Genomic DNA, 144,179 nt, shown 5'->3' with positions numbered 1-144,179 from the left:
TCGCGAGTTGGGGTAGTATCTAAGTAAATCCTCCTATCTCTTTCAAAGTGGTGTCCCCACTAGGTAGAAATCTTCTTTTATCTAAACATTATTCCGAGTCCCTTATTTCATGTGTTTGGCTTGTTTTGTTGTGCCTCCAAAAGTTCTATTATTCTAAAGATAACTGGCCTTATTATCCTAATTTCATGCATATGTTGTGCGTTTGCATTGATGCATTGCTGATGTTGTGCAGATTGCTTCTCTTTGCTCTTTGTAGGCATTGCATGTCTCCCCCCTTCGTAATTTGTGTGCACGGTAGGTGGACTATTGGGGCGTGTTTGTATGCTCTTGTTTAGCTGAGATCTCTGCAACATGTTTATTAACAAACAAGAAAAGAAAAGAAAGGAATAAAATTTGTTATTGGTGCCAATCACCGAATATAGCCGAGGGAAAAAACCCAGTGGGAGAAAAGTGCCCTAGCTTGTTGATCTTATTATGGAGTTGATAAGCTTACCCTTGTACTGGTGGTGGATCCGTGTCCACTTCTGCTGGAAAGATGGTATCAATCACTTCAGGATGCAAGGACAACCCTGTACAAAAATCGGCCTCTGGAGAAGGTGGTAGAGGAAGGAGTGCTTCCTCGCTAAAATATGGCATTGGTTCTATGGGAAGGTTAAGCAGACAATCTCGATTTTGGAACTGCTCAATATAGGTACTCATAGTGATCCAAAACTGACATGTTGAGGCTTGGGAAAGGAGGGCTTGCAAGATAGGTGGTTGCAAGTCATTTATGCATGTAGCCCTCCATTGTTGTGCTTGAACCTCCTCAGGTAATCTACGTTGATTTGGTCCTCTCTTTGGTACTCTCACATCAAGAAGGTTATGGCGTTGGGGTGTAATTCCCACAATTTGTTTCATTAAGCCCATGCCATATCATCGAAAGTAAGAGCAGCATAGCCAACAAATGTGTGAAGCTTCTCCTAATACGAGTCGTGCACACTGTTGACAATGTGAAAATGGGTGATTTTGTTGATAGAATAAAGTGACAAAGTGATTCCCACATCAATTTTCACCTAAGGGAGCATAAAAGTACAGCACTAGGCCTAGGTTGAGGTTGATGCTCCTCATGCACTTCTTGGGATGTAAAAGTTTGATCCCTCATGTTTTGTTTAGAGACTTCTTGAGAACTAGTGGATGCACTTTTAGTTCGCTTGTTGAGGTTCTTTTTCCTCCTAGTGGTCCTTTTTCTATTGGAATGTAGGGTCTTGTCCACTAGATTTGCCTTTGCATCCCTAGTTCGAGGTGTCTCATCAATTTGCATTTCGGCATTTCGTGTCTGTGATCTAGTCATGGCTCTAAGTGGCATGACATCCTCATTCTCTGATGAAGGTGGCGATGGAACTGTCCCTACAAAGTTGAGTGAGACCTTTGGTTGAGAGGTGCCTTCCTCATGTGGTTTCAGCAGACAATCCTTTGGGAAGTGTTCTACACAACACCCTAGACAATATCTTTGAAACTGTGGTACTGTTGTATTGGATCGAGCTGCTTGCCTTGAGCGATGTGGACAATCACGAGCCCAATGGGGTTCTCCGCACTCATAACAGGGTCCCGTTAGTTTGGCTTCTACTTTCCTTTGCTGCCATTGACCTGAGGGGCCTAGAGTCCTGGGTTGGTAGCCGCCTAGCAACATCAAAGAATTTTGTTCCCCTGGGTGAGCCTCCAGTGCTTGGCTTGGATATGCGAGCCTCCAGTGCTTGGCTTGGATATGCGGGACTTTCAAAGAGATTTTCCTTGGATGAATATGATGCATATTCCTCCTCCACATAGCCTGGGTTTACCAAGTCTCTACACATATTTGAATTGTCGTAGTCAACAACCCTCACAGGAGCAGTCCCAGGAGCAGGAGGTTGAGCTCCAAGAACAGGTCGTGCTTGCTCTTGTGCCATCGGTGGCTTACGTTCAAAATTAGTATACTGTTGATGCATTTGTGGAGTCACTCCACCCCTTTGCTACTCACGCTCCTGTCTCATTCTTGCAATGCGAGTACATTCTTGTGTGGTGTGTGTAAAGTTCCAAGCACAGGCTTGGCACCACTTCTTTGTGGGTTGGTTTGTGACTAGAGGAGAAAAGGTATTACATTCTTCGATTTTATGGTTACCGCCACATGCTCCACAAAGATGAGGACCTGTAGGTAGTACACTCCTCATTCGCTGTGCTGCTACTGCTGTTGTGGTTGCATGGGTGGACAATAGGTTTGTCCCAATCTCCTTAGTACTAGGTTAGCTATCTGGTCTAGATTTACTAGCGCACTAGACCCTGAACTTTGGTCATCACCCCACTGATCTCTAGGTTTCACCTCAGGGCCAGTACCATCTTGGAATTTGAAGTTATCTGTGAAATCCATAGCATCATGGCAACATTCATTGAAATTTGTATGCTTCTTTGCGTAGAGATGTGTATGCAGTGTTGAATTTTTGAGTCCTTTTAAGCAGAGAGAAATTAATCGACTCTGGGTGGACTTCTCATCTTCTGGGCAGCGATTAATGTACTGCTTCATCCTATTTACACAATCTCTAACACTCTCAGTCTCGCCTTGCTTGAAAGAGTACATGCTTGCTACTGTGTCATGTTGAATCCCCATCAAGGAAAAAGCAGCAATGAATCTCTCTTCCAAAACTCGTAAAGAAGATTTGTCTGAAGCCTCTAGTGCCTGAAACCAAGCAAGGGCCTTTCCCTCAAGAGTGAGCCCAAATCCTTCAATTTACGTATGCTTGTCAGTCACTTGCTCAGCTCGAACTGCTTGCCTAAATGCTGCTACATGGTCATATGGATCTCCCGACCCTTCGTACTTCTTTACTAGTTTCTGAAGAGTTGATGGCCTTACTTGTCTTGAATACTCATCATAGGGCCTACGGCCTCTCAGTCTCAGTGGGAATTGTTCCTCTCTTTGGTAAGATGGTCCACATGCATCCCAAATTGGTGTGGGTCCCCTATTGCTTGCTTCACCAACCCCCTCCAAAGATCTTGTTACCCGCATTTCAGGAGGTGCATTTATGGGAGATCGAGTTGGCTCCCCTACCCTCCGATTGTCATACTGAGAGAAACGTTATTGTGGTGTGATCAGTGGTCGCACTTTTGGTGTAGGATAATATCTTGGTGCTAGAGTTGGGCTACTTGCAGTGGTCCACTTTGATGTTGAGGGTCCCTCTCTAGTGAACTCTCGTAGGGGAGGAGCAACAGTTTCTCCAAGAAAGGCTATCTCTCCTGGTTTAGCTGTATTTGTTGAGAACACTTCCATGAATAATGGTTGTCCTTTCCACGTGAGCTTCCGAATCTCCCTCCAATCTAAGGTTCGGTATTCATTGGCCCATTTATCAACGATTCGGTTCTTGTATTCTGCAAGCTTCTCGACTACACCACAAGTGCTAGAGGAAGATCTAGCTCTGGCAATCTAGTTGTGGCATAATATCCTTTTAAAGAGTCCTTATAGACCTCTTGAAGTGGGTCATCCTGTAAGACCTTTGTCACTGGAATTTGTCGTACAAACTCCCATTGGTTCTCAGCCCCCTGATCCATTTTGCTCTTGCCTTTCCTATCCCTTTCCAAATTTAGATCTACAAGAAGTATATCAACTATGGATGGCTTTGAGGACTGGGCATTGGATGGTCCTGGCATGTCCGGCTCAATGAGCCAATCATCTCTAGACTCCCTTGCTCTGGAAAGCTTTGAGAAGTCTAAGAACTCGCTTTTAGAGAGCTCCCCTAATTTGTCTACATTCTCTGGATGATAGGTGACTTCGTAGCGAACACCATCTCCACCCATGTACATGTTACCCTGGTCATTGACTAGAGGTGCTCTATCAAGTTCTGAGAAAAAGTCTGCGATCTTAACAAGATACCGTTGTTGTGGATCCCTAAAGATCTCAGCTCCTTGAGCATTCGTGTAGACATATTGAAGTCTCACATTGAGTGGTAACCCCATGGTGTCGGCTTCAAATGGATTAAAAGATCTTGTGGGTGTCCTATTTGGGGCTAAGGGATGACTATTTGACGGTCCTAGATTGTCCATGGACAATGAGCTAGTTGTTCTAGAAAGGGTATCAAATTGGGATTCGGAAAAGGTTTCAGCAATATCTGCCAAATTTCCTACCGATTGGGTCCCACTTTCCTGCGAAGGTACTCTAGAAGGTGCCCTAAGCCCTATGGCAGTGTCTATATGACGTCCCGACCGCAAGTGCATAAGGTCAAATTTAAAGGTTTTTTTTTAATACAAATATATATATATATATGTATTTTTTTATTTTTTTATAAACCCTACCTAACCACTAAATGCATCTAACATGAATATATGTGTAACTATCTTCTTCTTCTTCTTCTTTTCCTATTCTTTACTAATTACACAAAAATATTAATTATGCACAAAATTACAAAAATTTAAAAAGATTCAAGTTACACTAATTATGCAAAAAAATTTACAAAAGTTTAAAAAAATAAAAAATTACAGAATATGCAAAGAATATGGACTCCTTAAAAAAATGTGGACTCCTAAAATTACAGAATTTTTTTCTTTCTTTCTTTCTTTCTTTTCTTTTCTCTTTTTTTTTAAAAAATTATTTTTATTGTTTTATTTATTTTTTATTTTTATTATTTTTTTCAAAAAAATGCAAAAAACATGAAGTTGTAGATGAGTGTGGGAGTGGGCTTAAGAATAATCCCACATGGGAAGTTTTGGGAGTTTTAGAGTTTTTGTATAAAAAGTGGCTCATTTGAGAGCTTAGGTACACTTTGGGCTAAGTTCATGCAAGAGCTCCTTTGAGAGAGCTACTCTCCCTCTTCTCCATAGAGGTGAAGACTCTTCTCTGACCCCATCTACATCTTTGTATGAGATAATCTCTTCATTGAATCAATAGCAATGTCATGAGTCTGTCTCATCCTCTTCTCTAATCATTTTACTCTTATGCATGCTTTTAGTATTTCATTTTTGAGTATGTGGGCTGATTTGAAGCTTTCATGGAAGCTTGATGCTTGAGTGTGTGCATGCTTGTAGGAAGATAGGAGTGGAGTGAGGTCTTTCTCTTTGCTTGTGTGCATAGTGATTGTGTTCCTCTTGCTTGTATTTGTGAATGAATGGGTGTGTAGGAATGAGGGCAAGTTGAGCTTGTGTGTGTGCTTAGTCTAGTATCATGAGATGGTAGCCATAAGCATTCTCTCCATTTGTGGATAAGCTTTTGTGCTTAGTCTAGTATCATGAGATGGTAGCCATAAGCATTCTCTCCATTTGTGGATAAGCTTTTGTGCACCGGTACGGGTTGAATCCCTAGCTCCGAAAGGGATGCAAATCCCATTGGATTGAGCTACACGTGGATCATGCTACTCTTGCTACAAGTGAGAGAGTTTTCCGTCTCTCCATTGGCACCGTTGCCGGGGAGAAGACTCGAAACCGGTTGAGAAGCTTGCATTACTACCACTATTTCTTTATGTTTTTAGGTTTAGGGTTAGCATGAGTGTGGAATCTCGGAGCTAGTGATTAGAAGAGAAAAAAATAGATTAGTACTTACTTGTTCGGTTGAGATCTACTCCCGCTAATGTTTTCTCATTCATGTATATGCTTTCCATTGTTGTTTTCATCGTTCATGTATATGCTTTCCATTGTTGTTTTCATCGTTGTGTTCATTTTTTGTTCATAGATTAGAAACGAAAATCTGAATAATACATTAAGCTCAATGCATTATGTGTGAGCTTATGTATTATGCATTAAACTTGTGCTTAATGTATTAATGCGTTATGGCTTAAGCTTATTGCATTATGCAATAATGCAATAGATTAATGCTTAATGCAATATTAGCCGGATGCATCTAAGGCCGTGTGGGCGGTGCTATTGGCTAACTAAAAGCAGCAGTGGGCGCCTGGCTGTGAAGGTGGCCGAAAATAAAAGCAAGGTGGTGAGCTGGCCGTAGAAGTAGGCGAGGAGGCAAAAATAAAGATGAAAGCGGCTGCTGGCTAGTGAAGAAAAGTCGCCTGTGGTAGAGTGGCCGCAAGGAGGCTCACACAGCGGCTGCATCTGGAGAAGCCGGCGGAAGCGAAGTGGCGCTGGCCGCAAGGTGGTGAAGTGGCTACAGCTAAGGGCTGGTGCGAAGGCAGTGGTAGCGCGAGGAGGCAACTGCAGCTACGAAGAGCGAAGGGCTGGCGAAGGCGGGCGGCCGTCTCTGCCTCACCCGCTGAGGGAGAGTGAAGGCGGCATCGCTCAGACGGGCACTCGCCCAGAGAAGATCCGCATCCAGAAGTGGTACAACATCTACAAGGACCACATCACCCTCAAGGACTACGAGATCCATGACGGTATCTTCGGCGCTGCAGCTAAGGCAACGAAGGTGGAGGCCGTGTAGAAGGCGAGGTGGCGCAAGCACCTGCAGCTTAGGCGGCGGCAAGGAGGAAGCGAAAGAGGCTTGAGACAGTAGCAGAGTGAAGGCGGCAAGCTTCAGCTGCTGTGGAGTGGCCGGTGGAAGGCGACCGGCAGCAGCTGTGAAGGGCCGTGTGAAGAGAGAAGGCCGTGAAGAAGGTGAAGGTGTGGCTGAGCGAGCGTCAGCTCGGTGCGGTGGTGAGCTGGCCATTAAAGAAGGTTGACGGAGGCACGTGAAGGCGGCCGGCAAATCCGCAGAGAAAGCGCCGAAGAAAAAAAGGTTAGTATTTTTTTTTAATTTTTAATTTTTAATTTTTAATATTTAATATTTTTTGATTAATTTGCTTTCCGGTAAAGGAAGTTTTTCTGGTTTCGGTTTTGAAACAACCGACGGATTAGTCTCTTATCCGGATATCCGTGGGTGAGTCCCCGAATGTGGGACCCCTGTCCCACGGGAGAAGTGTTACTTCCGCTGCCAGTATCCTGAATCCGTTGCTCGGTGGGAACAGGGATCTTACAGTTGGTATCAGAGCATTTGGCTAATAAAGATCAACTGAGAAACCAAATATGTCAAAAATTTATCAAGAAGCACAAAAAAAGTTGTAATTGTGTGATATAATTCATACAATTTGATATTCAAACTGAAATTCGTAAATTGGTAATTGGGTCTTCAGATGGAAGTACCGCAATTATATAGAATCCCTGACTTGATTGAGGCCTAGACATGATGGTATTTACCTTATGATTCCAAGGGCCGTGATGACTACCCGTATATACCCAGAGTATACTGCAGCTCTTTACTGACAGTATATATGAGTAAATCTAAGACTTGAAATTATAAGCGTTAATGCTATCCAGATGATGAATTCGAATGTGATTGATATGATTTTTAATTCTGTTTGAGAATTAATGAATTGATTTGGATTCTGATTGAAAAATGATGATTTTTGAAATTTAGTTGTAATATAATAACCTGAGCGAAACCATAATGAGGATGAATGGGACGAGTCCCTGTGATGATATTCATAACTAGGATGATGATAATGATTTCAGCAAATCACTATGAGATTAGTGGATTGTGCTGTCAAATTGTGACTGTTAACACTTGACCGGTAGATCAAGTTAAGGGATGACAAATTAAGAACTTGCTTAACTGAAATTTCCGTGGAGGAATCTTCAGAAGGAAATTTTTCGGTCTAATGGACCATTATCGTGTTAAAGATATGAATGATATGATTTGAATGAATTGTTATTTGATGATGAGTTCTATTTAAGGGATAATTATCCCCGTATTCTGTTGGGTTGATCAGAATATAAGGAACCCCAAAATAAATTGGATCTTAAGAAAAAGAGTTGTCCTCTACTTTGTGAGATGAGGACATCTCGCAACAAGTGGGGTAGAATGTAAGATTCTTCCCCCAGCCTTCGAGGTATACAGGAGTAAGAACCTCTCTTTCTGATCTTATAATTATTCTCTCTCTAAAATAAAAGAAAGATTCTGTTTAAAAAAGGAAGACCCTCTCCCTAGAATACTTCTCAGGAGTCACGCCTGTTTTAAGGATTCAGAACAATGAGTTCAGAAGTAAAAATCGGTGTTTTGGATACCAAGGTTTTGGTTTTCATTCGAGTATGACCCAAAAGAAGTTCTTTATCTCTTGGGGAGTATAAGAAGTTATTCCCCAGATATTGTGGACCTTATATCTAAATTCAATAAAAGTAGGTGACTTAGCCTACAAGCTTCTTTTACCTCCTCATCTCAAAGTTCTTAATGTATTTCATAGAAATATGTGCCAAACCCAAATCAAGGAAAGACGATAAAACTTCAGTAGCAAGTAACCGTTGGCTTCTAAGTTACGCTAGCTCCTTCCTTTATATAAGTCGTAACTTTTACCTGTCGCTCACAGTAATCTTACTTCCATCGATCTCCTTTCTTTCTTAATCTCCTTCATGGCCTGGCAACAAGAACTAGTTTTATCCATAATGATTCCTCACCTTCACGACGCAAGTGAGTCTGTGAAGAAGGATTTTATAGAACAGTATGAGCGCTCACTTTTTCCTCACTTGGGAACTTTTGTAGCGCAGACCTATCAAGACATAACTAGGGTAACACCCTAGGATCAGCAACATTTTCGTAATAATGTCCGCTTGGCCATGGTTATTGAAGCTTTGGGTTTGGGTCCCCGATACTACTGCGTCATGAGATCAAGGCATCTTGGGTTTTCTGAGCGGGTCTTCTTACTGGCGTGTTTTCTTCCTCATCAGAAGATATACCTTTACCCCGTTTTTAGCTTGCCTCTCAGAGGTCCTTTTGTTAGATCACCTCATACCACTGAGATAGGTATGGCAATAACCAGCAGAATCATTCCCATAGATGAGTTACCCTATACTTGTGCAGCCTGTGAGTGCTGCTTTTGTGACCATATGATGGACGGGCTTATGGAAGTGTAAAGAGTTCTTCTATCTTTACTGTATAAGTTCCGAGAATGAATAAAGTTTAAATCTTGTTCTTATTTTGAATCTTGCTCTCTTTAAGACTTTTCTTGGTGGTTAATCTTGATTAAAATTTTTCTCTCAGTCTCATATTCATGCATCTTGCGAAATTATCTTAGTTTGCGAGATGAGGACATCTCGCATTTTTTAAGTGGGGTAGAATGTAAGATTCCTCCCCCAACCCCTTTTTGATGTCTAGTATCTTCCCCTGTAATCAATCCCTCTTCAGAAATATAAAGACCTTGTTTCTAACTGTTTTGACCTAGAGAGAGAAAATATTCTAGAGAGAGAATATTCAGATTTTGAATATTTTTGGATAGAAAAATATCTCACCTTATTAAAATGAATTCCCCTAAAACAGAAATTCAAAAAAAGAACTTTCCAATGTGCAATTGGAATTTATTGGAAATGGGTATAATGATTTCAATTTGACACATATGTAAGGAAGGGGAGTCCCTTAAATGCTCACATAAGATGAATAGTTGAAAATGTACAAGGTTTAATAGTAAAAAAACTATGAGTAATATAAAAATATGAGATATTTTGAGTGTAAGGATTCCATTTTTGACACATCAGTAAGGAAAAGGAGGGCCTTCAATGAGGCACCTAAATGAGGCACCTAAAACACATGCTTAAATGAAAAGGAGGGCCTTCAATGAGGCACCTAAAACACATGCTTAAATGAGTTTTAAAATCATAAAAGTTGAGATATTTCATCTCTCCTCTCTCCTCATTCAAGTCTAGTTCCAAAAAGTTAGCTTAACTGACCTAAAAATGGTCAAAAAGTGACCAAACTAACTTGGAAAATTCTAGAATCAGTTTGTTTGGTTAGGAGCTCAAATTTTCCTATAAATAGAAGCCTCCCCTTGTTGAAAAAAATATAGTGTCTTATGCATTGTTACTCTATTCCACCTAAGCCAAGAACTGTGAATTCTTTAATAATTCACTAGTTTTTGACGCTTCTCTCTTTCTTCAATCCCCATTGGTGGCTCCATCAACATACTAAACCAATTGATTGGTTGGGGGCCTCTACCGTGAACAAAGAATCAAGCAAATTGTAAGGTAAGTATGGTGAATTTTGATCTTTTCTATAATTTCTCAATGTTTCTCTCTTCTCAACCCCTCTCAAGCTTGAGAAGCTTAATTGGTATGGTTTTTGAATGCTATTGAAGTTAATTGATTAATGATAGTAAAGAATTACATAAATTTCCATTTATGTTTAATTCTAATGGTTTTTTCTCTCTCACTTAAGAAATAGTCATACTCATGACCCATTCTTAATCCAAATGAAGCTTTTCATAAAGCTTTTTCTTAATCCAAGATTAATCTATGCTTAAGAACAAATTAATGGTTTTTTTAATCTATACTTTTAGTTTATGTATTCCATGATTATTTTTTATTCAATCCATTAAGGGTTGATGATCCAATTAAGGATCATTCTAATCATTCCCTTAAAGATAAGCCTTATTTTTTTTAAAATAATTGAGATTTATCAGTCATAGTAGCGAAGCTATGGCAAAATTTTATAAAAATTTACACATAAAATAATTTCATTCAAAGCATGAAAAGAGGACTTCCTACCATATTCTAGGAATTATCATCCTAGATTAATTGAAAGAAATTCATTAGAATCATGAGAAAATTGAATATTATGCATAAAGGATAAATTTTTATATCAAAAGTATTACTTTTATCATTTTTATTCTATGCATAGAAGTATGCATAATGGATAAATTTTTATATCAAAAGTGTTACTTTTATCATTTTTATTTCCATGCATAGAAGTATGCATAATGGATAAAATTTTATATCAAAAGTGTTACTTTTAACATAATTGAATTTCATGCATAGAGGTATGCATAAAAGATAAATATTTTATTATAAAACATAATTGAATTTCATGCATAGAGGTATGCATAAAAGATAAATATTTTATTATAAAAGTGTTACTTTTAACATAATTGAATTTCATGCATAGAGGTATGCATAAAAGATAAATATTTTATTATAAAAGTGTTACTTTTAACATAATTGAATTTCATGCATAGAGGTATGCATGAAAGATAAATGTTTTATTATAAAAGTGTTACTTTTAACATAATTGAATTTCATACATAGAGGTATGCATAAAAGATGAATATTTTGTTATTTTATTATAAAACTGTAAAGAAAAAAAATGATTATTTTATTATAAAAAGTTATTTTCAGCATATTGAATTTCGTGCATAAAAATGAAAAAAATAAATAAATTATTATTTTATTATAAAAATATTACAGAAAAAAATAATTATTTTATTGTAAAAGTGTTACTTTTATCACAATTGAAATTCTTGCATAGAGGTATGCATTAAAAAAAATGAGTTAGGATGTTGTAAGATTCCTCCCCCAATCCCTTTTTTTGATGTCTAGTATCTTCCCCTGTAATCAATCCCTCTTCAGAAATATAAAGACCTTGTTTCTAACTGTTTTAACCTAGAGAGAGAAAATATTCTAGAGAGAGAATATTCAGATTTTGAATATTTTTGGATAGAAAAATATCTCACCTTATTAAAATAAATTCCCCTGAAACAAAAATTCAGAAAGAATTTTCCAATGTGCAATTGGAATTAATTGGAAATAGGTATAAAGAACCTTAGTCTAAGGGTCTAGATTTTCAGAAATTTTTGGATTATGGTCCAATTAAGGTTCCTATGGGCCAATAGCATCAATCCATGTGTAGGGAGGAGATAAATCCTATTTGTAAAAGAAGATACCCAAAAATGAGTAAATGCTCACATAAGATGAAGAGTTGAAAATGTACAAGGTTTATTAGTAAAAAACTATGAGTAATATCAAAAAAATGAGATAAATTGAGTATCCAAAAATGAGTAAATGCTCATATAAGATGAAGAGTTGAAAATGTACAAGGTTTGTTAGTAAAAAACTATGAGTAATATCAAAAAAATGAGATAAATTGAGTATCCAAAAATGAGTAAATGCTCACATAAGATGAAGAGTTGAAAATGTACAAGGTTTATTAGTAAAAAACTATGAGCAATATTAAAAATATGAGATATTTGGGTATAATGATTCCATTTTTGACACATATGTAAGGAAGGGGAGTTCTTTAAAGGAGGTGCATATTTCACATGCTTGAATGAGTTTTAAACTCAAAAATAATGTGATATTTTTATCTTTCCTCTCTCTTGAACCAAACCAAATCAAAATAAAACCAAACCGAATCAAAAAGTAACCAAACTAGGTTCAAATCTAGTCTAAATTCAACCAAACTGACTTGGAAAATTCTAGAATCAGTTTGTTTGGTTAGGAGCTCAATTTTTCCTATAAATATAAGCCTCCCCTTGTTGAAAAAAAGATAGTGTTTACACATTGTTACTCTACTCTACCTAAGCCAAGAACTGTGAATTCTTTAATAATTCACTAGTTTTTGACACTTCTCTCTTTCTTCAATTCCCATTGGTGGCTCCATCAACATACTAAACCAATTGATTGGTTGGGGGCCTCTACCGTGAATAAAGAATCAAGCAAATTGTAAGGTAAGTATGGTGAATTTTGATCTTTTCTCAATGTTTCTCTCTTCTCAACCCCTCTCAAGCTTGAGAAGCTTAATTGGTATGGTTTTTGAATGCTATTGAAGTTAATTGATTAATGATAGTAAAGAATTACATAAATTTCCATTTATGTTTAATTCTAATGGTTTTTTCTCTCTCTCACTTAAGAAATGGTCATACTCATGACCCATTCTCAATCCAAATGAAGCTTTTCATAAAGCTTTTTCTTAATCCAAGATTAATCTATGCTTGAGAATAAATTAATAGTTTTTTTATCTATGCTTTTAGTTTATGATTATTAAGGGTTAATGATCCAATTAGGGATCATTCTAATCATTTCCTTAAAGATAACCTATCTTTTAAAATAATTGAGATTTATTAGTTATAGTAGCGGAGCTATGGCAAAATTTTATAAAAATTTACACATAAAATAATTTCATTCAAAGCATGAAAAGAGGATTTCCTATCATATTCTAGGAATTATCATCCTAGATTAATTGAAAGAATTTCATAGAAATCATGGAAAAATTAAAATTTTATATTATGCATAAAAGATAAATATATTATTATAAAAGTGTTACTTTTAACATAATTGAATTTTATGCATAGAGGTATACATAAAAGATTTATATTTTATTATAAAAGTGTTACTTTTAGCATAATTGAATTTTATGCATAAGAGGTATACATAAAAGATGAATATTTTATTATAAAAGTGTTACTTTCAGCATAATTGAATTTTGTGCATAGAGGCATGCATAAAAGATAAATATTTTATTATAAAAGTATTACTTTTAGCATAATTGAATTTCATGCATAGAAGTATACATAAAAGATAAATATTTTATTATAAAAGTGTTACTTTTAGCATAATTGAATTTTATGCATAAGAGGTATACATAAAAGATAAATATTTTATTATAAAAGTGTTACTTTTAGCATAATTGAATTTTGTGCATAGAGGCATGCATAAAAGATAAATATTTTATTATAAAAGTATTACTTTTAGCATAATTGAATTTCATGCATAGAAGTATGCATAAAAGATAAATATTTTATTATAAAAGTGTTACTTTTAGCATAATTGAAATTCATGCATAGAGGTATACATAAAAGATGAATATTTTATTATTTTATTATAAAACTGTAAAGAAAAAAATGTTGATTATTTTAATATAAAAATATTATTTTTATCATATTGAATTTCGTGCATAAAAATAAAAAAAATAAATAAATTATTATTTTATTATAAAAATATTACAGAAAAAAATGATTATTTTATTATAAAAATGTTATTTTCATCATATTGAATTTTGTGCATAAAAATGAAAAAAATAAATAAATTATTATTTTATTATAAAAATATTACAGAAAAAAATGATTATTTTATTGTAAAAGTGTTACTTTTATCACAATTGAAATTCTTGCATAGAGGTATGCATAAAAAAATGAGTTAGGATGTGATAAGAGGAGTTAGGATGTGATAAGAGGTGTTACAGTATGAGATGAGTTAGGATGTGATAAGATGCATATGAGATGAGTTAGGATGTGATAAGATGAGTTAAGATGTGATAAGATGAGTTAAGATGTGATAGGAAGTGTATGAGATGTGATAAGATGAGATAAGATATATATGAGATGAGTTAAGATGTGATAAGATGAGTTAAGATGTGATAAGATCTGTATGGAGTGAGATAAGAAGTGTATGTGATGAGATAAGATGTATATGGGTTGTCTTCATACAGATGAGATGTATATGGGTTGTCTTCATACAGATGAGTTAAGATGTGATAAGATCTATATGGAGTGAGATAAGAAGTGTATGTGATGAGATAAGATGTATATGGGTTGTCTTCATACAGATGAGTTAAGATGTGATAAGATATGTATGGAGTGAGATAAGAAGTGTATGTGATGAGATAAGATGTATATGGGTTGTCTTCATAAGGTGAAAATGGATGTGATGTAAAAGAATAGATGTGAAGGCGTATGGGACTATATGAATGGGAAAAAAAATAAATAAATAAATAAATAAATAAAAAATAGATGTATGTATATGGAGTATGGATGTGAATGTGCATGTAGATGTAGATGTACAAATGAGGATGTGGATGTATGCATATGGATGTGTATGTATGGATGTATGCATGTAGATGTGGATGTATGCATGTAGATGTGGATGTATGCATGTGGATGTGTATGTATGGATGTATGTATGTGGATGTGGATGTATGAGTAAGGATGTGAAAATGGATGTATGCATGGATGTGTATGAAGAATAATGAAGGTGAATGTGTATGGGAAATAATGTGTCGTTGACATGAATGAATGGATCAGAAGGAGTACATATGAAGGGAATGTGGAATAAGTGATGTGGATTGAGGAGGGATAATGTGGAAAGATGGAATTCGATATAGAAACTGTATTTTGTGACTGTTTGTAAATGATTGTTTTATGTCAAGAATGCTGGGAAAGCATTTTGACCATCTTATGATCAAGGTCGTGGAGACCTAACTGATAAAGTTGCAACTGCTGAGACGGAGAGTCAATGGAGGACGTCTCGCGCAGCAAGGTCGGCCGAGGTCTTGACCAGCCTCGGTGCGATTAAAATGGTGAGCTTCCGGTACAGTGGATGAGGGGCCAAGGAAGCGGCCTATGAGTGAAGCGTTAGGTCACCTGCGAAGGATCCTAGAGGGTGCTGACCATACGGTGCTCGGGCTTTGGGTCACCCAGGATACCCACGCGTGCGTCGAGGAAGATATTGGAACAAGGAGTAAGAGTTGTTTTCTGAAACCGGGCATGGATCTGGTTGACTGACCTTGCTGGTCCTCAACGGATGAGTCCATGGCTCTTTATATGGATCTGTTGGTTGATCTTGCTAATCTTCAACAAGAGTCCATCTTGATAAGTGATTATATTGCCGAGTATTATGGGCTAGGAACTATTGAAACGGCCCCTGTGTGGACAGGTGGTGAGCGTTCTAGCTGCCAATGATGCCATAGATACTCTGATGAAGGAATGATGGGAAATTGAATCAACCGGATAAATTGGAAGATTGTGATCAGTGATACTATGGTTTTATTAAAGGATTGTTTTTGGTTGAATCTGTAAAAAGGCAATTTCATATTGGGTGTATAAGTGGTGTGACTAGTTTTATAATTGCATGAACTTCCGGCTAGGGGGCCTTGGAACTCTTTTCCTTAGTACCCGGGACAAAACCTAACCAAATTCCAAATTGGATCCCATCACTACAGTGGTTGGGCGGTTGGCTAACCCATGGGACTGGATGGGGTTAGGCTGGACTGATGGATCCGTAAATCGAGACTCAAATTCTGTTACTACGATAGATAAAGCAAATCCCAGATAGTAATTGTTCTATGGATAGGAATCAACAGCTATGCCTCTTGATGGGGAAAAAAGCGTTGATCCCAATGATCCAAGTGTAAGTTTCTTCCTTAATCTGACCAAGTATCTTTATAGATGCAGTCGGATCTGTTTGATCAGTAAGGGTTTGACTACGTTAGAGTAAAAGTTTTTCTGGTGGAATCACTCGTGCTTTCCGATAAAGGAAGTTTTTTTGGGTTCGGTTTTGGAACAACCGACGGATTAGTCTCTTATCCGGATATCCGTGGGTGAGGCCCCGAATGTGGGACCCCTGTCCCACGCAAGAAGTGCTACTTCCGCCTGCCAGTATCCTGAATCCGTTGCTCGGTAAGAACAGGGATCTTACAGATGTGATAAGAGGAGTTACGGTGTGATAAGAGGCGTATGAGATGTGATAAGAGGTGTATGAGATGTGATAAGATGAGATAAGATGCATATGAGATGAGTTAGGATGTGATAAGATGAGTTAAGATGTGATAAGATGAGTTAAGATGTGATAGGAAGTGTATGAGATGTGATAAGATGACATAAGATGTATATGAGATGAGTTAAGATGTGATAAGATGTGTATGGAATGAGATAAGAAGTGTATGTGATAAGATAAGATGTATATGGGTTGTCATAAGGTGAAAATGGATGTGATGTAAAAGAATAGATGTGAAGGCGTATGGGGCTCTATGAATGGAAAGGGAAAAAAAATAGATGTATGTATGTGGAGTATGGATGTGAATGTGCATGTAGATGTAGATGTACGAATGAGGATGTGGATGTATGCATATGGATGTGTATGTATGGATGTATGCATGTAGATGTGGATGTATGCATGTGGATGTGTATGTATGGATGTATGTATGTGGATGTGGATGTATGAGTAAGGATGTGAAAATGGATGTATGCATGGATGTGTATGAAGAATAATGAAGGTGAATGTGTATGGGAAATAATGTGTCGTTGACATGAATGAATGGATGAGAAGGAGTACATATGAAGGGAATGTGGAATAAGTGATGTGGATTGAGGAGGAATAATGTGGAAAGATGGAATTTGATATAGAAACTGTATTTTGTGATTGTTTGTAAATGATTGTTTTATGTCAAGAATGCTGGGAAAGCATTTTGACCGTCTTGTGATCAAGGTCGTGGAGACCTAACTGATAAAGTTGCAACTGCTGAGACAGAGAGTCAATGGAGGACGTCTCGCGCAGCAAGGTCGGCCGAGGTCTTGACCAGCCTCCGTGCGATTAAAATGGTGAGCTTCCAGTACGGTGGATGAGAGGCCAAGGAAGCGGCCTATGAGTGAAGCGCTAGGTCACCTGCAAAGGATCCTAGAGGATGCTGACCATACGGTGCTCGGGCTCTGGGTCGCCCAGGATACCCACGTGTGCGTCGAGGAAGATATTGGAACAAGGAGTAAGAGTTGTTTTCTGAAACCGGGCATGGATCTGGTTGATTGACCTTGCTGGTCCTCAACGGATGAGTCCATGGCTCTTTTATATGGATCTGTTGGTTGATCTTGCTGATCTTCAACGAGAGTCCATCTTGATAAGTGATTATATTGCCGAGTATTATGGGCTAGGAACTATTGAAAAGGCCCCTGAATGGACAGGTGGTGAGCGTTCTAGTTGCCAATGATGCCATAGATACTCTGATGAAGGAATGATGGGAAATTGAATCAACTGGATAAATTGGAAGATTGTGATCAGTGATACTATGGTTTCATTAAAGGATTGTTTTAAAGTTAGTTGATGCTAAGAAAAGGATTGTTTTAAAGTTAGCTGATGCTAAGAAAAAGGCAATTTCATATTGGGTGTGTAAGTGGTGTGGCTAGTTTTATGTTTGCCTTTTTCTTAGCTGATGCTAAGAAAAAGGCAATTTCATATTGGGTGTGTAAGTGGTGTGGCTAGTTTTATGTTTGCATGAACTTCCGGCTAGGGGGCCTTGGAACTCTTTTCCTTGGTACCCGGGACAAAACCTAACCAAATTCCAAATTGGATCCCATCACTACAGTGGTTGGGCGGTTGGCTAACCCATGGGATCGGATGGGGTTAGGCTGGACTAATGGATCCGTAAATCGAGACTCAAATTCTGTTACTACGATAGATAAAGCAAATCCCGGATAGTAATTGTTCTATGGATAGGAATCAACGGCTGTGCCTCTTGATGGGGAAAAAAGCGTTGATCCCAATGATCCAAGTGCAAGTTTCTTCCTTGATCTGACCAAGTATCTTTATAGATGCAGTCGGATCTGTTTGATCAGTAAGGGTTTGACTACGTTAGAGTAAAGTTTTCCTGGTGGAATCACCCGTGCTTTCCGGTAAAGGAAGTTTTTCCGGTTTCGGTTTTGGAACAACCGACGGATTAGTCTCTTATCCGGATATCCGTTGGGTGAGTCCCCGAATGTGGGACCCCTGTCCCGCGCGAGAAGTGCTACTTCCGCTGCCAGTATCTTGAATCCGTTGCTCGGTGGGAACAGGGATCTTACACCTAACCCCACCCCCTCTCTTCTCTCACCCCCCTTTACTCACCGACCACCCTTCACTTCCCCCCCTCGCGGAGCTCACTCGCTCCCCCTCTCACCGACCCACTCTACCCTCCTCTCTCCCTATCCTTCGCCACCCCATCCCTTCTCTCACCCTCTCTCCATCCTTCGAGACCCACCCTCTCTCACTACCCAACAGCCAAAAAAAAAGAAAAAAAGAAAAAAAATAGAGAGAAGAGACTCTTTTTCTCTTCCACCACCGACCCCACCGCCACCAAAAAAAAAAAACAAAAACAAAATGTCTCTCCATGTCCCCTTCTCTCCAACCCCTTATTTATTTATTTATTTATTTATTTATTTATTTATTTTCTCTCTTTATTCCACCGACCCCTCTCCCCTTTTCTCTCTCACCGAATTGCATCTTCCTCTACCTCTCTCACCCTATCCCTCTCACTTATAGTCCACCCTCCTCTGTTGCTCTCACTAGCCCCTTTTGCTCTCACCCCACCCTTGCAATCGTTTGTTGTCGCCATGGAGGAGTGCCCTATCACCACCACCCCAAAAACTAGTAGTAGGGTCTGCACCCATGGGTTGACTTCCACCCCGGGAGTGTTGCTCTTCTCCGGCCCACCACCGAATGCCTCCACTTCTTGGATCCTGCTAGTGCCCACCTCTCTTGTGGCCTCCATTGGCATCGCCATCACGTCTCGCACAGTTTCCTCGATAGTCACCACCGCCACTACCGAGCTGTCATTGCCACTAGCTGAGGTATCATTCCCTTGCCACCCTCTGGGTCCGCCCTTATCCCATGTTTTATCGCCACATGAGCTTGCCCTAGTAGGGTTTTTCTAGGTTGCATCTACATAAGTCCTTCGATTCCTTAGACTTCACCATGGCATCGAAGGACTTATGTAGATCCTTCCTGGTGGACCTAGCCACTAACCGCATCCCCACCCTCACCACCGCCTAGATCTTTTAGTTTCCCACCACTCCCAAGCCTGCAAATGGGATGGGGTATTCCGGGATTCTAGAGAGGATGATTGGGTCCTTAACCTCTAGGGGTCCTCTGCGGAAATCCCCTCATGATGCAACATCCCCCATCATCTCCCTGGACACCAGCACCTTGGTGTCTGTAGACTCCCTTCACCCCCCACATGCTTTCAATTACTATCTCCTCACCCGGCTCACCCCTCATCCCTAGCTAGGAGTACTTTGCCTCCCCCTGTTTGATGCATTTCTCTCTGCACACTACTCGTCCCTTTTACTGAAGAGCTGCACTCATCTCCACTATCCTCCGCTCCGTCGTCGCTCATCTCACTTCTACACGGACACTAGCTTTATGTTTTGTTGGTCCATTGTTTACACACATTGCACGCTATTCTTACACTCACTTGGTGGCTCATCCTAAGTGCCATCCCTTGTCGAACCCTGGTTCCCCCTCTCGACCTCGCACCACCTAAGCTGTGTCCTTAGGGAGCTACCGATCCCATTTGAACAAGCCCTAGTCTTATCAGAATCATGGCCAAGGAAATATTTTGCCTGAGCCTTTGACGCTGACTGGTACTGCAGTCCCTTTTTCACCCTCATCATCAACACCATTCCCATCATCGATGTCCATGACACCGCCACCCATCAACAGCTTCACCAATGTCTATGCCATCGTCGCCACCCTCATCTCATCGGCAACTTCACCAATGTTTGTGCCACCGCCACCCTCGTCTCATTGACAACTTCACCAACATCTACACCACCACCGCCACCCTCATCATCAACAAATTCACCATTGAATACCTCCATGGCACCATCGCCTCCCATTCTCCTTCCCTGGATCCCTTCTTCCTCCAGACTGACATCACACCACATCTCCTTGGTCATCCCCCCTTGTCACCACTATCCTCGCCACCCCTGTCCCCCTCACCTCCCCGAGTGATCTTGGAATCTCTTCCCATGTAGTAGAGTTTCCTCTCGTAGTAGTCCACCCCTCAGGTCATCCTGCCTCACCTATTTTTTCGGCACCTACTCCCTGCATCATCACCTCATCTTCCACTTCGCCCCGCTCTCCCATCAACATGGACATGAGTTACTTACTCTAGCCTCTTCCACCCTCATCATCCCTTTCGCCACCTTCTCTCTCGACAACACCACCACCTGTTCTCTTGAGCTTCACCTCCATCATCTTCTCCACCACTCCCCAAGTTGGTCTCTTTTCCAACAGTTCCAGGTTTCATCCACCAGCAAGTCGTGGGTGACTTCATCGATGCCAACCGACACTTGCATCAGTCGATCTATCTATTAGAGAGGCCGCTCAAGAGGCTACAACCCGAGTAGAGGAGGCCCTTCAAAAGTTACAGGAGACCATGGCACAGCAGGATGGGGAGCTTCAAGAGCTTTGCGAGAGGAGCTATTTGAGCTATATTTATCTCCCATCCTCGATAAGGATGCCATGGTAGCCATTAGGGAGTAGGAGCGCACCCTTTTGGTAGAGACCCAACAATAGCATGAGTCCAAGATGCAGGCACTCTATCTGGATCATGAGACAGAGCTTTCCACCTTGCAGGATGCGCATGTGTGCACTCTTTGTTATATGCACATTATGTGTGCATATATATACTAGGAGGCTAACCCACATTAGGCTTGTGAGCATGGGAGCATGGGAAGAACAAGCTCTAGTGGAGCATGGGTTAGGCCTAACCTTAAGGGTTAAGGTTAGGGTCAGACATCCAAGGGTCGCACATGGGAAATGGAGAGTCAAGATTCACTTGAGGGCTCTCCTATATAATAGGGGCATGGGGCACACTCAAGGGAGACTTGGAGGCTTGGGCTTGTGAGGCCAAGGCTATGTTATGCTCTCTTGTGTGAGGTTCATATCTACTCACCTACCATTTCACACTATAGCTACATGCTATTGGAGTTACATGCTATTGGATTGGAGTTATACCTCTTGATGGTATGGGACATCAAGGTAGAGGTATGATGTATTTCATTATTATTCATGTGTGCATCCCTTGGGCTGCTCAGGGGGGTTGGGTGGATGAGTTTATGCCTGATTTATGCATGTTTATGCATAACAATTATCTAGAGAGATTTTAGGGTTTTAACAGTGGTATTAGAGCAATCTCTAGTTAATTGTTGTTGATTTTTTATTAGTAAATTTTAATATTTACTAATAAAAATGTTATTTTGTTGATTTTTATTGATGATTTGCAGGTGGATAGTTGATATCGTGATTAGAACGCATGTTACTACTATTCAATGGATGAATCGACGTTGTGGGTGAATTTCGTGAGTTTAATGCTAATTTTTCTTATTTTTATGGTTTAAAATGAGCATTAATGGAAATTTTTATAAAAATACCACATATTTTATTGTAGATATTTTTGGTAGAATGGATTCCCTAAATTTTTAGAATTTTTAGGAGTTTTTTTCTAATTTTTTAGAAATTTTTTGAGCATTTTTATGGTTGAAAATGTATTTTTATGGTTAAAAATGTATTTTTATACAATTTTACGGGTTTTTCCACAGATATGCGATCAAATTTCTATCGATTTTTTGCTGAAATTTAGTAGGGGACAGCATGTTGATGCATGGAATGCTCTCCCGTGTGCATGGGACCCTCTTCGTCTCTCAATTCTGAATTTTCTTCTATTTTCTCTCGCATTTATAAACCACCTATTAAAAAATTATATTTTTTTAAATATTAATCATAATTAAGATTATTTATGATTAAGGAAATTAAATAAAAAATTAACCTTTCTGTAATCCTTTGTTGGCATTTCTTTCTCTAGTTCCATATTTTAGGTGATTTATATAATCAACCTGATTGTTTTACGGATGGACATATGTGACTCATCGTTGAGACACTGATGACTCTCTATGTTGATATGGGTAACTCGGGATGTCGATTATTCCATATGCAGATGTGGGTATGTCGGGGCACCGATGAATCCCTGGTTTCTGTTGTGATAATGCCATATTTTCCTACTTTATTTCGAATGGTTTACAACGAGGAAGTTACTTTGAATGTGAGTTGCTCTGATCATCCGCAATCCCGCAGTAGTCTGATGGACAAACAGAGCGTATGAATCAGATTGTAGAGTATATGCTTTGTGCATATGTCTCTAGAAAATCATCAAATTAGGAAAAATATCTTCCAATGATCTATTGATGTCACTCTCTTAAGGACATTGAGCTTGATGCATCGAGGGATTTCTTGATGCATCGAGGGATTTCTTGCGAGATGCAAGAAATGCTGACCGAAGCTCGCGATACTATCAGGAGTGCTCAGGATAGAGTACAATTTTATACTGATAGGGGACGCTCATGTTGGTCTTTTGAACCAAGAGTGTTGGTTTATTTTAATGTTCCTAAAGATTCTCAGACTTTGTCAATAGAAAAATGCTCTAATTTATCTCCTAGATATTGATGTCCATTTTTGAGTTATACATCGGATCAGCACGGTTGCGTTTGAACTTAAAACTATCTCCACATATTAGAGTTCATCTAGTCTTTCATATCAATAGATTGAAAGGAAAATTGGGAGGTGAGGATAACACAATTACTCCTCAAGAACTCGTTGAAGTCGACGATTTATCCTATGTTCCACATGAACGTGATAAGGTACTTGAATTCAGGGAAAGGAAACTTTGTAGTTGACTAATCCCTGAGGTTAAATTTAGGTGGAAAGATAGGGAAATAGAGGATTCGACTTGGGAGTCGGTTGATATTCTTCAGTGTAGTTCTTCTTCTTTTCATTGCAAGAGTGCAATGTTTTGAGAGAGGGGAAGTATGTTATATGCACATTATGTATGCATATACTAGGAGGCTAACCCACATGGGAGCATGGAAACAAACTCTAGTGGAGCACGCATTAGGACTAGCCTTAAGGGTTAAGGTTAGGGTCAGGCATCCAAGGGTCACACATGGGAAATAGAGAGTCGAGTCACTTGAGGGCCCTCCTATATAATAGGGGCATGGGGCACACTCTCAAGGGAGGCTTGAGCACGCATTAGGACTAGCCTTAAGGGTTAAGGTTAGGGTCAAGCATCCAAGGGTCACACATGGGAAATAGAGAGTCGAGTCACTTGAGGGCCCTCCTATATAATAGGGGCATGGGGCACACTCAAGGGAGGCTTGGAGGCTTAGGCTTGTGAGGCCAAGGCTATGTTATGCTCTCTTGTGTAGAGGTTCATATCTACTCACCTACCATTTCATACTATAGCTACATGCTATTGGATTGGAGTTATACCTCTTGATGGTATGGGACATCAAGTGATGTATTTCATTATTATTCATGTGTGCATCCCTTGGGCTCAGGGGTGGTTGGGTGGATGAGTTTGTACCTGATTTATGCATGTTTATGCATAACATTTATCTAGAGAGATCTTAGGGTTTTAACACTTGAGTTAGCTGATCTTCGTCCAGTAGGCTTCATCCAAAGAGGATGACCGTAGGGAGTTCTAGCATCTCATTGAGCGGCATCATTCTGTTGGCCGCCCACATCCCAGATCCACCACTCCGACAGGGATTGGGAGCGATGCCTCATCCCATACCACTCATGGTGGTTGATTCAGTCTTCTGTATTTTTTATTTTTTTTGTTTGCCTACTAGGGGCATGTACTGGCTATGGCTAGGTTTCAATTTATATCTTTGTATGCCACCTTTTTGTGTCGAAAGTTTTACCTGGATGAAGTGGCTAATGATTATTGCTTAGATTGGTTTTGTGCCTTGTTGGTATTAACATTCTTGTCGAATTCTTTGCCTAGGGGATGACAGTGGTAATTAAGTTAGTGATGACTTACTGGATAAAGAGCCCAATAGCTCTCAAAAATAGCTTGCTAGATGAAGTGCCCAGGATATCTCAGCTCAATCATTTTTCCATAGCTCGCTTGCTTGCTACGAACGGTTATCATTTTAATTATGGTATGACAAACAATTTGCACATGCTTGCTATACGGATGGTTGATATTTAATCTCGACCTTTACAAAACGTTGTGAATTGATGTGTGAACATAATATTCTATATTTCTCTTAATGTTGGGCTTTTCTGATGGATTACAAAATAAAAACGGTTTCCACTCGGAATTAACCTTTTAGAAATTTTTTGCTCCTTTTGATAAACTAATTATTAGGCTTTATTAGTTATTAGAAATGGTTTGAAAATGTTTGTAATGTCCGAATCTTAAACCGCACACACACACACAAAAAAAAACATGCAAACACCCTGTCTTGCACATCTTTGCTTACATGCGTTACTTAATGTTTGCAAATTGATTTACACCATGAACCTAAAATTTGGGATGGCTCGCATATGATTACTCGTTAGTCTTCTCACCTAACCTCATGCATGTGAGATATTACGTGACTAACAAAATGGTTATTTCCAACAAGCCCACTCTGGCTGCATTCTCTTTCTGGCTAGCCAACGCTAGCTAGCTCATGTTCATGGAATTGAACATGTTATGGAGGTAGCTATGAGACCCCTCTGTGCACCGGATTCCCGGTTGCTAGTAGCGGAAGTAGCTTCCTCTTACGCGGGGCAAGGTTTCCCACTCGAGGCCTCACCCTTGAATATCCGGACATGAGACTAAACTAGTGGTCATTCCGAAACCGAAACCGAAAAAATTTCCCTTACCCAAAAAATGGAGACAATTCCACCTTTTTTATTTTCTTAACAAATTTTTTAACGGGGTCAAGAGACTAAACTATCCTTCACCTGACTATTACAGACTCAACTTGAAGAAATCAACGCTTTTTTCCTAACTAAAATCAAGCACAGCCATTGATCTCATCATTGAGAAAGTCTTCAGGTTTTTATTTAACTACTCAAATTCTAAGCGTACTCCTATTATTTCAATTTCATTATTAAAACTCTACTAATTCCAGCCTACCCCATCCGGCCCATGGGTTAGCCACCACCACCAAACCACTGGAATCGGTAGAACCAGACAATTACTCACCCACCACCCATAATTGAATGCCTTTCTTAACTTTTGCTTTCGAATACAGATACACACACACTCCTTTTTAAAACTTTAACTTATAAAACAATCCATTAACAAACAATTATTGGTTACAGATGTCATAACTCAAAAATTCCATCTAGTCCCTTGTTTCTCAAAAAATAGAATCACTCTGGACTCTCCGTTGAGACCAGCTGGTCAGCCAACGAGATCCAGTAACAGATTACAATAATCATTTCGTCCATCATACATATCTTCCATGACATACGCATGGGTGTCCTAGGCACCGCGAGCCCGTGCATCGCCTGGTCAGAACCCTCCAGGATCCTCCTTAGGTGTCCTGGCACTTCACTCAGGGACTGCTTCGTCGGCCCTTGTCCATCGTACCCCGGAAGCGCACCATTTTAACTGTACCAAGGCTCGTTATTAAGACCTGGGCAGGCTTTGTTGCGTGAGCTGTCCTTTGAACACTCCCCGCCAGCTATTTCAACCGAACTTCCCTTAGAAAAACATATACCAAATGCTCCCTCCACCATTCTGGCGTAAGACAGTCCTTTAAGAAAACAGGGTTTATATGCAAGTTTTCAGTTTGATTTTCTTTTGAATACAAGGAGTATTTCTTGAATCAGTATCCCCAAAACTTCTTGATTGTAATTCTGAATTTCATAAATAGAATTCCTCGAATTCTGTAGCCTTGATCCACAGATCAATTCAAAGGGTCTCAAACTTAGTTTCAGATTTGGCGGGAGTTTTGAGGGTATTTTTTTATAATAAAACAATTTCCATTATGCATCTTTCTATGCAAAAAAATCAAATTTAATGAAAATAACACTTTTATAATTAAAAAAATCCATTATGCATCTTTCTATGCATAGAATTTAAATTTAATAAAAATAACACTTTTATAAAAAAAATTCCATTATGCATCTTTCTATGCATAGAATTTAGATTTAATGAAAATAACACTTTTATAAAACAATTTCCATTATGCATCTTTCTATGCATAGAAATTAAATTGAATGAAAATAATACTTTTATAATTTAAAAAAATCCATTATGCATCTTTCTATGCATAGAAATCAATTTTAATAATTAATATCAGTGATATCCATGCATATTCATACGTGAATATGTACATGGAGTAATTAGAATATTTCTTTTAGAATATGCACAAATGGTGGGAATTATTCTTTTGGAATAACATAAAAACAAACTTTGTTTTCCACAAAATTCTGGAATATTTTGCCATAACCTCCTGTGTATGGCTGACCATTTCTCATTTTTATCATTCTATTTTCAACTTAAATTAACCCAATCTAGATGTATAAGACTCTAATCTACACAATTTTCAGAATTCAAGAGAATAAACAATAAGACAATTTTAATTAATCATTTAACTAATCTTTCTAGGATTAAAAATGGCTGGAATGTAAAGAAGAGAAGGGGGTGGCCTTTTCATCAAAGGCATAACATTAGAATCTAATTCAATCAACAATAAAACATGAAAATCAAGAAAACCATAGATTTAAAATTACAAAATCAAGAAAATTTAGCTTACATGGAGTTGTAAGCTTTCCTTTGGCTTGAGGGATTGAGGGTTCTACTCTTGTTTGAAGCAAGAGTGGCCACCAATTCTCTTTAGAGAGGATTAGGCCATAAGCAATTGAATTATCAAGAAATTCAATGTAAATGACTTAGGGTAGGAGTAGAGTAACAATGCATAAATACTATTAAGCTTTTACAAAGAGAGAGGCTTCTATTTATAGAAAAAAGTGAGCCTCAAACCAAGAAAACTGATTCTAGAATTTTCCAGATTAGTTTGGTCAATTTTTGACCATTTTTGGGTCAGTTCAGCTTACTTTTGGATCTAGTTTTGAATTAGGAGAGAGGAGAGATGAAATATCTCATTTTATTGATTTAAAATTGGGGGGTAATGATGAGAATAAGGTGCCTCCTTCATGAGGGGAGATCCCCACTCTGAGGTGTCAAAATTCAGTTTTTTTAATCTTTTCTTTGGTCCTTAGTCCACTCTTCATCTTATGTGAGCATTTACTCATTTTTTGGAGGTTTTTCTTTTATTCTTCAATTTATCTCCTCTCTACATTTGGAGTAATCTTATTGGTCCATAAGAACCTTAATCCAAAATTTTTAAAAAATCTGGACCCTTAAACTGAGGTCTTTTGTGCAGATTATAATTTATTTCTAATGCACCTTAGGAATTTCTTTTTAAACTTCTGTTTCAGGGGAATTTATTTTAATAAGAAAGGATATTTTTCCATCCAAAGATATCTAAAAATTGAATTACCTCTCTCTAGAATATTCTCTCTTTAGGGCAAAAGGTAGAAACAAGATCTTTTATTATTCTAAAAAGGGGATTGTTTACAGGGGAAAAAACTAAATATCTTGAGGGGCTGGGGAGGAATCTTACAGTAGGCAACGATGAAAGAATCAAGGCTTTATAGATACGCTAGTGGAAGGTCTTAATATCGCTTTTGGATACATCCTCCAAGCTCCACCTATATGAAGGAGCCAGGTGAGTGCTGAGACACTCACTTAGCTCGTTGATTTTCTTTTGGATGTTTGCGATGTATCTAGTATTAGCATCGGCTAGGAGTTCCTCTTCTCAAGTAACTGTTATTGATTTATCATGCATAGCAATGGTACTCTATGTTTATGGTAGACCTATGGGTTGATGACTACATGGAAACTCGTAGTATGCTGATGTTGCCTGTGTATGACTTGTATTATTTTATAGGATTATGACCCTTGAGAATCCTATACATAATACATATCTGACTCTAAAATTACTATATGTAGGCTTTTGAGATATTTCTCAGATCTTATACCACAATCAATTTTGAATTGTTTTTCAGATAAGAATATTGGTGTTTGGATTTTACTAATAATGTTAGGTTATGCACATTTTATGAGTTAACTACACTGATATAGGAGTTTTGACTATGTTTTTAGAAAATTTGACATAGATGTAAAGCACGACTCTTAAATCTGGTTATCTGTGCGTATTAATCCTAGATCACGAATGGTTAAGGAGGGCTAATAACACGAATTTTGTATGATAATTTTTGGGTTTTTTTGGGTTGCATTAACCATGGAAGTATATTATATTTTGGAACTATACAAACCGATTTCTATTTTTATTAGCAAGTTGAGGCTTATCCTCAAAAACTAATTGTGGAATCCCACTTTTGGTTGGGTATTATGGTGATAACTGGCAAATGGCCTGTGTATACTTGGCAGATTCTCAAAATTGCGTCAGTGATAACCGCCACAATATTTGCATGGTTTGGTTGACACACTTGGCGGATTCTAAAAATTGGGTCGGTGATAACCAGCACAATATTTGCATGGTTTAGGCTCTTAAACCTAGTTTTATGTGCATATTGATCCTAGATCACCGATGGTTAAGTAGGGCTAATAACACAAATTCAATATTATAATTTTTGGTTTTCCAGGGTTTCCTTAACCATGGAAGTAATATAATATTTTGGAACTATACAAACTGATTTCTATTTTTATTGGCAAGTTAAGGCTTATCCTCAAAAGCTAATTGTGGAACACCACTTATGGTTGGGTATTATGGTGATAACCGACAAATGGCCTGTATACCTGTCTGCATGGTTGTGGGGCTAACACACTCGACCGATTCTAAAAATTTTATCAGAACTCAAAGAAATCGTTACAATAATGTATAATCTCAAAATTTGATCCTCCGGTCTGTTGAAAATTGAATGGTTATTTCAAGATATCTATTGCATGGTGGCCACACTAGAATGCATTTCATAAGACTACTGGGAAAAGATCATGTATTTTTAAACATACGCAGTTTTTTGAAGTTCTCCTAGGACAACTCTAACTGGATGAACAATACTTGGATTATTATGATATTGTCTAGGGACTATCCTTTGAAATACCCAAATACTTACATCTTGATAGGATGTTGCTCTAACATTATTAGTGTTATTAATTGATTCTTTCTAGGAATACTCAGATGATCATTATCTAAGATACAATATTTTACCTCTCTAACTGAGATCACTTGGTGGCATCTCCCACATGGTAGATTACCCCCTTACTTTGGGATAATACTATATTCTAGATATATCAAGGGGAATGATTCACTGCATAAACCATAGGCTATTTTGGGTGACATCTATAACATGTAATAGGTCCTTTGACACCTACAACAACAAGAGACATACAAGCTAATTCTTTGTTTGTCTGTTTTAATGGATGCAGGTAATAGGATCTATTCTCTCAAAATATCTTTGGGTTTATGCTCTACACTAAAAGTTTCCAAATAATGGAGTCACTGGCTCCACTTACTTGTAACATAATTATTGTATACAAATATGTTGTTATATAATCACATTTAACGTTTTCACTAGTCAAGTTAGATAAGGTTCTTGGATTTTTCTGACTTCTAATGTAAAAAACTGAAAACACACACTCTAACAGCAGTATATATGTCTTTAAAGTGGGAGATATATGGAACCGCTAGCTTGATACTCTTGACCTTAGAAGTCTAGATCTCCTCACTATCATTATGCTCAATGAGCTAATAGGTTTCAAGTAGGTGGCTTTACGTTTGGGGCGTGATCAAGCTCACAACAATTTTGGTTTGCATGCTGGTTGAAGGTAATCCTTATCTCATACTTATCTCATACTAATCTCAAACTCTAATAACTTTATTTTGATTTTAGATCTTACCACTTCTAAGGGGTGTCAAGAGTCCAATGGAACATACCCCGTCAAAAGCTTTCTAGCATGTCTTGACATGCATAAAGGATGAATGGGCTCAGTGCGATACTAGATTGTCGAGAAAACATTGCCACTAAACTCCAACTAGAGTCTTCACGACTTAATGCAATTGTAGATGTTGTGCCTCACTTATTTATGGAAAAAATTAAATGGATCCCCAAGAAGGTTCTTGGATTAATCCTGACTTTTGACACTCAGTACAAATGTTACTTGACAAACTCATGGTGATTGGGTTGGATAAAGCACCGAACAATGTATCCAATATTTGTTAAAAACCTGCCTACATGGCAAGTAGAAGGCGATTATCTGGAGAGATGAGTTTTACAAACTCATTGAAAATCTTTTGAGACAGTAGGCCCATACTCATGGGGCCTATTGCCTCAAACATTTATGAGTATGGTGCTTGGGAATGGGTGGGCACACACACACACACACACACACACACAAACCTGTCCTTTTCACACTTAGTAAATAATATTCCTTTGTTTATATCTCCCACAAACACACACACACACACACACACACACACACACACACACACACACACACATGCAAACACCCTCTCTTGCACATATTTGGTTAGATGCATCACTTAATGTTTGCAAATTGATTTACACCATGAACCTAAAATTGGGCGACTCGCATATGATTACTCGTTAGTCTTCTCACCTAACCTCATGCATGTGAGATATTACACGACTAACAAAATGATTATTTCCCAACAAGCCCACTCTGGCCGTATTCTCTTTTTGGCTAGCGAGCGCTATAGCTAGCTCATGTTCATGGCACTACACATGTTATGGAGGTAGCCGACAATGAAACAATCAAGGCTCTATAGATACGTTAGTGGGAGAAGGTCTTAATATCGCTTTTGGATACCTCCTCCAAGCTCCACCTATACAAGAATCCAAGTGAGTGCTGAGACACTCACTTAGCCTGTTGATTGTCTTTTGGATTTTTGCCATGTATCTAGTATTAGCATCAGCGGGAGTTCCTCTTCTCAGGTAACTCTTGTTGATTTATCTCGCATATAGCGATGGTACTCTATCTTTATGTGGCAACCCTATGGGTTGATGACCACATGGAAACTCATAGCATGCTGACGCCTGTGTATGACTTGTATTATATTATAGGATGATGACCCTTGGGAATCCTATACATAATACATATCTGACTCTGAATAATCTACATGTAGGTTTTTGAGATATTTCTCGGATCTTATACCACAATCAATACCGAAATGTATTTCAGATAAGAATATTGGTGTTTGGATTTTACTGATAATGTTAAGTTATGCAAATTTTATGAGTTAGTTACGTTGATATAGGAGTTTTGACTATGTTTTTTTAAAGAAATTTTAACATAGATGTAAAGCACGGCTCTTAAATCTTGTTTTTTGTATGTATTGATCCTAGATCACCAATAGTTAAGCGGGGCTAATAACACGAATTCGGTATTATAGTTTCTAGTTTTTTCTGGGTTGCATTAACCATGGAAGTAATATCATATTTTGAAACTATATAAACTTATTTATGTTTTTATTGGCAAGTTGAGGCTTATCCTAAAAATATAATTGTGGAACACCACTTTTGGTTGGGTATTAAGATGATAATCGACAAATGGACTTTGTATGGGTCTGCATGGTTGTGGCTAACACACTTGGTGGATTTTGAAAAATTGGGCCAGTGATAACCAGCACAATATTTGCATGGTTTTGTCTCTTAAATCTATTTTCTATGTGTATTGATCCTAGATCACCAATGGTTAAGCAAGGCTAGTAACACAAATTTGGTATTATAATTTCTGGTATTTTTGGGTTACCTTAACCATGGAACTAATATCATATTTTGAAACTATACAAACTGATTTCTGTTCAATTATTGGCAAGTTGAGACTTATCCTCAAAACCTAATTATGGAACACCACTTATGGTTGGGTACTATGGTGATAACTGGCAAATGGCTTGTATATGGGTCTACATGGTTGTGGCAAACACACCTGACGGATTTTGAAAATTTTATCATAACTCAAAGAAATCGTTACAATAATGTATAATCAAATTGAATGGTTATTTCAAGGATAGCTGTGAAGGATTGCATGGTGGCCACCACTAGAATGCATTTCATAGGACTACTAGGAAGTGATTATGTATTTTTACACATGCAATTTTCTAAAATTCTCCTAGGACTAGTATAACTAAATGAGCAATACTTGGACTGTTATGATATTGTCTAGGGACTATCCTTTGAAATACCCAAATACTTACATCTTGATAGGATGTTGCTCTAACATTATTAGTGTTATTAATTGATTCTTTCTAGGAATACTCAGATGATCATTATCTAAGATACAATATTGTATCTCTCTAACTGAGATCACTTGGTGGCATCTCCCACATGGTAGATTACCCCCTTACTTTGGGATAATACTATATTCTAGATATATCAAGGGGAATGATTCACTGCATAAACCATAGGCTATTTTGGGTGACATCTATAACATGTAATAGGTCCTTTGACACCTACAACAAAAGACATACAAGCTAATTCTTTGTGTGTCTGTTTTAATGGATGCAGGTAATAGGATCTATTCTCTCAAAATATCTTTGGGTTTATGCTCTATACTAAAAGTTTCCAAATAATGGAGTCGCTTGCTCCACTTACTTGTAACATGATTATTGTATACAAATATGTTGTTATATAATCACGTTTAATGTTTTCACTAGTCAAGTTAGATAAGGTTCTTGGATTTTTCTGATTACTAATGTAAAAGACTGAAAACACACACTCTAACAGCAGTATATATCCCTTTAAAGTGGGAGATATATGGAACCGCTAGCTTGATACTCTTGACCTTCGAAGTCTAGATCTCCTCACTATCATTATGCTCAATGAGCTGATAGGTTTTACGTAGGTGGCTTTACGTTTGGGGCGTGATCAAGGCTCACAACAATTTTGGTTTGCATGCTGGTTGAAGGTAATCCTTATCTCATACTTATCTCATACTAATCTCAAACTCTAATAACTTTATTTTGATTTTAGATCTTACCACTTCTAAGGGGTGTCAAGAGTCCAATGGAACATACCCCGTCAAAAGCTTTCTAGCATGTCTTGACATGCATAAAGGATGAATGGGCTCAGTGCGATACTAGATTGTCGAGAAAACATTGCCACTAAACTCCAACTAGAGTCTTCACGACTTAATGCAATTGTAGATGTTGTGCCTCACTTATTTATGGAAAAAATTAAATGGATCCCCAAGAAGGTTCTTGGATTAATCCTGACTTTTGACACTCAGTACAAATGTTACTTGACAAATTCATGGTGATTGGGTTGGATAAAGCACCGAACAATGTATCCCAGTATTTGTTAAAAACCTGCCTACATGGCAAGTAGAAGGCGATTATCTGGAGAGATGAGTTTTACAAACTCATTGAAAATCTTTTGAGACAGTAGGCCCATACTCATGGGGCCTATTGCCTCAAACATTTATGAGTATGGTGCTTGGGAATGGGTGGGCACACACACACACACACACACACACACACAAACCTGTCCTTTTCACACTTAGTAAATAATATTCCTTTGTTTATATCTCCCACAAACACACACACACACACACACACACACATGCAAACACCCTCTCTTGCACATATTTGGTTAGATGCATCACTTAATGTTTGCAAATTGATTTACACCATGAACCTAAAATTGGGCGACTCGCATATGATTACTCGTTAGTCTTCTCACCTAACCTCATGCATGTGAGATGTTACACGACTAACAAAATGATTATTTCCCAACAAGCCCACTCTGGCCGTATTCTCTTTTTGGCTTAGCAAGCGCTATAGCTAGCTCATGTTCATGGCACTACACACGTTATGGAGGTAGCCGACAATGAAACAATCAAGGCTCTATAGATACGTTAGTGGCAGAAGGTCTTAATATCGCTTTTGGAAACGTCCTCCAAGCTCCACCTATACAAGGATCCAGGTCAGTGCTGAGACACTCACTTAGCCCGTTGATTGTCTTTTGGATGTTTGCCATGTATCTAGTATTAGCATTGGCGGGAGTTCCTCTTCTCAGGTAACTCTTGTTGATTTATCTCACATATAGCGATGGTACTCTATGTTTATGGCAGCCCTATGGGTTGATGACCACATGGAAACTCATAGCATGTTGACACCTGTGTATGACTTGTATTATATTATAGGATGATGACCCTTGGGAATCCTATACATAATACATATCCGACTCTGAATAATCTACATGTAGGTTTTTGAGATATTTCTCAAATCTTATACCACAATCAATACTGAAATGTATTTCAGATAAGAATATTGGTGTTTGGATTTTACTGATAATGTTAAGTTATGCAAATTTTATGAGTTAGTTACGTTGATATAGGAGTTTTGACTATGTTTTTTTAAAGAAATTTTAACATAGATGTAAAGCACGGCTCTTAAATCTTGTTTTTTGTATGTATTGATCCTAGATCACCAATAGTTAAGCGGGGCTAATAACACGAATTCGGTATTATAGTTTCTAGTTTTTTCTGGGTTGCATTAACCATGGAAGTAATATCATATTTTGAAACTATATAAACTTATTTATGTTTTTATTGGCAAGTTGAGGCTTATCCTAAAAATATAATTGTGGAACACCACTTTTGGTTGGATATTAAGATGATAATCGACAAATGGACTTTGTATGGGTCTGCATGGTTGTGGCTAACACACGTGGTGGATTTTGAAAAATTGGGCCAGTGATAACCAGCACAATATTTGCATGGTTTTGGCTCTTAAATCTATTTTCTATGTGTATTGATCCTAGATCACCAATGGTTAAGCAAGGCTAGTAACACAAATTTGGTATTATAATTTCTGGTATTTTTGGGTTACCTTAACCATGGAACTAATATCATATTTTGAAACTATACAAACTGATTTCTGTTCAATTATTGGCAAGTTGAGACTTATCCTCAAAACCTAATTATGGAACACCACTTATGGTTGGGTACTACGGTGATAACTGGCAAATGGCTTGTATATGGGTCTACATGGTTGTGGCTAACACACTTGATGGATTTTGAAAACTTTATCATAACTCAAAGAAATCGTTACAATAATGTATAATCTCATAATTTGATCCTTCGGTCTATTAAAAATTGAATGGTTATTTCAAGGATAGCTGTGAAGGATTGCATGGTGGCCACCACTAGAATGCATTTCATAGGACTACTAGGAAGTGATTATGTATTTTTACACATGCAATTTTCTAAAATTCTCCTAGGACTAGTATAACTAAATGAGCAATACTTGGACTGTTATGATATTGTCTAGGGACTATCCTTTGAAATACCCAAATACCTACATATTGATAGGATGTTGCCCTAACATTATTAGTGTTATTCATTGATTCTTTCTAGGAATACTCAAATGATAATCATCTTTCATAAGATACAATATTGTACTTCTCTAACTCAGATCACTTGGTGCAATCTCCCACATGGTAGATTACCCCCTTACTTTGGGATAATACTATACTCTAGATATATAAAAGGGAATGATCCCATCACTGCATAAACCATAGGCTATTTTGGGTGACATCTATAAGATGTAATAGGTACTTTGACACATGCAAGACAAATACAGGCTAACTCTTTGTTTGTCTATTACATCTATAAGATGTAATAGGTACTTTGACACATGCAAGACAAATACAGGCTAACTCTTTGTTTGTCTATTTTAATGGATGCAGGTAATAGGCTCTATTCTCTCAAAATATTTGTGGGTTTATGCTCCACCCCAAAAGTTTCTAAATAATGGAGTCACTTGCTCCACTTACTTGTAACATGATTATCGTATACAAATATTTTGTTATATAATCATGTTTAATGTTTTCATTGGTCAAGTTAGATAAGGTTCTTGGATTTTTCTGACCTATTGATGTAGAAGACTCAAAACACACATTGTAACTGTAGTACATATCTCTTTAAAATGGGAGATATATGGAACCTCTAGCTTGATAGTCTTGACCTTCGAATTCTAGCTCTCCTCACTATCATTATGCTCAATGAGCTGATAGGTTTCAAGTACGTGGATTTACTTTTGGGGCGAGATCAGGGCTCATAGCAATTTTTCTTCGCATGCTAGTTGAAGGTAGTCCTTATCTCATACTCATCTCAAACTCTAATAACTTTCTTTTGATTTAGATCCTACCACTTCTAAGGGGTGTTGAGATTCCAATGAACATGCCCTGTTGAAAGCTTGCTAGCATGTCTTGGCATATATAAAGGATGAATGGGCTTGGTGTCATACTAGATTGTCTAGCAAACAATTCCAGTAAACTCGAACTAGAGTCTTCACAACTTAATGCAATTGGAGATGTTGTGCATCACTTATTTATAGAAAAAAATAAATGGATCCCAAAGAAATGGCTATCACAAGATGGTTCGTGGATTAATCCTAACTTTTTACACTCAGTAAAAATGTTACTTGAACAAATTCATGGTGATTGGGTTAGATAAAGCTTCAACAATGTATCCATAATTTGTTAAAAACTTACCTATATGGTAGGTAGAAGGGGATTATCTGGAGATGAGTTTTACAAAGTCACTGATGACAATCTTTTGAGGCATATGCCCATACTCATGGGGCCTATTGCCTCAAACATTTATGAGTATGGTGCTTATTAGCAATGGGTGGGCACAGACACACACACACACACACACACACACACACAAACCTATGCTTTTCACACTCACTAAATATTATTCCTTTGTCTCAATCTTCCATAAACACAAACACAAACACACACACACAAACATGCAAACACCCTCTCTTGCACATCTTTGGTTAGATGCATCACTTAATGTTTGCAAATTGATTTACACCATGAACCTAAAATTTGGGATGACTCCCATATGATTACTCTCATTAGAATTCTCACCTAACCTGAAAAAGCATGCGAGATATTACGTGGCAAACAAAATGGTTATTTCCAACAAGCCCAATCTGGCCACATTCTCTTTTTGGCTAGCCAGCGCTAGCTGGCCCATGTTCATGGCACTACACATGTTATGGAGGTAGCCAGACGATGAGAGAATTAAGGCTATGCAGATATGCTGTGGGGCGAAAGGTCTTAATATATCACTTTTGCATACATCCTCCAAGCTCCACCTATATAAAGGAGCTAGGTGAGTGCTAAGACACTCACTTAGCCTATATAAAGGAGCTAGGTGAGTGCTACGACACTCACTTAGCCCATTGATTGTCTTTTAGGTGTTTGCCATGTATCTAGTATTAGCATTCGGCTGTGGGAGTTCCTCTTCTCAGCAGGTAACTCTTGTTGGTTTATCTTGCATATAACAATGGTACTCTGTGTTTATGGCAAACCTATGGGTTGATGACTACATGGAAACTCGTAGTATGCTGACGCCTGTATTATATTATAGGATGATGACCCTTGGGAATCCTATACATATAATATATATTTGACTCTCAATAATCTGTATGATGCAAGTTTTTGAGATATTTCTCGAATCTTATACCATAATAAATTCTGAATTATTTTTCAAATAAGAATATTGGTGTTTGGATTTTACTAATAATGTTAGGTTATGCACATTTTATGAGCTAACTACGCTGATATAAGAGTTTTGACTATGTTTTTTTCAGCAAATTTAACATAGATGTATGTGGAACACCACTTATGGTTGGGTATTATAGTGAGACAACCAGTGAATGGCCTATATATAGGTCTACATGGATGTGGCTAACACACCCAGTGGATTCTGAAAATTTTATCAACACTCGAAGAAATCATTTTATAATAATGTATAATCTCAAAATTTGACCCTCCAGTCTGTTAAAAATTGAATGGTTAGTTCAGGATAGCTGTGAGGATTGTACGGTGGCTGCCACTAGAATGCATTTCATAAGACTACTCAGAAGTGATTATGTATTTTTACACATGTAGTTTTCTAAAATTCTCCTAGGACTAGTCTAACTCGATGAACAATACTTGGACTATTATGATATTGTCTAGGGACTATCCTCTGAAATACTCAAATACTTACTCGATGAACAATACTTGGACTATTATGATATTGTCTAGGGACTATCCTCTGAAATACTCAAATGCTTACATCTTGATAGGATGTTTCCCTAACATTATTAGTGTTATTCATTGATTTTTGAGGGCTTATGGATACATAGACTCTTGTGGAGTTTTTACAGAGATAAGTATATGGCATGCTCTTGGATTGTTAGAAGTACTAATAAATCAAACATTGTATTCTCAGTTGGACACATGTGGGTGATGCTACCTATCGGCAACATGGCCAAATTCCAACCAAGTACTCTAAATTATTTTTTGTATATTTTTTAGTAGTGGGATATACTGGCATCTTGTTTTCTGTAATTGGTTGATGCTCCTGACATGATATATTGTCAGTTGGATCTACTTAGTGGTGCATTTATATCTATTACTAGAACTTAGTTACATGATAGATATTTGGTTGCTTATGGTTCCTTCCCTTTGTTTTTTTGAATATTTGGGCTTTGCATTCTAAGGAAAAAGATCATAATTCACTTCTGTGGAATATGGTAGTGGGCTAAGTATGTTGACATGTGGTTGCCTAACAATAGAATGGATGCCTAGTTTGAATGGTATGGTCATGGATATGTAAGACCCATTGGTCTTTCCCACTATGTGGATTACTCTCTGCACTACATTTATCACAGATGACCACATGATAGGTGTATGGGTTATCTATTCGAATTTTGAGAATTGACCTTTGGTTGACAATAATAAAGGGGTTAATTGACCCAACCTTAGCTTAAATAGTGGGGTCTTTGAGTGACATCTATAACATGTGGTAGGTCCTAGGACACCTGTAATACACACACCAGCTAACTATTTATTTGTCTTTGTTGGATGGATGCAGGTAACAGGTTCTACCCTCTTAAATGTCTCGTAGTTTAAGATCTAAGACACATGGTTTACTATTTGAGACAGTCTCTCGTAACTGATAACATGATAATTGTAGACAATACTTTTGTTATTTAATCATGTTTAAAACTTCATTTATCAAGATAATCTCGGTTCTCAAATTTTTTGTTGAGCTATGGATATTTTATTAGTATAAATCAAAAACACACACACTAGCTACAATGTATACCATTTTTCACAAAATGGAGATACAAAACCCCTGGCTTGAGATTTTTGACCTAGGAGTTTAGCTTCCCTCACAGTCATAATTCTTTAGGGCCGATAGTTTTTGAGTAGGTGGCTTTACACCTTGGTTGAGATTATGGCTCATAACAATAATGCTTAGCTTGTTGGTTGAAGGAAGTCTTAGTCTCATTCCATTTATACTTCAATCATCGATGGGATTTTTTGTTATAGATTTTACCACTCCTCAGAGGGGTTGAAATACCTTTGGAACATACTCCTTCAAAATCTTGCCAACATGTTCTTGATTTTGTAAGGGATAAATAAACTTAGAACAAAATTCCATCCTCCATTAATCGAAAGGCATTCCCATTAGGGTCCATCTTGCAGTTTCTTTCGTTCAATGATTGGGTCCGCATTTTGGCAACCCTTAACAAGAATAAGGAGGAAGGTAATCAGACCATCTCAAACCTACTTTCATAGATTCTTGTACTTACAAAGACCTACTACTCGACTCTCACAGCTTTTGCTATGGTGGGTGCCAACATTTCAATTTTTCTAAGAAAGAAATGTAGGTTGGAGCCTTCCTTTCTAGAGTAGCTCCTTCCACTCCTAATGTTCCCTTGACTGGAAATTTTTTTAGTAGGGATCCTGCTGCTTTGGAAGCTCTCAAATCATTCCAGACAAGCATGTGCACCATGCCTAATTCTCAGCTAAAATCGGTCCCAAAAGTATCTAAAGTCTACCCATGGACACTCGCCTAGGGGATAGGACCCACACTTATACCACTAGCATGGTTGGTCAGATCATGGGTGATATGCGGCCAGTGGGATGAGAGGCTGTGTGACAGTCATTCTAGAGACTGGCATAGTTATAGAGCCAGCTCATTTAAGTGGGTTCACACTATAGAGAACCCTAGTATGTATTTGGTTGAGTACCTTTTCATATGGTGTGTACTCTTATCTTTGTATACGGTGTGTTGAGTGTTGTATGAAGAAGAAGAAGATTTTCAGCCTCTCACCTTGTGTGTTCTCTTTTAGGGTTTTGTGAGTGTGTGTGTGCTTGCAAGCTCTCTTCTCTTCTGCATCTTTTCATGGTATCAGAGCCTGGTTCACGCTAAGGGCTGAGCTGCAAGCAAGAGAAGTACAGGAAGCGGTACGAGGGTAAGAGCTTCATCTACTCTTTCCTATTTGTGTTGGCAACTACACCCTTATCGGGAGCTCTACGGGAGGCACCGGCAAACGATCTCTGATTGAGGAGCTTTCTTCGCGGGAGTAAAGCTATAGGGCAACTTTAATGTCGTATCAGACTACAAATTTCGGGTCAAAAACGCGTTTCGAGCACGTTAGGACCTCCATTTTTTGGAAAAAGCAGGCGATTTTAAGCACTGCGGGTAAGTCATCGATTCTATGTATAACTCTCTTTTAAGAACTGCAAGAAGACAGATTGGTTATGCTACAGACATTGTGTGTGTTGCAAGGAGGTAAAATAGTTACCATTGGGTGTATGTATGCACATTGAGGCCATTGCTTGTGACATTTGAGTGTAGTACAGTATCGCTTTGCAGAAAATATAGCAGTTTGTGCAGGACAAACCAGTGTTGTTTCTGGTAAATTTGTGTGTCTGGAAAGATGTCAAATGATGGCATAAACCAGATTGTTGCTGAGAAGCTTGACAAGAACAACTTCCATGCTTGGAGGTCCACATTGACAAATTTCCTGATGGGAAAGGGTTACTGGGACTACATAAAAGGTGAGCATGAAGAGGCACTGGAGATATCGAAGATCAATCCGACTGCTGCAGATGTGAAAGAGTTCAAGGATTGGAACCAAGGAGCCAAAAAAGTTATGTATTGGCTCTCTATCAATATATAGAGCACCATGATTGGGCACATACAGGATGCCACGTCCCCCAAGGAGGCATGGGACACCTTGGTAAAACTCTATGAAACGAATACCAAGGCACGAAAGATACAGTTGAAGAATGAACTTCATACTGTGGAGAAAAAGAGTATGTCTGTGAATGACTATGCATTGAAGATCAAGGGTATTGTAGGCATTCAAGACGTCTATTTAGACTCGAGAAAACATTCCCAATTTCACAGATTTGGTGTCTATGTTAATTATAGAAGAGAAGAGCTTGGATGAAGACCAAGAGTCTTCACAAAACAAAAACAGTTCAGAGCAACACGCGTTCTACACAAGTTCAGGAAGAGGACGAGGTAGAGGAGGCCGTGGACACGGCCAAGGAGGTGGCTGAACAGGTAATCAGAACTATGGCCAGAAGCAACAACAACAATAGTCCCAGAATTCACAAACAACAACAACAACATGCAGGTGGAAGAGGCCAATTCAGAGGCAAGGGGAGTCAAAGAGGTCATGGAAATTGGCAAAGGTAGTATAATGATACACGTGGATGCTTTTATTGTGGTAAGCGTGGACATGTGCAGGTAGATTGTTATAAGAAGCAGGTTGACATGCAAAATGGAAAATTGCACCAAAACAGTTATGCATCCTTGAACAAAAACAATGAGGATAATGAAAGGTTGTTTGTTATGCAGCATGTCATTAATGCCATGTCTGAAAATGTTACAGCAGCACATAAAGATGATGTATGGTACATTGATTCAAGTGCTTCGAACCACATGACAAGTCATGGTAGCTTGGTTGAGAAAGCTATGTGAGCAGATTTGGGTCTATCAGTGGATAGACAAGTTGTCATTTTCTATGACAACATTAGCAGCATACAATTGGCCAGGAACCCAGTTTTTCATGCTCGCACAAAGCATATAAAGGTCCACTACCATTTTGTCAGAGAGAAGGTTTTGGCATGAGACGTTGACCTTGTTTATGTCGGCACCACACAGGATTAGGTCGCTGACATCTTCACCAAAGCATTGGGTAAGGAGAAGCTCCCGAGATTCAAGGCTTTGCTTGGTGTACATGAGATGGAGTTGAGCTCGAGGGGGAGTGTTGAGATATCAAGCTCATCTAGTGAGGCGGTGGACACTGATGACCCGCCTGGGGGATAGGCCCCACACTTACACCACTGGCATGGTTGGTGAGATCATGGGTGATATGCGGCCAGTGGGACGACAGGCTATGTGACAGCCATTCTAGAGACTGGCATAGTTATAGCGCCAGCTCATTTAGTTGGGTTCACACTATAGAGAACCCTAGTATGTATTTGGTTGAGTACCTCTTCATATGGTGTGTACCCTTATCTTTGTATATGGTGTGTTGAGTGTTGTGTGAAGAAGAAGAAGATTTTTAGCCTCTCACCTTGTGTGTTCTCTTTTAGGGTTTTGTGAGTGTGTGTGTGCTTGCAAGAGCTCAAGCTCTCTTCTCCCATGCATCTTTTCATTTAGCAAATAAAGGGTTTCTTGCACCTATTCAAGCATAAACTAGATTTACCTTGCCAATCTACCAGTGTCCATCCTTGAAGAATGCAAAAACCATGTTATCAAAGGAGTTCAATATATGGAACAAGGAGAGCTTCTAAAATCACCTTTTTCTATGAGCTTCTTGGACCCTTCTAAATGTTCATCACACTAGTGGGCATCTATGGCAAGACAAAAGGTACTATGACCTTCACTAAAGCCAATGTATAATATTAGTAAAAAACTATCTAGAATATTTATAGACCCTATCTAAAGTGTGCATGTAAATTTATCGATCCTAATGCCTCTTGTGACTCTAGTATCATCTGGTTTGACCATGCCATTTGGTTTGTTCTAAATCACTTTTGGAAGATTTATTTTCAGATAAGCCAATAGTCTTCCATCTTTCTCTTCTATGTTCTTGGATAGGTGGACAAGCTAGGAATCTGGTCTTGGCACAGATTGCCTTTCTACAGTCTAGACAGATTATATTGGATGTAATTGAATTAAAAGGTACTTAGCCAGGTACCATACTCACTAGCTATGGATAATTTAAAGGCATTAAGCTTATAAATTCTCTGTTGAACCCATGTATTGATATTGAATCCTCTTCCTTCCCACTGAGAAAGAAGCCTATCACATCTTTTGGTACTCCTAGTACTTTTACTTCTTTTCTCTCCCCCTCTTCTGGCTTTAGTTTTACTAGAAGTAAATCTAAATCTTTTACTTCTAAAGGACGTGGGCATGGTTTCCCTGTCCGTAATCTTCATGACTTGTAATTCTTGATTTCATGATTAACAAAATTAAAAAATTCGCACCACTAGGAGACGAATGCTTTATACCAAGGATGATGTACAAAAAGATAATTTCTTTCATTTTTCCTATTTGTGAATAAACTTTTGGATTATGCTTCACTTATGGAAGTATTTCTATTTGCCTTTGATTTAGTCTTTGGAAATCATGATGTTTTTCAAAATTTTAAAAATGGATGGAAGTATACTACATGTTTCAAGAAATTATTTTGCAGGCAGGATTTTTTACGAGAACAAAGGAGTCCTCCATGTTTCTATTCTAATTTTTAGACTTTTACAAAAGAGTTTATTGATTTTTGTTCACATGTTTGCATGGTAGATCTTAATATTATTTCAAATATGAATACTAGAAATATTCTAGCAAAAGGGTTAAATAACATCCATGTTGAACCGCTCAATTCACATATGGCAATCAGTGTCTTACTAAAGTGTCTTGCTAACATTGCCACCAACAAACTCCAATTGGAGTCTTCACAACTTAATAAGATTACTACGATAATCCCTCACATTTTTATGGATAAAATCAATGGGATTCCTAATAAATGGCTTTCAAATGAGAATTCATGGACTAACCCTCACTTCATGCTTTATTCATCACACCTACTAGAAAATTGCATGGTGATTGGGCTAGATAAAGCACCTAATAATGTATCTACCATTTGCAAACATCTTGCATATGAGGCTAGGAGAAGAAAAGGCTATCCACAACGAATAATTTTATGATCTTTCAGGTAATCCTTTTGAGATTGCTAAAGGTCTATAAGAAGAACTTAGGGGCATGCATTTTGAATTACTTAATACTAGATTACTGGTGCTTGTTCCTACTTTTAAAATCCATAAGAACAAGTTTAGATGGATTTCTAATGCAGCCAATGGCATCTTCACATAAATTACTTCTATCATTACTAGTGTCCTTAACCTGGTTGTTTGTGACTTCCGTACGATCTATGGGATAAAGCACCAAGAACTTAAAGTTTTTTTAGGTATCCATTTAAACCCTTTTTGGATCACAAGAAATGCAACTTAGGTAATCTTAAACCTTCTAGAATCCATCTTTCACATATTCACTTAAGACACCACACAACAATGTTATGAAAATATACCATTGATTGGAGATGCTGGCCTTATGAACATTCTATACAAGGTTTGTAATATGGTATTTCACAAAAGAAAGGAAGATGGCTTCTCTAAGGTTTCTCTATGTCATGGCAATGCACGATGGGTTAAAAAACAATCAGCAGTATTTCCAAGGACAATTGATGCAGGAGAAATTCAACATTTCCTCTTTTGGCTTTTTAATCACAATTTTGTTCAACTAGGATCTCAGGTATTGGTATTCCCATGGGATTTTCCCATTCCCTGGTTATGTGTAATATTTATTTTACTTACTTTGAATATTTCTTTTTTGCTTCTCATGCAAACATTGCTCATAACAATATTCTAGAAATCATCATACATTCCTTTAGATATATGGATGATATCCTTAATCTTAATTATCCTATATTTACGTCACTTCTCAAAGAAATTTATCCATTTGACCTCATTTCAATCGAACCTACCTAGTTAAATGGGCTAAACTCTGGGAAAACCTTCTTTTTCACAAAAACCAGATATCTAAATATTGAAATTTCACTCCTAAGTCCTTTTATTAGTAATTGTGTTACATGGTATACCTTGAAAAGGGAAAAACTACCAATTACACCCTCAGAATTTGTCAAGAGAAAAAGTAATTGTCCCTTTACTCAGGCACTTATAACAACGTTTTTGAGCCATTTCCACGTGATTTTATACTCTTGAGCTAACCATTTTGTTGCCTTTGAAGATGTCTCTAAATTAATAAGTTTTGTAACAATAGTTTCAAGAAAGCTAATGTTTTGAGGATTATGGTGGAATGTCTGGGTTAAATTTGATCCATATCTTCTTGTCAAGTTTCTAAGGCAATAAGCCCATCCTCATTGGGCCTATTGCCTCAATGTGTATGGTACCCAGGTGGGGGTGGCGCACGCACACACACACACACACACATTCCAAGTAGTTTTGATCTTAACCAACTTACATCTTTATAATAGAAATGCCTACGTATTTGAATACTGAATATATTTGGACTTTCATTATTTTTTATGACATTGCAAAAGACGGCATGTCTTAATGCCTTTGTATAAGGTAGAGAGCTTATTTAATGGATGATGTGAGGTATATGTTCAATACATGTATGTGAGGTATATGTTCAATACATGTATAAGGTAGAGAGTTTATTTAATGGATGATGTGACGTATATGTTCAATACATGTATCCAATTTATGTTGTGAGATGAAGGTTATATGAAATTGCATGGGATACATTTAATTCACTTCAAATACACATACACACACACACACATTTATGAATGCATGTACACGTTTGCACATACACAAACACACACATATTAAGGGACTAAGGTTATGTATAAGGGTGAGAGAAGGGTGTGAGTGTGAATGGACTTGAGGTCCACTTGTTCACCTATTTAAAGGTGAGGCCATGAGGCATTTTGTATGTGAGCAAAGCCTAGTTGTATGCATAAACAACTTAATAAGCAAGAGTTTGTTCTTGTACTTTTTGAGTCTCTCCTCTCCACACACTTGATCTAGCATGAGCACCACATTTTCTCAACATGGTATCTAGAGCTTAGGTGATTTGAACCACTTGTGTAGATCAGGTCAAAAATATCCATTTTTTGCTTATCCTTCTTGTGTGGAGCTCAACCCTCTCATGGTGGAGGCCTTCCAGCAGCAGAGCAGCAGGCTGTAGAGAGCATATCTCTTAAAAGTTTCTTCATGGGAGATGTAGAGAAGGTGTAGGCGTTCATGAACGTACTGACAATTTGAAGATTGAGCCACTCGTCGCTGCGGCATTACCTTCTGTGTGTGTCGGCACCGTTTTCTGCTACAGTCCAGATCGTACGTCGAATTTGCCGTCTACAGTGCATAATAGCCATAGGGCTTGTGTAGCCTTCACTCAGTGGGCTACGCAAGCCCTATGGCTATGCATGCATAATAGCATGCATAGCCATAGGGCTTGTGTAGCCCACTGAGTGAAGGGTCCACAGCTCAATTTATAGCTCAAATGGTGGATCAACACGACGGCTACACGAAAAAAACCAGGCACCACTTTCATCTTCTCATTCAAGCTTCCATTAAAGCTTGATTTTTGGAGGTTTTTTTTTGCTCAATCATCTCCTCCCTTGCTCTAATCACTCAAGTTGTGGTGTGAATGTTTGTTGCTAAGTTCTCTCTTGATTTTGAAGAGCTCCCATCCACATGAGGTAGCCATAAGCCTCATGCTCAACAAGCTTCAACATCAACATCAAACTTTAAGCTTTCAAAGTGATTCAAAGTGTGCTTTTAAGCACTAATTGTATTGTTTAACACTAATAACTTTGTTAATCCAGCAAAGGGAAAGTGTTCTTAAACACTAATAGTGTTATTAAACACTAATGGTGAGTTAATCACCAAAATAAGTGTCATTTGATACTAAAAATGTGCTTTTTAGCACTAATTATGTTTTATACACACTAATGGTGATCTTAATCACCAACCAAAGTGTTCATTAACACTAATGAAGCCAACCCTCATTAAAAATTAGTAATTAAGCACAAACCCTAAGTGCTAAATCATAAAATTATTATTTTAATCTCCTATTTATGCAACATTCTCAACTCAATTAGGGTTGTTGCACTATAATAAGCCTCTCTCTTTCTAATTAAACCTAAAATATCATAAATTTTTAGTTTTTTCTCTTCATAATCAGCCCCTCACTCTCTCATAATCTCTTTCAAACACCCAATGTCAAAGGACACTCAAATCAAGAAGTTCTCGGGAGACTTGGCAAGTCCTTGTCAACAAGTATAAGATGATGTCCAAAGGTTTTTGGCCATTCATCTCCGGCACCAAGGTGATTGATCGAGCAAAGGCTGAAGATGTTGAAGATGATGAGAGGGCACAAGCCATCATCATGCTTCATCTTGAGGCACTCATCCACCATGTGGACCAGCTTCCGACTACAAAGGAGAAATGGGATGAGCTTGATAAGCTCTATGGAGCTCGTGGTAAGAATTCCAAGATCTCACTCAAGATCGAATTCTTTAGCTTGGAACTCAAAGAGGGAGAGGGCATTGTAGCCTTCATCTCTCACTTGAAGGGCCTTATGGCGGCTCAACTTGCATCAGTGAATGCAAGAATGGATGAAGATGATGCGGTGGCTGTTTTACTCAAAGCGGTCAAAAAGGCATACCCCACTTTAGTCACCACCCTGAAGAACATACTAATCCCACCCTCGAAGGAGTCATCCAATCATGTCTTGACGAAGAAAAGAGGCCAAAGGGACCAGCTGAATCTTCACATGCAACCACTTCATCGACTATGGAACAAGTTTTGTCACATCAAGTGGTCAAAGTAAGATGTGCCCATTGTAAAAAGGTGGGAAACTTGGCAAATAATTGTTGGGTCAAATATCCCAACAAAATGAAATGTAACAAATGTAAACAAACGGGGCATATTACTTCTAAATGTCCTACCAAAGAGTCAGAGGCCAACTTTGTATCAGCCTCTACTTCTGCTGAGAAATTGTTTTAATTCTCAATGTAATCACACCTATATTCCAAACCTTGTAGGCCTAATGTTATAAAGGCATCCTATGGTCCAATACCACCTATTCCATCCTTCCATAGTTGGTATTGAGGGGGGGTATTAAGGGACTAAGGTTATGTAGAAGGGTGTGAGTGTGAATGGACTTGAGGTCCACTTATTCACCTATTTAAAGGTGAGGCCATGAGGCATTTTGTATGTGAGCAAAGCCTAGTTGTATGCATAAACAACTTAATAAGCAAGAGTTTGTTCTTGTACTTTTTGAGTCTCTCCTCTCCACACACTTGATCTAGCATGAGCACCATGTTTTCTCAACAACACACACACACACACACACACACACATTTACAGGATTGCTTATCTTCACAATGACTTAGGTTTTTAAGAGATAAATGCCTTAGTTTTAGTTCTCTTTTGGCGGTACCCATTTTATGGGGCTTTACCACTCTGGGTATGGCCTGGAAAATCGTGATATAGGGGAGCTCTGCACAAAGATTACTGAAGGATCCTCCTTTAATGGCATACAGCAGTGTTACTTGGCTCAGGTAAGTGGGTACTTTTTATCTGAGTCCTATTCTCTTTACTACCTAGGGTAGTCTCTGCACTTTTTGGGATAATGATGTTCCTGAATCCCATATTCTGGATTTTTTAATGGCATCTACATACTATCATTTCTTGAGTCATTTTAACTTAGAGATGCTGGGGAATTTTCCTAAACGCTATATCCAATCTAAAAAACTTGTATGCATAATCGATGTTTACATCCTTAAACTCTACGAGATTGTCTTAACCCAAAAATTGTACTTACATTTTTTGGGCATACATTATTTCATTTCCACCTCTGCAAATTCTGATGATTACTGGGGTTGACAAATTCTTTTGTATATATTTGATGATGGCATTTCTCATGGTAGGTTTTAGATATCAAATAACCCTTGACATTCTAGATTATGGGGTTATATTAAAATGCATGATGCACATTGATTAATGAGTTTTTTGGGGGGCTTTTCACTTTTTTTGATAAACTAACTAGTTAGCCTTAACTTAATGTTGAAGTAGGATATTAGAATTCCTGTACTAACTGAATCTCAAAGCTAGCGTGTTGTTTTGAATAACTCTTAATCTGGCCATAACCAATGAATTATATATTGCTAAAAATATTACTTTTTGAGGGCTTATGGATACATAGACGCTTGCGTGGTTGTTGCAGAGATAACTGTATGGCATGCTCTTGGATTTTTAGAATTACTAATAAATCAAACATTGCATTATCTGTCGGACACATGTGGGTGATGCTGCCTACGGCAACATGGCTGAATTTTGACCAGGCACTTTGAATTATTTTTTATATATTTTTTAGTAGTGGGATATACATCTTGTTTTCTATAAACGGTTGATGCTCCTGAGAGGATATATTGTGAGTTGGATCTACTGAGTGGTGCATTTATATCTATTACTAGAACTTAGCTATGTGATAGATATTTGGTTGCTTATGGTTCCTTCCCTTTCTTTCTTTTTTCAAATATTTGGGCTTTGCATTCTAAGGCAAAATATCATAAATCACTTATGTGGAATATGGTAGTGGGCTAAGTATGCTGACATGTTGTTGTTGAATTTGCAACAATGTGATGAGCTATCTTGGATCAAATGCTAGAATCAACATCAATAGAAAAGAGATTAGATGATAACTAAGATGTGATTAGTGAGCAATTAACTGATAGCTTAATGCAGGCATGGATAATCAAAAACCAGTAAATTCTCATTAGGCCAATGCCTCAATTTATAGAGTTTACATCCAAGCATTTAATCCCACTGATCTCTCTTTGATTCACTCCACCTCTTTTGCTTGATTCTCTCCACCTCTTCCCAAAATATCTCTACACCTCCTAAATCTTCTCATGCTGCCCTTTATTCTCTCCCAGTAGATACTTCTCACCTTTTCACAGCTTCTCACTCATTTACAGATTCTCTTTTATAGCCTCTTGCTAAGGGCTTGTTCCCTCACACACCCTATTCACTTGTATATTTCAACACCTCCCCTTAAGTGAATACTCCTAGCACACCTGGACCCTATACCAAGTTTCCCTCTTACTTGGTAGTCCGCAACCAGTGCCTCAAGTCCCTAAACTCATAGTCCTTGACACTCTCTCTCTCTCTATGTGTCCGAGGCTACTACAAGTGCCCGTAACCTTGACTAAAGTGCTCACACATACATCTACCACATGGCCTACATCGTCGGTGGCTCAGAGGTGGTTTTACTCTATTGGGGCAGGTTACATTAGGTTGTGGGGTTTCTCTCTCTCTCTCTCTCTCTCTCTCTCTCTCTCTCTCTCTCTCTCTCTCTCTCTCAGAAAAGATGATCTGACTCCACTTCCTTAGGAGCCTCCATGAAGTTTTCCCATGTTGTTCCTTCTCCATTGGGTTTGCTGTAGCAGTCTCTTGCCATGTGTCCTGGCTTTCCATAGTTGTGGCAAGTGAAGGTCCTTCCTCCTACTCTACCTCTTCCTCGTCCTCGTCCTCAAGAGAATCCTCCTCGAGTGAAGAATGCTTTTTCTTCTCCTGCTGTTGAGTCCAGCCATTTCTTCTCTTTAACCCTGGTCTCTTGCTCTAGTAGAGCTCCTTCTATCTTGTGTAGCTTCAATTCAGGTACATTCTTTAATGTTGCTACAATGTTTTCATATTCACCTTTGTCCACACTCTTCAAAAGCACTGCTAGTGCCTCATCATCTTCTACCTTTTTGCCAATGGTGGCTGCCAGTTGTTGCTTAATGCTTTTATATTTGTTCAAGTGTATGATTAAAGGTTCACTTTCCTTCATATCCAGTTTGTAGAACTGCATTAACAGATTTATCTTTGAATTTTTTGCTTGAATGCCAAATAATTTATTGAGTTCATCCCATGCATCTTTTGCCCATTGTATCCCTGTGATGTGATGAATGATTTCATCATTTAAACTGAGTGCAATAAGTCCTAATGCTTTCTCATTCCTTCTCTTCCACTCATTTTCCCCACACACCTTTGGGCATTCATCTCTTCCCTCAACTAGCCCCCCACAAATTTTTCCTCATGAGCAGATACATGGTTTTTGTTTGCCATGTATAAAACTGCTCCCCATTAAATTTGGCTATCTCTTGTGCCGCCGTACTCATGAATGATGTGAAGGGGGTCTTACCTCTTGATCCAATTTTAAGATTCAAGGGTAGTGTCTACCCTTTTACAACTCAATCTGGTGTTTAGGTGATGATTACAATAGATTTATCAGCATAAATTCACCAGAAATTACATTAAACTAAGGGTAACAAATTTGTACTGAGAATGGTTGGAGTATCAAACCATCTCCGAATTACAATCTGAAGTTATAAGGATCTGTATCAGATAACCAATGGTTAATTTGAACCCTCAATTGTACCAAAATATAGTGATTAGTGTTGATTAATCATTGATTTTAGCAAAATAATCCTCTATTTTGTGTGCAAAAAATAGAGTATGCGGGGAGTCCAGATCTGGGACCTTAGAGTTCAAATGAGCTCAACCCCTTTCAAGGCCATCAATAGCAGTTAGTCTACTAGAGGATTAAGCTAAGAAAGACAAGATTTGACCAAACATTGAATGCTTAATCTCTGTTTTACCAAAGTCACCTGCAGATTTGATAGAGAGCTTGGATCTCACTATAGACTTGATGAAATCAAAACCCCTAGGGCCAAGAGGAATTAGAGAAATGTCTTCTGTGTAAGTGTAGATCTCCAGTTCTCTTCAAAAAAAAGGCGCTGGCAAATTCACAAATTGCAGTGCAGCACTCGGCGGTTTGATGAATTGTGTTGATGGGCTGGAGCATAAGACTTGTGGCTATGTGTGGCTAAAGGCTTGAAGCCTATTGTTAAGGGTGGAGGGAGATCAAGCCCCTCAACCAACTGGGGGGTACAGAAGCTCTTTGAAGAAAGAGGTTAAAAAAACTTGATTATCTACTAATCTTGATTAGCTAGGTGATTAGCAAGATAATGCGCTCATAAATTTGATGGATTCTAAGCTAGGCTCTGATACCATGTTGAATTTACAGCAATGTGATGAGCTATGGTGGATCAAATGCTAGAATCAACATCATTAGAAAAGAGATTAAATGATAATTAAGATGTGATTAGTGAGCAATTAACTGATAGCTTAATGTAGGCATGGATAATCAAAAACTAAAAAAATCTCATTAGACCAATGCCTCAATTTATAGAGCTTACATCCAAGCATCTAATCCCACTGATCTCTCTTGATTCACTCCACCTCTTTTGCTTGATTCTCTCCACCTCTTCCCAGAATATCTCCACATCTCCTAAATCTTCTCATGCTACCCTTTATTCTCTCCTAGTAGATACTTCTCACCTTTTCAAAGCTTCTCACTCATTTATAGATTCTCTTTTACAGCCTCTTGCTAAGGGCTTGTTCCCTTACACACCCTATTCACTTGTATATTTCAACAGTGGTGGTCCCCTAGAAATAGAATGAATGACTAGTTTGAATGGTATGGGCATGGATGTATAAGACCCATTGGCCTTTCCACTATATGGATTACTCTGCATTACATTTCTTATGGATGACCACATGGTAGATGTATGGGTTATCTATCCGAATTTTGAGAATTGACCTTTGGTTTTGACAATAATAATGGGACTAATTAACCCAACCTTAGCTTAAACATTGGGGTCTTTTAGTGACATCTATAACATGTGGTAGGTCATAAGACACCTATAATACACACACAGGCTGACTATTTGTTTGTCTGTGTTGGATGGATGTAGGTAAGAAGTTCTACCCTCTCAAATGTCTCGTAGTTTAAGCTCTAAGACACATAGTTTACTATTTGAGACATAGTCTCTCATAACTAATAACATGATTATTGTAGAGAATACTTTGTTATGTAATCATGTTTAATATTTAATTTATCAAGACAGCTTGAGTTCTCAAATTTTTTGTTCGGTTGTGGATATGTTATTAGTATAAATCAAAAGCACACACACACACACTTATGGCATGTGGTTTTTCTATTAAAAATCTAGTTGGTTTTTCATATTTATATGGGCATCCAGGCTACAAGATAAAAATGGGCATCCAGGCTACAAGATAAAAATGGATGAAAATTGTGCTGGTAAGTTTTTTCCATAGCTCCTTTAATTCTTCTTATATACATTATTTATTTTTTATTACTAAATGTTCATATCATTGATTAATCTCATGTAGTTCTTCTTATATGTTATATTTGTTGTTTGTTACTAAACTTTCATATCAATGATTAATCTCCTTTAATTCTTCTTACATATTATATTTGTTATTTGTTACTAAAATTTTATATCATTGATTAATCTACTTTGATTCTTCTTACATATGATATTTGTCATTTGTTACTAAAATTTAATCTTATTAATTAATCTCCTTTTTGAGTGCTTTGATGTGGATGAACATGAAGATGGTGAACCTCAATGCTAATGTAAAATTCAATGTAAGATAGTATTGGGTTGCCAAAAAAATAGAGTCATGGAGCTGAGACAAGGAAATTGCTCATGAGCTGATCATTCATGTCAAATGACAAGAGAAGAGCCCAGATTTTTAGAAAGGTTTTGAACTACAGAATATGGGGATGGAATTAAATACTCAAAAAGGGCTCTTTTAGCAACTCATCCTCTAACCTACATTCAAGGATTTATAATCTCCACAACAAACCATTGAAACAACATTGGTTTCAAATATCCGTTAGCAATTCAAATAAAGTGAATATTCCATGATCATTAGAAGAGCTCTTATTCAAGAGATAATATCTCGTGATGGTAGCTAATTCTGATGATAACATATTGGAAGTTGCCAAAGCCGCAAAGGTATTGGAAGTTCATAAGAGGAACCTGTATTCACAACAAAAGTGCATTTATCAAATAGAGAGGATGGAGTGCTACCCTTATCCACATGTTAAAAATAGCCATGTACTATTGAAGTTACACCTATGGTTGAGGATCTTGTCTTTAACTTTTGGGAATCAATGACTTGGGCCTCTCCAAACATGAAAGAATTTTTCCACCAGTGGGTTGGAAAATGATGTGTCATGAAGCATCTAGTTCATCTCATTGATGAGACTCGGGTTAGTTATTACTTTGAACTACTTTAAAGCATTTACTTTTATGTGCCTTCAATGCTTTACTATGGATGCATCTAGTTCATCTCATTGATGAGACTCGGGTTAGTTATTACTTTGAACTACTTTAAAGCATTTACTTTTATGTGCCTTCAATGCTTTACTATGGATGCTAATGCTTCAAAGTAATTGACTACTTTTCCATGTGCTTCAAAATACATATTTATAGTGCTTTTTATTGCTTTACATAGACCTTTACTCCTTTCACATGCATTTAGTTAGTTTACAATGGTCGTTTAATGTATGAAAGCATTTGGCTTCTTTCCTGTGGTTTTTAGCGTTTTTATTTGCTTTACAGTGCTTGTCAGTGCTTTAAAGTAACTTGCTTCTTTCATGTGTTTTGCAATCTTCTTTGATTTATTTAATGTAGTTCAATTCTTTCCTATGCTTTTGATTGCTGTTGCCATTGCTTGTCTGAAGTAACTGGCTACTTTCATGTGCTTTTAACTAGTTTGTAATGCTTGTCACTACTTCAAAGTAGTTGGCTACTTTTAAGTGCTTGTCTAAAGTAACTGGCTACTTTCATGTGCTTTTAACTAGTTTGTAATGCTTGTCACTACTTCAAAGTAGTTGGCTACTTTTAAGTGCTTTTACCTTCTTTGAAGTGCTTTAAACTGCTTTAAAGTAGTTGGCTAATTTTATGTGCTTTTAATTGCTTTGTAATGCTTGATAATTCTTCATAGCTATTGGCTACTTTCAAGTGCTTTTCATGTGCTTTAAACTGCTTTAAAAAAGCAGTTGGCTACTTTCATGTGCATTTAAGTGATTTGCAATGCTTGTCACTACTTTAAAGTAGTTGGCTGCTTGTCACTACTTCAAATCAGTCGACTGCAATGCTTGTCACTACTTTAAAGTAGTTGGCTGCTTGTCACTACTTCAAATCAGTCGACTGCTTGTTACTACTTTAAAGCAGTTGTTTGCTTTCAAGTGATTTTCATGTGCTTTAAACTACTTTGAAGTGCTTTAAATTTCTTTAAAGAAGTTGGCTACTTTCATGTGTATTTAACTTCCTTGCAATGCTTATCAATGCTTCAAAGAAGTTGGCTGCTTTTAAGTGCTTACTTTCATGTGCTTTTAATTGTTTTGAAGTGCTTACTTTCATGTGATTTTAACTCCTTTAAATTACTTACCACTACTTTAAAGCAATTGGCTACTTTCAAGTTATTTTACTTTGTAGTGCTTTAAACAATTGTAAAGCAATTGCCTACTTTCATGTGCTTTTAACTACTTTAAAGCAATTGGCTTTTAACTACTTTAAAGCAATTGGCTACTTTTAAGTAATTTTAATTGCTTTTTGCAATGCTTGCCAATTGCTTTTTTAAAGTAGTTGGATGCCTGCCAACAACTGCTTTAAAGTAGTTGGATGCTTGCCAACTACTTTAAAGTAGTTGGATGCTTGCCAACTACTGCTTGCCAACTACTTTAAAGTAGTTGGATGCTTGCCAACTACTTTAAAGTAGTTGGATGCTTGCCAACTGCTTGCCAAGTGCTTTAATGTAGTCACAATGCTTTAAAGTAGTTGGATGCTTTAAAGTGGTTGGATGCTTGCCAACTGCTTGCTTTGTGAGGTGAAAAAAAGAAAGAAAGACCACTGCCTCTATAGCCCTTCACCTCCCAAACTTGGAAACACACACACGAAAGGGGGCACCACCAGCCACCACCGGCTGGAACACTTTTCACAATTCACCACCCACCCACACCATAAAGACAGCTCAAAACCAACACAGACAACTGATCATTCAGCAAACACACAGCACCATCCACATTTCAACAAACTCAGCAAATACACCAAAAACCAGGACTCTGGCCAGGATTTACTACCAAGGGAATTCACCCTTGCGTCTGACAACCAAGCCTCTGTCTCCCGGTCCCTGCACTCTTCACCAGAGGGTGCCCCACCAGCTAACCCTCCTTCTCTGCTTCCTCTATAGCCCGACTACTGTTCTTTACCTGTTGTCTGACCTTCCAGTCGGCCACCTTCGCATCTCACCAGGCTCTACAGGTTGACTTTTTCGAAGCGGCCACTCCTTTATTCTTTGGTTTCGCCGTATCACCAACCAAGCGTTCCACAACTACATGGCGGGCTCACCCATACACATCTCCACCTCAGCACTCGTCGGTGCTTCACACACGCGAGAACCCACAGCCCCTTCGCCTCTGGTCCCATCACTGTCGAGGCGACCACTTCTCTTCACCAGGCTCTGCAGCTCTTCGCTTGCACCTACGGCTACGCTCCACGCTCCCCAGAGCACCCTCGCTTTCACCGTCGCTGATGACTAGCCCTTGTACCCAGACGGCTCTTCACTCTCCTCTATGCCCATCTGCTGTGCAGTGCCTCTACAAGGCGTCTCTCCTCTTACACCCCCGCGTCTATCTGCACAAGTCTCCAGCCAGCTTTTCTCTCACCAAGGACTGCCCCAGCAGCCCTTCAACTTCAGTCGCCTTCACACACCTTCGCCTGTCTGCAGAACCCGAGGGCCTCTTCTCGAGGCGGCCACCTCTTCTTTTTCCACTCGCTCACCCACCATCCACACCTTCGCCAACTTTCTTGAACATCTGCTGGCAGCGAATAAGGCCTCCACGTAGCTATTCCCAAGCTGGCCATGCTACTATATTTTTTTTATTTTTCTCAAGCCTCAATAATGGCCACAACTAATGCTAAAAGGGCTCTTCCTTTCCTTATGCTTCAGGTTAACACGCCGCGCCGGACCTTCCAAAACAATAGCTGCCCACATCTTCATAATAACTTACCAAAACCCGACCATTTCCGTCGGTGCCCTACATTTGGCAACCACCCGCACACCATACTGCTGTAATAAAACTTCCAATCTCAAGCATCTGCTCCCAAAAAAAACTCGTGCATATACCAGCTCACTGCAAAACCACCCGCTCTATACATTTGCCAGGGCATTCAGGGAAAAGCTTATTCACACATCACGCATCCCATATGTACACAGACCCAAAACACTTTTCAGATTTTTACCTGACATACTTTGCCCAACCCCTAGCCTGCTGAATCATTTATGATCAGCAGAAAGCATATGACCACGTTTCCCTCCGTCAATCCTTTGAGCATCATACACGGTAACCAACACATCTCTATTCCAGGTGATCAAAGAAACACTGTCATCTTCCCAAGGCATAGTTTGCCATCCCACATCCCACAAAGGTACATCATCCAAAGACTTTAAAGCATATTCTTTCACATCACATGCATACCTTTGCTCATGATTCACTTGTACCTCCTCGCATTCTTCCTGTATGGCCTCTTCTTGTTGGGCAACCTCATCACTTCTTCATCAATAACCAGGGCATCCATGTCTGCATCCTCCTCACTGGATGAAGTGTCATCTGTTCCCTCACTAGTAGTGGTACTACTAGTCGTATCATCAACACTCGAATCAGCTTCACTTTCCTCTTCATCATGAACAGGCTTCTGGTTATCCATATTAAACTGCTTTGTATCCCCTAGCCTGTCATACAGAGTAATGACCCCTTTCCTCCAATCTTGAACAACCTTCACCGCTCTCAGCCATGGTCTTCCCAAAATGATGGGGAATGCACCCATTCCTGCAGGCATAACATGACAATCCACAAGCACCTTTACATCAAAAGCTTGCAATTCTAACTCCTTGATCATACCTAAGCATTTGACCTTCTGGTGATTGGCCAGCCGAATACGGAATCCAGACGCTTCAGTAATATTAAGACCAAGCCTCTCCACAGCTGCTAATGTGATTACACAAATTTGCACACCACCATCTATGTATGCCTCTCCCAGATTCTTCCCTTTGTACCACACATTCACCACAGGACATATATCAGGCAACTCCTGAACAGATAGAACAGTCACTATCACTTTGGTAGGCTCCTTCTCTCTCGGGTTCACAAGTCTTTTTCACTGACATTTCAAGTTGGGAGCTAACTCTATCAATTGCCCAAAAGTAATATTAGCTTTCCTTCCAGCATGTCTTCCTGCAAATTGTAGCTATCCTACCCAACCCCTAGTGGAAAATCAGTCACCTGAAATTTCCTACGAGACTTTCTCTTCTGCTTGATCTTTACATCCCCTCCTTCCTTCTTGCTGGGCCCTGCAGCATCCCTGCTTTCCCTTTCCTGTGGCATCCGTTTCCCCAAAGGCATCACATCAGCTTCTGTCTCCTTCGTCTTCTCAAGGGTGACCACATCTATCACCTTAGTTTTACCTTTCTCCTCATTTGTCAATCCACTGGTCCCTACTTCACCTTTAATTTCAATCCCATAATCATTCGCCCTGTTGGGAATCTGAGAGGGTAAGGGATACATATCACCCCCCATTCGCTGAGGCTTATCACAATCTGTACTTAGATGTCCAAGTTCACCACAATTCCAGCATGTAGGAATGAACCGTCTACCCCTGCCAAAACCACGGCCACTTCCATAGCCTGCTGTCTGACCTTCAACCCCTTCCTGATTATAGCCTCTGCCTCGGCCACGTCCACCACCTGTGTTCTCCATCATTTTCAAACTCAGATTCTTCATACAATCCACCATTTGCCTCATGTCCTGTTGAAGCCTTTCATCAGAAGCTGTAACAGCTGTAGGTGCTACCTTTGTCCCTTGTGGTATAGCATTATTCACCTGAGCTTCTGTCGGTTGCACTCTTTCCAGCACGGTTCTCATCGGTACCGCTTCTACCCTTCTCATTTCAGGCCTTACTGCTACTGGAACCATCCCCAGCTGGTTCATTCGTTGCAATTTGATTTGGCAATCTCCACCGCATCCTCATAAGATCTGGGCTTCTTTAATTCAACCTTCCAGTGAATGCCTCCTTTCAATCCTGTAATAAAACGATCCTTCTTCATCATGTCCAGAGGTACCTGATCCTCTCCCAAAGCCCTGCACAAGGTTTCCCATAGCAAAGAAAATTTCTTCACATAATCATCGATTGGGTCCAATTCGCCCCCCAGTGTATCAACCCCTGCACTTCATGCCAAACTCTATCTGGATCCTCAATCTTCTTAAACCTGTTCAAAAGTGCAGTCTTCAATCCATCCTCAGTCATAGAAATGCGTGGCTCGGCATCCTTCAATGACTCCTCATAAGCTCTGTACCATATCCTTGCATCTCCCTTCAAACATATATTCAGCAGCCGCAATACCTGTACCGGCTCATTGATGTGATTGCTTATGCATGCAACCTCCATCCTTTCCAGAAAATCTGCCACATCTTCATCAGAACCACCAAAAAACTCTGGATACGACATCATTTTAATCCCCAAGCTTCACTTCAAATCCCAAGAAAAACCAAAAACACCTTCCTTCAATCTCTCACTCTGGGGCATACACCCTCGTAAGAGAATTACCTGAGCTCTCCTCAGTGGGGGCACCAGAAGAATGTGAGGTGAAAAAAAGAAAGAAAGACCACTGCCTCTATAGCCCTTCACCTCCCAAACTTGGAAACACACACACGAACGGGGGCACCACCAGCCACCGGCTGGAACACTTTCCACAATTCACCACCCACCCACACCATAAAGACAGCTCAAAACCAGCACAGACAACTGATCATTCAGCAAACACACAGCACCATCCACATTTCAACAAACTCAGCAAATACACCAAAAACCAGGACTCTGGCCAGGATTTACTGCCAAGGGAATTCACCCTTGTGTCTGACAACCAAGCCTCTGTCTCCTGGTCCCTGCACTCTTCACTAGAGGGCGCCCCACCAACTAACCCTCCTTCTCTGCTTCCTCTGTAGCCTGGCTACTGTTCTTTACCTGTTGTCTGACCTTCCAGTCGGCCACCTTCGCATCTCACCAGGCTCTACAGCTTGACTTTTTCGAAGCGGCCACTCCTTTATTCTCTGGTTCCGCCATATCACTAGCCAGGCATTCCACAACTACATGGCGAGGTCACCCATACACGTCTCTGCCTCAGCACCCGGTGCTTCACACACGCGAGAACCCACAGCCCCTTCGCCTCTGGTCCCATCACTGTCGAGGCGACCATTTCTCTTCAATAGGCTCTGCAGCTCTTCGCCTGCACCTACGGCTATGCTCCAAGCTCCCCAGAGCACCCTCGCTTTCACCGTCTCGCTGACGACTAGCCCTTGTACCCAGACGGCTCTTCACTCTCCTCTATGCCCGTCTGCTGCAGCGCCTCTGCAAGGCATCTCTCCTCTTACACCCCCGCGTCTGTGTGCACAAGTCTCCAGCAAGCTCTTCTCTCACCAGGGACTGCCCCATCAGCCCTTCAACTTCAGTTGCCTTCACACACCTTCGCCTGTCTCTGCAGAACCCGGGGGCCTCTTCTCTAGGCGGCCACCTCTTCTTTTTCCACTCGCTCACCCACCTTCCACGCCTTTGCCAACTTTCTTGAACATCTGCTGGCAGCGAATAAGGCCTCCACATAGCTATTCCCAAGCTGGCCATGCTATTATATTTTTTTTTATTTTTCTCAAGCCTCAATAATGGCCACAACTAATGCTAAAAGGGCTCTTCCTTTCCTTATGCTTTAGGTTAACACGCCGCGTCGGACCTTCCAAAACAATAGCTGCCCACATCTTCATAATCAGCAGCATCATAACTTACCAAAACCCGACCATTTCCGTCGGTGCCCTACATTTGGCAACCACCCGCACACCATACTGCTGCAATAAAACTTCCAATCTCAAGCATCTTCTCCCAAAAAAACACGTGCATATACTAGCTCACTGCAAAACCACCCGCTCTATACATTTGCCAAGGCATTCAGGGCAAAGCTTATTCACACATCACGCATCCCATATGTACACAGACCCAAAACACTTTTCAGATTTTTACCTGACACTTGCCAACTGCTTTAAAGTAGTTGGATGCTTGCCAACTGTTTGCTAACTGCTTTAAAGTAGTTGGATGCTTTCAAGTGCTTTTCATGTACTTTAAACTGCTTTGAAGTGCTTTTAACTGCTTCAAAGAAGCTGCCTACTTTCATGTGCTTTTAACTGCTTTACACTACTTATCACTTCTTTAAAGGAGTTAGCTACTTTCATGTGCTTTTTGGTGCTTTTAACTGCTTTTTGGTTCTTGTCCAAAGCTTTAAAGAAGTTTGTTGCTTTTATGTGTTTTGGTACTTTGAACTGCTTTCCAAGACTTGTCACTGCTTTAAAAAGCAATTGGCTGATTTTATGTGCTTTAAACTACTTTGTAGTGCTTTCTAGTGCTTGTCACTACTTTTAACTACTTTGTAGTGCTTGTTGACTGCTTTTAACTACTTTTTAGTACTTGTCAATACTTTAAATTACTTTTCAAGTTTTTAATGCTTGTCACTACGTTAAAGAAGTTGGAAACTTTCACGATTCAACCTTTCCTTTTCTATAAAATCTATCATAGGAGGTTGAGATCTACAAAATATTCTAAGAGGAATATCCAAAGTTGAATATTCTCTATGAAGTATTGAGGGACTCAAGTCATATTTTGTATGGAAGCTAAAAGATAGATATACTTGTTATTATATTTGGCATGTATAGATGATGTTTTTAAAGGATTTACTTAATCTAATGCGCCATGGGATCCATGGGTAAGTATGCACATGTACTTATTCAATATAGAGGGTGTGAGGATCACTTGCTTCTTGCATAGCTGTCAAACATCCTTACAATAGTGTTACAGCTATGTGAAAATTTATACTCTTCTCCAAGCCTATAAACTCCATGTTTGATGCACAACCATGTTTGATGGGAAAGTGTGGTTAGCGTGGCATTGACAATATGGTGGTGTTATTCTGTTTACTTGAGCATGGGGAGAAGGAGATGCAAGTTTTTGTCAAGGTGTTTGAGGATATAGAAACTAGCACAGTTTTGATGAGGATGGAAATGAAAAGAAAATGAAGGATCTTATTGTCAAGAATATGACGTGCATGGACCTAACTTCCTTGTTCAGAAAACATTTGTGGAGCTTTGTGAAGCATAACTTCATCTATAGGTGGCAAGCTCAATAGTTTAAGAACCGTATCTTGAGCTTCCCAAAGTGATATAACGATCTTAGTTGTCAACTTTGCTGAGAAATACTCTTTTAAAGAGCAACATGAGATTTATTCAATGCACTGGCATTGAATAATCCAGGTGATCATACTGGTTCGCATCTCATATTTGTTGAGAAAACGTGGTGCTCATGCTAGATCAAGTGTGTGGAGTGGAGAGACTCAAAAAGTACAAGAACAAGCTCTTGCTTATTAAGTTGTTTATGCATACAACTAGGCTTTGCTCACTTACAAAATGCCTCATGGCCTCACCTTTAAATAGGTGAACAAGTGGACCTCAAGTCCATTCACACTCACACCCTTCTCTCACCCTTCTACATAACCTTAGTCCCTTAATACCCTCCCTCAATACCAACTATGGAAGGATGGAATAGGTGGTATTGGACCATAGGATGCCTTTATAACATTAGGCATACAAGGCTTGGAATATAGGTGTGATTACATTGAGAATTAAAACAATTTCTCAGCAGAAGTAGAGGCTGATACAAAGTTGGCCTCTGACTCTTTGTTAGGACATTTAGAAGTGATATTCCCCGTTTGTTTACATTTGTTACATTTCATTTTGTTGGGATATTTGACCCAACAATTATTTGCCAAGTGTCCCACCTTTTTACAATGCCATTGGGCATATTTTATTTTGACCACTTGATGTGACAAAGCTTGTTCCATAGTCGATGAAGTGGTTGCATGTGAAGATTCAACTGGTCCCTTTGGCCTCTTTTCTTCATCAAGACATGATTGGATAACTCCTTCGAGGGTGGGATTAGGTATGTTCTTCAGGGTGGTGACTAAAGTGGGATACACCTTCTTGACCGCTCAGTGAGTAAAACAGCCTCTGCATCATCTTCATCCATTCTTGCATTCACTGATGCAAGTGTTGAAATATACAAGTGAATAATCCTAGCACACCTGGACCCTGTATCAAGTTTCCCTCTTACTTGATATCCCACGACCAGTGCCTCAAGTCCCTAAACTCCATAGTCCTTGACACTCTCTCTCTCTCTATGTGTCCAAGGCTACTATAAGTGCCCGCGACCTTGACTAAAGTGCTCACACATACATCTACCACATGGCCTACATCATCGGTGGCTCAGAGGTGGTTTTACTTTATTGGGGCAGGTTACATTGGGTTGTGGGGTCTCTCTCTCTCTCTCTCTCTCTCTCTCTCTCTCTCTCTCTCTCTCTCTCTCTCTCTCAGAAAAGATGATCCGACTCCACTTCCTTTGGAGCCTCCATGAAGTTTGCCGATGTCGTTCCTTCTTCACTGGGTTTGCTGTAGCAGTCTCTCGCCATGTGTCCTGGCTTTCCACATTTGTGGCAAGTGAAGGTCCTCCCTCCTACTCTGCCTCTTCCTCGTCCTCGTCCTCGAGAGAATCCTCCTCGGGTGAAGAATGCTTTTTCCTCTCCTGCTGTTGAGTCGAGCCCTTTCTTCTCTTTGCCTCTGCTCTCTTTGCTCTAGTAGAGCTGCTTCTATCTCGTGTATTTTCAATTCAGGTACATTCTTTAGTGTTGCTACAATGTTTTCATAATCTCCTTTGTTCACACTCTTCAGAAGTACAGCTAATGCTTCATCATCTTGTACCTTTTTGCCAATAGCTGCCAGCTATTGCTTAATGCTTTTATATTTGTTCAAGTGTGTGATTAAAGGTTCACTTTCCTTCATGTCCAATTTGTAGAATTGCATTAACAGATTTATCTTTGAATTTTTTGCTTGTGTACCAAATAATTTATTGAGTTCATCCCATGCATCTTTTGCCCACTGTATCCCTGTGATGTGATGAATGATTTCATCATTTAAACTGAGTGCAATAAGTCCCAATGCTTTTTCATTCCTGCTCTTCCACTCATTTTCCCCTCTCTCTGGGCATTCATCTCTCCCTTCAACTAATCCCCACAGATTTTTCCTCATCAGCAAATACATGGTTTTTGTCTGCCATGTATAAAACTGTTCCCCATTAAATTTGGCTATTTCCTGTGCTGAACTCATGGTGATGTGAAGGGGGTCTTACCTCTTGATCCAATTTCAAGATTCAAGGGCAATGTCTACCCTTTTACAACTCAATCTGGTGTTTAATAGATGATTACAACAATTTTATCAGCATAAAATCACCAGAAATTACATTAAATTGAGGGTAACCAATTTGTACGGGATGGTTGGAGTATCAAACCAACTCCGATTTGAAATCTGAAGTTATAGGGATCTGTATCAGATACCTAATGGTTAATTTGAACCCTCAATTGTACCAAAATACAGTGATTAGTCCTGATTAATCATTGATTAGCAAATTAATGCTCTGTTTTGTGTGCAAAAAACAGAGTATGCGGGGAGTCCAGATCTGGTGCCTTCCACTTCAAATGAGCTCAAATTCTTTCAAAGGCATCAATAGCAATGAGTCTAGTAGAGGATTAAGCCAAGAAACACAAGATTTGACCAAATAATGAAAGCTTAATCTCTGTTTTATCAAAGTCACCTGCAAATTTGATGAAGAGCTTGGATCTCACTGTAGACTTGATGAAACTCAATTCTGTCTTCACCAGCTTGTAGAGAATGCTTGATTACCCCTTGGGCTAAGAGGAATTAGAAGGATTTGATATAAGCAAGGAGAGATCTGCAGTTCCCTTCAGAAAAAACGCGCTGGAAAAAACATTAAATTCTCCTTCGTCCGTTTGGCGGTTTGCTGCGTTTTCTTCATGGGCTTGAAGCCAAGGAGGTTAGCTATGATATGCTAGAAGCTTATGCCCTAATTGTGAGTGTGCAAGGTGCCAGAGATCCTCCACTGGCTGGGGGTGAAGGGGAAGGTGAAAAACTCACTAAAAATTGATTTTTTTGCTGATTATCTACTAATCCTAATTAATTAACTAATGGGCTCATAAACCTAATTGATTCTAGGCATGGCTCTGATACCATGTTGAAATTTGAGCAAAATGATGAGCTATGGTGGATCAAACACTAGAATCAACATCATTAACAAAGTGATTAGCAAATGATTAAGACGTAATCAGTGAATAATTAGCAAATAGATTAATGTAGGCATGGATACTCAAAAACCAGCAAATTCTCATTAGGGCTATGCCTCAATTTATAGAGTTTACATCAAGCATCAAATCCCAAAATATTTAAATGACCTATGTCAAGAGGAAACACAAAATCGCCTGTACGAACTGATGCGCCTATGAGTCCTCTACACCTTCCTTGAAGAAATCTATGACTGCTTGGACTTCAGCAAAATCTGGAGAAATTCCATCTTTGGATACCAGAAACCCCAAGTATTCTCAACATGGTCGGCAAAGAAAGTGCATTTGCTCTTTTTTGCAAAGAGTTGGTGCTTCCTTAGGATCTCAAGAACTCTTCTAACATGAGATTCATGGTCAGCTGCATTCTTTGAGTAAATCAAAATATCATCAAAGAAAACAAGAACAAAATCATCCAAGTATTCTCTGAGAATGTCTTGCATTAATCGATTGAATGTAGCTGGGGAATTTGTCAATCAAAACCGCATGACCGTGAATTCATAATGCCCATACCGAGTATTGATGGCTGTCTTCGGGATCCAATATCAAAAGTTTGTTTTGATGGAAAGCTTTAAGGGGACATAATATCGCGTTTTCTAGCAGAAACCCCAGTACATTCTTTTATGTCCTCTCCTTTAACTACATTCTTTTCGCAACGAAACGGGATTTCAATGTTCTGGCTGCAAAGACATGTCAAAATCACGTTTTCCGACCAAAAGGATAATGAATCGTTTTCTCTCTTCTCTCCGTTTATCTTTATGTGCATGTATAGTGTTGGACAATGCTCCAGCCAAGAGAACATTGGACTTGTCAGAATACTCTATCAAAGATGAGGAAAGTCCAGGTGAACATTATTTGAATTTACTCCTCTTTATTTGAGAAAATATGAATTATTTTTTATTTTTGCTATTGTATTTTGCATTACAGCTAAGAGGCAGAATACCAGTAGCAAAGGAGTAATCAAATCGGGTGAGCCAAGGAACATTTTGGAAGAGAAAAAGTCACCAGACCTACAGCTTTTTGAGTTTCTCCAAAAGTCCAATGCCCAGAAGGAGTATCCAACATTTCACCGGATGTTCAACACTCCTTTGATATTGACTAACATTGTGTCTCACATTAGCAAAAATCAGAACTCATTTTGGGGCCTTTTAGGGTTTAGGAAAAATATCCCTCAACCAATCAATGGAGGAAATAATAAATATAGGAGGAAAAAAGAATAAAAGTCATATTCAGATAGAGAACGGCGAGTTGCATTGAAAGAAGATATCTTTTTCATTTATTATAATTGATATTGTCATCTTCGGTGCTTGATTTTCAATGCAAAATTTGGTGCTTCTGACATCGTCGGCGCGTCCGAAGCGATCCAAAACCCCCAAAACGACACCGAAAGCGCTGAAAACGGGCATCCATAGGCCCGAAAAACGGGCCGGCTAGGAAAATTCGCTGGGAAAAGCGATTTGGTGTCAGTCAGGCCCGGAAAAGCCAGACTGACACCAAATCGCTTTTCCCAGCGAATTTTCGTGGCCGACCCTTTTCGGCCTTTTCCGAGCCTCCGGATGCCGGTTTTCAGCGCTTTCGGTGTCGTTTTGGGGGTTTTGGACCGCTCCGGACGCGTCGAGGATGTCCGAATCACCTGCTGCCAGACTGACACCAAATCGCGTTTTTTGGCGAATCTCTGTAGTTACATGTACTTGCTTTAATATTTTTGCTGATTTTGGGTGAAGAAAAATCAAAAAATCGTGAATTTCTTACAGGGCCCCAAAATGAGTTCCCTTTTTTCCTAATGGCACAAGCACTTTTTGGAGGACCAGTTTGAGGTGTTTAGACAAATGACAGCAGCTAATGGAAGGATTGTGAATAAGGATGAAGCTTTTGTGCATATCAAGGACATATGCCAAAAGGATAAGCTGAGGTATCAATTGAAGAGGAGATTTGATGTTCTTCCTTGCTGCTTCAAGGGTATCTGCAATCTCCACAAGAGGGGCTATAGGATTATGGAGGAGAGCTTTGCATTTGCCATTTATTTACATTATGTTGAGCTTGGTGTTTCTGAAAAGTCTACTCAAGGTCATGACTTGGAAGAATATGAGGAAAAGGAGGAGGAGCTGGCAAGTATTTTATTCCACACACTGTATTTTGTTCTGGATACATATTGTGATTGTCTACCCCCTTTTCTTGTTGTATTTTGTGGACGTGATAAAAACCTTCGGGCCTTTACTCCACCAATGGATGGCTTGATAGGTACCTCTTTACCATTTGTAGATTTCTTAAGATCTTTTGTTATATGAATATCTCCACCATGTAGACCAATTTCTGATAATACCGCTTCCAATGATTGTATTGCCTCTTTTGTTTTCACCTCAGGCTAAAGTTTCCAGCAAATCCAATATGTAGAAAAACAAGTTTCTCAATAATTCTACACAATGCATACAATGTGCAAATGTGAACATTGCATAATGGAATATCAAGAACTGCTTTAAAATTTGGATCCTCCTTGTCCCTATTGGGTGCTCTTCTCCACCATTTGAAATCCAAGACATGGGTTGGTTGTTTACAATACAAGCAAGTAGATTTGGAGTTACCCCCTTTACTGATATTGTACATACACTTCAATGTCTCAAGATCACCTGCCATATGCCATTCTACTTGAAAATCACCTTTGCCTGGAACATGAAGATGACCCCCTAAAATTTGACTCCTTACAGTTGAGGGTATATCTGTCTGTTGAAAAACCCAATTAAGTGTTTCATGGTCCTCTATATTCACCTGCCATTACAGTAGAATGATATATGGTAGAAGTTTATTAAAAAATATACATGTATATTCAACAAATACTAACACCAAAATAAGAAAATCCATACCTCAAATGATCCCAACCACCATACATGTTTTTCTGATTAAACGAATGAAGAAGTTCCAAAAGTTCATGCGTTTAAACAAATTGGATGCTCATTAATCGAAGTTAACAATGAGATATCATCATACCTTGCTTTTTGAATTCTGCGCTTACATCCTCCAGAGCCAGTCTTCAACTCTGCAATGTTCCAGATTTTTCTATTCCGTAGTCTCTCTCCTAATACAATGCCTTTTCTCCTTGCTTTCAGTAGCATTGCCTTTGTCTTTTTATGTTCTTCCTTCTCATTTTCTAGAAGTTACTTCAATGCCACACACTCTATCTTATCTTGCCTTCTATTTGCCTCCTCTTGTAGATATAAATTCTTGTACATATTTGCATTAGCAAAAGAGCTGAGACGTATCCATACAATCCATTTACTCCATTGCCTACAAACTTCAATAGAGTTGTTGGATTAGAGAATGGAGGTGTTGAATTTCTAATGATGCATGTTGGATAGATGCTTCCGTCACACCACAAGTCTATATGCTGCAAACCTCCTTTCCGCAGCATGTCTCAGTGCGTAGATGCAAACTCTTTTGGCGCTTCAATATCGATGCATACTATTGTTCCAAGTCGACATGGAAATGATGAAGTCGTTTCCCTACTGGTTTCTCCTTCTGCCATGTTTCGCAACAATGCGATGTATTCTTTCTTACTATATATTATTTTGTTTGAGAGTTGAAGAAGGCGCTAAACATTTTTAAATTCGAAATGAGAGAGATTAGTTATGTAATACTGACAGAAGAATCATTCATACGTGTGAGCCAAACATATGAAAAAGGTATCTTCTCAAAGCTTTTAGTGAGAAGACCTCATTGTTTGTGAGAAACAGTATATGTATTGCCTCAAACTGACGGTTTTGGACCTGTTGTGACTATTTTACATAGTTTAAGAGCAAGATAAATAAGAAAATAGTGAATTTCTTACAGGGCCCCAAAATGAGCTCCGAATTCTTCTAATAATTGTGCCAAACACCTTGAGTTCCTTCTTGAGCCGCTTTGGATTGATTAAAGAAATCCCTTTTGGTGCATTTCCAGCCAATACCACTTGCTGTCCATCATGTGAAAAGCTCATAACACCTTGTTGTTGGAGGTTCATGTGGAAATCACCAAGAGAAGCTAACCAATCACATCCCATAATCACATCAATGGGCCCCATGTCCAGGACCACCAGCAAATCACCTTCCCAAGTGTATGAAGAGGATAAAATCACTCTTGTTGAAGGGCAAACCAAACTAGCTTTCTCATTGTCTCCATTTGCCACCCACTTGCACTTGAAAGGTTATGGGTAGCCCTTTGGAGATACTTTGAGAGAGTTCCCGTCTTCTCAATATTCCAAATGATGTGGGTTCTCCATAATAATGAGTGTGCCGTTATTTTCTCTTAAAATACTAAAAAAAAACTTAAGAAAAATACCACAAATAACCTAGGCTTACATAAACCTTGCTCTAATACCAAGTTAAGAAATTGAGAAATCATGCTGCTAAGCCTAGTCTAATCAGATAAACAGCATATATTTAACAAGGCTCAAAATAATCTAGAAAATCTATAATGATAATTAGTACACTAATGGAAGAGAATAGGCATACTCAACTCAATTTCTATTGTAATGTGTTATAAACCATGCAATGAAAGACTTCTAATATAGATGGCCTCTAGCCCAATCGTGTTTACATGTGGCATGTCATTTGGTGATTCCTTTTCTTTCATGTGGCTCTCACCATTCACACAATATCTCATGTGGCATTCTTATCATTCCACAAAACTTTAGATAACATCTTGCACCTCTAAGGTGTGTTCACACACTCAACCAAATAACCCAAGCTTACATATTTCAACATCTTGGTCCTGATCAAGGATCACGGGCGTGACTATGCAAACTTTGATTCAGCTAGTGGTTCAAGGGTGCAGATTTAAGTGTATCCTACTCAGGTGATCAAAGCATATTGATTTTAGTGGTGCATAATGCAATTGGATCCAATGGCTCTTGTTTTATTCAAATTTCTTTTTTTTTAAAAGAATATAAGGCAATTCCTGCATAATTAGGGCAATTCCTGCATAATTAGGACAATTCCTGTGCTCTTGTCGTGGCCACTTCAGTTTGGTCTTTCTATTCTTTCTTGTTGGATTTTTTTTATGGTAGCTCCCCCTTCTTCTCAATATTCCAAATGATGTAGGTTCCACATACTAATGAGTGCCATTTTTTTCTCTTAAAATACTAAAAAAACTTAAGAGAGATACCACAAATAACCTAGGCTTACATAAACCTTGCTCTAATACCAAGTTAAGAAATTGAGAAATCATGCTAAGCCTAGTCTAATCAGATAATTAGCATATATTTAACAAGGCTCAAAATAATATAGAAAATCTATAATGATAATTAGTACAGTAATGCAAGAGAATAGGCACACTCAACTCAATTTCTATTGTAATGTGTTATCAACCATGCAATGAAAGACTTCTAATATACATGGCCTCTACCCTAATCCCATTTACATGTGGCATGCCATTTGGTAATTCCTTTTCTTTCATGTGGCTCTCACCATTCACACAATATCTCATGTGGCATTCTTATCATTCCACAAAACTTAAGATAACATCTTGCACCTCTAAGGTGTGTTCATACACTCCACCACATAACCCAAGCTTACATATTTCAAAATCTTGGTCCTGATCAAGGATCACGGGTGCGACTATGCAAGCTTGGATTTCATTAAGGGTGCAGATTTAAGTGTATCCTACTCAGATGATCGAAGAATATTGATTTTAGTGGTACATAATGGAATTGGATCCAATGGCTCTTGTTTTTTAGTGGTGCAATTGGATCCAATGGCTCTTGTTTTTTTTTTTAATTTCTAATTTTTTTAAAAAAAATTAGAGTATAAGGCAATTTCTGCATAATTAGGACAATTCCTATGCTCTTGTCATGGCCACTTCAGTTTGGTCTTTCTATTCTTTCTCGTTGGATTTTTTTTATGGTAGCTCCCCTTCTTCTCAATATTCTAAATGATGTAGGTTTCACATAATAATGAGTGTATCATTTTTTTCTCTTAGAATACTAAGAAAACTTAAGAAAAATAACACAAATAACCTAGGCTTACATAAACCTTGCTCTAATACCAAGTTAAAAATTTGAGAAATCAAGCTAACCCTAGTGTAATCAGATAACTAGCATATATTTTTTACAAGGCTCAAAATAATCTACAAAATCTATAATAATAATTAGTACACTAATGCAAGAGAATATGGCATGTCATTTGGTAATTCCTTTTCTTGCATGTGGCTCTCACCATTCACACAATATCTCATGTGGCATCTTATCATTCCACAAAACTTTAGATAACATCTTGCACCTCTAAGGTGTGTTCACACACTTGACCAAATAACCCAAGCTTACATATTTCAACATCTTGGTCATGATCAAGGATCACGGGCGTGACTATGCAAACTTTGATTTCAGCTAGTGGTTCAAGGGTGCAGATTTAAGTGTATCCTACTCAGATGATGGAAGCATATTGATTTTAGTGGTGCATAATGCAATTGGATCCAATGGCTCTTGTTTTTTTCAAATTTTAAATTTTTTTTTAAAAAATAAAATATAAGGCAAATCTTGCATAATTAGGGCAATTCCTGTGCTCTTGTCGTGGTGGGCCACTTCAGTTTGGTCTTTCTATTCTTTCTCATTGGATTTTTTTTATGGTAGCTCCCCCTTCTTCTCAATATTCCAAATGATGTACGTTCCACATTATAATGAGTGTGCTGTTTTTTCTCTTAAAATACTAAAAAAACTCAAGAAAAATACCACAAATAACCTAGGCTTACATAAACCTTGCTCTAACACCAAGTTAAGAAATTGAGAAATCATGCTAAGCCTAGTCTAATCGGATAATTAGCATATATTTAACAAGACTCAAAATAATCTAGAAAATCTATACACTAATACAAGAGAATAGACACACTCAACTCAATTTCTATTGTAATGTGTTATAAACCATGCAATGAAAGACTTCTAATATAGATGGCCTCTAGCCCAATCCCGTTTACATGTGGCATGTCATTTGGTAATTCCTTTTACACTCAACTCAATTTCTATTGTAATGTGTTATAAACCATGCAATGAAAGACTTCTAATATAGATGGCCTCTAGCCCAATCCCGTTTACATGTGGCATGTCATTTGGTAATTCCTTTTCTTTCATGTGGCTCTCACCATTCACACAATATCTCATGTGGCATTCTTATCATTCCACAAAACTTAAGATAACATCTTGCACGTCTAAGGTGTGTTCACACACTCGACCAAATAACCCAAGATTACATATTTCAACATCTTGGTCCTGATCAAGCATCACAAGATAATTCCTGCATAATTAGGACAATTCATGTGCTCTTGTCGTGGCCACTTCAGTTTAGTCTTTCTATTCTTTCTCGTTGGATTTTTTTTATGGTAGCTCCCCCCCCTTCTCAATATTCTAAATGATGTAGGTTTCACATAATAATGAGTATACCGTCTTTTTCTCTTAAAATACTAAAAAAACTTAAGAAAAATATCACAAATAACCTAGGCTTTTATAAACCTTGCTCTAATACCAAGTTAAGAAATTGAGAAATCAAGCTAACCTTAGTCTAATCAGATAATTAGCATATATTTTTTACAAGGCTCAAAATAATCTACAAAATCTATAATAATAATTAGTACACTAATGCAAGAGAATAGACACACTCAACTCAATTTCTATTGTAATGTGTTATAAACCATGCAATGAAAGACTTCTAATATAGATGGCCTCTAGCCCACCAATCTCGTTTACATGTGGCATGTCATTTGGTAATTCCTTTTCTTTCATGTGGCTCTTACCATTCACACAATATCTCATGTGGCATTCTTATCATTCCACAAAACTTAAGATAACATCTTGCACCTCTAAGGTGTGTTCACACACTCCACCAAATAACCCAAGCTTACATATTTCAACATCTTGGTCTTGATCAAGGATCACGGACGTGACTATGCAAGCTTTGATTTCAGCTATTGGTTCAAGGGTGCAGATTTAAGTGTGTCCTACTCAGATGATTGAAGCATATTGATTTTAGTGGTACATAATGCAATTGGATCCAATTGCTCTTGTTTTTTTCAAATTTCTAATTTTTTTTAAAAAATAGAATATAAGGCAATTCCTGCAATTAGGACATAATTTCACAAGAATATAAGACAATTCTTGTATAATTAGGACATAATTTCGAAAGACTTACAAAGCAAAAACGAAAATAAATGATGTCTATTTTATGATTTTCTTTGCCTTTCTAATGCACAAATAAAAAACATCAAATAAAAATGCTAAAAAAACATTGATTTTCTCTTCTTTTTCTCCTCTACAATCCAACTTTATCCTCTTCTCTACCATATACATTATTTTAAGAAGCCATGTTTTAGGTAAAGACTTGAGGATGGACAATTTGGGACTCAAAAAGAAGTAGAAAAAGAACCGGTTACCGCCCAGGCAACAATGCCAAAATTGTTATGGCTTGTACAACTCGTTGCAAGATTTCTCAAACACTAGGCTATGCTCACCTTAACCCATCGTTGGGACTATTGTTTTTTGAGCTTATATCTCTTCAAGATTCCAAGCTCCACGAGTTAGTGCTAGCTGCTTTTTAATTGACACTAGCTATCACTGCAAGAAGCTACATGTGCACCCGACCACAAGGACTCACTCCCACTACTCACTCACTCACAAGAGGCACATGCACCAAGAATCATACACTCTACTCTGAACTCTCTCTCTCACACAAGACAAACACAAGAGAGCAAGTAGACAAACAAGAATCAATCGACACAAAGGGAGATTCTTTTTAGATTATAAGAAAGTTACTTATATACAATTGACCCTTATTCATACTTGGACGCACAAAAACTTATTATAAACTTGGACATTGGCCATCTTTTTTCATAATACAACATATTATAGTGTCATTCGTGACACTTATTATAAGCAATCTCTCGTATGTAAAGAAGAGATGTTGAGTTGACCCAAAATGGAGTTAACACTTGGACTATAAACTAAAGAGTTTTCTTAATTAAAAGATAAACAAACTTTCCTTATTTCAATCTCTTTATTGATATAAGGAAGGATTTACTTAAATGTATAACTCTATGTTGGAATAGAGATTATGAAACTCTCTTGACATAGGTCATTTAAATATTTAAAATAGATCAAGGTTTGATAAATTTACCTTCCTTTTTGTTTTCTTCAGCTTGGTGATAGTCTGTGTGGATATAAGACATTGCACTTCTTTTCATTGATCTCTATGTCTAGGACACTCTTTTTTAGTTTTTTTTTTTAACCCTCACTCTGCACAATCTCATTCAAGGGTCATCCTTTTAATAGGCAATAAGTTAATTAATTAGTTATTACATTAGCTACTTTTTCTTCACATAGTGATCACATTTGATGCTATGATATATAGCAACCAGCTTCCTAATTAAAGAAATCCTAGGGAATATTGACCAAAAACAAAACAAAGTATCATCATGAAGATAGAGCATCGAAAGAAGTTAGGGGATGGCATGGAGAGGCGTGATCCATGTACTTGAAGAGTTGAAATTGAGCACCGTATCAATTAATAATGGTACATTTCTTTTTCTTCTTTTCTTTTTCTCCTTGAGTAGATCCACCTATAGCCGCAATCCTAGAGGTAGTTTTGACATGTCTGGTGGTAGTTAGAACTTGTGGTAGGTGGCTATCAAGGATTGAACTCACAACTTCCCCGTTGAACTTCTATATATGATACTCTAGCTTTTCACAAACAAAATTGTACGCCTGATTGGACAAAATTGGATGCCTAATTGAATGCTTTAAGACTTCCAACTATATATCGATTTTTGCTTTGCATGACCATAAAGCTCCAATTGAAAGATATAAACATTGCAAAACTCTATGTTGGTTGCACAAGATGAAAGAAAACGTGTCACATGCACCCATGCACTAAGGTGCAAGGCGATACATTGGCTCATCATTAGTGCCATACTTGTAGTACAAAAGTAAAAACTTTTAGGAATATTTACCGTATGTCGTGACCCCATTGTGAGCCAAGGACATGTCAGGCACCAGCTACGTAAGTCATTCTAGGCCGTACGGTGTCAGAGTATGTCACTCAAGCCAATTGGAGAACAGTCAAACAAAAACAGCCATGATCCTTTGCCTTGTGAGCCACCATAGGCCACAGAAACAAGGCACACAAAAGCCTGAGAATCCAATCAACAGCCTTCTAGAGGCTTGGGATAGCTAGTCGGCAGGTGTAGATGCAATCAGCCAGCAACCATGACAACATATGCCACACATGTGAAAGCGATGTTCTAATTTGTAGCAATTAATATATATATATATACCTAGATGAATCCAAGAACATGCCCAAATTCACCTTTTAGGACCGTGCATGTTATATACTCATGGTAGTCAACCCACAAGACTATATAACTATCAAGTCCATTATGCATAGTATGGACTAGATACTACGACATCCCCACTAATGTCATCAGTGCCCAATAGTGGGTGTAGAACTTTGTATCGAGATATGCTCTCACACACGCACTCCACACGCGCGCACACACACACACATAAGAGCATATATTCACACAAAGCCCTTCGTACTGAGTTCCTGTCAAACCTCCAAAGATGCAGGGCAAACTCAGCCATAATGAAGCCTAGCACTAAGGGAAGTGGCAAATAGAAAGAATAGTACAGCATTTAATACTTAATATTCAACAATCGTGAGCATTTGTTAAGTGGCCGATAGCAACCTATTTGGACCCACCAGAAGCAAAAGCCCATATATAAGCAGCCCCTCATCCATGGCATATCTAGCAAAGGGGATTAAGGCTCTAGGCTAGCCCTTGGGCGCGAGTCTAGAGCCTTTGCCTTGTGGGCCACCATAGCCCACACAAAGAAGGCATACAAAAGCCTTAAGATCCAATCAGCAGCCTTCTAGAGGCTTGGGGTGGCTAATTGGCAAGTCGACCAGTAGCAAGGACAACATACACCACACGTGTGAAAGCGATGTTCTAATTGCAGCATTTAATGACAGCAATCATGAGCGTTTATTCTGGCCGACATCATCCTATTTAGACCGACCTAATGCATCCTGACAAAAATCAACCCCCTTAATAGCCTCATGTATCATCATATGAATGTCAATCCTTAAAACTTTACAATGATTCGAGTTTAAGCCCTGCTCTTCCTCTCCTCTTGACACGAAGTGTCCCAAACTAGAACCAAACATACTGTGTCTTGGCTCAAATGATTTGAGGAGATGAATGCAGTCCATTTGTTTGTGACTGCTGAACATGATGTCTAGACATGCAGTTGAGTTTCACAACCAAAAAACCATCACTTAGTATGAAGATGTTGAGCGCTCATGAAACAGAACATTTGAATCATCAAGTATCTTTCTCATCAGGTGCAAAGCACGTTAGGCTTTCTGCCAAACAGACAGCTTATCAAAATCAGTGAGCTGAAACACATTGACCAGCTAAACTCATCATGATTCAATTTTTAACTGTTGAGTTACCTGAATCGGCAGGAAAAGCTTGAACTCTGGAGGCAGCTCCTCTTCAGAGTAGAGCTTATCAGAGAAATAAATCCTTCGGATGCGACAATTGGCATGCACTTGGACGCGAAGAGTTTCCACATAGTTAGTGCCATAAGCACGTCTTGTGAAATCTGAGAGGTTGAACTGTATTTGGTTCCAACCTTCATCCAATCTTAGGGGCATGGTGCAAATGTATGGCTTCACACGAGTAATTGACTGCGCCAAAAAAAAGAGTTGGTATCACTTGCGATTCAAGATTGTCTACTCATCAAAAACAATCACCGCACACATGCTTGCACTCACACAGGCACATGATGAACATCTTGAAAAACAATGAACTGAAGAGCAAGCGAGTATGAGAAAACAAACAAGAAAAAAGCCAACATCAATATAGCATTACTTGAAAATTTGAAGCTCGAAAACGGCGGCGAACATTTTTGTCATCAAGAACCTGAACTTCAAATGAAAAGTACTTCTTCATGTTCTTCACGATCATCACCAAAAATGGTAGTTTTATGCCCAGAGTTGCAGCAGGATCTGCTGGACAAGTTATAAAAGTTGTGCTCACATTCGATCCCACTATTTCCAGAACATTTGATTGGATGTCTTCATCAGTTAATCTTTTTATGTGACCATCTTCAACTGTATATCATCACCAAAGATGAAAAAAAATTATATACCTTTCCTTGCACTTGCACATGAAATTGATACATGCTTTGTAGAACTCCAGATAACATAGATGATTGTGCAGCTTACCTTCTTTATCCCAAATTTGCAAAGGCTTGCTCCTATTATGCAGTAGAAAGTTAAATTAAATAGACAGAAGAATCAAAGAGTGACATGATTATTTCTTAAACTCTAAGTAGCCTGTTTCAACTGTGTTCTAAGAGGTGAAAACACAATGCCTTACCCAATGCTGTACAGGATAGAAAGAAAGCCCGATTGGAATGTATTTTTGAACATGCTTGATTTGGTTTTCTCTGTTGATTAGTAGCACACCATTTATTGGATTAGCATGTCATAGTTGCTACTGCCTAATCCTTAGAATAACAAAACTGACACTGACAAAGAATAACAAAAACAATAACATGACCATCCCCGAAGTCAATCTAATGGTGCTTATCTTTTCGAAAGCGGCCAGACATGAAGAGAACCCCCTTCTTTTCAATTTTCTTACAGTAATGGACAAGGTTGTATTATGCCTCTTGGCAGATTTTCTTTTAACTAATGGAAGGATATATTTTTGGACAAAGAAAAAAATTTATTTACATGGTGCATAATGATTGCATCCTTGTGACTTGTCTTCTGAAATGGTGCTACAATTGCAAGTACACATGTAGATGTGATCGCATCCTTGTGACTTGTCTTCTGAAATGATGCTGCAATTGCAAGTACACATGTAGATGTGATCGACTCGACTAACCGGTGCATGTTACACTCGAATCTTAGCGTCACCACGAAAAGTTTCAGCCCCGAAACGCTTCACCTTGAAACGCAGAGTTCAACCAGAAACGTTTCACCCCAAGACAAGTACGGACCGAAACGCCTATACATATATACATACATATATATATATATATATATATATATATATATATATATAAAATCAAGAGATATAAGTATTAGAAACAAAAAAACAAGAAAAAATTAGCCATTTCAACTGCATGTTTCTGTCAAAATACACAACGGAGATGATAACAAAATCTGAGACCACGAGCAAGTAGAGTGCAGAAAATAGACAGCACAAGAGAAGGAGAGAGATAGGCGTGTAGCTCTTCTCTATACACAAGATCCCGCAATGAAAACATGATACAATAGGTGGGGGGCCATGGGGCCATTTTATATGGCCCCATGAGTGCAGTCGGCCAGTAGAAGGACAGCCGACAGCATGCTGGAGTCACCCGACCAGCATTTACTCCAGTCGGCCAGCATGCTTGCACGTGTGAAGTCGGCCTGCTCCAGTCGGCCAGCACCTGGACCATCCTGCCAGCACAAGGCAGCCTCCCACACCATGGAAAAATGGGGAAAAAATACGGGGAGTGAGAAAAAATGATAAAACACCTTATACAAGGCGGGCACACACACAACAGAGGCCCTGGTGTCTGATAAAGACAGGAGATGACTTCCAACACCCCCTCTCAACTCCTGGCTGTGAAATCAACCCTAGGGAGCTGGAGTGCCGCCTGTGTGCAGCCTGAGGTAGAGACTTCGTGAAGAGGTCCGCCACACTGTCCTCCGTTGAACAATAAAGTAGCAAGATGTCACCAGCCAAGATCTTCTCACGTACAAAGTGATACTGTATCTCTATGTGCTTGGTCCGGGCATGGAAGACCGGCTTCCGAGCAATAGCTATACAACTCTGGTTATCGCACTGGATGATTGTGGGCTCCTTCTGTGGAAACCCAATCTCGCCTAGCAACCTCCGCAGCCACACAACCTCGCAACCAGCACCACAAGCAGCCCGGTACTCGGCCTCTGTTAAAGATAGGGCAATAGTTGGCTGCCTCTTACTACTCCAAGAAACTGATCCAGAGCCGAGGGTAAAACTGTAACCTGAAGTGGATCTCCTCGTGTCTTGATCTCCTCCCCAATCTAAGTCACTCCAACCTTGGAGTCCGACTCCATCCCCTCCTGTGTAAAAGAGTCCTAGATCCTTCGTACTCTGGAGATACCGCAAGATCCGCAATCCTGCGTCCCAATGAGACCGTCTGCATAAAAGAGCTCAACAGCCCCACAGAGAAGCTCAAGTCCAATCTGGTGTTCAGCAACCAGATCAATGAACCAACCAACTTCCGATACTGCGAGGCATCAACTGGCTCACAAGGATCATTAACAGTTAACTTTGTGTTTGGGTCCATCGGCGAAGTAATAGGCTTGCAGTTCTCCATCCCAAAGGCCTCAAGCAACTCATGAACATACCGCTGCTGAGAGACAAAAAACCCCCTCTAGGTCTGCCAGATCTCCAATCCCAAAAAGAAGTGGAGTAAGCCTAGGTCGGTCATCTCAAACTCCTTTGACAAGGCAACCTTCATCACGCCAATGTGCTCCACATGACCGCCGGTGAGAATGAGATCATTCACATAAAGGATGATAATCGTAACCATGTCGCGTTCCCGAAAGAGATACAGGTTGGAATCTACAACCGATCTCTGAAAACCAGTCCGAACAAAGAAGGAATCAATCTTCTCATTCCAAGCTCTAGGAGCCTGCTTAAGACCATACAAGGCCTTACGTAACCTGTAAACCATCCCTTCTGATCCTAGAACAACAAAGCCTAGAGACTGCTCAACATACACCTCCTCCTGCAGATCACCATTAAGGAACGCAGATTTTACATCCATTTGATACACTAGCCACCTCTGAGAAGAAGCAAGGACAAGAACGGTCCAAATCGTGGTCATCCGTGCTGTCGATGCAAAGGTGTCCTCGTAGTCGATGCCTGGCCGCTGAGCATAACCTTTAGCCACAAGTCTGGCTTTGTGTTTGTCCACCGACCCATCTGACACATATTTGGTCTTTTAAAGACCCATTTGACACCAATGACTGACCGTTTCGACGGCCTCGGTACCAACTCCCATGTTTTGTTCTTCTCGATGGCATCAAGTTCCACTTGCATGGCTTTCCTCCAAGTATCCTGTGAAAGGGCTTCCTTAACGGAAGTGGGCTCCTTGTCCCGCATAATACGAGACATCAGAGCATAGTTTACCTGAAGAAGCTCCGCTGTATTGCTTTTGTCGCGGACTCTATGCGATCTTCGAGGGCCGTCCTCTGTGGTCCACTCGGAGGGTAACTCCGTGACACCTGACTCCCGAAGGGTGTCCAACCACCACCTGGGTACTCGAACAGATCGTGGAGCCTCCTGCCATTGCGGGGGCTCTACTCCAGCTGCGCGCTCAACCTCCTGAAGGTTGATCAACTGGAACAATGGTCTGGGAATCATCAGACTCTTCTGGATCTCCAAGAAGTGGCGGCTCCTCGACAGTGGATACTGGAACATGCTCATCAAAAACCACATCACGGTTAACAACAATATCATTCCTATCTGGATCATACAATCTGTATCCCTTGGAAAGAGAATTATACTCCACAAATATAAGCTTGGAGTCAAGTTTCCTCCTCTGTTTCTTCAGAATATGTACATACGCATCACTCCCAAAAACACAGAAGTGCAAGACATCAGGTTTCCTGCCAAAGTATGCCTCAAACGGAGTCATATTAGGTACTGAAGTCGTTGGAGACCGGTTGAAGGTATGGACAGCCGTTGCCACAGCCTCTCCCCAAAGTGGACGAGGAAGATCACGATGCTCCAGCATGGTCCTCGCAATCTCCACCACAGTCCTGTTTTTGCGTTCTACAACCTCATTCTCTGAAGGCGATCCTGTATTGGCCAGTTCCCTCTTGATGCCATGATCTGCACAAAATCTGAGAAATACATTCGAGGAGAATTCACCCCCTTTGTCAGCCCTGAGAGTCTTTACCTGCAATCCAGACTCTTTTTCCACCATCACGTGCCAATCCTTGAACCGTGCAAAAGCTTGGTCCTTCTGTGAAAGAAAGTAGACCCACGTGAATCTAGTACGGTCATCAACAAGCAACATAAAATAGAGAGATCCTCCCAGTGATGGTGTCTGCTGGCGTCCACACAAGTCAGTGTGAATCAACTCCAATGGTTTTGAAGCCCGCCTAGAAGCCTGCTTTGGAAAGGATTCCCTGTGCTACTTACCACATATGCAAGAACTGCAACGTCCTTGCTTGCTGCCAACACGCTCAAAATCGCCAACCTTCCAACACCCTCCTCGATTCCAGCTCCGCAAGCCACCGAGGCACGAGGGGGTCGCCCAAGACCACACACGCCCGGGCTCTGATACCATGTCAAAATACGCAGCAGAGATGATAACAAAATCTGAGACCACAAGAGCAAGTAGAGTGCAGAAAATAGACAGCACAAGAGAAGGAGAGAGAGAGGCGTGTAACTCTTCTCTATAGTATATACACAAGATCCCGCAATGAAAACAAGATACAATAGGTGGGGGGCCATGGGGCCATTTTATATGGCCCCATGAGTGCAGTTGGCCAGTAGAAGGACAGCCGACAGCATGCTAGAGTCACCCGACCAGTCGGCCAGCATGCTTGCACGTGTGAAGTCGGCCTGCTCCAGTCGGCCAGCACCTGGACCATCCTGCCAGCACAAGGCAGCCTCCCACACCATGGAAAAATGGGGAAAAAATACGGGGAGTGAGGAAAAATGAGAAAACACCTATACAAGGCAGGAACACCCACAACAGAGGCCCTGGTGTCTGATAAAGACAGGAGATGACTTCTAACAGTTTCAAGCAAGCGTTTCAGTGAAACTCCGAAACGTTTCAGGCATTTCAGAGGTTTCAGGTTTCAGGACTGTTGAAACGTGTTTCACGGTGACCATGCACTCGATGCTTTCAGTACAAACTCAAAGCATAGACCGTTAAGGATCATTCTCGCATGCCAATGGATGTGTAGCGCCTAGAGGTGTGGGTTTGTGATCAGGAATCCCTGAACGTTCACGGGGAGTGCCAATCTCGGAGCACTTAACCATTACCTTCATTAATCACACAATGAGACCTCAAATGATGCTCATATGTAGATATTCAGCTAGTGCTGACCCATTCTTATTTTTGACAGGCTCACCCTTTCTCCATAGCTGGGAAGAATGTGAGACTATGGTATACCCCTTTGGGGAGATTGGTATTGTAATCAGTACCTCCGTCAAGCACACCGGGAGGGTTCCCTTTGAAAGGCATGTGGCCAGCTCACTCTTCCATCATTGCTGTATACCAAGAAATCGGACCTTTGAGCTTCTTGGGAGCATTGGGTTTTTCTCTCAGGGTATGTGCTTATGTTGATGTACTGAAATGTGCATTATACCAAGAATCGGACATTTGAGCTTCTTGGGAGCATTAGGTTTTTCTTATGTTGATGTACTGAGATGTGCATGGGTTTTTAGGTCTACTTATCATTTTGCATCTCTGCTGTTTATGGGCTCTGATGGTATTAGTTACAGTGAAAATACAGTGTTGGTGGGTATTAATGTTTTGTGAGCTGGTATATCAATCTCTGCATAATCTTGTAGCCTTTTTGTACATGCCCTCTGCTAGTGTTAGTGGCAGAGGTTATTAGTATATTTTATCTTCCCAAAAAAACGTCGAGTGAAAATGGCAGAAAATCAACACCATTAGCACCAAACTAGGGGTCAAAGATGGACCAAAACCGCCCACCTCTTTCTTTTGGGTATTTTATTACCAAAAAAGTATTTGTAGTACAAGCTTGTGGGTGATCTCCATATCACCAGATTTCCAGTACAATGGTGTTATGAGAACAATGATAAAAAAAAGTGTTGATGATTGAGTCCACTAGGATCTTTTGCCGGTAAACTACCACACGAGAGAATTCTCATCATAGGTGTATCCGAGCCAAGAGGAAGAAATTCACCCTCTATAGGATACCCTGGTTCTCCTCAAGCTCTTAAGGGCTTGAAAAACCGGAAACCCAGTTCTCCAAAGCAATAGGTCAAAGCCTATCTAGAATTGGGCAAACTCCCCTTCATCCAAAATAGCTTGATACTCCAAAACTGTCAAGAGTCTTCTTTTTTTTTTTCTTTTTTTTTTTTTTGGAGAAACGATCCTTCTATTAGTTAATGAGAAAACGCCATATGGCTACAAAGCTCACCTCGCAAGGAGGGATAGAAAACACAATGAACACCTGAGCTCCCCCCCGTGGCTGGCCGCTCTTTGGGGGGGGCTACCTAGTAGTACATGAGGGAGGTGAGAAAAGTCAAACTGGCGGCCTATAGTGCCAAGTGACATCCTCGTCCCTCACGGTGAGGAAAGGGCCAGGCTGCCAAGTGCGGAGGAAAGCCTTGCGGCGCCCTCTCATGCGATCCGAGTCGCCCTGGAGTTTCCCCCAGTGTCCTCTCAAGGTGTGAATGATGTCCACCCAGAGGGCCTGTATGACCTCCGCCGGTGGAGTCGCCTGGTGGTCAATGGCCTCCCTGCATCGGGCTCTCCATATGTGCCAAGCCGTCATGCTGCTGATCATCTCCCATCTCTGCCCGACCCCCTCCTGAGAGGCTGCCGAAGAGAAGTCTGGCGTCGGAACCACCGCCATCGCCCTGTCAGAGACCTGGATGGTCACACTGCCAGGGACGTCCTCATATCCAAGTGCAGGGCCGCTGTCCGTGGCCCAAGCCACCGCACCCCACGTCACCAACATCTCACCTGGTGAGCCTGCAAAAACCATCCTGAGAGCGCGCTGCCAGACCTGCTGTGCCTGTGGGCAATCCCATAAGCAGTGCCGCTGTGTCTCCTGTGCATGGCCGCACCGAGGGCAGGACGCTGGGTGTCTGCCAAAAGCTAGCCAAGCCCCCGCAGCCAATCCTCTATGCGCTGTGAGCCAGAGAAATAGCGTCACCTTCCGGGGCCGGAAACTGGCCCAAAGGCGCTGCCAGAAGTCCCTAAGAAAGGCGGGGGAGAGCCCCTGTCGCCGCCAATGCTCGGCCGCTGCCGGGGTGCTCGCTATCCTGTGTCTCTGAATCCGCCGCCCCAGCCTCGCTGTGTACTGAAAAAAGGGGATGGCAGGGCTGGTAGGGGCCGAGTAGGGATCTCGCCAAAACCACTCACCTGGGTCCCACTGAAGGCGAATAAGAGGCCTGCTGTCCCAAGCCCATAATCTCCAAGAACAGTCCTCCCCTATCGAGGCCGGTGAGGGGTCTACATGCCACTGCCTCTGATGGAAGCCGACCACCCGTACCCTCTGAAGAATGCAACCCTGGAGCCCATCCAAATCTAGTCGTGTCCTCTGAAGCTGGCCACCCTCTCCCACCTCGAAAGTGAGTGGGGTGACTCTCTCCGCTGTGCCGCAGACCGCTAGAAGGATCTCATGCCGAGTAAAGACACCCATCCACTGTGGAGGTGGAGGGTCCTGTACTGGGGTCCGCCACTCCCGGGGGATGGCCGCCTCAATGTCCTGTCTCATCAACTCTCTGCCCCTCATCCCACTGAGCCTCCTCTCCTGAGCCTCTGGAGGCAGCTCCTGAAAGCATATCCAGTCATCTAGGGACTGGGCCGGGCCGGAGCTCAACGGGCCCCACGCCACGTGAGACCGCGAGCCAACCATATGGCCACTGGGAAGTCGAATCAAGGGGTTCCAGATCAATGGCTGCCTCAGGCGCTCCTCATCGGTGCCCGGGGGAGTCTGGAAGAGGGACGGCCTCAGATGCGCCCAGGCCCTCAGAAGGCTGGCTGCAAAACGCTCCTCGAAGCCGAGGCCCACTCCTCTGGATCGCTGCTCCGTAAAGATCCACCTGATGCTGGGGGTCCAGGGGCCGCTAAGAGAAGGAGTGCGGCTGAGCATCCTGGAAACAAGAAACTCCTTCCACGGCTCATCGCCTGGTAGGAGACCACGAACTACCAACTTGCCAAGCAAAGCTCGGCTTTGGCAAATAGGATCTACAATGCCCAGGCCGCCTCTCTCCCTCGGCTGAGTGATCACAGCCCATGCCACCTTGGCCCTGGCGGGTCGCCCGTCGCCTCCGGACCAAAGAAAGTTCCTGATGAGCCTCTGCACCTGGCCAATGCACGCCCGAGAGAAGGCCCAGCAAGAAGTGATGTACCACATGGTAGCGAGCAGAACCTGGTTGGCCACAACTACTCGGCCAGCCAGAGATAAACGAGCGGTACTCCAATACAGAAGCTTCTTCCGAATGCTCAGAAGAAGGGGGGCTATCTGCTGCTCCGGAGATATATCAATGCCCACATAGCATCCCAAATAACGCACTATAGTGCCGGGGGGCAGCCACTGAAAACCATCAACTGGCCTCCAAGTCGGGGGGGGGGCATAGAACTGACCCACAGCCCACACGACTTGTGCCAGTTGATCAAAGCGCCCGAAGCTCTGCAAAACCTGTCCATGGCTGAGGCGAAACGGCGGAGGTTCTCCTCACCTCCCTGAAGATAGACAGCAGTGTCATCCGCAAACTCCGAGTCTAGGAGCTCCTCCGAGGTGCGGATGGGAAGCTGGAGGCCCCTCAAACCTGTATCCTGTGCCGTCAAGAAGGTGCTCATGGCCTCCGCCACAAAAAGAAAAAGAAAGGGCGCCAAGGGACACCCCTGCCGCACCGAGCGCGAGAGCTGGAATCTCTCTCCGCACACGCCCTGTATCAGCACCTGGCTATGAGCCGAAGTGTAGAGTGCAGAGACCCCACGGATCCACTGAGGGGGGAAGCCCATCCTCTCCATAGTGCCTTCCAAGAAGGCCCAGTCCACCCGATCATATGCCTTCTCGAAGTCGAGAAGGAGCACCGCCAGATCCTCCTGCCGAAATCTAGCCAAAGCCGTAGCCTCCCAGAAAGAGAAAATGTTATCCAGGATGCTCCTATCCTGGATGAAGCCTGTCTGCGTGGAGTGGATGATGTCCGGAAGGTGAGGCTGAAGCCGCCTGCTGATCGCCTTAGCTAGGACCTTGTAGGCCGTGCCTAGCAAGGTGATCGGTCTCCACTGTCTAATCTCCAGTCTGTCTCCTCCCTCTTTGGGGATCAAGTGAATCAACCCCTCTGCCATGCTGTCCGGCATGACTCCCGTCTCCATAATCTCCTGGAAAGCCAATCTGAAGCCCCTATGAAGGAGGCCCCAGTACCTCTGGAAGAAGGCCACTGAGAGACCGTCCTCTCCTAGGCATTTGCCCCGAGGTAATGCCTGAAGAGCCTCCTCCAGTTCCGTATCCGAGAAGGGGGAGAGAAGGGAGTGCTGCAAATGGGCTGGCACAACCGGTCTCGTGAAGCTCCAGACTGCCTCCCTAGCCTCTCTCACCCTGTCGTCTGCTGGCTCAGCAGAGAGAAGATCCCTGTAAAAATCTGTGGCTATCGCCCGAACCCTGGGTGGATCCACCACAACCTGGCCATCAGCCTGGCGAAGCCGCCTGAGACCCTCTCGTCTGAAGCGAGGCCCAGTCGCCTCAAAGAAATCCCGAGTCACTCTGTCTCCAGCCTGAGTCCAAAAAGAAGCCCGAGCATGGAATCGGAACTCCACCCGCCTCTCCTCGATGGATCTGATCTCAGTGCGAGCTGTCTCCATCTGCTCTGAGATCCAAGGGCTCAGGGGATCTCTCTCCTGGAGTCTCTGGAGGGACGCTAGACTCCTCCGAAGGCTCCTCTCCTGCTCTCTGAAGGCCTCCAGACGGTCCAAGGCAGCCAGTCTGAGCATCCGACTAATCTCCTGCAAGCCACTGGCAAGATCACTGGCTGCCGATCCTCTCCTGAACTGCAGCTCCTGCCAGACCTGCTCAACTCTGATCGCGATCTCAGGCTCCTCTATGAGACAATCTGGAATCCGGACACTCTGGCCCCGCTCTCCTCTCGTAGGGTCCTCAATCTGGAGAAGCACTGGAAAGTGGTCTGAAAACGAGGAGCCTGCAAGTATGCCCACAGTGCCACCTCTATCACAAGCCCACTCATCAATGTAGAACCTATCGATGCGGGAGAGGTTAACTCCTGTGGCCCGTCTATCCGAGCGCGAGAAAGATAGACTCCCCTGCAACCGGCCAAACTCCGGGAGAGTCCACAGATCCTGGCCTCTCACCTGTAGTACAAGCTCCTCCCAGGCAGCGAGCTCTGGCCCATGAATGGTCTCCTGGCTGCCCCCCATCCTGTCCTCTGCATCCTCCAGCATGTTGCAATCCCCTCCTAGGCACCAGTGGTCTGCCAAGGGGAGGGACTGCCTAATGGTGCTCCAGAACTCGTCTCGCCCGGGCGCCCCGTTAGGGGCGTAGAAGTTGAGGAAGCCAATGCGGTCTTCCCCAACCCGAAGGATGATCCACTGCGCTCGACCCTGAACCAAGGTGCCAGAGTCCACAACCTCGGATAGAAGCTGCTCGCTGACTGAGATGCATACTCCGCCCTGGTTCCCCTGGGGGCCATATGCCGGGGACCAAAAGGTGTGACTCCTGCCTGGCAAGATCTTCCCGCAGGTGCGGGTACGCCCGGCAGAAAGGTGGTGCTCCTGGATGAAGAGGATATCTATGGGTCCTCCAACGAGGGCCCTCTGGATCTCCTGGCGAAGTCTGCCCCGACCAATGTAGCAGCGATGTCCACCGAGACCCTGGATGTTCCATGAGAGGATCCTCATGGATGAGCTGTGGCAAGTGAAGCAGCCGCCACTGCCTCACCCCTCTCAGCCGGCCCAGATGATTTGCCCTCCACTCTGTGAGTCTTGGGCGCCGGCTTGGAGGGAGAATAGTCACTGTCTGTCCGGGTGCGGAGTCTCTCCAGAAAGAGGGTGACCTGTGTCTGTGTCCAGCCCCACTCCGCCTTCGCCCTGTCCAGAGCATAGGCGTGAGACCAATCCTCAGCATATAAATATCGAAAGGTAGGCTGCACCCTCGGGGCGGCATGGAGGAGAATCAGTAGCACCGCCTCAACTGATGTGTGGACCGGTTCCACCCGCCAATCTCCTATACCAAACAGGCTCATGCGGGCTGAGTGTAGTCGGGTCTGCAATAAGTCCGTGAGCCCCAAGTCACTGAAGTGGTGAGAAAACTCCAGTATCTGGTCACGCAGATCTTCCTCTACAGAGTTGCAATCCCATGCTGTGTCTGGGGCAACGCTGAGAGGAAAGGAGAAGGCCACCATGCTGCTCACCACTGAAGGAGAACGAGAGGGATGGCACACCACGCAGACTCGCAAGGGCGCGACCAGTGTCTCGAATGGGCCAGCATCCAGCTGGAGGCACCTGAAAAAACTGTAATCCACTGGTAGCCCCATCACTCGCGGGGGCCCCCCAGGGGATGCTGGAGAGAACTCTGTGGCGGGCGAAGCTAGGATCGCCATCTCCACCAGCCCGGAGTGTCGGTGAAACAGCCGCTGGACTGAACTCTGGCCTACCCAGCTGCGCTGCCCCGGGGCAGTGGGTGGTCTGGCGAAGTATCCTGGAGAGGCCGAAGGAGGGATGGGGGCTCGCGGCGAGGAGGGGGGAGGGGGGAGAGCGAGGGGAGGATGGAGAGGCATCTGCCAGAGGATAGGTGTCAGGGGGGGCTGCCTGAGGAGGTGGGAGGGGGGGGGCGGGGGGGGGAGGGGGGGGGGAGGAGAGAGTGCTCTCCGGGTGGGGGGGAGGGGAGCCGGGGGTCGCAGAGTGCGGCCGGGGATCCTCAGGAAACTGTTCCAGGGAGGGGGCGGGGTCCCCCGCGGGGGGAGGCGAGAGTGGAGTCTCCACGTGGGAGGCTCCACCATCGGCCTCAACAACGGGCACTGAGTCTGAATCCTCGTCCATCGGGGTGGGACCTGCAGGCCGCCTATCCCTTACAGGAGCATAAATGCGGGTAGGTGCCTGTACGCCAGCCGGAGTCGCCTGTCCATCAGCCTGTCCGCCAGCCTGTGCTGCCTGCTGGCGTCTGCGACGGTCCCTGCGGGCCGGGCGTTTCCGCCGGCGAACCTCCTGCCAGCCGCCAGCCTCCTGGGTCTGCGCGGCGTTCTCCGCCGGAGCCTGCTCGTCCGATGGTGGCGCCTGCTGTGGCGAGCCAGGGATGTCCGATCTCGGAGGTGGATGGCCACCTCTCGGGAAGCCTCCGGACGTCTCCCACACAGATAGTGGATGGTCAGATTGAGTTCCGGAAAGAAAGTGCATTTTCCTGCTATGGCGAGCTTCGACGACGAGAGAGACCAAGAACCATGGGATCATAGTGCACCAGGCAACCCAGCTAGGGCACCAGGCTTGAGTGTCACAGACATGTTCCAGCAGATGATGCGAGCAATCGCAGAACAAACAGCCAAGTTGGATGAGCAGAAGGCACGGATCTTGGCTCTGGAGGAGCGTATCCGCTCTCCAGCGTCACGTTTTCCATCTCCTCCTCCCTCTCCTTCCGTATCCCAGATACCAGATCCTCGACACAGGGACCCTCTCGCAGGGTCACACCCGCAGCCAAGCTCCTTGCTTGAGTTGCAGATGCGTGCATTGGAGATCCGACAACGAGAAGACGACGCCATGCGACGCGTGGAACACGAGCGTTACCTCAGAGCTTTGGACGCCAGATTGACACCGGCGGCGCCCTCGAATTATTTCCCGAGAAAATGAACTTTAGTAAGTATAATGGTAAACTCGATCCCACAACTCTTTATTCATGGTTACATCAATTTGAAGCTTACTTTGCCGCAGTTAGGAAAACAGATACTGACAGAGTGATCTTAGCCAGTTGGTACTTGGAAGGTGAGGCCATTCCTTGGTGGACTCAGTGGGCTCATGCCCACACCAGAGCAGGTATGGCAACTTAAGTGTGGTACGAGTTCGTCCGCAACCTTAAGCAGCGGTTTCTACCACCCCAACACCTTGAGCGACTCGAAAGTCAGAACGCGCAACCAGTCCTTCAGTTTGCCAATAAAATTTTGACTTTATGTCTGCAATTAGGCTTATCTGATACGGACAAGAAAGGGCAGTTTTTGTATGGCCTAAACACGCAAATCCAATGGGAGGTGCGTATGTTTAGGCCAGCCACCTTTAAAGGCGCACTCTCACTTGTGCAGAGTGCAGAAATGAAACATAATGGTGGCAAGCCCAAGACTTCCCAGCCGGCTTCTCCCAGGGCTAACGCCTCAGGGAACAAAAGCTAGAACCAGACGAGGTCTTCCCCAGGACAGAGCCCGGCAGCCTCTGGCTCCAAGAACTCGAACAATGCGTCAAAGCTTACTCCAGACCAGAAAGCGGAAGCAGGCAAGATTGGTGGCAAGTTAAGTGCTGAGGAGCTTTCTCAGTACAAGAAGGAGGGTAGATGTTTCTTTTGTCATACAAAAGGACACACTTCTCGGGATTGTCCGAAGAAGCCTCCAAAGCTCGCCGCCGCCGCCTCCACAGCTTCCGTGGTGAGCTCAACTCCCACACAGACCCCAGCGGCTACCCCTAGTTCTTCAAACCCCGGTGCTTCAGTTGGAGCAATTATTAGCCGAGAGCTCAAAGATAAGCAGAAGGGCGCCCATGACCAGGAGTATGAGCGCAACGAATTGCTCAAGTCCTTTGGCTACATAGGTGGCCAGAGAGTCGTCGTCTTGTATGACAGCGGCAGCACGGTGGATATGGTCACGGAACAGGCCGCTAGGCGTGCCCGTTTCGAGCTGACTTCCATGGATAAACAGGTTGAGGGTTTTAGCACCTAGGTGTTAAGTTAGTGATTCAGGGCATAGAGTTTGTGCGTAATTTTATGGTTGCCCCTCTTGTAGGAGCAGACATAATTTTGGGTATTCAGTGGTTTCACAAGTTTCTTCCTGATGTCAAGTGGGACAAGCACACGTTCCAGATCAATCGGAATGTGTCAAACGCCCCGGTGACCATTAAGTGTGAGCAAGGAATTCCGAACTTTCCGCTCATAAGCCACTTGCAGGCTAAGCGAGCAGTCAGGAAAGGCGCACAGTGTGCGATGATTTACATCCAGATAGCCCAGACGGTGGCCAGTGCTTTCGAGAAGTACTCGGTTCTCCACGAAAAGTTCCAAAAGATTTTTCTTCGGGATAGCCTCCCTCCCCAGCTCCCCCCGTCCAGACCGGAAGACCACCGGATTGACCTCCTCCCAAGGCAATGGAATAGGAGTTGGACCGCCAACTCCAAGAATTGTTGCAATCTGGCTTCATCCGCCCCAGTGTGTCGCCATTTGCAGCACCGATCTTATTTGTCAAGAAGAAAGATGGGTCTTCCCGTTTGTGTGTTGATTATCGTGCACTCAACAAGCTGACTATCAAGAGCAGATTCCCGATGCCTCGAATTGACTATATTCTCGAGAGGCTGAATGGAGCAAAGGTGTTCTCAAAACTGGATTTAAAGAGTGGGTACCACCAGGTGTGGATTGTGGAGGGGGACATCCCCAAGACATGTCAAAATACACAACGAAAATGATAACCAAACTTGGGTACACAAGAGCAAGTAGAGTGCAGAAAACAGACAGCACAAGAAACACTGAGAGATAGGCGTGTAAACTCTTCTTGGGGGCTCTCCACGACTCCATAAAGCAAGTCGGCTAGCAGAAAATATCTCCACGACTGTACAAAACAGGTCGGCCAGCATCAAAACCTCCACAACTGCATCATAGGCAGTCGGCCAGCCACCAGGAGCACATGAGGTGCAGTCGGCCAGCACCAGGGGCTCCTGCCAACATGTGGCATCCATCCGCACCATGGAAAAATGGAAAAAAATGGAGAAAAAATACGGGGAGTGAGGAAAAATGATAAAACACCTATACAGGGCGGGCAGAGTGCCGCCTGAGCGTAGCCTGAGGTAGAGACTTCGTGAAGAGGTCCACCGCATTGTCCTCTGTCGAACAATAAAAGAGCAAAATGTCCCCAGCCAAGATCTTCTCACGTACAAAGTGATACTGTATCTCTATGTGCTTGGTCCGGGCATGGAAGACCGGGTTCCGAGCAATAGCTATACAACTCTGGTTATCGCACTGGATGACTGTGGGCTCCCTCTGTGGAAACCCAATCTGGCCTAGCAGCCTCCGCAACCACACAACCTTGCAAGCAGCACCACAAGCAGCCCGGTACTCTGCCTCTGTCGAAGAGAGGGCAATAGTTGGCTGCCTCTTGCTGCTCCAAGAAACTGCTCCTGAGCCAAGGGTAAAACTGTATCCTGAAGTAGATCTCCTCGTGTCTGGATCTCCTCCCCAATCTGAGTCACTCCAACCTTGGAGTCTGACTCCATCCCCTGCTGTGTAAAAGAGTCATAGATCCTTCGTACTCTGCAGACACCGCAAGATCCGCAATCCTGCGTCCCAATGAGACTTCAATGGCATCTGCATAAAAGAGCTCAACAGCCCCACAAAGAAGCTCAAGTCCAATCTGGTGTTCAGCAACCAGATCAATGAACCAGCCAACTTCCGGTACTGCGAGGCATCAACTGGCTCACAAGGATCAGTAACGGTTAACTTTGTGTTTGGGTCCATCGGCGAAGTAATAGGCTTGTAATTCTCCATCCCAAAGGCCTCAAGCAACTCATGAACATACCGCTGCTAAGAGACAAAAAACCCCCTCTGGGTCTGCCAGATCTCCAATCCAAAAAGAAGTGGAGTATACCTAAGTCGGTCATCTCAAACTCCTTTGACAAGGCAGCCTTCGTCACACCAATGTGCTCCACATGACCGCCGATGAGAATGAGATCATCCACATAAAGGATGATTATCATAACCATGCCACATTCCCGAAAGAGATACAGGTTCGGATCTGCAACCGATCTCTGAAATCCAGTTCGAACAAAGAAGGAATCAATCTTCTGATTCCAAGTCCTGGGAGCCTGCTTAAGACCATACAAGGCCTTACGTAACCTGTAAACCTTCCCTTCAAATCCTAGAACAACAAAGCCTGGAGGCTGCTCAACATACACCTCCTCCTGCAGGTCACCATTAAGGAACGCAGATTTTACATCCATTTGATACACGGACCACCTCTGACAAGAAGCAAGGGCAAGAACGGTCCGAATCGTGGACATCCGTGCTGTCGGTGCAAAGGTATCCTCGTAGTCGATGCCTGGCCGCTGAGCATAACCTTTAGCCACAAGTCTGGCTTTGTGTTTGTCCACCGACCCATCAGACGCATATTTGGTCTTAAAGACCCATTTGACACCAATGACTGACCGTTTCGACCGCCTCGGTACCAAGTCCCATGTGTTGTTCTTCTCGATGGCATCAAGTTCCACCTGCATGGCTTTCCTCCAAGTATCCTGTGAAAGGGCTTCCTTGACGAAAGTGGGCTCTTTGTCCCGCATAATACGAGACATCAGAGCATAGTTTACCTAAAGAAGCTCCGCTGTATTGCTTTTATCTCGAACTCTGTGTGATCTTCGAGGGCCGTCCTCTGTGGTCCACTTGGAGGGTAAGTCCGTGACACCTGATTCACGAACGGTGTCCAACAACCACCTAGGTACTCGAACAGATCGTGGAGCCTCCTGTGGCTGCGGGGGCTCTACTCGAGCTGCGGGCTCAACCTCCTGTACTGACTAAGGTTGATCAACTGTAATAATGGTCTGGGAATCATCATCAGACTCCTCTCGATCTCCAAGAAGTGACGGCTCCTCGACAGTGGATACTGGAACATGCTCGTCAAACACCACATCCCGGCTGACAACAATCTCGTTCATGTCTGGATCATACAATCTGTATCCCTTGGAAAGAGAATTATACCCCACAAATACAAGCTTGCGGGACTTGGAGTCAAGCTTCCCCCTCTGCTTCTTCGGAATATGTACATACGCCTCACTCCCAAAAACACGGAAGTGCGAGACATCAAGTTTTCTACCAGAGTATGCCTCAAATGGAGTCATATGAGGTACTGAGGTCGTCGGAGATTGGTTGAGGGTATGGACAGCCGTTGCCACAGCCTCTCCCCAAAGTGGACAAGGAAGATCACGATGCTCCAGCATGGTCCTCGCCATCTCCACCACAGTCCTGTTCTTGCGTTCTACAACTCCATTCTCCGAAGGCGATCCTGTATTGACCAGTTCCCTCTTGATGCCATGATCTGTTTCGGCAATGCCCAGATCGCAAACCAAAGCACGAGGACAAGCACACCAAAGCAAATGTTCATGCAGTTCCTGATGTGCAAGGTAATACAGCCTGAAATCCAGACTCTTTCTCCACCATCACGTGCCAATCCTTGAACCATGCAAAAGCCTGGTCCTTCTGGGAAAGAAAGTAGACCCACGTGAATCTGGTACAATCATCAACAAGCAGCAGAAAGTAGAGAGATCCTCCCAAAGATGGTGTCTGCTGAGGTCCACACAAGTCAGTGTGAATCAACTCCAATGGTTTCGAAGCCCGCCTGGAAGCCTGCTTCGGAAAGGATTCCCTATGCTACTTACCACGTATGCAAGAACTGCAACGCCCTTGCCTACTGCAACATCTGGCAAGCCAACCACCATTTGGTCTCGGAAAGCTCGCCGAAGTGCATCCACATTTAAGTGGCCAAAACGAAAGTGCCACAAATCTCCGACCTGAGAACCTGTCAACGAGGAAAGTGCAGAGAGCTTGTAGATACCATTTGTCACCAATTGGCCGACCATTTGGTCCATTCCTAGTTTTTGCGTCTCGTTCACTTGAGGCCAGGCCGGTGTCTCGTGTGAAGAGGCCAGTATTTTGCTGACATGGACGGGAGCCAGACTGGTGCCACCCGTGTGTTAGCAGGATGGTGTCGTATGGACGGGAGCCAGATCAGTGCCACCCGTGTATGACCTGGACTGTGTTCGATCCATGGGACTGTCACGCCATGGAAGAGCCAGTATTCGTGCCGTGTTTCGCCTATGGGACTGTCACACCATAGGGAAACTCGTGCCTGGAACTGTGTCTTACCTATGGGACTGTCACTCCATAGGAAGACCAGGTTTTTATGTTTTTATGTCATGCCAGTTTTGTGCCGACAGATATTTTGTACTTGTTCCATGAACGGGAGATATGTCCATGTTACTATTTGCACATGCACACATGATTTGCATGCTTGAAACTGTTTTCGCATGACATGTATTTGTGTGTTTGCCTGCCTGACGTGTTACTTACTGAGCGGGGACGCCTGCCAGTGAGTCGTGAAGTCTGCCCTGTATTCTGACAAGTTTCAGTGCATGTGAACAGGTGGTAAGTATATGGTACATGTTGTTTTAATATTTTATTCTAACCTCTTTGCTTTATAAGGTTAGGTGTTCACATTAAATTAAAAGTGGGCACCCCCTTTGGGCACCCACTTAGGGGCCAAGGTGGGGAGCCCCACTTTAAGTGAGTGTGGGGGTGGGCAAGGGCACCTACCCAAACTCCCCCACCCTCATGCAAGCGTGGAGTTAAACTCCACATTAATTTTATTAAAAGTAAGGGCCCCCTTCAAGCGTAGGAATCAATCGCTTCCTTCTGGCCTTGATTTTTCACCAACCTGCGCTTCCTTTCTTGCAAGCGATTGTGGCCCCTGCACTACTGGCTGCAACCAATCATGTTCCCAGGCGGCTGTTGCTGAATCTATATGTGCCCCTGCTCCTACAGCAACCAGGCTGCGGGCTGTATCACTCTGATTTTTGCTGCTGGCGCTGCCATCTTCCCCCTGTACTCTGGCGCATGCTCTTCATGGAGGCGACCCTCTGCTGCTGGCTGCGCCTGCCTCTCTACAGGAGGCTGAATACTGTGGTAGATGGCTGTTTGCTCTACGGCTGTTAACTCCAGGCTGCGCTTGTTTTTCCCAGGCGGCTGGCTGCTCTACAACTGCACATGCTACAGGCTGCCCACCATTTATTGGCAACCTCACCTATATACTGTCCAGGCTGCGCTTCTGGACCAACTGTGGCGGCTATACCCTCTACCGGTTCCCCTTCTCAGCAGGCTGCGTGAGATCTCCTACAGGCGGCTGCAGCAAGTATCCCTTTTCTCCATACAAGCAGGCGGCTGTACCCTTCGTGGTGGTGCTTGTCTTGATGGTACTACTTGAGGCAACTCTTTCTTCGACAAGGGTGGCTTCATAGTCTACACAAACACCACAAGTTTTGGTTTTCTATCAACCATATACAAGTAAGTGATTTTCAGATTTGAGTAAAGTATTATATGTTTAAATCTGATAAGGGATTCATCCCTCTACGGCCACACCCGTTCGGTGCCGGGTTGTCCAAGCTGTATTGGCGAACCTCGGTCCAAAGGTGCTGAGATCGGGAGAGCCAGGCGTTAGTACGAGAGCGCCTGTTGGTGCGTGGTCTCGGAACACCAGTGAGGCGCTCTCCGCGGAGTCCAGTGAAAGCACAGGACCGTAGAGATTGGACCACACTAGTGGTCGTTCTGCTTCGAGTTTTCTTCATCGAAATCCGAGCCTATTTGTTTGGTACTGTTTTCATATGTACATGGACATTATCTGGTTCTCAGAACCCATGGAGCATTGTATTCTTTAAATACTCCCAATAAATATATCATATATTGAGGGGGGGGTCGGCCCGTTCCGGCCCCAGTGCTGGTGTCCATCTTTCCATTTCTGTTCATTTAAATTCAAGTTGTTTTAAAGTTGTCCATTTCAAATTTGTGGTTTTAAAGTTGTGCTATTAAGCGTGTGGGTGTCCAACGGAGTCCTTCCCACTTGACGGGATCGGTTTCATTGGTATCAGAGCACGGTTGTTTCCCTCTTCCTAGTGGGGAAACGAACCTGTGTACTGGACATCCCGCTTTTAGCAAACTTTGAACACAATGGACAGCCAAGGCAACCCTTTGGAAGTACCAAATTCGAGGGGCCCATCTAGTGCTTCTCGTGGGTCTGATGCCCTGCGTGGTAGACACAAGCCCCTTGAAAGGGTTATGGATAGTGAATCCAAGGGTCAACTGTCTCCAGGAAAGACAGTTATGCTTGAACAAGACCCTGATGCTATGAGGGCTGAAATGGAACATATGAGAAAAATTTTGCAGGCTCAAGAGCAAGAATTAAAGTTTTTACATGAAGATCCCCATCTGCAAAGTGCTATTGAAGCCAGGAAGGCTGATGCTATGGTTGATGTAACCTTTGAATCAATGGCTCGTGAAGTGGGCAAGAAACCAAGGGAGTTGGCACTTGCCTATCTCCTTCGCAAAGGTGATATCAAAGAGGGGGATGATGGAGAGCTGAAATTCAGAAATCCACCTGGTTTGAAGCATGGAGATCCCGCATCCCGGAGGCTGAAATCTTTTATGCAAAAGGAAGAGGTGACAGTCACCTCTCGGCATGCATCCTCTCCCCAAGGCACTAAGCCTGACAGATATATGTATGCCAGTGCTCATGGAGGGCACGAAAGTCACATGCATGCAAGATATGTATCTCATGGTGACAGGTCTACTTTCAGAAAAATTTTGCCTTCTGAGTTGTCTCATGGAGAGACCATGCCATATGCAGGTAAGTCACATGCATCTGAGCTTCGAGTTCGTGGAGCACATGCCACCGTGCCCCATGAAGCTTCTATGACGGCCCATGGAGCCCATGCAGACAGGGCTACCCCGTTGGATAAGGGGAAAAGAAAAAGAGAGGACCATGAGCCTCATGCCAGGAAGCTCAAGGAATTCAAAGCAGGTGATAAATCTGTCAAATTCGATGTCTTTCATGGTGAACATGATGCTTCTAAGGTGTTAGCGTTTGTGGCACAGTTTGACATTGCTTTTAGCGATGAGGACTTTACAGAAAAGTCAAAGGTGCGCCATGCTAGCATGTTTCTGAAAGGCACTGCTGCCCATTGGTGGATCACCGAAAAGATCACCAAGGATCCCATCTCTACTTGGAAGGAATTCAAAGATAGATTTTATGCTCAGTTCTTGCCACCCAATGCAGAGCAAACTCTCACTCAAAAGTGGGACAGGCTGGAACAAAAAGACAATGAGAGTGCAACAGTATGTTAACAAATTCTGGAAAGTGTTGCTGGAAGTGACTCCCTTCATGCAAATCACAGAAGATGAAAGAAAGAGGAAGTTTCGTTCTGGATTGCAACCAGCTTATAGATCGGGTATTGAATTGCACCCAAAACATACGTTGCAACAACTCATAGCTTCTGCTCTTGCTACAGAGCAATTGGTGCTCAAGATCAAGCAAGATCAAGGAGGTTCCAAGGGGAAGGACAAGGTTGTCCCAAATCAGCAAAAGGGTGGACAGCCACCTAAAAAGAACTTCCGGGAGCCTTACAAGGGTGGTAAAGCTGAAAATAACACATCCAAAGAACAGGGCCCAAGAAAGAACAAATTTGGATTAACCCCGGAGCAAAGAGAGCAATATGCTAAGGATGGAAAATGCTTTTCTTGTGGTAGCAAAGACCACATGATGATGCTAAAGAGAGAATGGTTTGCAAGGCTTGGGGGCAAATCAAGGATCAGCCTGCATTATTCATGTTTGATGACTGTGCAACTGACAATTTCATCTCTATGCAAATGGCAGCTGCATTGGGTATTGAGGTTGAAAACATGGGACCTCAGATTGAAGCCGAAGCTGCATTTATTGGTAAAGAGGTGCAGGTTACCCCTTTGATTGGGAAGTTGCGTATCCATATCCAGGGCTACCTTGACAATGAGCATTTCCTAGTTGCTCCTCTGAATGGATGTGATGTATTGTTGGGCAAGCCGTGGCACCATAGGCTTGAGCCCCGCAAAGATTACAAGTCCAATATGATTTCTTTTATGCATAAAGGCCGCATGCATTTTATTGATGCTGGCAAAGAAGGGGATTCTATCCCACTTGTATCACACATCCAAATTAATAAAGCAATGAAAAAGAGTCTTTCAGCGTACTTGGTTTTTGTGCGTGATAGTCTTGTGCCAAATCATCAAAATGTGGATGCTATGTCTAATGATAGGCTGAATTTTCTTAATGCATTCAAAGACTGTTTTGCTGACTCATTGCCAGGTGAATTACCTCCCCAAAGGCCCGAAGATCACCGTATAGATCTTGTGCCAGGTAGTTCTCCTCCTAACAAACCCGCATACCGAGTGAGTGCTGCACAACAAGAAGAAATTATGAAGCAGGTTAACGAGCTTTTAGAGAAAGGTTTGGTTCAGCCCAGTTCCTCACCTTACTGCTCTCCTGTGCTTCTAGTTCAAAAGAAGGACGGATCATTCCGTATGTGTGTGGACTATAGAGCTTTGAACAAGCTTACCATCAAGAACAGATTTCCTATTCCACGTATTGATGATATCTTGGATAAGCTTGATGGTTCGGCTTGCTTTAGCAGACTTGATTTGAAGAGTGGTTATCACCAGATTCGCGTGGTGCCACAAGATGTTCATAAGACTGCATTCAGGACAGCCTTCGGATTATATGAATTCTTGGTCATGCCTTTTGGTCTCACCAATGCTCTTGCTACTTTTAATCGTATGATGGATAGGATATTCCGACCCCATCGCAAGTTTACAGGAGTCTTCTTTGATGATATCTTGGTTTTCTCCAAGAATGAGCAGGAACACAGAACTCATTTGGTCACAGTGTTCGAAGAGTTGCGGAAGCATAAACTTTTCGTCAATGCCAAGAAAAGTGAGTTTTTCCTTTCAGAGATTCATTATCTGGGACATATTGTATCCAAGGATGGAGTTACAATGGATCCTGCAAAGATAGAGACTATTCGGAATTGGCCCGAATTGCAAAACGTACATCAAGTACGTAGTTTTCTGGGATTATGTTCGTATTACAGGCGTTTCATAAGGCATTTTGCTATGATTGCCACTCCTCTACATGATCTCACGAAGAAGAAAACTGCTTTCAAATGGACTTCAAAGGAACAGGATGCTTTCTTGCAGCTCAAGCATGCGATCATATGTGGTCCAGTATTGATTGTTCCTGACTTGCACAAGTCATTCGTGGTTGAATGTGATGCTTGTGGTGATTGCATAGGAGCTGTCCTAAATCAAGAAGGGCATGCAGTTGCATACGAGAGCCGTCGTTTGCATGATGCTGAGCTTCATATGGATATCTATGAGAAAGAGCTCTTGGCTGTAATTCACGCCTTAAAGATTTGGAAACACTACCTTCTTGGGGCTGAATTTGTAGTCAAGACAGATCATCAAAGCTTGAGATACTTTCTATCTCAAACCAAGCTTTCAGAGAAGCAAATGAGAATGGCAAATTTTCTTTCCATGTTTCATTTTCAGATTGTGCATACTCCAGGAAAGAAAAATGTGCTGGCCGATGCACTATCTAGGAGGCCTTATATTGCTGCAGTCTCAATGGCCTCTCATGGAGATCTATCTGCTATGAGAGATTTGTATCATTTGGATGCTGATTTTTACCATATATGGACTGATTTGATGGCTGGTCATTCACATGCCTCTTATGTAATCAATGAGGGTTATCTCATGAAGGATAATTGTCTATGTGTGGTGAAGGATTTGCGTCCAAAGGTTATGGACGAATGTCTCGCTCCACCATATGCTGGTCATAGAGGTATTATGCCTACTACTCGCATGATTGAGAGGTACTTCTTTTGGCCGAGCATGCGTAAAGACATTGAGGCTTATGTGCGTGCATGTATTACTTGCCAAAAGGTGAAATTTGATAGGCAAAAGCCTCCAGGTTTGCTTCAGCCATTGCCTATTCCCTCGCAACCTTGGGAAAGTATCACGATCGATTTTATTATGGATTTGCCTAGATCCCAGCATGGGAATGATGCTATTTGGACTATTGTGGACAGGTTTAGCAAGCAAGCTCATTTCTTGCCCGTCAAGAAAACCATTAAAGCTGATCATATGGTAAAGCTTTTTCTTGCTAATATTTTCAAGCATCATGGTATGCCTAAATCCATTGTTGGGGATAGAGATCCCAGGACTACAAGCCTATTTTGGAGGGCTTTGTTTGATAATATGGGTACTAAGCTTGAGTTTTCATCAGCTTATCATCCCCAAACGGATGGCCAAAGTGAAGCTGCAAATTCAGCTGTATTGGATTTGTTGAAGTGTTATGTGGCAGATCAAAAGAGTGCATGGGAGAAGTATCTTCCACTTGTTGAGTTTGCCTACAACAATACGATCCATGCTTCCACAGGAAAGGCTCCGTTTGAGATTATTTATGGCAGAGTGGTCTTGCCACCCATCCTTCGAACAAAGGATGAGATTTTTGCAGCTGATGAATATGTTCGTGACTTGGATGTTGCCTTTGGTCAGGTGCGGACAGCCATTGTAAGATCTCAGGATAAGCATAAAATGGCTCCTGACAAGCATAGAAGGGACATGGAAGTCAAAGAAGGTGATTGGGTATTGCTGAAATTTGAGAAGGCTAGGCTTCGGAAGAGGCCAGGACGAGAAGGATCATATCCTAAGCTTTCTCCTCGCTATTATGGACCCTTCAAGGTGATTCACAAAATCAATGAAGTGTCCTACAGGCTTGCTTTACCTACTCATTGGAAGATTCACAATGCTTTTCATGTGAGTCTATTTCGGAAATATGTGGGGCCAGATCCTGATGAGCCTGTCACAGAAGATCCGCCAGAGATTGAAGAGCTTGAGGAGATCCTCCAGCCAGAACAGATTGTTTTTCACAAGGAGAGAAAGCTACCTGCAGGAAAGCTTTCCAGGAGATACCTTGTGAAGTTTAAGAATTATTTGCCTATTGATGCCAAATGGGTAAATGAAGATTATTTTGCAGATTATCCGCAATTGCTGCAGGCATATCTTGAGGCTTTTAAGTTGAGGTCAACTCTTTAGAAGCCCGGGGGGATGTCACCAATTGGCCGACCATTTGGTCCATTCCTAGTTTTTGCGTCTCGTTCACTTGAGGCCAGGCCGGTGTCTCGTGTGAAGAGGCCAGTATTTTGCTGACATGGACGGGAGCCAGACTGGTGCCACCCGTGTGTTAGCAGGATGGTGTCGTATGGACGGGAGCCAGATCAGTGCCACCCGTGTATGACCTGGACTGTGTTCGATCCATGGGACTGTCACGCCATGGAAGAGCCAGTATTCGTGCCGTGTTTCGCCTATGGGACTGTCACACCATAGGAAAACTCGTGCCTGGAACTGTGTCTTACCTATGGGACTGTCACTCCATAGGAAGACCAGGTTTTTATGTTTTTATGTCATGCCAGTTTTGTGCCGACAGATATTTTGTACTTGTTCCATGAACGGGAGATATGTCCATGTTACTATTTGCACATGCACACATGATTTGCATGCTTGAAACTGTTTTCGCATGACATGTATTTGTGTGTTTGCTTGCCTGACGTGTTACTTACTGAGCGGGGACGCCTGCCAGTGAGTCGTGAAGTCTGCCCTGTATTCTGACAAGTTTCAGTGCATGTGAACAGGTGGTAAGTATATGGTACATGTTGTTTTAATATTTTATTCTAACCTCTTTGCTTTATAAGGTTAGGTGTTCACATTAAATTAAAAGTGGGCACCCCCTTTGGGCACCCACTTAGGGGCCAAGGTGGGGAGCCCCACTTTAAGTGAGTGTGGGGGTGGGCAAGGGCACCTACCCAAACTCCCCCACCCTCATGCAAGCGTGGAGTTAAACTCCACATTAATTTTATTAAAAGTAAGGGCCCCCTTCAAGCGTAGGAATCAATCGCTTCCTTCTGGCCTTGATTTTTCACCAACCTGCGCTTCCTTTCTTGCAAGCGATTGTGGCCCCTGCACTACTGGCTGCAACCAATCATGTTCCCAGGCGGCTGTTGCTGAATCTATATGTGCCCCTGCTCCTACAGCAACCAGGCTGCGGGCTGTATCACTCTGATTTTTGCTGCTGGCGCTGCCATCTTCCCCCTGTACTCTGGCGCATGCTCTTCATGGAGGCGACCCTCTGCTGCTGGCTGCGCCTGCCTCTCTACAGGAGGCTGAATACTGTGGTAGATGGCTGTTTGCTCTACGGCTGTTAACTCCAGGCTGCGCTTGTTTTTCCCAGGCGGCTGGCTGCTCTACAACTGCACATGCTACAGGCTGCCCACCATTTATTGGCAACCTCACCTATATACTGTCCAGGCTGCGCTTCTGGACCAACTGTGGCGGCTATACCCTCTACCGGTTCCCCTTCTCAGCAGGCTGCGTGAGATCTCCTACAGGCGGCTGCAGCAAGTATCCCTTTTCTCCATACAAGCAGGCGGCTGTACCCTTCGTGGTGGTGCTTGTCTTGATGGTACTACTTGAGGCAACTCTTTCTTCGACAAGGGTGGCTTCATAGTCTACACAAACACCACAAGTTTTGGTTTTCTATCAACCATATACAAGTAAGTGATTTTCAGATTTGAGTAAAGTATTATATGTTTAAATCTGATAAGGGATTCATCCCTCTACGGCCACACCCGTTCGGTGCCGGGTTGTCCAAGCTGTATTGGCGAACCTTGGTCCAAAGGTGCTGAGATCGGGAGAGCCAGGCGTTAGTACGAGAGCGCCTGTTGGTGCGTGGTCTCGGAACACCAGTGAGGCGCTCTCCGCGGAGTCCAGTGAAAGCACAGGACCGTAGAGATTGGACCACACTAGTGGTCGTTCTGCTTCGAGTTTTCTTCATCGAAATCCGAGCCTATTTGTTTGGTACTGTTTTCATATGTACATGGACATTATCTGGTTCTCAGAACCCATGGAGCATTGTATTCTTTAAATACTCCCAATAAATATATCATATATTGAGGGGGGGGTCGGCCCGTTCCGGCCCCAGTGCTGGTGTCCATCTTTCCATTTCTGTTCATTTAAATTCAAGTTGTTTTAAAGTTGTCCATTTCAAATTTGTGGTTTTAAAGTTGTGCTATTAAGCGTGTGGGTGTCCAACGGAGTCCTTCCCACTTGACGGGATCGGTTTCACCATTCTCCACACCGCCTTCCCAAACAACCTAGTCAATCTCACGGTACCGTAGAGCAACTGAATGCTCCTTAAATTCCACCCGAAAGCCAGTCTTGCATACTTCATGCACTGACAGAAGATGAAAACCCAAAGCAGGGACATAAAGAACACGGGAAGCATGCTTGCCCCCCTTGCCGTCGGGAATAATCTCCATCCGGCCCTCATTGTGTATCGGAATAGTGGAGTTGCCGCCAATAAAGATGCGACCTAACTGTCGTTTCAGATCCAAAAAGAAGTCACGAGATGGAGTCATATGCCTGGAAGCACCACTGTCAAGAATCCATTCCCCGGTATCCTTCGCGGTGAAGCCAACTGCCTCCTCGCTCGAAGATTATGGAGCGTCGGAGTCCATCATCTCTAAGTGCACAAATGCAAGAGTCTTTGCAGCTGAGGCTGAGGAATCAACACTCTTCCCTTTCCGCTTAGGACATTTCCTCCAATAGTGGCCTTTCTCGCCACAGTCATTGCAGGATCTTTCGGCCTTCAGCTTCTCTCGTTCTGAGTCAGGCTTCTTCTCAGAAGACTTCTCCGCTGAAACCTTCCCTTTGCCCTTATTGTTATTCCGGCCTTTCGACCGTTGGCCAGTTAAGACCTCCGAACCGCCGCTATGAGGAGGGTTCGTGAAACGATCCTCCTGGTCCAAGACCATTGGCACAAGCTCCTCCCAGGTAATGGTGCTGAGCCTGCCACTCGTAATCAATGAGGAGTAGAAAGCAGAATACTGAGCAGGCAAGTGGGACAGCAAAGTGATGGCCATGTCTTCAGATGATATCTCCTTCCCAGTCTGGAGGACTTCCTGCTGAAGGGCCTGCAGCTTGTTAATGTGTTCCCACATCGTCGAGGACTTTGCAGGGTTCATAACCCGCAACTGCACTTCCAAGGAGATCCTCTTCATGGGTGATACCCTGTTATAAAGAGAAGCCAAGTGCTGCCATATGCCTCTGGCCATCGTCATGTGCTTTACATGATTGATCACTTGTGGTGTGCAATTGAGGAAAATAAATGACCGGACCCTAGCGTTGACACGATCCCACATCTGTGCCTATGCCTCCCGGTCCTTCTTCATCGACAGTACCTCCCCTGCCTCTGCTTCCAGCCGTGGAACCCCGATGACGATGAAATCAGCAAGGTCATATGACTCCAGTACAGACTCCATCATAACCTTCCAGATGACGTAATTGTTCCCGTCCAACTGACGGTCCATAGGGAACGTGGGGAGAGTCGGGATCTTCACATGCTTCTCAGCCATCTCTAACAAATCTGCCATCGCGGGGATTAAACTAAAAAAGGGTGGATGGGTGGGGAAAAAAAACTCTAAACCTGCAAGTGGCTGTCCAGCACCTTAGCCCGCCTTACTCTTGCGATTTCTCTAACCGAACAGTCCAAAACAGTCCACCAATCAGCAACTTAACTATCCCCCTCTTGCTCAGAAAACTCCCAAGATCTATCAAGAGCCTAGGGCTCTGATACCATGTCAAAATACACAGCGGAAATGATAACCATGTCAAAATATGCAGTGGAAATGATAACCAAACTTGGGTTCACAAGAGCAAGTAGAGTGTAGAAAATAGACAGCACAATAGACACGGAGAGATAGGCGTGTAAACTCTTCTCTATACACAAGATCCCGTACAAAACTAAATGAATGAAATGATGAGGAAAAATGGGGCCTATTTATATGCCCCATGGATGCAGTCGGCCAGCACATGATGGCTCTCCACGACTGCATAAAGCAGTCGGCCAGCAGAGCCACCAGGAGCACATGAGGTGCAGTCGGCCAGCACCATGGGCTCCTACGAACATGTGGCATCCATCCACACCATGAAAAAATGGGAAAAAATGGGGAAAAAATACGGGGAGTGAGTGATGGGGAGAAAAATAGCAATTAGGGTTAGGAGTTCATTCATGGGAGACATACACAGAGAAGCAAGGGAGAGAGAGAGAGATGTGGGGATAAGTCAACTCATAAAAAGCATGAGTGTGTGACTCCCCTATCACACATGTATATTGCACTTAGTACACATAGTGCACTTAGTACATTAAAAGTACTAAGTGTACTATGTACTATAACTTATGGGCTTGTACACACTATAAGGGTGGGCATAGCGCCTTTACCCCAACAACCTCCCACTTAAAGGCAAAGTGCCCTTAAGTAAAGGAAAAGAAAAATCAGCATGTACATGATAATATACAAGGCCATATCAAGGCTGAAAGTGGCCTCATCCAATGCCCATCAAGTGTCTGCAATGAGCAAACCGCTCCGGAGGCAAACTCTTCGTCAACAGATCAGCCGGGTTGTCATCCGTATGAATCTTAACAAGCTGAATTTGCTTGTTCTCTATCACCTCTCTGATGAAGTGATACTTCACATCCACATGCTTCGTCTTTGCATGAAAAACAGGGTTCTTTGCCAACTGAATGGCACTCTGACTGTCACAATGCAACAATGGAATATCCCCTGTATAACCCAAATCAACCACTAACCGAGATAGCCATAATGCCTCCTTGCAAGCCTCTGTGGCTGCAATATACTCGGCCTCTGTAGTAGATAAGGCTGTGCACTTCTGCATCCTGGATATCCATGACACAGCACCTCCTGTGAATGTAAACACATAACCGGTAGTAGACTTCCGGTTATCTGGATGACCGGCATAATCCGAATCCGTGTAACCATGCACTAATGCATCCTGTTTGCCAAAGCAAATGCACAAATCCTGTGTGCCCTTCAGGTATCTCATGACACCTTTCACTGCTTCCCAATGCTTCTTGCCAGGGTTGGCCATGTATCTAGAAACCACTCCCACTGCAAATGCAATGTCCGGCCTAGTAGCAACCATGGCATACATAAGACTGCCACAAGCTGAAGCATACGGAATCTTGGCCATATCAGCCCTGTCTCTATCTGACTGTGGGCTGTCCATAGCACTGAGTTTCACATATGGAGGCAAAGGAGTACTAGCCTTCTTCCCCCCGTCCATATTGAACCTCTGCAAAACTTTGCCAATATATTCCTTCTGAGACAAATACAACACATGCTGATTTCTGTCCCGAAGTAACCGCATACCCAAGATGTGATTAGCATCACCCAAATCCTTCATATCAAAGGTTTCATGCAGCCTTTTCTTCAAAGCATCCATCTCTTTACGAGATTTCCCGGCAATCAACATATCATCAACATAAAAAATGAGAATCAATAGACTGCCATCCAAAGCTTTCTTGGTGTACAAGCAGTGATCTATGTCACTTCTCCTGAATTTCTGAGATTTCATGAATGTATCAAATTTATGATACCATTCTCTTGGTGCCTGTTTGAGCCCATAAAGACTCTTTTTCAGCTTGCATACAAGCTTCTCCTTTCCACTTACTGCATAACCCTCTGGCTGCTGCATATATATCTCCTCATGGAGATCACCGTGAAGAAAAGCAGTCTTCACATCCATCTGAATCAAGTCCAGATCATCATGCGCAACCAAAGCCAACACAGCTCTAAGTGTGGTCATTTTGACCACTGGAGAGAAGATCTCATCAAAGTCCACACCATATTCCTGCTTGAAGCCCTTAGCCACTAACCTGGCTTTGTATCTTGGCTTTGCATCTGGTGCAACTTTGAGCCTGTATACCCACTTGCATGGCAAAACCTTCTTGCCTGCAGGCAAATGCACCAGCTTCCATGTTTCATTTTTATGCAGAGAATCCATCTCTGACTTCATGGCACGCTCCCATAGAGCCTTGTCTGCCCTCTGTAAAGCCTCCTTATAACATGAGGGCTCCCCACAGTCAGTAAGCATCAAATAGTCAACCCCTGGAACAAACCTGTCAGGGACTCTGGAGGGTCTAGTGGACCTCCGTACCCAATGACCATCATTTGCAGGTTGCTGTCCAGCCTGCATATCACCCATTGGTGGCTCCTGTTCCATGCCATAAGGCTGAAATATCATGCCCGGTATCTCCTCTAACTGTGGTATATCCATAGGGATATCTTCTGCCATGTCTGGCTGTCCATTTGGACCATTTTCAGCACCATTTAAGGGCTGGTTTTCCTGCTGTAATGGCTGATTTACAGCCCTTTGTTGTTGTCCATGATGTCTATCATCATCAAAGATGACTCTGCCAGGCTCCTGCTGCCTTGCAGGCTCCTTATACATGCATGTTTCATCAAAAATGACATCATTGCTGCGTATGATCTTTCTATTCATGGGATCCCAAAGTCTATACCCCATTTCACCTCTGTCACCATATCCTAGGAATATGCATTTGTGAGACTTAGGATCAAGTTTGGTGCGCATTTCCCTGCGTATGTGCACGTACGCAACGCAACCAAACACTCTCAAGTGCTTGTATGACGGAGGCTTCCCTGTCCATACTTCCTCTGGCACTTTCCCACCAAGCCTCGTGTTAGGTGACCTGTTTATAAGGTGAACGGCTGTCATAACAGCTTCAGCCCAAAAACCATGAGGTAATGCAGCATGTGACAACATAGAACGGACCTTCTCCTGTATGGTCCTGTTCATCCTCTCTGCTGTCCCGTTTTGTGGAGGATCATAAGGAGTAGAGAGCTCCCTCTTGATGCCTTTAGCATCACAAAAGTCCTGAAACTGTTTGGACGTATACTCTCCACCATTGTCGGAACGCAAAGCCTTCAGTGTTTTGCCAGTTTGATTCTCAACATGAGCAACAAACTTCTCAAACACTGAGAATGTATCACTCTTCAAACGAAGAGGATAGACCCACACCTTGCGTGTGGCATCATCAATAAAAGACACAAAGTATTTTGCCCCTCCCAAAGAAAGCTGAGGCATCTCACATACATCTGTATGCACAAGCTCTAACTGAGCATCTTTCTGTCCAAGAGCTTTCTTGTGGGGGCACTGTAGTTGCCTACCATATATACAATGCTCACAAAACTGAAAACTTGAAAACTTTAGAGAAGGCAAGTAATCCAAACGAGATAATTGCTCCATTCCTTTGACACTCATGTGTCCCAACCGGCTATGCCACATAGAAATTTCCGGTAGCTCGGTTGCATTTACATTAGCATGGTGACAAACACCTGCATGCATAAAATAAAGAGTGTCCACTTTAGAGCCTCTGGCAACAACCAGTGAGCCCTTACTAATCTTCCACTTTCCACTACCAAATGTGGTAACATAATCAGCATCATCAAGCTGTCCAGTAGAAAGCAGATTCTTCTTGATCTCAGGCACATGCCTGACATCATGGAGCATAAGCTGTGAGCCATCTGAAAATACAAGCCTCACATCACCTCTGCCAAGAATTTTGCATGCATGGTTATCACCCAAATAAACCACTCCTTCATTGCCAGCAGTGTACCTGACAAACAAGTCTCTGCAACCTGTGACATGAAAGGAGGCACCTGAATCAATGATCCATGAGTGCATACCATGACCACCTGTAAGAAGTGAATGGGCATCAAGTGAAGACGTAAAGAGGACCTCATCCTCACTGCCACCTGCATGTGACACATTGATTTCTTCAATCTTAACTCCACTTTTGCCCTTTGGCTTTACATCTTTGGCTTCATCCTTCTCTTTGTCTTTGCCTTTTCCCTTTTCTTTTTGATCATTTTTCCATTTGTAGCATTGCTTTTTGATGTGTCCCTTCTTGCCACAATAATGGCATTCCAAATCCTTTTTGGAGCGAGACTTGCTCCTTCCCCTTTCTTGGCTTTTCCCCCTTTGCTGGGATCTCCCACGTGCATTCATTGCATTGGACTTGCCAACAGAGTTGTTTTTCTTGTTCATCTCTTCTTGAAGAAGAGCACCCTCAACATCTGCATATGACAGCATAGCATTCGAATTGCTAATGGCTGTCCTGAATGTGTCCCAACTCTCTGGCAAAGTGCATAACAGAAAAGTGGCTTTGAACTCATCGTCCATTGCCAGCTTTTGATTGATAACTTGGCTGACAATACCATTAAACTCATTGAGATGGGCTGTCATAGACGCCCCTTCCTTCATCTGAAGACCTATGAGTTTCTTCAACCAATACACTTTGCTTGAGGCACTTTGTTGGGCATACAAGTCCTGCAATCTCTGCCACATTCCCCAAGCTGTCTTCTCTTCACGAATGCTGAAAAGTAATGAGTCTGACACAGACAACATGATAGTAGATCTTGCCAGCTCATCCATATCATCCCCCTCTTCAGCTGTAAGAGAAGCGGGCATCACACCCCTTTCTTTGATAGGCTTGTGCTGCTTTTTCTGGAGCAACACATTGTAGCACTGGGTTTGCCAAATATCATAGTTATGCGAGCCTTCAAGCTTCTTGATGTGAAGCAATGAAGAGCTCTCACCTGTGGTTGCCATAGCAAAATGCAACCTGTCAATGCCTGACTCCCTGCAAAATGTGCAATCACTGCACCAAAAGCACACAAAGTGCTCACAGTTAATTCTCCCAAGCTTTATCTCCCACTGCGGAAGCACAAATGCAACTTTTCTCCCACTTTATGTGATGAAAACACCAAAATCTGGTTGCTGCAGATTTTGGACAGCACCTTAAATGTGCTCTTTTGCCCTTCCAAAGTACTGTACAGCAGTACTAAGTGCTCACCAATGATGTACCAAACCTGTACCGGCAATTTCAGCAGCTGAATTTGAACCTTTTGATCACTCAAAACAATGTACAGCCATGCCAAAACTTGCACAAAGCTGTGCCAAATCTGTACCAGCAGGTACAATAGCAATAAATGCTCTCCTGGCTGTCCAAATGAGTGAAAATTAGATTTTTACAGTCCTGTACACTGCATAAAACAGTCCCGAACAGAAATTGGGCAAAAGCCCCTTGACTGCAAGCTGATTTTTGAGGATTCAAGGCATAAATGGCTTGCCTGCTGCTTTGCCAAGCTCAACAAGCATACAAACTTGAAAAGCCCCTTGATTTGAGATCAATTTCTGATCATGCATGGTACATTGGCGCACATGAAGGCATCCAGAGTGTTCACGATGCTTCCCCCTGGCCACTTATACATCAAATACATGAAAGCCCCTTGATTTACAGGCACATTGAGTGCTTGTAAGGCATCAACACATTGTACACAGCATCAAATGCGATTGCCTGCATGCAAATCAACCAAATCGGCACAAAAGCCCCTTGATTTGCACTGCAATTTGCTGCAATTTGCTGCAATTTTGCCCAAATGTGCGATTTTTCACATCATACAGCATGTATGAATGCTTAATTGCACAAATACATTAAAAGCCCCAAATTTCAATGCCCAATTTAATGCCAATTGACTGCAAATGTGACCAATGTCACCGATTTCCTGCCAATTGACGTGGGATGTGACCAATGTCACCCAATTTTGCCAATTTTGCTCAAAAATTGAGCAATTATGCACCTGTAACTGCTCAATTAATTGAATTTATGAGAAATTCCCAAAATTGAAGCAAAATACCTCTGATTTTCTGATTTTCGGGCTGAATTTGAGGTTTGCAGGAGTCGATTTTGATTGATCCTGACTTGTGTGTTGATTTCTGATACTTGCAGGTGAAAGGGGGGGGCTCTTCATGCTGACTCGTTGCTGGTTGCTGGTTGTATGCTCCACAGGGCTCCGTTTCAGCAACTACAACAGACTGCTGCTGCCCACTTGCATTACGAGGATAATGTGCTGTTGAGGTTGATGCAGAGATTACCTGGCTGTACACCCACGCTGCAGGCTGCCTACGACTAGTAGCCTTCGCTTACTTGTAGAAGACCTACGCAGCCATAGCCCAGTCAGCGCAGCCCGTCCAGGTGATGTGGCGCTGCCACGTGGCACCTGCGACTACTGCAGAGGCGGCTGATGGGCACAGGCGGCAGGCATGGCACGGGCGGGCAGACCAGCATGCGCACAAAACGGCGATTAGAAGAGCCGGCGCACAGAACAGCTGCGAACCCCAAAAGCGCTACACGTGATAGCCGTCGACCAACGCAACGCTGCCTTCGTGTTTCCGCCCACCTGCCTGCAACTTTCCTCGCTCGCTTTTTGGACCACCTGCCTGCAACTTCTTCGCTCGCTGATATGGCAGAGAAAAGGCGACCAGAATTTGATGTAGGCGCCTCACCACATTCACACGAGCAAGCCTGCTTGCACAGAGATTCGACGGGACAAAGCTCTGATACCAGTTTGATGGGGAGAAAAACAGCAATTAGGGTTAGGAGTTCATTCATGGGAGACATACACAGAGAAGCAAGGGAGAGAGAGAGAGATGTGGGGATAAGTCAACTCATAAAAAGCATGAGTGTGTGACTCCCCTATCACACATGTATATTGCACTTAGTACACATAGTGCACTTAGTACATTAAAAGTACTAAGTGTACTATGTACTATAACTTATGGGCTTGTACACACTATAAGGGTGGGCATAGCGCCTTTACCCCAACAGTGAGGAAAAATGATAAAACACCTATACAGGGCAGGCACACACACAACAGAGGCCCTGATGTCTGATTAAGACAGGAGATGACTTCTAACACCCCCTCTCAACTCCTGGCTATGCAATCAACCCAAGGGAGCTGGAGTGCCGCGCCTGAGCGTAGCCTGAGGTAGAGACTTTGTGAAGAGGTCCGCCGCATTCTCCTCCGTCGAACAATAAAGTAGCAAGATGTCACCAGCCAAGATCTTCTCACGTACAAAGTGATACTGTATCTCTATGTGCTTGGTCCGGGCATGGAAGACCGGGTTCCGAGCAATAGCTATACAACTCTGGTTATCGCACTGGCTGACTGTGGGATCCTTATGTGGAAACCCAATCTCGCCTAGCAGCCTCCGCAGCCACACAACCTCACAAGCAGCACCACAAGCAACCCAATACTCTGCCTCTGTTGAAGAGAGGGCAATAGTTGGCTGCCTCTTGCTGCTCCAAGAAACTGCTCCTGAGCCGAGGGTAAAACTATATCCTGAAGTAGATCTCCTCGTGTATGGATCTCCTCCCCAATCTGAGTCACTCCAACCTTGGAGTCTGACTCCATCCCCTCTTGTGTAAAAGAGTCCTAGATCCTTCGTACTCTGCAGATACCGCAAGATCCTTCGTACTCAGCAACCAGATCAATGAACCAATCAACTTCCGGTACTGCGAGGCATCAACTGGCTCACAAGGATCAATAACGGTTAACTTTGCGTTCGGGTCCATCGGCTAAGTAATAGGCTTGCAGTTCTCCATCCCAAAGGCCTCAAACAACTCATGAACATACCGCTGCTGAGAGACGAAAAACCCCCTCTGGGTCTGCCAGATCTCCAATCCCAAAAAGAAGTGGAGTAAGCCTAAGTCGATCATCTCGACAAGGCAGCCTTCGTCACACCAATGTGCTCCACATGACCTCCGGTGAGAATGAGATCATCCACATCAACGATGATAATCGTGACCATGCCGCGTTCCCGAAACAGATACAGGTTCGGATCTGCAACTGATCTCTGAAATCCAGTTCGAACAAAGAAGGAATCAATCTTCTGATTCCAAGTCCTGGGAGCCTGCTTAAGACCATACAAGGCCTCTTACGTAACCTGTAAACCTTCCCTTCTGATCCTGGAACAACAAAGCCTGGAGGCTGCTCAACATACACCTCCACCTGCAGGTCACCATTAAGGAACGCAGATTTTACATCCATTTGATACACGGGCCACCTCTGAGAAGAAGCAAGGGCAAGAACGGTCCGAATCGTGGACATCCGTGCTGTCGGTGCAAAGGTATCCTCGTAGTCGATGCCTGGCCGCTGAGCATAACCTTTAGCCACAAGTCTGGCTTTGTGTTTGTCCACCGACCCATCAGACGCATATTTGGTCTTAAAGACCCATTTGACACCAATGACTGACCGTTTCGACCGCCTCGGTACCAAGTCCCATGTGTTGTTCTTCGCGATGGCATCAAGTTCCACCTGCATGGCTTTCCTCCAAGTATCCTGTGAAAGGGCTTCCTTGACGGAAGTGGGCTCCTTGTCCCGCATAATACGAGACATCAGAGCATAGTTCACCTAAAGAAGCTCCGCTCTATTGCTTTTATCTCGAACTCTGTGTGATCTTCGAGGGCCGTCCTCTGTGGTCCACTCGAAGGGTAAGTCCGTGACACCTGACTCCCGAAGGGTGTCCAACAACTACCTAGGTACTCGAACAGATCGTGGAGCCTCCTGTGGTTGCGGGGGCTCTACTCCAGCTGCGGGCTCAACCTCCTGTACTTACTGAGGTTGATCAACTGGAATAATGGTCTTGGAATCATAATCAGACTCCTCTGGATCTCCAAGAAGTGGAGGCTCCTCGACAGTGGATACTGGAACATGCTCGTCATAGACCACATCTCGGCTGACAACAATCCTGTTCCTGTCTGGATCATACAATCTGTATCCCTTGGAAAGAGAATTATACAATCTGTATCCCTTGGAAAGAGAATTATAACCCATAAATACAAGCTTGCGGGACTTGGAGTCAAGCTTCCCCCTCTGCTTCTTCAGAATATGTACATACGCCTCACTCCCAAAAACACAGAACTGCGTGACATCAAGTTTCTTGCCAGAGTATGCCTCAAATGGAGTCATATGAGGTACTGAGGTCGTCGGAGATTGGTTGAGGGTATGGACAGCCGTTGCCACAGCCTCTCCCCAAAGTGGACAAGGAAGATCACGATGCTCCAGCATGGTCCTCGCCATCTCCACCACAGTCCTGTTCTTGCGTTCTACAACTCCATTCTCCGAAGGCGATCCTGTATTGACCAGTTCCCTCTTGATGCCATGATCTACACAAAATCTGAGAAATATAGTCGAGGAGAATTCACCTCCTTTGTTAGCCCTGAGAATCTTTACCTGAAATCCAGACTCTTTCTCCACCATCACGTGCCAATCCTTGAACCATGCAAAAGCCTGGTCCTTCTGGGAAAGAAAGTAGACCCACGTGAATCTGGTACAATCATCAACAAGCAGCAGAAAGTAGAGAGATCCTCCCAAAGATGGTGTCTGCTGAGGTCCACACAAGTCAGTGTGAATCAACTCCAATGGTTTCGAAGCCCGCCTGGAAACCTGCTTCGGAAAGGATTCCCTATGCTGCTTACCACGTATGCAAGAACTGCAACGCCCTTGCCTACTTCCAACATCTGGCAAGCCAACCACCATTTGGTCTCGGAAAGCTCGCCGAAGTGCATCCACATTTAAGTGGCCAAAACGAAAGTGCCACAAATCTCCGACCTGAGAACCTGTCAACGAGGAAAGTGCAGAGAGCTTGTAGATACCATTCTCCACACCGCCTTCCCAAACAACGTAGTCAATCTCACGGTACTGTAGAGCAACTGAATGCTCCTTAAATTCCACCCAAAAGCCAGTCTTGCATACTTCATGCACTGACAGAAGATGAAAACCCAGAGCAGGGACATAAAGAACACGGGAAGCATGCTTGCCCCCCTTGCCGTCGGGAATAATCTCCATCCGGCCCTCATTGTGTATCGGAATAGTGGAGTTGCCGCCAATAAAGATGCGACCTAACTGCCGTTTCAGATCCAAAAAGAAGTCACGAGATGAAGTCATATGCCTGGAAGCACCACTGTCAAGAATCCATTCCCCGGTATCCTTCGCGGTGAAGCCAACTGCCTCCTCGCTCGAAGATTATGGAGCGTCGGAGTCCATCATCTCTAAGTGCACAAATGCAAGAGTCTTTGCAGCTGAGGCTGAGGAATCAACACTCTTCCCTTTCCGCTTAGGACATTTCCTCCAATAGTGGCCTTTCTCACCACAATCATTGAAAGATCTTTCGGCCTTCAGCTTCTCTCGTTCTGAGTCAGGCTTCTTCTTAGGACACTTCCTCCAATAGTGGCCTTTCTCGCCACAATCATTGCAGGATCTTTCGACCTTCAGCTTCTCTCGTTCTGAGTCAGGCTTCTTCTCAGAAGACTTCTCCGCTGAAGCCTTCCCTTTGCCCTTATTGTTATTCCGGCCTTTCGACCGTTGGCCAGTTAAGGCCTCCGAACCGCCGCTATGAGAAGGATTCGTGAAACGTTCCTCCTGGTCCAAGACCATTGGCACAAGCTCCTCCCATGTAATGGTGCTGAGCCTACCACTCGTAATCAACGAGGAGTAGAAAGCAGAATACTGAGCAGGCAAGTGGGACAGCAAAGTGATGGCCATGTCTTCAGATGATATCTCCTTCCCAACCTGGAGGACTTCCTGCTGAAGGGCCTGCAGCTTGTTAATGTGTTCCCACATCGTCGAGGACTTTGCAGGGTTCATAACCCGCAACTGCACTTCCAAGGAGATCCTCTTCATGGGTGATACCCTGTTATAAAGAGAAGCCAAGTGCTGCCATAAGCCTCTGGCCAGCGTCATGTGCTTTACATGATTGATCACTTGTGGTGTGCAATTGAGGAAAATAAATGACCGGACCCTAGCGTTGACACGATCCCACATCTGTGCCTGTGCCTCCCGGTCCTTCTTCATCGACAGTACCTCCCCTGCCTCTGCTTCCGGCCGTGGAACCCCGATGACGATGAAATCAGCAAGGTCATATACTTTAATCTCTAACCTTTTGATTTATAAGGTTGTATGTTCACACTTAAAAGTGGGCACCCACTTAGGGGCCAAGCCACACTTAAGTTGTGTGTGTGTGGGGGTGGGTGCATGATCACCTACCCACACCCCCATGGAACTGGCCGCCCACATGCAAACGTGGGTAGCCAGTCAAATCAATTAGTTTAAACTCCCTCTCCAACCTTTATAATAATAGAGCCACCACCTCCATCGGGCAACCGTGGCGATCATCTCGTGGGTTTTATTTTCAAGCGACACCATCACCACCATCTCAGCAACCAGGGACCCAGTTCCTCCACGCCTCTTCAGGCTGCAGCCGGGCGTCTTCCCCCTTGCAAACGGGTGCTTCTTCCTATCCATCAGGCGACAGTTTCCCTCCATCATAACCTTCCAGATGCCGTAATTGTTCCCGTCCAACTGACGGTCCACAGGGAACGTGGGAAGAGTCGGAATCTTCATGTGCTTCTCAGCCATCTCTAGTAAATCTGCCATCGCGGGGATGAAACTGAAAAGGGTGGGTGGGTGGAGAAAAAAAACTCTAAAACCTGCAAGTGGCTGTCCAGCACCTTAGCCCGCCTTCCTCTTGCAACTTGTTTTCCCGAGTAGTCCAAAACAGTCCACCAATCAGCAACCTAACTATCCCCCTCTTGCTCAGAAAACTCCCAAGATCTATCACGAGCCTAGGGCTCTGATACCATGTCAAAATATGCAGCAGAAATGATAACCAAACTTGGGTTCACAAGAGCAAGTAGAGTGCAGAAAATAGACAGCACAAGAGACACAGAGAGATAGGCGTGTAAACTCTTCTCTATACACAAGATCCTGTACAAAACTGAATGAATGAAATGATGAGGAACATGGGGCCTATTTATATGCCCCATGGATGCAGTCGGCCAACGCATGATGGCTCTCCACACGACTGCATAAAGCAGTCGGCCAGCAGAGAATATCTCCACGACTGTGTAAAGCAGGTCGGCCAGCATAAAAGCCTCCACGACTGCATCATAGGTAGTCGGCCAGCCACCAGGAGCACATGAGGTGCAGTCAGCCAGCACCATGGGCTCCTGCCAACATGTGGCATCCATCCACACCATGAAAAAATGGGGAAAAATGGGAAAAAAATACGGGGAGTGAGGAAAAATGATAAAACACCTATACAGGGCGGGCACACCCACAACAGAGGCCCTGGTGTCTGATTAAGACAGGAGATGACTTCTAACAAACCAAACTTGGGTCCACAAGAGCAAGTAGAGTGCAGAAAATAGACAGCACAAGAAACACTGAGAGATAGGCGTGTAAACTCTTCTCTATACACAAGATCCCATACAAAACTGAATGAGAAAATGGTGAGGAACATGGGGCCTATTTATATGCCCCATGGATGCAGTCGGCCAGCGCTTGAGGGCTCTCCACGACTGCATAAAGCAAGTCGGCTGGCAAAAAATATCTCCACGACTGTACAAAATAGGTGGGCCAGCATCAAAACCTCCACGACTGCATCATAGGCAGTCGGCCAGCCACCAGGAGCACATGAGGTGCAGTCGGCCAGCACCAGGGGCTGCTGCCAACATGTGGCATCCATCCACACCATGGAAAAATGGAAAAAAATGGGGAAAAAATACGAGGAGTGAGGAAAAATGATAAAACACCTATACAGGGCGGGCGCACCCACAACAGAAGCCCTGGTGTCTGATTAAGACAGGAGATGCCTTCTAACAAGACAACCTTCCGTACAGAACGGGCCCACTATGAATTTGTGGTCATGCCATTTGGCTTGACGAACGCCCCAGCTACATTTAACCGCATGATGATGCGTGTTTTCCGGGATTTGATTGGACAGTGTGTGTTCATATTTTTGGACGACATACTGGTATTTTCAACTACAGTTGAACAGCATGACATTGATGTGGAGAAAGTCCTTAAGAAGTTGCTGGAAAGCAACGAGCTCTATGTCAATGAAAAGAAGTCAGAATTTTATATGTTTCAAGTGCATTACTTGGGATATATAATTAGTGCTGAAGGCATTCGACTTGATCCGGCTAAAGTGGCCGAGATTGTCAACTGGGAAGTGCCTCAGACAGCCTATGACATTAGATCATTTGTGGGTATATGCTAGGCATATTCCACCCACATCGACAAGTTTTCTGACCTCTCGACAGATCTCACCGATCTGCTAAAGGGGGTGAAAACAAGAAGGCAAAAGATTCGAATGACACCATGAGCGTTGGAGGCATTCCAGAACCTCAAGGTGGCTTTATCAGAAGCACCTTGTTTAGCACTTGCCTCGTGGGACGATCCATTTCAGGTGATCACCAATGCGAGTAACATCGCAATTGGAGGTGTATTGCAACAGAATGGTCATCCAGTAGCTTACGTGTCTCGTAAGTTACTGCCCGCCGAGACGAACTATTCAGTTTATGATCGTGAACTCCTAGCACTAATACAGGCCTTGAAACATTGGAAACATTTCCTGTATGGCCGTGACTTCGAGGTTCACACTGACCATTAGGCATTACGCTGGATTCAGACAATGCCAAATGCACAGTGGAGTGATCGACAACACCGCTGGAGTCAGATATTCCAGCAGTTCGATGGTATAATTGAGTACCTTCCAGGAAAGGCCAATCCAATGGCCGACGCTTTGAGGAGGAAGGGACAAGTGTCTACGATTCATACCACTAGACTTGACCTTGTTGGTACAGGTATAGAGGACATGAAGCACACGTATGCGGATTCCGAGGAATTCGGTACTCAGTGGGAACAGGCATTGGATGCCACAGGACCATGCCATTTTGTGATACGCGATGGTTGGCTTTTCTACAAAGGCCGACTGTGTGTCATGAAGTCGTTCAGGGCAGCTCTTCTCCATGATGCTCATGACGCCATTACAAGGTATGAATTCGACTCTGGAGAAATTGGAACGGCAATACTATTGGCCAAAGATGAGGCGTAATGTGTTTACATATGTACAATGCTGTGACATTTGTCAAAAGGTGAAAGCTCCTCGTGGAAAGAAGATAGGGTTGTTATAGCCCTTGCCAATTCCTGAGGGTCCTTTCCAAGACATTTCCATGGACTTTGTCACGAATCTCCCTCCCAGTCCGAGTAAGCGTAATACGCAGTGCTTAACTATTGTTGATAGGTTTAGCCAAAAAAAAAAATCCCGAGAAAAGATCCTTTCATTAGTTATAAAAACGCCCACTGGGCTACAAAACCCTCTCATGCTCATAAGAAGGCAAAGCAGAGATCCAATCAAGGCAGCTAGGGAGACTCTCCCTAGGTGCAAAAAAGTACAAATAAAAGTACAAATAACTGAGAGACTATATCATACAATAGGAGGGGGGAAAATCCAAACAGGTGGCCTGTAGTGCCAGCGAGGGGTACCCGCGTGTAGAGTATAGAAAGGGCCGCTGCGCCAAGTGGTGTGGAAGGCCTAGCGCCGCAAGATCACTCGATCCGAGTCGCCCCAGATGCGGTCATACTGTCCTCGCAGGGTGTGAATCAACTCCTGCCAGATACCCCGAACAGTCTCTACTGGTGGCTCCAATCTCCCCTCAAAGGCCCTGAAACAACGGGCTCTCCAGGTGAACCATATGGTGAGGCTGCTGAGGAGCTCCCTTCGTAAATCCCTCTCTTGTGTCCAACCGGCAGACGAGAAATCCGGTGAAGGAACCGAATGGGAGAATTGAATTAGGATTTCATGTGGGAGACATACACACAGAGAAGAAGGGGGAGAGAGAGAGAGAGAGAGAGTTGTGGGGATAAGTCAACTCATAGGAATGATGAGTGTGTGACTCCCCTATCACACATGTATATTGCACTAGTACACATAGTGCACTTAGTACATTAAAAGTACTAAGTGTACTATGTACTATAACTTATGGGCTTGTACACACTACAAGGGTGGGCATAATGCCTTTACCCCAACAACCTCCCACTTAAAGGCAAAATGCCCTTAAATGAAGGAAAAGAAAAATCAGCATGTACATGATAATATACAAGGCCATATCAAGGCTGAAACTGGCCTCATCCAATGCCCATCAAGTGTCTGCAATGAGCAAACCGATCCGGAGGCAAACTCTTTGTCAACAGATCAGCCGGGTTGTCATCCGTATGAATCTTAACAAGCTGAATTTGCTTGTTCTCTATCACCTCTCTGATGAAGTGATACTTCACATCCACATGCTTCGTCTTTGCATGAAAGACAGGGTTCTTTGCCAACTCGATGGCACTCTGACTGTCACAATGCAACAATGGAATATCCCCTGTATAGCCCAAATCAACCACTAACCGAGATAGCCATAATGCCTCCCTACAAGCCTCTGTGGCTGCAATATACTCGGTCTCTGTAGTAGATAAGGCAGTGCACTTCTGCATCCTGGATATCCATGACACAGCACCTCCTGTGAATGTAGTAAACACATAACCGGTAGTAGACTTCCGGTTATCTGGATGACCGGCATAATCCGAATCCGTGTAACCATGCACTAATGCATCCTGTTTGCCAAAGCATATGCACATATCCTGTGTGCCCTTCAGGTATCTCATGACACCTTTCACTGCTTCCCAATGCTTCTTGCCAGGGTTGGCCATGTATCTAGAAACCACTCCCACTGCAAATGCAATGTCCGGCCTAGTAGCAACCATGGCATACATGAGACTGCCACAAGCTGAAGCATACGGAATCTTGGCCATATCAGCCCTGCCACTATCTGACTGTGGGCTGTCCATAGCACTGAGTTTCACATATGGAGGCAAAGGAGTACTAGTCTTCTTCCCCCCGTCCATATTGAACCTCTGCAAAACTTTGCCAATGTATTCCTTCTGAGACAAATACAACACATGCTGATTTCTGTCCCGAAGTATCCGCATACCCAAAATGTGATTTGCATCACCCAAATCCTTCATATCAAAGGTTTGATGCAGCCTCTTCTTCAAGGCATCCATCTCTTTACGAGATTTCCCGGCAATCAACATATCATCAACATACAAGATGAGAATCAATAGACTGCCATCCAAGGCTTTCTTGGTGTATAAGCAGTGATCTATGTCACTTCTCCTGAAATCCTGTGATTTCATGAATGTATCAAATTTATGATACCATTCCCTTGGTGCCTGTTTGAGCCCATAAAGACTCTTTTTCAGCTTACATACAAGCTTCTCCTTTCCGTTCACTGCATAACCCTCTGGCTGTTGCATATATATCTCCTCATGGAGATCACCGTGAAGAAAAGCAGTCTTCACATCCATCTGAATCAAATCCAGATCATCATGAGCAACCAAAGCTAACACAGCTCTAAGTGTGGTCATTTTGACCACTGGAGAGAAGATCTCATCAAAGTCAACACCATATTCCTGCTTGAAGCCCTTAGCCACTAACCTGGCTTTGTATCTTGGCTTTGCATCAAGTGCAACTTTGAGCCTGTAAACCCACTTGCATGGCAAAACCTTCTTGCCTGTAGGCAAATGCACCAACTTCCATGTTCCATTTTTGTGCAAAGAATCCATCTCTGACTGCATGGCACGCTCCCAAAGAGCCTTGTCTGCCCTCTGTAAAGCCTCCTTGTAACATGAGGGCTCCCCACAGTCAGTGAGCATCAAGTAGTCAACCCCTGGAACAAACCTGTCAGGGGCTCTGGAGGGTCTTGTGGACCTCCGTACCCAATGACCATCATTTGCAGGTTGCTGTCCAGCCTGCATATCACCTATTGGTGGCTCCCGTTCCATGCCATAAGGCTGAAAAATCATGCCCGGTATCTCCTCTAACTGTGGGATATCCATAGGGATATCTTCTGCCATCTCTGGCTGTCCATTTGGACCATTTTCAGCACCATTTAAGGGCTGGTTTTGTTGCTGTAATGGCTGATTTACAGCCCTTGATTGTTGTCCATGATGTCCATCATCATCAAAGATGACTCTGCCAGGCTCCTGTTGCCTTGCAGGCTCCTTATACATGCATGTTTCATCAAAAATGACATCATTGCTGCGTATAATCTTTCTATTCACGGGATCCCAAAGTCTATACCCCATTTCACCTCTGTCACCATATCCTAGGAATATGCATTTGTGAGACTTAGGATCAAGTTTGGTGCGCATTTCCCTGCGTATGTGCACGTACGCAACGCAACCAAACACTCTCAAGTGCTTGTATGACGGAGGCTTCCCTATCCATACTTCCTCTGGCACTTTCCCACCAAGCCTCGTGTTAGGTGACCTGTTTATAAGATGAACAGCTGTCATAACAGCTTCAGCCCAAAAACCATGAGGTAATGCAGCATGTGACAACATAGAACGGACGTTCTCCTGAATGGTCCTGTTCATCCTCTCTGTTGTCCCGTTTTGTGGAGGATCATAAGGAGTAGAGAGCTCCCTCTTGATGCCTTTAGCATCACAAAAGTCCTGAAACTGCTTGGACATATACTCTCCACCATTGTCGGAACGCAAAGCCTTCAGTGTTTTGCCAGTTTGATTCTCAACAAGAGCAACAAACTTCTCAAACACTGAGAATGTATCACTCTTCAAACGAAGAGGATAAACCCACACCTTGCGTGTGGCATCATCAATAAATGACACAAAATATTTTGCCCCTCCCAAAGAAAGCTGAGGCATCTCACATACATCTGTATGCACAGGCTCTAACTGAGCATCTTTCTGTCCAAGAGCTTTCTTGTGGGGGCACTGGAGTTGCCTGCTGTAGTGAGAAAAAAATAAAAATGGGAATACCTCTATAGCGTTTCTCCCACCCAGCTCGGAATATACAAAACACAAAAAACGGGGACACCACCAGCTATGGCTGGACACTTTTTCAGAACTCTTACTCACCCTTACCCTATGGCAATGGCCAGGTCATCGAGGTCGGAGCTCCACTGCTCAACGCATCCTCTCCTGCAGCCTAAAACCATAGACAACAAGGCACACAATTCCCAACACCACACGTTTCAAACTTACTCTTCACCCCTCCCAAACCACCCATTCATTTCACATCACAAACAAAAGCCCACAACTGATTCACTCTCTTCATTCCTTTCACATACACAAAGCAAGGTTCTCACAAAACCATACAAGTTTTCAAAGCTTATCCAGAGCTTTCATAAAAAACACAAGAGAACATGGAGATCCTTCTCTTCACATACTAAAAACATTGAAGCATGCACCCACCATGCTTGCTTATACACACACTACTACCTGTAGTTGTACAGCTCAAGAGGTTACTCTACAAAACCAATTTGCCTTCAACAAGGCATCCACCCAACCAGCTGCACAAACTCACTCAAAAGCGGCTCTCTTTGCTCTTCTCTGCATCTATCCGATCCAGCCAAGGTCTCCTCTGTACTTGTCTGTAGTTCTTTATGCCCAAGGACTCCCTTTACAAACCATACCAAGGCAGTCACCTTTGCCCACACACCAGACTGTTCATAAAACCAGAGCTGCCACACCAACTCGCCTTCAAACAAACCCCTGATTCCATGTGGGCCAACGCCCAGCCAGCTTCAAAACAAAAAAAGGCAGCTTCTCTGCAGTAGACATAACAAACACTTCAAACTGCAGAAACCAGCGTGTCCTCTCCACACGTGACCAAGGCGACCACTTCTTACATCCTCTGCAGCTACGCACTCTCTCTCCAGCACCTCTGTTCTTGCTGACCACCTTGTGGTACCTTCTTACTTCCCGATGGCGTTTCTTCTCACCACACACTCGTCTGGCTGCTCCTTACACAAAGGACACCTTCTTACATTTCCTAGGCGGCTTCTTCCCTTCGATGTCTCTTCCTTCAGAGCCACGAACTCCTTTTTTGGTTCTCCGCCCCCTGCTCCGAAACGGCCACACCTTCAACGTATCCGCCAGCTTTGCTAGAACATGCGTTGGCAGCCCATGAGAATTTCCACGTTTGCTATTACTATATTTGGCCATTGTGACTAAAATTCATAATTATTTAAAGGCTCCAAAAATATGCCACCATACTATGCCCCTCCTCATTTCAATTTCAAATTCACACGCCACGCCATGACCTTGTCATCAGGAACATCATCAGCTTTCCAAACAATGCTGCCAACTGTCATCATCCACATCATCAACATTATGAATTTCCAAATACGACCACAGTCGGTGCCATACTTGCATCCCGAATAAGCTCCAGATCTCCCATATTTACTCCGGAAAAAAAACACACACCTGACATGCTTCCTGAAAAATCATCAAACCTGTACATCTGCCAGGGGCTTTCATGACAAAGCTTTATTTATCACACCATACATCCATATGTACACAAGCCAAAAACTCCTTTCAAAATTAATCCTCACACCTGCCATATATACAATGCTCACAAAACTGAAAACTTGAAAACTTCAGAGAAGGCAAGTAACCAAAACGAGACAATTGCTCCATTCCTTTGACACTCATGTGTCCCAACCGGCTATGCCACAGAGATTTCCGGCAGCTCGGTTGCATTTACATTAGCATGGTGACAAACACCAGCATGCATGAAGTAAAGAGTGTCCACCTTAGAGCCTCTGGCAACAACCAGTGAGCCCTTACTAATCTTCCACTTTCCACGACCAAATGTGGTAACATAATCAGCATCATCAAGCTGTCCAGTAGAAAGCAGGTTCTTCTTGATCTCAGGCACATGCCTGACATCATGGAGCATAAGCTGTGAGCCATCTGAAAACACAAGCCTCACATCACCTCTGCCAAGAATCTTGCATGCATGGTTATCACCCAAATAAACTACTCCTTCATTGCCAACAGTATACCTGACAAACAAGTCTCTGCAACCTGTGACATGAAAGGAGGCACCTGAATCAATGATCCATGAGTGCATACCATGACCATCTCCTGTAAGAAGTGAATGGGCATCAAGTGAAGACGTGAATAGGACCTCATCCTCACTGTCACCTGCATGTGACACATTGACTTCTTCAATCTTGACTCCACTTTTGCCCTTTGGCTTTGCATCTTTGGCTTCATCTTTGTCTTTGTCTTTGCCTTTTCCCTTTTCCTTTTGATCATTTTTCCATTTGTAGCATTGCTTTTTGATGTGTCCTTTCTTACCACAATAATGGCATTCCAAGTCCTTTTTGGAGCAGGACTTGCTCCTTCCCCGTTCTTGGCTTTTACCCCTTTGCTGGGATCTCCCATGTGCATTCATTGCATTGGACTTTCCAACAGAGTTGTTTTTCCTGTTCATCTCCTCTTGAAGGAGAGCACCCTCAACATCTGCATATGACAGCATAGCATTCGAATTGCTAGTGGCTGTCCTGAATGTGTCCCAACTCTCTGGCAAAGTGCATAAGAGAAAAGTGGCTTTGAACTCATCGTCCATTGCCAACTTTTGATTTATAACTTGGCTGACAATACCATTAAACTCATTTAGATGGGTTGCCATAGACGCCCCTTCCTTCATTTGAAGACCTATGAGTTTCTTCAACCAATACACTTTTGATTTATAACTTGGCTAACAATACCATTAAACTCATTTAGATGGGTTGCCATAGACGCCCCTTCCTTCATTTGAAGACCTATGAGTTTCTTCAACCAATACACTTTGCTTGAGGCACTTTGCTGGGCATACAAGTCCTGCAATCTTTGCCAGATTCCCCAAGCTGTCTTCTCTTCACGAATGCTGAAAAGTAAAGAGTCTGACACAGACAACATGATAGTAGATCTTGCCAGCTCATCCATATCTTCCCACTCTTCAGCAGTAAGAGAAGCGGGCATTACACCCCTTTCTTTGATGGGCTTGTGCTGCTTCTTCTGGAGCAACACATTATAGCACTGGGTTTGCCAAATATCATAATTATGTGAGCCTTCAAGCTTCTTGATGTGAAGCAATGAAGAGCTCTCACCTGTGGTTGCCATAGCAATATGCAACCTGTCAATGCCTGACTCCCTGCAAAATGTGCAAACACTGCACCAAAAAACCGTGTAGAAGACTATCCACTGCTCGCTGAAGCTCCCGCTCCCCCTCCCTGCTCGCGTTGCCTGCACAGCTGCGCCTTCCCTGCCTTTCGCCCCCTCGCCCCCCCTTGCTCCTCGCGCCTCTCCTAGCCCCCTCGCCTACCTTCGCTGCCGCGCTCTGCATTGCCCGCCGCCTGCCCACTAGCCCCTCCTGCCTGCATTCGTCGCTGCGCCCCCTCCCGCCTGCCTTCGTTGCCGCCCTGCTCTGCTCGCCGCCTTTCCTCACCTTCGCGCCCCCCCCCCCCCCTTTTTCTTCGCGCCCTCCTCCCCTCTGCAGCGCCCGCCCCCCCCCCCCCTCCGCCAGCTCGTTTTCCTCACCTCTCTCTTGCGCGCAGCTCCCGCCCTCCCCCCCCTAGGGTTTCTCCTTCGCCTTCTCTCCCCCCCCCCCCCCCCCCCCCCCCCCCCCCCTCTTTCTTGCTTCCGCCCCCAAGGGGTTTAGTTTTCCTTTTTGCTCCGTCTTCCGCCTCTCTGTGTGCAACTCGGTTCTAGCAGGATCCCGCCTTCGCCGCAGCTGCAGACTCTGATGGAGGCTCCTCCCGCCCCGCCTCAGAGGGACTCATCCGCAGCCCCCTTGCCCGCCCCTGAGGACACCCCCATCAAGCTTTCTCTTTCGCCAGAAGAGGAGGCGAGCCTCACCACAGAGGTGGAACGCCTCCAGGCTCATTCCACCATCTGTCGTATAGTCGGCACTCGCCCCAGCAGAGGGGAGATCAGGGATCTTCTTCAGGCCCGCCTTCTTGCAGATGTGGGCAAGATCCTCGACATACAGCTATTGGGCCATGGACATTACCAGATCGAGTTCGAGGCCGCCCAGAGTGTTGCCAAGGTCCTTGCCATGAGTCCCCTTGACATCAGGGGTGCTCGGGCGTTCTTCAGACCTTGGCAGCATGGATTTGACCTAGCAGCGGCGGAGCAGGGAGAGCGCCTTTTTCATGTTACAGTTTGCTTCCCTGGACTCCGCCGGGAGTATCTTCCGCTCCTCTCCAGGCTCGGAGCATTGGTGGGCTCGGTACTAGAGACTGGCCCCTCAGCTGCTTCAGTGGTGGCCAGAGCAGTTGGCTACCTTCGGTCAGAGTGTTGGTGTCTCACATCTCCTCCCTTCCTAAGGTCATTCAACTACCTAGGATGGAGTTTAGGAGGGTCAATAAATGTACTTTTTTTGGCTTTCACCAGCTGTGATCCTTCAACCTGTCTAGGTGCACGCTTACGCTTCTTCTTACATTGCATAGGGATGTCAAACAGGGTCTCTTCTTGACCATCATCTTTGTCCTTCACTGCACTTGCAAATTCCACACGTCTAGGGACATTTTCTAACATGACAACACAATAAATTTTTCAGCATGTTATCATTCTACATCAATGCCGCTGAGGTGTTCAATATATACCTTCATGCTGTTGTTCATGACCAACTTTTGCAGTCTTGTCAACCTCTTCATCCACTTTGAGTATCTCAGCTCCACTTAGTAGTTCATGGATAAACTTAGATGTGGTTTTCGATTCCTCATGAGGATTTTCATTAGCATTCGTGCCTGTGGCACAAGCTATAGGACGTGTGCACATAAGTCACATGACATACCAATTGTAACTTCGTAGAGGCAAAGACTAGCAATAAAAAACTCACCCTCAGCAACCACATATGGCGCCCAATAGCTCAGCACTTCGCAATTTCAGGAATTTCCTCCCCTACACTTATTGTGAGCGCACCTCGATTTTTTCATACACAATACCAAAAAGCAAAAAGGGTGGTACTTGTGTCTACAAACTAGAATGAAAAGTCTTGCCATGTGGTCACTTGACAAGGGTTCCCCACACGCAGCACAGTCACCAATAACGCAGACAGACTTATAACCAGATGCGCTTCTCATAGCGGGTGAGGGTACCAAGAGAGCCCTCCCCTCACGTTGTATGGACCGAATTGCCGTTCCAACAAATGCACTGTGGTTTGACAATTCCTCAACTTCAGATTCTACAAGGTCAGGTTTTTCCTGTCATACCAAATACCAACCGAAGTTACACAAATTAGGGAAGAGAGCAATGTAAGTGGGATATCATTTACGACATAACACAACTTATGACTTGCAGAATATTAAAAAACACTTGACGAGTGCATGAAAAGTGCATATACAATACCAAAATACACTTGGAGCACTTGGAGTCCTTGAAAGTACTCAAAAGTTCTTGAGTAATGCTTAGAAAGTACTCAAAAAGTACTAAAGAGAACTTTTGAAAGTGCTTGCCAGTACCAGAAAGCACTTGGAGTGCCAAAAAGTACTTCACCACTTTAAAGTACTTTAAAGTACTTGCGATATAAACATTAGGCCTGGGAAACCACCAAGCACTCTGAAAAGTGCTCGTGAAGCTCTAAAAAGCACTTCAAGCACTTGAGAACATCTTCAGTGCTTGCTTGCAATGACTGCACGTCTTTCTTTAGCTGCACCACATCTTCATTCACACTAACTCTGGAAAGCAATCTACAAACTGCACTTATTTCCATCTCCATCTTTAGCACCTCTACTTCATCAGGGTTTTCCATTCCCTTCATTTATGCCAATTGTGCACACAGTTGCTTGAGCTCGCTGTGTAGTCCGCTAAACACAGAAAACAATCGTTCAGTGTGCAGCCACATGTCCCTCTTCTTTTGTAGTTCACCTTTGACCTGAGCAAGCTTTTCTTTCTCTGCATCTTCCCTGGCATTGACTTTTTTTGCCAACCCCTCTACCGACTCCATGTAGAGGGGGTTGTCAGTCCCATTGCAGGGCCTTGTCATTGTTGTCGACGTTGTATGTACAGATGTTGCACCATCCAAGAGTGATGGTTCTCTACATGGCCCGTAGTCTGCTCGAAATTTGTTTAGCTTTCGTTGAAGCCCTCCTTTCTGCGCTTTGTCGTTCTCCAAGACGTTTTCGCCAAATTTTGCCCATGCAATGCGGTGCTTGGCTAGATCAGCTGAAGCTGCTACACATTTCTCATAGGCAAAGCCCCGTGTAAACTTTGTTGTTGTCAGCTCACCATTAGAAGGGGCTGCTTGATAAACCTTTTGGTAGAGGAGTCAGCACTCATTAAGTAGTTATGACCTGACCATGTCAACATATATCTTCATCTTCTTTTGGTAGCGATTCCTAAAAACTGACAACCGCTGCTCTTTAGGGAGGTCGTCATCGATCAAATCCTTGGGCAGCTTGCCCTCAAGACTAAGCCAATACACTGTGTGGAGCTCCTCCACTGAATGACAAAACTTTGTTAACTTTGGGTATGCACAATCACGAACACGAGATGGCAAGACAAATGCAATCTGCCACTTTAGTGAACATCTTAATCCATATAGCAGAAGGGCGCAGAGAACCAGAAGCTTAAAGGGTGCTCACCTTTGATGGAAGATTTTGCAATGGGAGGCGGTGGTTTTGTTTCCGGAGATGCACTTCGTTCTCCTGAGACGGACTTTCGAGGGGGAGTGTTCATAGCTGAAGTTTGGTCTTCTCCAATCTTGGCCACAGACTTACGAGGAGTCGTCTTCATCCTTTGCGGGGTGTGTGGCAGGGAAGGCGATGGTTTTGTTTTCGCATATATGCTTGGTTCTCCTCTAACGAACTTCCGAGGGGGAGTCTTCCCAGCTGCAGTGTCGTTTTCTCCAGTCTTGGCCACATACTTTCGAGGAGTCATCTTCATCCTACTGCGGATTGTGTGTTGAGGGGAGGAAGGTGGTGAGAACCAACCGGAAGGATACTTGTGCTTTGCTTGGAAGAGGGAATGTGGCAGGAAGGAATGTGAGGGAGCTCTTGGCTCGTTTTCCTCTCCGGCTACTCTAAACGCAAAATGGGGCGAGCCACTAATCGTTTCTGCCAGTCCGCACGCATGAAGACCCCCACTCCATGTCATAACTGTCCCGACTCCTCATCACACCATCATGCACACTTAAATCTGTCCTTATTATTGACATTTGAAAAACCAAATGCACTTGAAATTCCCTCCAAAGTTGCACAAGTGGTACCACCAAAAAGGGAAAATAGTGGTACCACCAATACGTGCTTTGACCCATTTGGTAGAGAGCAAACACTCTAGTATGAGAGAGGCTATTGGGTATAGGAAGCACCTGACATTATTTAAGGCCACAACCATTGACCTCTCTATGGCGGTCCTTCAAAGTGCACACTCCAATGCCCATCTCACTGGTGGGTATACTAGAACAGGCCTAGGGTTGGAAGAAATCATGGAATGCTTTTACTCTAAGAAGGGTGGTGCCTCTGTTATTAACAATCCTAATATGGGTTTGATCATGGTGATAGACACAAGATTAAGCATAAGATTAAGGTGGACCACACAAGAAACTCCATGACTAGAGAGAGAGAGAGAGAGAGATTACACACTCAACAATAGCTCTATTGCATCTCACAATGAACCATACAATGATATAGGCCTTCTAGCCTTATCCCACTGTACATGTGTGCATCTATGTGGCACACTCTTTTCAACTCTTTTGGTCAACACTCACACACTAGACAATATTATATGAGGCATTCTTATCTTACCACAATATCTTGCACCTCTAGGGTGCTTTCCCACACATGCATAAACCGAGCTTACATATTTCAACACCCCTTCTTAAGCAAGGTGTTGTGACTCAACCATCACCCATACAACTTAGCATTGTCCTCATGCAAGGCGTCTCTCAACACTCCCCCTCAATGCAAAATTGGAGTGTTCAACAAGTGTGTGTGCATGTGTCTATCATCCTAGACACGAAGTCCATTTGGAGCCCACTTGCTTATAACGGAACCATTGAGTCCAATTTGAACATAAATGTTAGGGTGGGAACCAACCCATTAAGTGTGATGCCTATGTGTGCACAACTCAAGGCACACCACATTTACAAACCATTTCGAGCACCCATGGGCTCGGGCAGGGGACCCTCATAAAATTTGGGTGAGAGAAAATACAATCCTTTTTATGCGTGCAAGCAAGGGCAGGGCACCCATCCTTTTTATGCGTGCAAGCAAGGGCAGGACACCCATCCAATATGGTCAAAAACGCCATGGGTTTTGTGAGGCGAATATTTGCACGATTTTTTAGGGCTATGGAGAGAATAAAAGTTTACAATTCGTGTGTCTTGCATGAACACAATTTTCGACTTCATTACGTTCTGGCTTGCCTGACCATTCCGTTTCTCTTGTTGAGTATCTTTATACCAATGTGACTTGTCACATTTACACTTCCACAAGGTCCATGTGAATAGGGGCTTAGTTTCACATTGCAAATTTACAAACCCTTATCTCAAACAACCACCACAAATTTTTTTAAAAAAATATCAAGGAACATTATTGCTTCCTTACTACTACTCGCGTGCTAGCTGGTTTCTCCTTCTTCACAAGTAGCTTGCTTGCTACTTGACGTTACGCCATGAAATTTAGCAACAGCAAGATCCTTCTGCACACGAACAGGCTCCACTTGCTGAGTTTCCCATCATACGAGAGCTGCATACAACCCGTATCAAGAATGATGCAAAAGGTTGCAAGTGATGTTGCAATTATCGCCTCTCTAGGCTCCAAATGTGGTGTGCGTTGAGTTGTGCACACATAGGCATCACACTTCATGGGTTGGTTCCCACCCGAACATTTATGTTCAAATTGGACTCAATGGTTCCGTTATAAGCAAGTGGGCTCCAAATGGACTTCGTATCTAGGATGGTAGACACATGCACACACACTTGTTGAACACTCCAATTTTGCATTGAGGGGGAGTGTTGAGAGACGCCTTGCATGAGGACAATGCTAAGTTGTATGGGTGATGGTTGAGTCACAACACCTTGCTTAAGAAGGGGTGTTGAAATATGTAAGCTCGGTTTATGCATGTGTGGGAAAGCACCCTAGAGGTGCAAGATATTGTGGTAAGATAAGAATGCCTCATATAATATTGTCTAGTGTGTGAGTGTTGACCAAAAGAGTTGAAAAGAGTGTGCCACATAGATGCACACATGTACAGTGGGATAAGGCTAGAAGGCCTATATCATTGTATGGTTCATTGTGAGATGCAATAGAGCTATTGTTGAGTGTGTAATCTCTCTCTCTCTCTCTCTAGTCATGGAGTTTCTTGTGTGGTCCACCTTAATCTTATGCTTAATCTTGTGTCTATCACCATGATCAAACCCATATTAGGATTGTTAATAACAGAGGCACCACCCTTCTTAGAGTAAAAGCATTCCATGATTTCTTCCAACCCTAGGCCTGTTCTAGTATACCCACCAGTGAGATGGGCATTGGAGTGTGCACTTTGAAGGACCGCCATAGAGAGGTCAATGGCTGTGGCCTTAAATAATGTCAGGTGCTTCCTATACCCAATAGCCTCTCTCATACTAGAGTGTTTGCTCTCTACCAAATGGGTCAAAGCACGTATTGGTGGTACCACTATTTTCCCTTTTTGGTGGTACCACTTGTGCAACTTTGGAGGGAATTTCAAGTGCATTTGGTTTTTCAAATGTCAATAATAAGGACAGATTTAAGTGTGCATGATGGTGTGATGAGGAGTCGGGACAGTTATGACATGGAGTGGGGGTCTTCATGCGTGCGGACTGGCAGAAACGATTAGTGGCTCACCCCATTTTGCGTTTAGAGTAGCCGTAGAGGAAAACGAGCCAAGAGCTCCCTCACATTCCTTCCTGCCACATTCCCTCTTCCAAGCAAAGCACAAGCATCCTTCCGGTTGGCTCTCACCACCTTCCTCCCCTCAACACACAATCCGCAGTAGGATGAAGATGACTACTGGAGAAAACGACACTGCAGCTGGGAAGACTCCCCCTCGGAAGTTCGTTAGAGGAGAACCAAGCGCATCTGCGAAAACAAAACCATCGCCTTCCCTGCCACACACCCCGCAAAGAATGAAGACGACTCCTCGTAAGTCTGTGGCCAAGATTGGAGAAGACCAAACTTCAGCTATGAACACTCCCCCTCGAAAGTCATGTACAACACCTTACTCAAAGATGCAATACTCATAGGACCACATAAGTCTACATGAACAAGAGCAAGGGATGTCAAAGATCTATGTGTCGCCTCCTTCGGAAAGGCGGCTCGGTGTTGCTTCCCTCGTAAACAAGAGGAACAAACAGAAGTTGGAGCCTTAATGGTCGGTAAACCCTCAACCAACCCATCCTTTGAAGCTCGCTGAAGAAGCTGATAGCTCAAATGGCCAAACCTAGCATGCCAAATAGCTGAAGAAGAACCAATAGAGAGCAAAGCGGTCAACTTGTACAAGCCACTATCCTGGACTCCCTGAGCCAAGATGTTACTAGTCTCCTTATCACAAATAGTAATATCGTGAGACGAGAGAAGATCACCTCCGTACCCTGAGCTGTAAGAGCACTCAGTGACAAAAGGTTAAATGCCAAATCTGGAATGTATAGAACGTCAGAGAAGTACCTATTGTCCTCAGAGGAGTGGAAAATGGAAATGGTGCCACGTCAATGAACTGGCACGGAAGAAGAATCACCCAAAGTGATATTGCATGTCCTGGCAGTGAAGTCCTTGAACTAATCCCGATGAGGTGGCCGCGACTGAGAAGTCACAAGAGCCAATACACGACGAGCATCAGCTAATAAAAGAATACCATCATCCTTCTTGGTCTGGGACACCGCTGTAGAGGTAGAGTCCTTTGCTTCTTCATCTTGCTTCTTCTTATAACATTGGGATTGTTTATGATCCTTCTTGCTACACTAATGACACTCCACGTCCTTGTTTTTAGAAGATTTATTTTTGTCTGTCTTTATCTTTGTCGTCGTCCTTGGAGTTCTTGTCAGAATCCCCTTTCCCTTTCTTCAGTCAATTCTTCCCTTTATCTCAAGCAGCCAAAGCTCCATCAACCACCAAAGATGTCAATCCGCTCCTCAAAGCGAGACTCAATCTGCATAATGGAGGGGAGAACTTCCTCCCAAGTGACTGGAACAGGACGACGAGAAGAAACAAGAGACTGAAAGAAAGTATCAAACCTCTCTGGAAGCTTGGAGAGAAGCCGAATAGCCATATCCTATATGTAAAGATATCCTTGCCACATACAGCAAGCTCGTCCCAAAGATCTTTCATCTTCGTCATGAAAGCAAATAAAGATGAAAAGGCAAAAACCGTACATGAGAGAGAACAGAATCTTGACAATTCAACATCAGAAAGGAGAATACACGACGATCATTCGCCTGCCAAACATCAATCTATGCCTGAGTCACACGAACAGTAGAAAGGGTGGGAGAGGTGACATTGGCAGCTGTAACAAGCCAGTCCCAAAGATCCACTCCACGCAAGGCAGATTTCACCTTATTCTTCCATAAAGTATAGTTGGAGCCATCCAACTTTGCAGACTCAGAGAACATATGAAGAGTAGTTGAGGAAGCCATCACTAAAACTCGGGCTCAATCCCAAAAGAAAACACGCACACCTCAAAAGAGAGAAGTGTACACCACAGGTACCAAGGTTGCCACCAAAGCCAGAGTCACCACATGACCCCCTCTGCAAAAGATAGTGTCCAGTGGAAAAGAAAGCACAGCCAAACAACAGGCTGCAGACCTGAAAATACAAGTTCCACACTTCTGTAGAGAAAAACGCTGATAAGAAAATACCTGTAGGCTGTAAACGATGAAGCCTAAAAGAAGGTAGAACAATCAGCAGTAATCATCCAGAAAACACAGCAATCCAGAGGGCTGTGATTCTGAAAAAAGCAGAGGTGAAGGGACTGTAGATAGGGTAAAATCTGGGGCAGCACAAAGAACTCTGAACCTAGAGCGATGATACCATAAAAGTGTGCACACAGAGCGAAAGCCAGATGAGCACTAGAGTGTGCTGATCTGAGATGTGCAAGAGAGAGAGATATGAAGCTAATAAGCTGAATATACTGCAATGAAAGCAATCCCAAGCAAGAGACAATATAGTCTCATAAGCGAAGGATACAATAGGTGAGAGTGTGTCAACACCTGAACCACACCTCAAGCAAAAAACTGAATGAAAAGGGGAGAGGCCAGCCCACCTATATATAGGTCATATGGGACTGGCTGACTGGAGCAACAGACCTGGCCGACTAGAAAAATACCAGAAAAATGGGGAAAAAAACAGGAGAAAATAAGGGTGGCCAACCCACAACCAAGGGCCATAAAAAGGATCAAATATGGGCAGAATATGGGGATGAATATGCTAACACAAGTGAGGAAATGTTTTTTTTGTTTTTAGAGGGCTGGGTGGGGGGGGGGGGGGTGTGTGTGTTCTTGGCCATTAGGACCTAGCACTGGTGTCTTTGGATGATTGTTCGTTTGTTCTGATGTCTATGCAATTTGAATTTAAATTCAATTGTGTTAAATAAACACTTCTGCAAGTCCGAGCATGGTTTCTTCTTGCACCTGACACATTGGGACAAAACAGCCTCAAAGGCTCCCAAATTCTGTTATGGCTGCAAAAAGATTCTACTATGTCAGAAACTTCAATGGAAGGTGTCCAGCTGCTAGGGATAGAAGAGGCGAGTCCTATTATGCAGACTATGTTGAGGTAGTGAGGTACATTAAAGCAAGGGTCAGTGGAGGAAAGCCTATTTATAAAACTCAGCCTCCCTGTGCTGCTGCAAATGCAATCTCCACCCTGGCTGGGATCCCTACCCACCTAATTTCGAGCATTTGTCCGGCTTCCATGATCTGCATGTTTGGCAACCCACAAACTCTTAATCGTTTATCTTTACAGCTTTAGATGCCCAACCTGATGCCATTACTGACGTTCAATGTGGCACGGTTATACTACCTGCCTAACCCATCTTGGCAACTATCTACCTCTGCCATGGTCTCGGGAGTTGAAGTATCCAAAGCTTACCACACGCCATCTTCTCATAATGGAATACAATCACGCATGCTGGGATCCCATCAAAGGATGAGTATTGATCTTAGACCAATGGCAGCAGGGACAACAACAATGGCAGCAGGACCAGAAAACATTGGCACAGCACAGAACTTTGTTTGCTAAACAAGAAAATTACTACTCATATGTCTAAAAAGCTACAACGCACTGAAAGGTCTTCGTTGCGACTTTAAAAGCAAGAACATAACTTCATCCACTGTAGAAAGTTAATACTTCACAACATTTGTGTACTTAGCTGGGTTTATTCAAAAAAAATGCCAACTTAAAAAGATGTGCATACCTGAAGATGGTGTGTTCCCAGCGCCTGCACAGCAGAAAGCCAAAACAAGCACATCAGGACTTATTTGAAAGAGCCATCAAGGTTCAAGCTAGCACTTGAAGTAAAGCATACACCCACGGCCATACATCTACAAACAAATCAGCAAAGCACTTTTTTCTTTGTTACAATAGCCTTTAGGGGATGCTATATCTTATTACAAACTGCTTAGACAATATACTATTTTTGGCCTCATTAACCATTTTTGGCATGGCCGAGGTCATGGAAGCTAGGAAAGCAGGCAAGTGGGCAATATACCATGATGGCCGGGTGATTGTAACAAATAGGCGCCCCACATAATGTGCAGGGCCTATGAAACCAAAGATACCTTGGAAATAGCAGTTTGGAATTGTAGGGCGGTTTAAAGAAACATATACACATAGAGATTTAGTATAATGTATTTTATACAGAACTCACCAAAGCTCTGAAAGAGGGCTACCTGAGGTCACAAGACACACATGGGAGTCCCATATGCACCTCTATTTGTTGCCATTGCAGAGTTCTCCTTGCAAGGGAACATACTCCTACTAGGGGACTTCAATGCTCAAACAACAAGCAAGCATGTGCAAATGTATGATTTCCATGATGATGCCATCAGATTGTTAGAGATTGATTTGGCTGAAATGGGATTACAGAGGAGCAACAAAGATGAAGGGGATGTCACAGCTTCCTAGAGATGAGAGGGGATGTCAGAACTTATGGTACTATCTCGTTAACTAGGTATGCCTTCGTATTTGATGCAAAAGTTGGTATTACAGCTCACATAGGTCGTATAAAAGGGCTACTATTGTGGCAAGTCTCTTCCTTGCGGTCAACTCATTTGGTGAAGAATGACACAGCTATATATTGACGAGGGTAATCCGAGCTACACCTATGGTTCGGAGTAATTAGTGAGGGAAAGCTAATACATCACCTGGTGACCAAGCGGCCATTTGTAAAGTAATTTTTGGTAATATATTTTCTATTACGAGGAAAAAAAAAGATGACAGGGGATGCATGAACTGGTTATATGCAACGGCATGACAAGATGGCCACAATCAAACAACCTTAATCCTTTCTACGTGCACTCCTGATCAGGCATGAGGATCATGCATGAGGCCATCATCACTTGCAATCCATCTATCCTTCTCCAATTCGCCTCTCCCAAGTCTACCAACCAAAATCTCCAAAAGACATCTTCCATAGCTAGAAATGTGTCCAATATCCTCTGGAATCATAGTTGCAATGAAGCGTGTTTCATTCCATCTGAATGAAACGAAACGTTTCATAAACATTTCATTGGAATGAAACGCATTTCTATCATGTAGTCTGGGAAAACCTACGATTTTCAATGTTTTCTATTCAAAGAGCACGTTTTTCAAAAAAAAATGCCTACATGCGACTGGAATTGAAGGAGCTCTTGCCTTGCACAAATCAACTCCTACCAGTTCCTCCCGCACTTCCGAGGTTCCGTGCCCGCCATCTCTCCGGTTGGTTGTGCTGATTTGTGGTTTTTTTTTCGATTTTGTCAAATACACACAGATTTTGAAATTTAGGGGTTTTCATGCCAAGGTGCCAATCTAGCCCTGCTTTTGTCAAGATGCCTCGCACTAAGGATGCCATGTGGGCCACTCCTGTATCTAAATATGGTGGTTCAAGCACACAAAAGTGGAAATGCAATTTTTGCGAGGTTTGCTCAGGAGGGTCCATAATCCGTGTTAAGGCCCATTTCACAGGTTTAACCGGGAAAGGCATTGGTGCATGCAAACTTGTGCCTGCAAACATCAAGCCTCTTGAGTCTTCCAACTTCCAAGCCTCTAGGCTCTAGCCTCTCTCTCTCTCTCTCTCTCTCTCTCTCTCTCTCTCTCTCTCTCTCTCTCTCTCTCATTCCTCAAGGCTCAAGAGTCAAGCCATCTTCCACCATGGCATCCTCCTCACGTGACGGGGCTTCTCGTAGAAGGACAACGGGATGGACATGGTGGGAGGAGGTTAACTACACCCCATCCGCTCATGGAGGTGGTTCTCGGCCATGGGTATGCAAGCTTTGCCCGTACCGGCGAACGGGTGGCGTCGACAAAGTGCGAGCCCACCTCTTGCATGAGAGTGGGCATGAGGTGAGGTTTTGCACGAATGTCACGCCCGAGAAGAGACGAGAACTTCTTGACAAGCTTAGCGTCTACGAAGCAGTCGAAGCGACAAGACGGACACCACGAGTGGCCGTGGATCCCGCGACGATGGGGAGAGGAACTCAAGCCTCTACAATGGAGTCATGTGGTGGATCAGGATCATGCACACCATCACCTTCACCATCAAGTCGGAATGTTAATTCCTTCACCGAGTGGGAGATGAGTCAACAAGAAGAGCAACAAGAGGATGTGGTGCAGGAGCAGCATGCCAGTGAGGATGAGACTAAGGATGAGCTTGATGCTTCTTTGGCACAAGCTACCCATGACCATGAGGCGAGCACTTCACGTGGATGATCATTCATGGATCATGATTCATGGGCCTTACTACTTAGCTCTAGCCTCTAAGCCTCTAGTCTTCAGCACTTTTTTGTCATTGACTCATTTGAGTCCGTCCATGTATTCTGCCTCCTTAAGGCTTAGTCCTAACTCCTGACTCTTGAGTCATGACTCATTTTGTATCTACTTAATTATTAATATGACTCAAAAGCTTACCATTTTAGTGTAAATTTGTGCTCATTTTGATGTACTTCCAAAGTAGAATAAGTATAGAGTAGAAAAATTTTTAAAAAAAGTATTTTTTGAGTGCCGTCCCCTCCCTCGTCCCCGTTCCCGTTCCCTACTTATGGCCGTCCCCCGTCCCGTCACCGTCCCCCGTCCGGTTTGCATATATGTTCATTGAGGTTGAGAGGGTAGTGAGTGTCCGACAGGGACTCATGCGCACAGTGGTTAGTCGAGAGTGGATGAGCTGGGAGGACCATGAGCACCCGAAGGCAGTTGCTTTTGCACACAGAGTGATGCAAGAAGATTGGTGGAAGGAGGCAGAGGCTTTATTGAGCGCTCTTCAACCAATCTATAGTGTTCTTCGCATCACTGACATGGAGGGCAGCACTCTTGGACTCTTGTACGAGTTCATGGACTGGATTGGAGAGGTTCTTAACCGATGCACTCTCTTGACAAATGAGAGATACTGAACTTCCAACTAGTTGCCTTCTTGTTGTAACTTGTATCGTACTATGATCTATCGTAGCTTGTAGGAGTGAGCTAATAGCTTTGATCATTCATGGCTAATTTTCAGGATTGAGGACATTCGATGGGTTTGGAATGACCGGTGGGATTGGTTCCATAGACCAATCCACGCGGTTGCCCACATATTGCACCCTCTCTGACGTAGTGAGGCGCAATATATTAATGAAGAGTTGAAAGATGGATGGCAAAATTACATTCAAAAATGGACAGGAGGAGACGTGGAGCTCATGAGACGCTTGGAGGATGAGCGGCTAGTGTATCGGAATGCCACCCACGCATTTGGTAGACAGATTGCATGCATGCGAGAGAGAGAGAGCTTCAACCAGTCTCATGGTGGGAGAAGTATGGGATCAGTAGCCCTCACTTGGTGAGTACAACTCTAAAAGACAAGTCTGTTATTTACATAATACATTGATCAATGATGATTATACTTAGACTTTAGTACACTATACTTACAAAGTTTTTGCATTTTAATGGCAGAAACGCCTCGCCATTCAAGTCCCCTCACAGGAAAGCAATTCGGGTCCTGCTGAGAGGAATTGGTGCACATGGACCCTCTTCCATACAAAGAAGAGGAACAGGTTCTCTTCTGCTCAATTGGAGCGGTTGGTGTATTGCCATTGCAATCTCCGCCTAATTGAGCAATCGGGCAATCTGATAGAGCCTCACCATGTCAATGTCAATAAAATCGACATTGAGAAGATGAAAGATATCCCAGAGATTCCTCACAAGGAGCGCGACATATATGCCATGTTGTATGAGGAGTTGATGGCACCTGCTCATGGCACACGAGCATCTACAGTAGCATTATCAGGGGATGCTAGTACTAGTGCAACACTTGAGACGAGTGCGACAGCTCAGCCAACATCATCCTCTTCTGAAAGTGACATTGAGTCTACAGAGGACATCGAGGATGTTAGAGGATTGAGTGCCAGTTGTCGATGCCCACACTCCATATTGAGGACTCCAGTCTTTGGGGCTATCAAGCTCTTCTAGTTTACTATTTGTCATCATTCATGCATGATTGCATCTATCAGGCTTCAGCATACTTAACTAAAGTATAAGATTCAAACTTTTTGTGATCACTTTAAGTGCCATTATTGAGTAGTTCCCATTATTGATGATGAAATCCAAATCTTGATTCTTGATGTTGCCACTTTATTTATGCTTATTGGTCAGTGACTCAATTGGATGCCCACTGTAACTCGGTCACCCAGATTCTTTAGTTTTAGCTTGTAAACATGTTTTAATGTGTAAATGATACATGTTTAATATTGTTTTGCAAGGAAGGCAATATATTTTTAACATATTATAAACCTGTATATAAATTTTGAGGCATGTACCCCCCCTTTTTGTATGAAGTGTTTTTGAAACTTCTGGAAAATGAATGAAACGTTTATGAAACACATTTCATGAAACGCCTGGCAACTATGTCTGGGATCCTTTGCATCCTCACTCCATCGGGTTTGGGTCTATTTTTTAGAATACCACTAGATTTACATGAAAGTCATAGAGTGAACGCGTTTGCGGACTCTCCCATCATTGAATCGGGCTGACTCCACATTGTTAGCAAAAAGTGGAGAGTATGATAACTAACCCTTTTGCAATACATTCTATTTTAATTCAGGTGTGTGTGTGAGAATTTCACGTGAGTGACGCAACGGAAAGACTTAATGTTTTGATCATTTACCTGCCTAATCCCACGCACCCTTCCCCAGGCCCCCAAGGCAGTAACATAACTCTCTCTCTCTCTCTCTCTCTCTCTCTCTCTCTCTCTCTCTCTGTGGGAAGCGCTGCAGAGTAATCTCGAGGAATGGCTCCGAGTCTCCAAGAGAAGCTCGAGGCCCTCGAGACGACAATGAAGGCACTAATCAAGGAGAACAAGAAGACATCCGATTCCAACCTCAATGAGGTGGAGAACAAATTACACCGGCACATCATGGCCCTCGAAGCACGGGTCACGGACCTTGAACAAGAGAACACGACACTCAAGGAGGAGGTGAGTGCATCGTAGCCATCAAGAACACCGAGAAGGAAGAAGGGGAGATCAATGACAACACTCTCACGGCCATCAAAGAAGAGATCTCCAGGGAGATCACAAATGTCACGTGCACACCCATCAAGTGTACAAGTGGCATGGCATCATCAAGCATTAATCAGGACATCTAAGTATTAGTCAGGCATATATCAGCATAAGTATGGATATTGGGGTGTTTCAGCACCAACATCAGTACCTTAGCCTTCATAAGCATATAAGGCATTTATTTGCATCAGGTCGGGGTTGTTAGCACCAACCGACAGCATGGTATGGGCAGCCGACAGCCTTCTAGGCATTTATGACAAGTCGTGAGCATCTGGGGGCTGGCCGACTGCAGCAAACTGGCCGACCAGCAGCCATGTTCACATATAAATAGAAGCGCATCCAATTCAGTTCATAGATCTCAGATCAGCCACGCATTGATCATCATCTCCTCAACGTTTCCTTCCCAGGCGACAAGGAGAGCATCAATTCGTCATTTGTTCATCAGTTCAGCATCAGTACATCAGCGTTTCAGCATACAGATAGCATCGCATCAGTTCCAAGCATTCCCTTCAACGTTTCCTTCCCAGGAGACAAGGGAAAGTCGGTGGGACGGCAGTTCATCCGGCATATAGGCAGCATATTCAGCATATAGTTCATCATTCCTACCTCCTACATAGAGGGAAGCCGGCATCGCAGGATGGACCTCAGCATTGGAGCAAGGAACAATCCTCATCTTCAGCATTCAGCCCATCCATCTCATCCCGATAAGGATCTTCATCTAGGACAGCATCATAGATCTATTTAGATCTCATTGTAACCCATTCATTTAATATAGCTGCATTGCATTGCATTGACACTATTTGTCTATCTCTTAAGCATCATTAAGTGCAGTTTAGTTAGCCTAAGGTTGTGTTTACGACGGTCAATTCCCTCACATGTCACATTGGTATCAGAGCGTTACAGAGTAACCAGCCTTAGATCATTTTCATTCCATCAGTCATTGTCACATGCACTCTGCACTCAGTGCATGGTGACAAGATGACTCATCATCAGTAGTGCAACATTTGTACATTATTAGAACCCAATAGGATGATAATTGTCGTACGCCGTGACCCCATTGTACATCCTCAATCCAAGATAAGTCAGGCACGAGCTACGTAGGTCATTCCTCAGCCTTAGCAGGTCAGTCAGTCAGTCAGTCAGTCAAGTCCCTTAACCCACTTGGAGAGAATCACTATGTAGAGTCAATAGAAGCCTTAGGGTTTGCATCAGAAAGCACTCTGCATCCTGCATAATATGCATTCATATGCCTGTGCATCATTTAGAACATCCCAAAAGTCTTAGGGAATTTACTAGGATTTATCCGGTATTTTTTCCATATTTTATGGTATTTATTTAAGCATTTATTGTCATTTATAAACATAAAGTTTATTAAATTACGACCACCCAACTTGACCAGCCCCTATCTAGTATAAATAGGCTTGCATAGGGCTTACTTCTTCATTCAGTCTTCAGTGTGCTAAAAGCTTTCCTCCTCAGTCCTAGGAGTACCCTTGCCTTCAGCCCTAGACTAGTCTCATCCAGCCCTTGGAGTACTTGAGTTTTACTTCAGCCAGCCTGGTTCTCCAACGCAACAGTTCAGCAGTCCCTACAGCCATAGGCGCAGCCATACAGCACATCCACAGGCCCAAAACAGCAAGCACCTCTCAGTTTCTGCATAGAACACAGCCACTTGCAGTTCAATCCTCTACAGCCCTACATTTACAGATCTACAGCAGCCCATCCTTGCGTTTACAGTCCCACAGAAGCCCTACAGTCTGCGTTTCAGTCCAGCATCAGTCCTACACCAGTATACAGCCCTACAGACCGGCGTTTGCAGATTCCCAACAGTTTCAGCCTTGATTCATCAGTCTACATCAGTATCCAGCATTCAGTGCATCATCCAAGCATACACCAGTCATCTGGTAAAGGTATTCTATCATTCATAAGCATTTACAGCATTCTAACATAGCTTAGAACAGTCCACCGCCTTCTTTTCTCAGCCTCAGGTGTGCAGCCCTTCCTCATGCCCTTGGGAAGAGTGCATAGATTGGAGATCAGTTCATTGAGGTGTTTCTTCAGCCGTGTACAGTTCAGGCAGGCTTCCGATCCTCCGAGATCTTGCGTTTGGCTTATCTACAGTCCTCAGTCATTCTCTCTAAAGTAATAAAGCAAATACTATCTCGTTATCAGGATAGGGGGCCCTTCAGTAGGTAATTTGGGACCCAATCTGGTGTACAATTCTCATATATCTCTCTCTCATCTCTTTAAAGTTTGAAGTATTAAAGTGGATTGCTAAACTCACGAAACTCAAGATACACAAGACGGTGTG

At 42.8% G+C, this 144,179-nt stretch overlaps 1 protein-coding gene across 1 annotated transcript; it reads right to left on the bottom strand.

Moving 5' to 3' along the window:
• Nucleotides 1-75,817: 75,817 nt before the first annotated feature.
• Nucleotides 75,818-136,587, bottom strand: LOC147625893 (uncharacterized). Its single transcript, XM_086817437.1, has 6 exons — nucleotides 136,559-136,587; nucleotides 77,587-77,656; nucleotides 77,433-77,464; nucleotides 77,077-77,318; nucleotides 76,656-76,892; nucleotides 75,818-76,565 (listed from the first exon to the last, which is right to left on the bottom strand). The coding sequence occupies exons 2-6, from the start codon at nucleotides 77,637-77,639 to the stop codon at nucleotides 76,557-76,559; spliced, it is 573 nt and encodes a 190-aa protein (XP_086673563.1). The 5' UTR covers nucleotides 77,640-77,656; nucleotides 136,559-136,587; the 3' UTR covers nucleotides 75,818-76,556.
• Nucleotides 136,588-144,179: the final 7,592 nt, after the last annotated feature.

This window comes from Cibotium barometz, chromosome 23 (genome assembly GCF_041138505.1).
Source record: "Cibotium barometz isolate CiBa-2024 chromosome 23, ASM4113850v1, whole genome shotgun sequence".
NCBI classification, from domain to species: domain Eukaryota; kingdom Viridiplantae; phylum Streptophyta; class Polypodiopsida; order Cyatheales; family Cibotiaceae; genus Cibotium; species Cibotium barometz.
The sequence above is the reverse complement of the archived record's forward strand: the minus strand, read 5'-3'. Positions and strand labels throughout refer to the sequence as shown.

Bases quoted from the DNA above. Each gene is read 5' to 3' on its own strand.
- LOC147625893 (XM_086817437.1), bottom strand. From the start codon at position 77,639: ATGTTCAAAAATACATTCCAATCGGGCTTTCTTTCTATCCTGTACAGC. The intron at 77,465-77,586 runs GTAAGGCATTGT...ACTGCATAATAG, and splicing joins TCTATCCTGTACAGCATTGG to GAGCAAGCCTTTGCAAATTT. The intron at 77,319-77,432 runs GTAAGCTGCACA...GATGATATACAG, and splicing joins GCAAATTTGGGATAAAGAAG to TTGAAGATGGTCACATAAAA.